The 144179-nt window shown below is 34.2% G+C and overlaps 1 long non-coding RNA gene and 1 pseudogene across 4 annotated transcripts; both read left to right on the forward strand.

Annotated features, from left to right (window-relative positions):
• The first annotated feature begins 8383 nt into the window (after positions 1-8383).
• Positions 8384-70182, forward strand: LOC140622437 (uncharacterized). Of its 4 annotated transcripts, none has more exons than XR_012022217.1 (4): positions 8384-8613; positions 8843-8950; positions 11060-11165; positions 69713-70182. It is a non-coding gene; the product is annotated as an uncharacterized lncRNA (long non-coding RNA). The 4 variants fall into 4 exon arrangements; XR_012022201.1 differs by lacking the exon at positions 69713-70182 and adding an exon at positions 43598-44039; XR_012022212.1 differs by lacking the exon at positions 69713-70182 and adding an exon at positions 24051-25192.
• Positions 35976-37126, forward strand: LOC140610872 (cytochrome c pseudogene; annotated as a pseudogene).
• Positions 70183-144179: the final 73997 nt, after the last annotated feature.

A 144179-nucleotide genomic window follows, 5' to 3' on the forward strand; every position in this document is an offset into this window, starting at 1 on the left:
GCATATAAGAGAAAGTATTTCTAGTATTTCCCTGTGGCTATCATGACTCCATATTCTTTCTTTACTTTTTTTCCACACTGGATAATAATAATGGCCCCAGGTCAATAGAGAAGTCAATCTAGATGTACTGTATCCGCTATCAGAATTATGACTAATTAATTAAAACAGTTGTGTAGTCATTCTTAAACTTCACATGTGTGCATTTGTATAGGTAAATCATCAAGGGATCTTAATATATATTTAGCCTTTCACTGTACACAGGGATTAAGAATTTATAGAAATATGGGTTTTTCCCCCCTTAATCTACCTGTATACTTCTCATGATTCCATTAAGTAGTGATTGTTTTGCTTAGTCTTGGTCAAGGAAATAAACTTCACATTTATTCTCTTTGAAATTCATATTTCCTTTAATAAGGGGGTACCTCACCAAAATATTACCTAATTTATAATACCAATTATTTTGTGTTAAAAATTTTATCCTTTAAGAAGTCTTTACCATCACCATACCCAGCCTCCTAAACTCTCCCTTTTGGGATCCATGTGTGGGCATACAGATCTTAAAACCAATGTATCTTCTTTTCACCATGGCTTAAATGAGATATTTGTGTGAGTAAAGAAAAGCTGCATTCTGCAAAAGTGTTCTTTGTGAGCTTAAGATATGGTTTTAGAGGAAGTTGCAGGATTTCCTTCCCTGGACATTTAAAAAATGAGATAAATTCTCTCGTTTCTGAGTGACTAGAATTTTTCTGCCCGAGGGCAAGAAAATGAACTCTATGGTTTTTAAACTTCCTACAATCTGAGCAATTCTAACTTTTGAAAAAATACAATCAACTGCATTCATTAAATCAATACTTATGCAATAGCCTGCAGCACTCCATGCTAATTAGTCATTTTAAAGGGCTTGCTCTCTGAAAAAAAGAGCAGATGTATTTTCACATTAGTTCAACTAATTGCTTTCATGATTTTGTTCCTTCTACTCCTTCCTTCCCTCCATCAATTTCTCCCTTCCTCCCTCCAGGCATTTATCCTACTTACATTCCTTTTCAGTTATTTCTTTCTTAACTAATGGTTCTACCTCATTTTATATTAATGAGATTTAAAGTTTTATTAATTTGTAACATAATGTGAATTATTTCAGAGTGTTTTGAAAATATATAAATGGAGTTTGAAAAATCTACTTATATTTGTAATTCTTCATTCACATTTAAATCTAGTTAAGGGGAAAGATTTTATTTATTTATTTATTTATTTATTTGTTTGTTTGTTTGTTTATTTATTTATTTTAAGGGGAAGGATTTTAAAATTTCATCTTGTATAAATCTTGGATTGATAAGATATTAAAAATGAGTTTAAAAATTACATACATGAAATAAAGGTATTCATATTCAAGATGGTAGTAGGAAAAGTATACATGTATATGTACCTTTCTTGTTTATGGATTACCATCCAACATAAACTGAGGCCATTGTCACATAAACACATTAACCACATTAAATATTCTGATCAATGATTATAGATTGTATTTCCACTTATTTAGATCTTAATTTTTCTCAAAAATGTTTTCAGTTTTCAGAGTATAAGTTTTGCATTCTTTTTGCTTGATTCATAAGCAATTAATCCTTTATGATACTATTATACAATGAAATGTTTCCTTAATTTCATTTTCAGGTTGTTCATTGAAACTATATAGAAATGCAATTGATTTTTATATATTGATCTTGTATCTTGCAACCTTGCTGAACTGATTTTTAAAAATCTAATAATAGTCTTTTAGTGAATTCCTTAAAATTGTCTCTCTATGAGATCTTGTCATTTATACATAGATATATTTACTATTTCCTTATAATTCAGATATATATTTTATTTCATTTTCTTGCCTAGTAGTCCTGACTAGAGCTACTAATACAATGTTAAATATGAGTGGCAAGAGTAGCTATACTTGTTCCTAATCATAAGGTGTCTTATTTTGGATTTCTGTAACAAAAATTCCATAAACTGGGTGGCTTTAAAAAACCACAAATTTATTTCTTACATCATGGCTGCAAAGTTCAAGATCAAGTCCTTATCAGATTCAGTGTCTGATAAGAGCCTGCATTCTTATGCAAGGATTGTTGTCTTTTCACTGGATCCTCAAATGGCAGGAGTAAGGGATCTCTCTGATGTCTCTCATATAAAGGAACAAATCCCATTCACGAGGGCTTCTCTTTTATGATTTAATTATTCTACAAAGGCCTCACCTCCAAATACCATCACTGTTAAAAACTAGGTTTCATCATATGAATTTGGGGGAAACATAAATATTCATTCTATTGCGTTCCATCCCACTCCACCAAAAGTCATGTTCATTAGTCTATTAGAGCTGCTGTAACAAAATACCATAGGATGAGTAGTGTATAAGCAACAGAAACTTCTTTCTTACAGTTCTGGAGTTGGAAGTCCAAGATCAGTGTGGCAACATGGTCAGGTAAGGGCTCTCTTCTGGGTCACAGATTTACCACTATCTTCACATGGTGGAAAGGGCTAGGGAGCTCTGGGGGATTTTTTACCAGAGCACTAAATTCCATTCAGGAGGGCTCACTGTCAAGTCCTTATCACTCCACCTACTAATAGCATTACCTTAGAGGTAAGAATTTCAACATAAATTTTAGGTGGGGTGAAACAAATAGACCACAGCAATGTCCTTCTCATGTGCAAAATATATACATTCCATCTGAATAAATCCAAAAATTAACTCATTCAGCATCAGTGCAAAAGTCTAAAGTTCAGAGTAGATATACTAAAAATATAAAAATCATCTAAGTCCAATATGGATAAGACTCAATACATGACTTATTCTGAAGCAAAATTCCTCTCCAGCTGTAAAACTATTAAACCAAATAAAGGTCCTTCCAAAATACAATGGTGGGTTAGGAATAGGATAGATGTTCCTTCTTCTACTCCAAAGGGAGAAAGAGGAAAGAGGAAAGGTGTGACAGGTTGTGGGTGAGTCCAAAACCTAATAGGGTACACAATATTAAACCCTAAAACCTCATGGACTGGCTCCCTCACTCTGAGGACCCACTGCATTCTACCTCCAAACCTCTCGAGGCTTAGAGTTACATACCTGTCGCTCTCCAGTGGTTCTGCTGCCTTGAGACTACACAGCTCCACTGGGCATTGCCCTAACAGATTTTTTTTGTGTTCACTGTATATAATACTTTTATATATTGATGGATTCTACTTGTTAGTATTTTCTTGAGGACTTTTTTTCCAAACTATATCTATAAGAGATATTGGTCAGTAGTTTTCTTGTAAAGATTTTGTCTGGTTTTGTGTCAGAGTAACACTGACGTCATAGAATGTGTTGGAAAGTGCACTTTCTTCAGTTTTGGGAGAGTTTGTAATGGGTTTTATTAATTCATCTCTAAGTGTTTGGTAGGACTCAACAATTAGCCATTCAGGTCTGGAGTTTTGGGGGGAGGGTAGTTTTTTTGATACTAATTAGTTTTGCTTTATACATTTACTCAGATTTTTATTTTTCTTCGACGTCGTTTTGGAAGTGGTATCCTTTAAGAATTGGCTATTTCATCTAAATAATCTATTAGGATACAGTTGTCTATAGTATCCCTTCATAATCTTTTTTATTTCTGTAAATTCTTCAAATTATTGCTAGTCATTGTGTCCATTCTCAAAAGAGAGGTATTGAAGTCTCTCCAATAAATATTGTTGAATCATCTGTGTCTTCTTTTCTGGAATTTTTGTTTCACAAATTTTATTGTCCAATGATCAGGTATGATATGTTTATAACTGCTATATCTTCATGATGGGTTGACTGTTTTGTTATAAAATATTCCTGTTTACTTCTAACTTTTTTTCATTTTAAAATTTATTTTGTCTGATATTAGTATACCAGTCAAGTTTTCCTATGATTTCTGTTTTATTCATATATTTTTCCATCATTTTTCTTTCAATCTAGCTTTGTCTTTGGATAAAGTATGTCTTCTGTGGACAGCATGTGTAAGGATATTTCTTTCTCATCCAGTGTGATAACCCCTACCTACCCTACCTTTTAGTATATGCACTTTAAGCTATCAGAATCTATTAGAAATGTTTAGCAATTCTAGTGAGATATATAAATATTATTTTTGTAATGCTCTAATCTCTTTCTCCTTTTCTGTGTTATTATCATTATACATATTATATATATGTTACAAACCCACATTCATTGTTGACTATTGCTTGATATAATTTTATGTTTCTTAAAGAAGATGAGAAATGAGAGAACGTGTATATATTTACAGTTTTTATTATACTCATCTTCTTTTTCATATTCTTGGTCTCTTTATTTGTTGCTATATGTTTGAGTTACATGATACTGTCTTTCTTCAGCCCATAGAACTTTGTTCCCACTCACTTCCTTCATAATATTAATGGCAAATATACTACATTTCTAAATATTATAATGGCTTATACATGTTATATATTTGACATTATTACATGCCCATTGCTTTTGAGAAATTCTGATGCCTTGCTCATTCCCAGAAAGATAATGTATTTCTCAACTCGGACCTATCAGAAATCCTCTGTTGTTGACTGCTCTCACCTTCAAGTGGAGTATTTGTTAAGACACGCTGAAAGAGAGGTTAAGAGTGAGTCATGGTTCAAATGCAAAACACTCTCTCACTTACTGAATTTTAGTAGATTTTCTTGAATAAATGTTTCTTCATTATCTATATGCTATTATGACCATTTTAGGAGACTTAGATGATTGATGGTTTTATAATTTTCAAATGTTTCATGGGGGAGCAGATACATGGAGTACTTCACATTATCAATCCAGAAGTGGAACTTGTATGTTTATTTCTTATGCAGACCAATTCAGGCTTTTTGTTTGTTTGCTTGCTTGCTGCTTCCAAATCATGCCTTCAGAGACTCACCCTCAAAGGAAAATTGGCTACTCAAGGGGTTTCCTTACCCAAGAGAACTCTATAGTTTTTCAAATAAATTTATCTCTTTTCTATATTGCTAAGTTTGAAACATTGTTCTCATTATTGAAAAATAACACAAAAATCATTATGAAAACCTTATAATTCATTTTATGAAAATTATCTTATACTTCAGAAAAATTAATAATAGAGTACATAAAGTTTTAAAAGCAAGTGTATTACATAATCAATCTCCATAGATAGTTAAAATATATAACTTTTTTATTTTCCCCAACTTTTATCATTTGACTTATGTATAAACAAATGGCTGGTAAATGTTTTGTCACCTTATTTGACCAGTCATTCATTTTTTAGATTATTAATTCTATTACTTATATATGTATTGAAGAGACTTTGTGTTAATATATAGGGTATAGAATCACAAATTATAATTTTTAACAAAGTGTAAAATTATTTTGGAACCTGTATTTTTCTTTTTAAACAAGATTCTGTGCTACTCATTAGTCTCTCCTAAAACCTTAGCATAAGTAAAACACTCTTTCACTTGTTATTAAATATGAAATGACCCAGAACACACCAAAAATTAATTGGCTATAAAACCAACTTTAAAAACAAAACAAGTTTATGAGAAATATAAGCATTCTTATTCATATGTAAAACTCCATATTGGCAACTTGACTTTCTTTTTTTCAGATTTATATTCAGACTTAAAACTCTAGTTTCTACTGTGTAAGCAAAAAATACAACTCTATGACTAAAAGTATCAGGTAATTAAATTGCTCCTGACATCCCACTCTCATGAGAGTAGTAGGAGACATTCCTTTGAGAAAATAACTTGAAAATGTTCTGGTAAATATTATTTTTTCATATGGATGTAGGGTTTAATTTTCAAAACAACTTCTCACATATCAAAAGTAAGTATTTTAATGATCCCATAAGATTGTGGCCTAGGATACTATATTGTGCCAATATTTATACATATTGAATATACTTAAACTTCACTTAACTCACATAGCCACTATGTTTATATTTAACCATAGATCCTACACTAATTCTGATGGATTTTGGTAGTAAGTATGGCTGAAAAGAAAACAATAATATCAGAATAAGTTCGAGCAGAGGATAAAAGGAAAGAATGGCTATCAGGCCCCATTGAAAGCAATACCATATAGTATTTCAGGTGTTGGTTTATCAAACTCTCATGAACTAGGAACCAGCAAATTGAATTGACAAGACAGGGAACAGAGGCAAAAAAAGTGAGGAATAGTAGGGTTTTGTTATGTTTTTTGTTGTCGTTGTTTCCAGAAAGGAATATTGTACTCTGGGGAAGTGTACCAGGGGTATAAATATGTCCTAGGGATGAGGACAGAAAGAGGTAGGTGGAATATCTGGACCTGGATATGGAATGGGTATTTAGTATATTGAGTAACCTGGAGGTAACTGCTATTGGAAAAGAGGTAAGACTTATGTGAATGGAAGTCCTTAATAGTGCCAAGGCCCAATAGACAAACATCCATTAGATAGCAAGTAAGACCAAAAGACTTTTAGATTTGCAGATATATATATAAAAAAAAAAAAAAAAGATTTGCAGATATATGACTAAAAGAAGTATATCATGTGTATTTAATTGACTCTTTTTTCTTCTGGGTGATTGGCATGTGAAGCTATAAGCTGTATTTTTTTTTTCAAAAATGACCAGAATCTCTTTAAATGTAATAATATTCTAATAGAATTTCCTGCTATACTTTGAACACAGTTTGAGAGTATAGGCTCATTTTTTAGAATTTTTTTTAATCATGAAACAATATGGTTATACATTTAAATAGTATGACCAGTTGAATTGTGGATGATAAAATGGTTTTATATTTTTCAATTTCTTAATTTGCCATGAGAGTACAAATCATGAAACCAATACCCTATGTCTATTATATAACTGTAAAAGGATTTTGCCCAAACATTTTGAACAAAGGAGCATGAAGAGCATCAGAAGGGTAAAAAAAAAAAAAAAAAATGTATGATAATCTCTAAGATTTCTACTCTGGAGAGTAATAAGGGTCATGATTGTAAAGATTATAAAACAAAATTTTCAAGTCATTTGCTTGCTCACCACCTTTCCTATGATCTTTCCCTGTCCCTAAGTGAAATTCCCAAATCCTTAAAATTATATTTAATGTTCTTTATCATAGAGTCCCTGCCTCCCTCCCTAGTGACAAGGCCTTTTTGGTCTATATGACCTAGATACACTAGTTCCCTTTAGATTTCTCGAGAAATCTGTATTCCATCTCCTCAGGGCTTTTAGTTATGCTGTTTCTTTTCCTTAGAATACTTTTATAATATTTATTAACTATCATCTATTCATCTTTCAAATTATCTTAATTATTAATTTTTCAAGGAGGCCTTCTGTGATCTCAGACAAGGGTAAATTTTGTTGTTATATATTCCCATAGCCATGTGGACTTCTCTTTACTTTATACTCATTATGCTAAAAGTTTTAGTTTCCATCAACCTGCTAGACTGCAAATTCTATGAGGACTGGAAAAGCAGCTCTTCTATTCACTGTTGTATCTCAAAGTATATATCCTTCCTATCATACAGCCATATTATATGTTAAACTGAACTGAAATTTTTATTATGTCTATTACTGCATTACAAATACCTCCTGCTCAATGATATTTCCCTTAATTCCCATAAACAGAAATAATTTCTTTCTAATTTATATAGTTTGACCTTCTCTCAAGGCAACATGCTACTCCTTTAATAAAGCAGAGTGAAATGTTTTTAATAAAGGAAAGTAAAATATAACTTCAGGGTTTTTTTAATGCATGTTTGTGTCAACTATATTGTTTCATTTAAACTACCATAAAAGACAACAATATGAAAATATCACCCATAATTTATATATTGCTTGCCAAAGAGCACAGCTATTAAATGGCACTCGGGTTTGCTTAGTGCTACATTTTCTCTTCTTTTCCCTTCATGACAAGGGAATTCTGCCAAATTGTGGAGGGAAAAAAAAAATTCACCTGCTATTATTTCTGTCATCTTAATGCTGCAAAATAATCTTCACATTTAGTGGCATGAAACAACCACCGTGTTCTTATCCTCACCAAGTCTGCAGATCAGAGATTTGGACATGACACTGACTTTACCAGTTTGCAAATTCTGGGGCCTCTGAAAAGCCTTGGGTGACTAGCAATGAGTTCAGTGTTGGGTAATAGAATTACCCGGAGGCGTCTTCATTTATTATTTGGTGTGTCAACTGGGATAATTCAAAGTATGAGTTCAAAATTGTTGACAAACAAGATCTGAATACAGTTTCTCCATGTAGCTTAGACTTCTTCACAGCATGGAAGCATAAAAGTAGTTGAGCTAGTAGGTGGGTGAAGGATCCAAGAATGAGTGTTCTAAGAAGTATGCATATGGCCTTTTATGACCTAGCTTCAGAATTCACACAGAACTACTTCAGCCAAAGGCTATGGGTTGAAGCAATCACAAGCTGGTCTGACTTTAGGGGAAAAAACACAGTATTTACAGCCATTAACCATGTATCTTCTTCTTCAAGGGAAGACCAGTTGTCAGCAGTAGACTCAGGATTTGAACACAGTTTGTTAATGTTACATATGCATTTTTTTCTCATCTTCCTTGTCATTATACTCTTTTTGTGAGAAAGGATCAAAGTGTAAGCGTTGTAAGTCACTCCTCAATTATCTTACTGTATATAACAATAAATAGCATATGGTACAAAAGGAACTCAAAAAGTAGTTCAAAGAAAATATAAGTTTTCATGTTCAGGGTATAAAAAAAACATGCAAATATGAATAAGATTTGGAGCAATAGTTTAAAAAACTAAGTCTTCTTATTTTATAAAAGGAGCCAAGATAATCGTCTACCAATCACTCTTTAAACCTCCTCCTTAGGTCTGCTCTCAAAGTTGATGTAGCCATCTATGAGATTACTTTGGACTTCAGAAGAAAAAAAGGAAGAAGAAAAAGTTCAGGGAAATGGACAATAGAGCAATCTTAAAGGTAACTACTATAAAAATAGATGGTTCGTTACTTGAAAAACGAGGATATGGTTCAAATTTTCAGTTTCACTAGTCCATTGATGCCAAGAATAAGATTTAAGTAATTATAAATGTGCTGTATTTAAAATGATCTTGTAGGGATGTTGCATGAAGAAATGCTATGTTACTGGTTTCTTGGTTCAGAAAAATATTTAACTGGAGCAGCTTAAGTTGGGTAATTGTAGTATTTCTAATCTTTTTAATAACCCGTGAAAACAGTTTCTGTTGAAAATCAGGGTTTTGACATTGAGTTAGATTTTATTTATATTTGAAAATTTAAGGACTCTTGAATCTCCTTAAGTAAATTGTAATTTAATGCAATTTCAGTAACACTCAGCAGTGTAGTTATGTCTTGATTGAAGTCATTATAAAGGAAATGTAATCACATCCTGATGATCTTCCTCACATTTCATTTGAATTAAGGATTAATTGATTTTATTGTGATTACCTTTCAGAAGAAAGAGTATCATCTACATGCCACCTATATTATTGTCTAAGCAACAGCTAGGTGTTCAATTTGCATGTTTATTATCTTTGAGCATATACAAATGTAATATGAAATAATAATATGTTTGCAAAATTATGTACTTAAAATATATGCAAATTATGTATTTAAATATATTAAATAATAACATTTAAAATAGTGATTTGTTTTTTGTTATATGGTAATGTCATTCCTTGAAACTGATCTCACTGAACTATATGAAAGATACTACCAGTTAGTTATTGGAAAGTGTAAGCTAGAATTATTGTTTTTCTCAAATTTTGTGAACAGCAATGATCTCTAACAGACATGCTGGGAGTCTTGATACTATAACCTTAAACTGGAATTGGTATAAGAAAATTATCTGGAGAATGTTAATTGTGTATTCACCAAGAGTTTCATATTACAATTGCTATTAACCCTACCTGATGTTTTCATGCAAATAAATACTTAAAAAGTCAGTTTATGGTAAGAGAGACTTTCCCGGAACTAGTTACTTTCTTATTCCATTTCTCCCCGATCTTCTCTTGTTTAGGTCATATCTCCTGGGTTTCTACCACAGCTCTTTATATTTTCTTCACTTCTCCTGTCTTTGGACATGCATCCTGTCTTACTGATCTCTGTTCCCACCAAGCACTTCTTATCCTTGAATAAGCCATCCTTGGTTATAGGACCACCCAGATAATTCTAAGCAAGATACTAGCATACACGTGTTTCCCCTATTTTGCACTCACAACCTTCAAATAACACAACTGCTTCCTCTGTCTCTGTCTTGGAGTAAGAATATAGACTCACAACTTTTAAAAACTAAGAGCAACAAACACTTCACTGTAAGGATGAAAAAACTATAGTGGGCAATGATTATGAGAAAAATAATAGTCAGAATGGACAACCTCCATAGTATGTGTCATGTGAGCACCCAATAGTTACCCTCCTAATAGTTCCTCTACTTGATGAAGAAAAGTGATAGAAGAAAATCGAACAGCTTCATTCTCTTGATTTCTTGTATTCCATCATAAATATACAGTCCTTCATTTCTGTTAAATAGGAAACCAATGATGATACTGCTTACTGAAAACCATCTGTCCATGTTCATCTATATCAACAAACTCTGGCCAATTTGCATTAGTACAAGCTGTTATTTCTGTCTTTGCCAATGTTTAACAATGTCAGGTGCTTTTACCTCTTCTCAAGGCAGCATATTATACGAAATTCTCAATGACATATCTGATTTTCTGGAAACATAATATTTTTATTCTTCATAGGGTTCAAAATGAATTACAAATTCTGTGAGCAGTAAAATCTGTGGACTGAAATTGTTTCAATTTAATATATAAATAATCTTATAATGGTTATCACATAACTAAAATATTTATATTTCAATTAACTTTATACTAACACTTTGCATTCCTTTATTTTAATCAATCAAAAAGGAGGTATTACCTGTCCAAAGAAAGCTTAGCCATGCATTATGCATTCAGTCTCCAGCAAAGAATTCACAAAGCAGTAAGTTTTGGATGTTAAAATGGGATATGAAAAAAATAAAAACAACTGTTTATTCATAATTGAAACTTTTTAAATCCTTAGTTTCAAGTGTTTCAGGATTGATACTGCCAAATGCGAAGATATTTGAATGAAAATTGTCTACTAGGATACCAGGCTAGAACTTCAATTTAAAGAATAAAATACTATGGTGAGTGAAAATTAAGATTTGTTTTCCCTAAAAAGAACTAATCTTTCAAATCAGTGATTAAAATTTGGAATTGCATAACTATTTTTTAATTAAAAAGTCTGTGGAAACATATTATTTCAGCTTATGAAAGTTCAATTCTAAAAGGACTGAACTGCAAAGCAAGGAAACAAAACATCAGATTTTTTTTTCCTTTGGTTTATTTAAGCAGAATTTACCTCTGTGACTCATATAGTTAGTGTTATAATTATGTACAGATATATATTCATTCCTCGAACCATCTAAAAAATTCCCTAAATGGAAGTCATTTTAGATTAAACATAATCTTAATGATCAAGTTAGCTTTTCATATTTAATGCACATTAGACTTATATTTTACCAAATATCCTTTTGAAAGCCTGTTTTCTGTATTTTTATTCTATGAATCAGGCAGAAATAAATGCTGAACAATAAAAAGACATGCACTTTCTCTCCCTCCTTTTCTTTATAACCATTTTCTTCTGTGATTAATTATTTGCTATAAGGGTTGGAAACATAGATAATTAAAACAAGAATTACTGATATCTCTTTCCCTAACCCCCAGGTTGCCACTATATTCACTGCTCCAATCTCTTCTGATTCCTCCACATTTGTTTATAATCTTACTGAGCTGTGAGTCAATGTGAAATTTCACATACCACCTACCTACCATGTTCTGGTTCACAATGTTGTGAACATGTTGCTGGTTCTCCATATATTTAAAAATTTTGATTTTCAAAAATATTTAAAGTAGAGTATCTACAATACAACCTGAGACATAACTGTTCCTTTTTTTTTTTTTTTACAAATACATGCAGCATAGTAAAAGTAATATTGTATTTAATTGCAAGTATTTATTGTGGTGGGATTACTCACTGCCTACCATGCTTCCAGACCACCTTCCTCACCAGTCTGTTCCAGAATCAAGACATACACAGGTGGCTGATTGTGAATGTTGTTCCAACTCTGGGGTGCTCCATTTGATGCAATCAGATTACCTCAGGCATGCACTTCTATTGATCACTGGCACATTCCCTTTTAAAATGAGACATGAAATCCTACAGACATCTATCTAAATTCTGTACAATATATTTTTTTTCCTTGGAGTGCAAATCCTTAACGCAGCATTTTACAGGCACAGAGGAGATTGCAATGCAGTAGACAAATTAAAAATCAAAACAAAAGACTTTTATTTCTTAGCTGTACCTTTTGTCACATAATAAATACCATGAATCCACTTATTCCTTTGCATTTTATTTTTGTACTCTAAAAAAATATATTATTACCACCATTACCCTGTCTTTTTTTCTTAATGATGTCCTTCTTCTCTAGTACAAGTGCTGAAAAGCATTATTGATTCCTTAATACCTTTCCAGGAAAACTCTGCTGGAATATTAAATGACAGCTATTAAAGATGAATAATTAATAATGATTATTGTTAATCTGAAAGAGATGAAGCACACATTTGGTGTAGGGAGTTGCATGTTGATGGTACATCATTACCTAAATAGTTGAGGGTTTCTTTTTTTTTTTTAAATTTTGGTTTGGTTTTTATAAAGTAATTGGCAACAAGAATGGAAGCTGTTGCATTCATTTGAAGTATACTATTTTAAATAAAATATATTTATATTGTTTTCAGGGAAGCAGACATTTGTGATGACACTGGCTCTGGCTGGAGACATTCTGTTCACAGTATTCTCATCCCGAGAATTATATATAGGAAAATCTATCAATATACTCTATCTTCTCCTCCCTCCCTTTAAACACAATTTTATGATGCTGGATTTTTAACATTTGTGGTAAATTAGTCTCGCAAAATTATTTTTCATTTATTTCTTGAGAAAACATACCCCAAAATATCAATATCGATTTTTTTCTTTAATGCACTAGGTTTTTACATTTTCTTTTTTTTTTCTTTTAGGTTTATGTAGACCATGCATTTGTATTTTCAATCAATTTTTAATTTTTTTTTAGGAAATAAAAAAGAAATCGTTGTGTTAAATTCATTATTCTTTTCAATTGTTAGTGGATTCTGTTTGACTTTGGCATTAATAGGTTGATTGTTTCATTTTCAGTGCCATTTATATATGAGTTTTAGCTGAGATCTCTGAGGAGCTCTTCCCTTTGAGGAGATGAAATTAATGACACAGGACATTGTAGGAATGTATCATTGCTATTTTCCTCGACAAAGCTCCTCAGTATTGAAAAATAAAGTGTTGTTTTTTTTTTTACTCTGAATTGAATACCATCACACAGATATATTTATATATTTAAAAAAAGGGAGCACCAAAAACTTAAGTATACAAAGAGTTACATGCACACCTCTGTTAATAATGTTAATGTAGTTTGCGTCTTATAACAATCTACACAGCCCCCAGCTTCAGAGCTCCTTTAATATACTATATTAATAGTAAAGTTTTCTTCTGAAAGAGGGGGTCTTGGTGCTTCTATTTATGCATTCTTATTGCAAAAACAAATTGTAAATATGTAAAGAGGAAAGGAACAAATATTTTTTAGCATCTACTGCAAGCCGGACATTGTCCCAAGTACTTTGGAGAGACCATTGTCTATATTTTTGGAGAATTCATCCAATGGAAGCTAATATTTTTAAATTGTGAAAGACACTTCGATTTGCCTTTTCAAATTCATCTCCCACATTTCACCATCCCGTCTGATTTATACAGATGTTGACCTTTATGGATAAGAAGGCTCCTGGGTCCTCTGACTTCTAATTGGTCCTCATCCAGGGAGCTCTAGCAGGAGATCTAAAGGATAAAGCATGAGGTCAGGATATTAATTCCCCTCCCTTCTTCCCTGGAAGTAGCTGAGTCCTTCACTCACTGATAGGAACAAAACACAGAGTCTATAGGATGTTTTAATTCTGATTTTGAGACCTAGTGGTAGTAAGGAAGTGACTGTTAGGAAGTGACTGGTTATTTCACTATCTTTTGTGATATCTCTCCCTCTCTTCAGCATACCCACACTTTTGTAAATAAACTCTCCTTGAATTATCCTAATCTTAGCATACTGTTGGTTTCTGTTGGGACCTGAATTATGTATCCACTATCCAGTCAAAAAAGCTTAACTGATATGTTATTTTCCACATTTGTGGAATTGAAAAATTTCTCCCAAATTTCTGTAAGTGTTAAGGGTCTTGATTTTCTTTTATCTCTGTCTCTGGATTGTTGCTTTTGCTAAATTAATTAATTTTATTAATTACATTTTATTAGCTTTTCCTGGATGTTGTGTCTCACTGCATTAACTGAGTATAGTCTCTCACTTGACTTACATGTAATAATTTACACACATACCCAGATATACATACATAAACATGTAAAGACATTTGTGCTTGTAAAACTTACTGAAGATCAGAGAGATGAATGCATAAAAAAGATGTCATAGTTACGGAAACAACTGTGATTTGAATATTAAAGATTCTTCTTCATGTAAACTTCTTTATCCCATTACTGGAAATTTTGACTCTTGTTATTGGTATTCCAAACTCATGCTACCAATCTCCTGCCAGTCTTCTTTAATCCTTCATATTTTCTGTGTTCTTCTAATATAATCTCAAATATCTTCCTCCTTCTATTTCAGAACTTCAAGGTATCCTCTCTGTCTTACACAGAGAAATTAATGTTCCCATTCTGCATATCTGTATTTGCCATTTTTTAAACAAATTGAATATATCTTCTGTGCAACAGAATCTACTTTCCTAAAAAAAGACTGCCTTGCAAATTGTATACATGTAGTATTCTGTGATATATATGATATGCGTATGCATGATACATAGTTGTATTCATGAGTGTGTACATATATGTATGTGTGTGTTATTATCTTCCATCAACTGATTACTTAATTCTATAATAAAAGAGGGCATCTTACTTTGAGACAATAAATAAAATCTGTTTTGAAAATGTGTTTGCCTTCTTTAGTTGAATTCTATCTGAATTTCCAACAGGAGATATTAAAACACCAGAAAGTAGAAGAAGGACTAAATAGTCTTTCAAGAAATAGAAGCAATTCCCAGAAAGGGTGTAGGCTCCATCTGGCAACAGGATTCTCAAAGAATAAGGAGAGAATATTGGGCCATGGGCATTCAGCCTCCTACCAAGTCCTCTGGATTGGTTCTGTTCTCAGGTAGTCTTTCTTCAAAATGTTGGAAAGTATGGTGTCTTAGTCTGTTTGGACTGCCATAAAGAATTACCACAGAATGAATGGATTCAACAGCAGAAGTTTATTTGCTTACAGTTCTGAAGCCTAGAAGTCCAAGATCAGGGTATTAGCAGATTTGGTTTCTTCTGATACATGTCCCCTTGTCTTGCAGGTGGTCACCTTCTTGCCATATCCTTACATGGTTTTCTGTAGCTCCATAAGCTAATTTTCTCTTCTTATAAGAACACCATTCATATTGGGTTAGGGTTCACCCATATTATCTCATTTTACTTTGATAACTGTTTTAAAGGCCTGATCTCCAAATGTGGTGTATTTGGACTACAAAATATGAATTCTTGGTGGACACAATTTAGACCATAATAAATTATGGCAATTCATTCCTACAGATATTGATGTTTTCTGGTCATTTTGAATCAAGTCTTGATGATAAATTCCAATAGCTTAGCTTGGTTGCTCATCTTTGAACCAATTACTATATTTGGGAGGTCATGTGCTAACCTGGATAATCAGGGAATGGATATTTTCCTATTGAGCAATATAGACTAAAAGGAGGGGAGAAGATTTAAAAGGAAAATAATCAGATTATCATAAAATGTATAGATTACAGTAGGCTAGGCAAATATAAACAGCAAATGTCTACTAGAAACCATCCCAATCATTGCTCAGAATCCATATATATTCTAATTCCCATAGCACACTTTAAAAAATTATCTTGTATAATTAATATAAGTATTTCACATACATTTTTATAATATATTCTACTTTCATCCCCAGAGCAGAACTTCCACAATTTCATCCATTCTTCTAGATACAGCTACTCATGTTCAAAAACCTAAAACTAGATGATAAATTTAACCAATCTCAGCATGTTCAACATTCAAAGGCAGACTTAAAAATAAACTATCTGAAGGTCACTTGGGTGGCCCAGTTGGCTGGCAGTCTGCCTTCAGCTCAGGTCATGATCCCAAAGTCTTAGGATCCAGCCCTAAGTTGGGCTTCCTGCTCAGTGCTCAGTGAAAAGTTTGCTTCTCCCTACCTCTCTGCCCTTACCCCTAGTCTCTCAAATAAATAAATAAATAAATAAATAAATAAATAAATAAATTTTTTAACAAAATTTAAAAAATTAAAAATAAGCTATGTGAAGTGAAGTCTTCCATTTGTCAAATAGAAGGGAAAGTCACACTGAAAGATCACTTTTTCCTAGTGCAGACTATATCCTCCTTGAATTCCTTGCCTGTTGGAGAAATTTATTTCTTGGTCAGCTAGTGTAACAGCCCTTGAGTCTGCTCTGAGATTTGCCACCTGTCTTTGGTTTTCATTGTTATATTTTCAAAAGGTAAAGGTAAGTTTTCCTTCCTGACAACTGCCATACTGTAGTAACCAAAAAGTTTCTGATTCTAGTCCTGTAATTGGTCTTAGAGGTTGAGTAATAATAGCCTTTTGTTGACCAGACTTGTGGTTTCTCTTAAAATTCAACACCTTAAAAATGAGAAGATCTGACTGTTTGATTTCTTTTTTCCCCATTGTTTACATGAACTTTTATTTTCGTCTGTCCTAGGGAGATGTGAAATATAAGGCCAGAAGCCGGGTACACCTAATCTTTTCTTACCTCTTACTGCTTCCCAGAAGCTGGCTCTATAAAGTTTGGATAATTGTCATCTTGTCAGGCATGGGTGTAAGGTTACCAGAATGAACTAGTAAGGAGGAAGAGGACCACATTTCCCCGGATCCCAATTTTGTTTTTAGTTGTATCTGTGTCCTCTCTGACTTTCCTTATATGCAATCTTTAGTTTACAATGGAGAATTCAGCTTTCCCACCCCTTAAGCTACATGGTTATCAGATTTCCATATGCTCTCTTGGCAGGCATATATTTTTTTCCTTTTACAAACAGTCTGATATTTTCTAATAGACATATTAGAACATCTTTATAAGGAAGAACAAGATCTGATATCTAAACATTAGTAGGTGACTGTTTAATAAGCTTTTTTATTTCATAGGTAATGTCAACTTCTTAATTGAAAATAAGAGACGATGTTCTGTCTTAGATCCCACTTCAATTAATTAATCTAATTCCACATGCTAGAATCTATCACTTGCAATACCTATTACCAGGTACAACTAACTGACTCTTTCAGAAACATGTTAGAAATCCTACTAATATAACTTAATGATTAGTGTATAACTCTGTGTGCTGGGAAATATTTAACAACTAGCTCTCAAAAAAAGAAAACAGTGGCAATATGTGCTATATAAATTTATTATGGTTTACTAATGTAAAGATACATAGCATACAACTGACAAATGACAAAATATGTTGTTATTGTAAATTCTATATAGTCAATTTATTTCCAGAGAGAATTTTTGTTAATTTTTGCTAAACCCATAAATCCATAGCTAGTTGGTTGCAGTTAATCAATTAGTATAGTCCCAATATAAATCTTTGGTTGCTATTTTAATTTATGTGAATGTGGGGATGCCTGGGTGGCTCAGCGGTTGAGTGTCTGCTGTCAGCTCAGGGTGTGATCCTAGGGTCCTGGGACGGAGTCCCGCATCGGGCTCCCTGCATAGAGCCTGCTCCTCTCTCTGCCTGTGTCTCTGTCTCTCTCTGTGTGTCTCTCATGAATAAATAAATAAAATCTTAAAAAAAATTATGTGAATGTGTAAGGTGAAAGTAAAATTTTAAAAGAACTATTTTGGACCTTTAATCATCAATGACAAGAACAGCCCTCCACTGAATCTTATGATGATAATTTTTGAATATTGAATGTTATAGAAAAACATTTCTATAATATGTTGGGGCTTTTCACAATGTAATGGTTAAAAACACAATTTTGAGTATAATTTGCATTAGTAACATATCCATCATTATTTTATTAACTCTAGATGTTATAAAATAATAAATCAAACCCTGATTTACAGTATTTTCCTATCTCTATGATGTGAATACCTTCTTCATGACAGAATTACAAGCTACAACCTGAGGTTCTAAACATGAAGTTGGAAATAAATACACATTTGTTTACATTATGCACATTATAAAGTATCACTATACCAATGCAAATGACATAAATAATTTTAGTAGCATAGATAACAGGAAAAGGTAGTATAATAATTAGGAAGTGTTGCTCTGAGAAATTAACTTTATAAAATATAATTTACTTAATTATAAATAACATACTCTTAATAGTTGATTTTTCAATAATCACATTACAAAACTCCTAAAAGTTTAATAGTTGAATATTATAAGCTGATATGAAGCAGCTCCAGAATACACAGTGAATCATTACTAGTTTTAGGAACATAAAGTAAACTAATCTTGTGAGCAATTTATTTCTCTCATCTAGGACACAGAACTAAAATCATGTTTGGGTTGGGCTACATGTCTGTATTTGGGCCAGTTAGTCACAACCAGATGTGTGGAATACATTGGTCAGATATAGGTTGTGAACCAACTTCTGAAATTTGAGGATTGACCAAGTCATCCAAACCTTATTGGCTGAGACTTACAAATATGTTATCCCCCACAAGAAAGTTAGGAAAAGAGATATTGAACATTTACTGCATGATACTTTCCAAAAATATAGTATACCGATAAAGTAAAATATTACTTAGTGTTGAGAATAATATTCATTGAATATTTATTATATATTAAACACTGTGCTAAATACTTTTTATACATTATCTTAGTGGACAAAATAACTACTTTGTCATTCATATTATTATTTCTCTACAATTTAAGATATGATTAAGTCTCCAGGAATATCTTTATATTTAAGATCACATAGCACATATTTGTTAGAATCTGGATTCCTATCTCGAATTTACATTTCATGTATAGAATTTTATACATTTAGTGAACCCCATTTTCTCAATATCAAAAGTTTATCTATTTTTCCCCTGGCTCTTTTGCTTATGATCTAATAAGACATTTTAGCTTCAGGGGAAGGTTGCCTATTGTCTTGCATGTGGGAATAAGTGGAAAGTACACTCAGCTAAGATAAAAAGAAGTAGATCATGGCACTAATTTAGGAAGCCTTTTCAAAATATTTATTTATTTATTATTTATGATAGACATAGAGAGAGAGAGAGGCAGAGACACAGGAGGAGGGAGAAGCAGGCTCCATGCCAGGAGCCTGATGCAGGACTCGATTCCGGGACTCCAGGATCGTGCCCTGGGCCAAAGGCAGGCGCTAAACCGCTGAGCCACCCAGGGATCCCCAGGAAGCCTTTTTTATAAGGCAATGACCTTGGATAATAAATAGCAAGTTAATAAAAACACGTGAATAAGTATGTTTGGATAGTGTAACTAGGAAGAGATGACTAGAGCTGCACACTGCAAGTAATGGACTAAAGCTAGGGATGCATGCAAAAGACGACTAGAAAAATCGAGGAAAAAGAAATTCTAAAATCACCATTTTGTCTTTATTATAGGTCTATTTGGCTCAATTAAGCTTTTCTTCCCAAGTCCACATACTTTTGGAAAGACAGAGAACTTTATTAAATTTATTTCTGATATTTTAGATCCTTCTTTAGCTAGGAACTACCCTGTTACTCTTAAATATCATATGGATTCCCAGTCATCTGTTGCAATCTATTTAGATTTTTTAAAAAATAAATTACCAATATTTTATATGTAATACAAGTTCAGAGTAGTAAAAAAAAAAACAGCTCAATAAATATAAGCAAATTAATGAATTAATGAAGTCAGTTATTCTCAAAATAAGATAATCACTGAGGAATCTTGCCATATAGGACAACTACTCTTAAACATGAGGGCCAAATGCTTCCATGGGGCCAATTAGTTTCTATAAGCAGAAGTTTCTTTCCAACACTCTCCAACTGTGATACTGTTATATGTAGCCCTGAGTGTGACCTACAAGTCAGTTCTTTATTCTGTTACTCTCTCCAATTTTTAATAAAATGCTCAATATTGTCTGAGGGAAGAACTTGGAGACTAGGAATCAAGATACTGATACTACTGTCCTAGTCTACTAATTACAATTATAGAATCTTAGGTAACTAAATGTTTTGTGATATATATTACCACAGATGAAATATAATTAATAACATATTTGAGAACATGAGATATTATGGAAAGAGTATCAGATAAAGATGAAAAGCATCTAAAAGAAAGTATGGAAAAAATCAAAAGTCACCAGAAGAGAGCATGGGGGGAGCAAAGTTTACTGATTCTTTTTAATAATTACTCTTTAAATATCATAAGCCTATTTATTAAAATTAATGATCTGAATAACAAATTTATTCTGATCTATCTACCTCGTGGAGATTCCCATATCTATCTTTTCAATTTTTAATTTAGGAAATGTTCTTTACTTGCCCCTGCTTCAGTGTGGGTTCACTCCAATACAAAATAAATTAATAAAATGACAGAGTGGACCCAAGGCTTTTAAAAATCTCTTCTAGTTCTAACATTGTAGTTCTTCTAGATATCACTTTTAACACCTGATAGTTAATATTTCAACTAATGGCATCAGTAGGACAAATTTATTTTTAAAACTACCCTTCAGGAGAGAAAGGTGTAGTATTTTATTTTTTAACACGTGAAATCAGTCTGGACATAGAAACAGCCTTGCCACTAGAAAATATTCTAACAAATGATCTAAACATTAATTTTCTGCTCTGATACATACTAATCTTTATTTGGATCTATGGTATAGAAGACACTTTTTTTACACTGAATATGTCACCAAAAAATAGAATAGTTTATGTTAAATGTAGTTAGGAAATACATAGTGACTCACAATGTATTTGAAACAAAGATTTTATGAAGCTTAGCCTCTGGCTAATAAAAACATTTCTTCCCTTCTGATAATGTCAGACTAGATAGTCAATCTTTGCACACATACTGAGTCTGACTATAAAAATGAATTATCCCAAGTGAAAATCCTCTAAATGCTTACTTACCTATATATGGTGAAAATTCTCAAGCAAGCAAAATTGCAAAGAAAGCCTTAGGGGGAAGGACGGAGCATCAACATTGCAATGAAATCTACAGTTTACCACTTCCAAGTCAGATCATGTAGCAGGACTTACATAAGCCTGTTATGTTTAAAATTATTTCTTGAACTTGCTTGTATGTTTTAAACATTGAAATAATCAATACTGTTCTACCTATAAATTTTGGACATAATTAAACTACCCCAATAGCACAATGTTTGGATGGGAGCTTTCCCTTTTCCAATGTACTCTTAGGATGTTTTTCACTTGTATTTGAAAACAGGAACCACTTGACTTAGAATTCCCTGCTTGATATTGTAAAGAATTTACTTTGATTTAAGTTTTTTAAGACTTAAAATGTTCCACACTGTCACCTCTAATTATGGTAACATGTGGGCAATGAAGCATAACAGGGCATCCAACTTAACTAGGTATGACATACTGGTCCCAAAATACCTCAAATTTGATATAATACCTCCTTTTCCTTTTTTATCATAAATATCTTATTTCACTTTCTCATAATTTTTATATTCTTTTCTTTCTAGATTTAGTAATACAGAAGAAATACTATGTTCTAACGTTTAGTGGCACAAGTTCTCAGGCCTTGAAATAATTAATAAATAGGATAATATATCCTTAAATATGTAGATGCATTTAAATATATTTATTAACACAGGCATTTAGTAGGACCACATTTACACACTGCCTTCCAAGTGTGGAATGCTGTACTTTGCAGCAGCCTAGTTTTGACCTTAATTAACTATGCTCTGGGAAGCCAGTCACTACATTTTACTGGAATGGTGAGATTAAAATTATTCCAGCATGAGATAGTGTTCATCTGCACATACCTCTTATCCTCAAGTCTTTGGTAAAGAAATGTTTGTTTGTTTGTTTGTTTTTTGATCAAAACTCCTTATATAGATCTATTATTATGTATTTCCCAATGTTTATATTATTGTACTGACCAACTGCTTATCCAACATTCCTTCACAGAGATGTTTCTGAAGGGAAGCAAAAAATGCCACCCCAAAATATGCCACTTTGGCTTATTGGTTATTTTGAATTAAAACTATTAAGAAACAGCAGGTACAAGGACACTCTGAGACTCCTTTGTCTCCTTGAAAGCAGGGATGAGAAGGTGACATAAATAAGCCTTATGAGTTCCTCACTAATTTATGACCCTAAATCTGAACATTTTTGTCTTGTCAATTCCTCATAAAATTATTCAGTCTCTAAAATGTAAACAAGCTGCCTGTATTGGTTCCTTCTTTGAGCCTGATGTTTTTGGGGCCCCTGTACATACAATTTTTTTTTCCTCTTTGTTAATCTATCTTAGGGCACCTGGGTGGTTCAGTGGTTGAGCGTCTGCCTTTGGCTCAGGTTATGTTCCCAGTATCCCAGAATCGAGTCCCACATCAGGTTCCCATGGGGAGCCTGTTTCTTCCTCTACCAATGTCTCTGTCTTTCTCTCTGTGTCTCTCATGAATAAAGAAATAAAATCTTTAAAAAAAATCTTTCTTACATTTAATTATTATACCAATTAAAGAACCTAGAAGGTAAGAAAGAAAAAGTTTGGGGCACCTGAGTAGCTCAGTCGGTTAGACATCAGACTCTTGATTTCAGCTCAGGTCATGATCTCAGTGTCGTGAGATAGAGCCCTGCATCATGCTCTGTGTTGAGCAAGGAGTCTGCTTGAGATTTTCTCTCTCCTTCTCCCTCTACCCCTTCTCCCCACTGGCCTTCACTCTCTGTTTCTCATAAATAAATAAATAGAATCTTGAAGAAGGAGAAGAGGAGGAAGAAAAAGAAGAGGAAGAAGAAGAAGAAGACGAAGAAGAAGAAGAAGAAGAAGAAGAAGAAGAAGAAGAAGAAGAAGAAGAAGAAGAAGAAAAATAAAAGTCTCTACTCCACTGCTCTAAACTTCCTGTCTTCATGATGTATTCTTTCATTCAGGTGTTTCTGTTTTTCCCTTTTGATTTTGAGATTCAGATCTGTCATTCACAACCCTGAGAGACAACCATGAAGTTATTTTCTTTTAGATAAAGTAGTTAAGATCTATTCCAAATAGACACTTGGGGAAAAGCAGACATTATATTTTTACTAGGGCCAATTTAAGAATTTGTTAATTTTGTTAAATTGTTAAAAAAAAAGTTAAGAAGATGCTAAGACATTATAGAAGGAATTTTAACTGTCCTGGAATATTACTTTATATACACACCCACAAGAAATGATAACCCATGTAAATTTCGCAATGTCAAGCTTATGTGAACTTGTAGATTTCTCTCAGTAGAAAAGAAAACCCCAAAGATTAGTTTATTATTATGTAAGATATTAACAGGTTTTGTATTTTACCCCTTTAATCTTTTATATTTTTCCCCTAAAATATCTTTCAATGCAGTTCTACAAAATGTTTTTCGAACCAGTTTTACCTTCTGATTCTTTCATTAATTAATGAGTTGAAAGCAAACTTTAAATGCTTATATCATGTTCTCAGGAAAGTCATATTTTTAACTTTCTGGAAAAAATACTTTGACAATTCCATTAATTATGGTAACTACAATCAATTGAATCTTTTGCTCTATTTCTCACTTTACATATAAATGTGAGATCAGATCTACTACTCTGAAAGAAAATGAAAATACAAAGTCATGTTGAATGCATAAAATCGTGAATACATGGAACACATGGACTGGGACTAGCACTTTAGTATTTTTTATTTAATTTTTATTTTTCAGGAAACTGAGACACAGAAGAAGTTAAATGATCAAGTATAGCACCACATGAATAATAACTGACTAGAGCCTAAGAACAAACCAAGCGATAAGGAAGATAACTGACCTAAGACATAGGTGGAAAACAAAAATAACTGGAGTGCCCTCAAGATGATGCAGTCTCCCAGAAATGAGACAAACCTGAATGTACATTTGGAATAGATTCATACCCATTATTTTGACATAAGTAAAAGTTTAGGAAAAGGTGTTCTTTTTTAAAAAATATTTTATTCATTTATTCATGAAAGACACAGAGAGAGAGGGAGGCAGAGACATAGGGAGAGGGAGAAGCAGGCTCCATGCAGGGATCCCAATGTGGGACTCCATTCCGGGGCTCCAGGATCATGCCCTGAGCCAAAGGCAGATGCTTAACCGCTGAGCCACCCAGGCATCCCTAGGAAAGGTTTCTTAAATTTGTCTTGTATTCACTGTCTACTACCTGTACAAATGTAAGAAAAGAGAAAGAAAATAAAATATAGGCTACAGGATTAAAACATTTCATAATGCATCCAATTCCATAGTTATTTTTCTGAGATAAATACATAGTACTTTCTTTAAGAATTTTCTCTTAGATTCAAATTATCGACTAATGTCCTGCTGAAATAGTGGAAAATTTCTAACTCTTAGTTCTGTATCAGGTAACAGATAAAGAAACGTGATTGTACATGAAGCATTTTAAAACTTGAATTGGGGCACCTGGGTGGTGCAGTCCATTAAGTGTCTGACTTCTGGCTTCTGTTCAGGTAGTGATCTCAGGGTCACAATTGTGGGGTCCTGTGCTCTGTGCTCAGTGGGGAGTCTGCTTGAGATTTTCTCTCCCTGTCCCTCTGCCTCTCCTGCTCATGTTCTCTCTTTCTCTAAAATATATAACTAAATCTTTTAAAAAAAAATTTTATTAAACACTATAACATATCTACTTAGTTCAATCAATGTTTGTGAAGTGACTGCTTAGGCAGGTAAACTGATTAGGAGGAAGTCGAAAAAAATGCCAAAAATCTGGTGACTTCATTCAAGTCGCCACATAAAAATCAAAGTAAAATATAAGGGATAAAATATGGTGAGTTATAAAGAAACATTTATAAATAAAATATTTTATGTAAATGGAATGCTATGGAATCTGAGTAAATAAAAAATGGCTTTATCTTCAAAATAACTGTAAGAGAATATATGATTTCTACTAAACATTAAGTGTTTATTAAATTTATACTACAAATGATGCTGTATAACATTGCTCAGTAAACATAATTCCTTTAGTTCTACCTTTCTATTTCTAAAACTACCAACCCTTTCATTTGATCGGTGTTCTTGTCCAATGGCTCTCATTTAAGACAATATGCCTCCAATGAACAACTATTGGGATATGCTACTATATGGGGGATACAGGTGCAGCCACCACCTTTAGAGATCTCAAGACTAACTGAATAGAAGCCACAGACAAAAAGCTTTCTGAGTAAATAATCAGTTCTCAACACTACATCACTCTCAGTAAAAACCAGGTATAACTTCATTAAGTATAACCTCCTTTATTTTGGTGGAAATACGGAAATCAGGTGACTAGTACATTTCTTCTGAATCTTTTACTCATAAAAATAATTTTATTAGAAATGCTCACAACATAAACTGTTTAATTTTTCTACTGGGAATAATTTCTGACCCAAAATGTTTCTTTTTTTTTTGAAAAAGGGGATTTATTTATTAAACCCAAAATGTTTCTTAAGTGAGGTTTTATATTTATCTCCCAATATACCTCAAGCACTTTCAAGCATAAATACCCCACAAATACAATAGTAATTGTATGGATAGCAGGTTTATAATTTTTATTTTCAACAGAAAATACTTTACTTAATTCACCTGATAGAGAATAACAATACTAAAGAAAAAAAAAAAAAACACATTTCACTTTATATTCAAGTAGTTAAAACTAATTAACTTACTCTCAAAATGATGAAATAAAACAATAATCTTGCAGTGTATAAGACCCAATGATATACATGTATTAAAGATAAGTCTTAAAATTTTGTCTAAATACTCTTAGTTTTAATATTTATTTATTTCAGACAGAGAAAGGGAGAGTGAGAGGCAGGGCAGAGAGAGAGAGAAACTCAAGCAGACTCCACACTGAGGACCCCTACGTGGAACTCACTGCAGGGCTTGATCTCACAACCCAGAGATCATGATCTGAGCTGAGACCAAGTCAGAGACTCAACCAACTGTGCCACCCAGGCATCCCTTGTCAAAATATTCTTATTAGCCAGTTTAAAGTTAAAATCTGTCAAAGCCCAAATTATGCCACTGTAGAGGATCCAATACAATGTGTCTGATCAGGTAGTCATGAAGGTTTATGACAAATAGTATAAAATGAAGCAGATCAAGTGTGAAGTATAAGGAAATGATCTAATGCCCTTAAGTGTTGACAAATTTCAAAGACTTAGAGATTACAAAATTAGAAAGGGGCTAATGAGTGGTGTGAGAGGCAGTAAGACCCTCAAGAGTCACTACACAAAAAATAGAATTACTTCACAAAAGCAAAATGGATATTTCCTAGAAGTTATGATGCCATCTGCAACTGCTCTAACTAGTGCATGAATGACTTCCTAAGGAAAAAGAGATCAATCTTTTCTTTACCTTTCTCTGAACATGACAGTCAATGGTGTTCACGTGTCCAAGTGATGTAGTAGGGTAGATAAATTAAACTTTTAATGATAGGATATTCCTGAAACACCTACCCTACTGCAAGAAAAAAACATAGCAAATATGAGCCAGGTTGCTGGTGTCGAGATTGAACATGCCTGTGCAAAGACCTACCGTGGCCACACACACCTCTTGCTCATTCATTTCCATAGGTATGAAGCTACTACTATGTTCATGAAGGGTAGTAGGCATTGGAGATAAAATGGTAGAAAAGATAGATGTTGTCCCTATGGTCACACACACTTTACTTAAATAAAATATATAGAAGTAAACAAGCAACACAACAAATAGCAGCAGTGCTTCAGTGAAAAAAACACTGTAGTAGCACATTTAGGAAAAAATAATTTTCTATGGAGGATTTTGGGAGGCATATTTATTACACAAATAATTACTCATCACATGAAACACATTTAATTATGCACTTATAACAAGCTATACATTCATATTCTGTAATTTACATATTATATAAACTTATTTCCATTATTCTCATAATATGAGTTTATCTCACTGTAAAGTCCTATTGCTCTCATTATAAAGAAGAAAAGAAAAATCCATACATACATATGCATATGCATATTTGTGTTTGTATAATAACTTAGTTTTTACCAATTGTTTAAAAACAATGTTACAGTCAATTCCAGTTTTCTCTCAAAGCTAGCCAAGATTAATTGCTCCTGCTCAAAAATCATAAGTAGATTTAAAATCTTAAGCAAGCCTAGGATGTACCTTCATGAATTTTTGTTTAAGAAAATCAATATTGAATGCCAAAAATAGAATGCTTCTTGGAAAATAATTGAAAGAAGGTAATTCATTTTGTAACAGAGAAAATCAGCACCTGATGGAGATAAAGTGATTGTTATATGCATGAGTTAAAAGACTTAATTGTATTCTGGATCGTATATCAGAAAAATTTTCCTTTTTTTTTTTTTTTTTTGGTTATCATCCTGGTGTGCCCCTTGGATGACAAAAGCATAATTTACACATGCTTCATGGTGACCAAATACATTTATAACTTGTAAATATGATCACTTTTCACAACATTACAAAGGGTTTGTATGTAAGGTCCTCATTAATTTCACCAGGACTCTTAATGTCAACTTAGGTAAAATTCATTAGAAAAAAACATATTTTAGGAAAATTGAGTAGATGAACAAAGACTACCACATATTTAAGGAAAATAAGAACAGATGAAAGCTGTTCCTGAGAAATGGAGTAAGGAGAGTTTGAGTCAGTGACAGATGGAGAAGGAGGGAAAAAAAATATGACATCTGTTAAAGCAGATTTGGAAGAGTCATTTACACACCATGGACAAACCGCAACTTATTCCTGGAAAGTGCTTGCTGCCGAGGTTGTGATAATTTTTGGTTATGAATAGATTTAGTTATTGATCAATGAGATTGCTTATTTTCTTTGGATTTCTAAAAAAAATATTTATACAAGCAAAGTCCATTTGCTTCATGGTATTAAATCAGCCTAAGGACGTTTGGAGGCCAGTACTCTTTCAGACAAGGGTATTCTGGAAGGCAGATGTTTTTAGGATCATCACCTCATCGAATGAGACAAATTGTGTATATTTATGCCTTACTCTTGGGGAATTGATTTATATATATATATTTTTCTGATCTGAAAGGCTCCTAGAAATATACCAAATTAATTAGCATCATTTTAATTTTTATATTCATCTAAATTGAAATTCTGTTTTACCTCAAATAAGGTATCTTATTCTCTTATCTATTGCCTGTATTTCTTCATCCTGTCAAGAGTTCTTGCCATTCTGTGTGTAAAAAAGAGATTCTGCAACTCCCTTGACTCTGTCCCCAAGTGTTAAAAGAATCTTTCCTTATCTGCTGAATAACCCTTAGTTTCTCTGGTCACTGCATTTTCATTTTCTCATTCTTCTCATTAAATTTCTATCCTCTTTTTTTACAAAGGTGGGCATCTTTAAAATATCTTCTCCATGGAATGAAAAGTAGTCACAAACTAGAAACAGAATGTAAAATAATGATCACAAAATATTTTATGATTTTTCAGTTTTTTTCTGGACTTCTATAGAAAAAAATTCAAATGCATTTAGGAAAGAGAAAAAGCAATGGGCTTTGGTATATCTTTCAATCTGAGCGGATTTCAAGACTGAGGGAGAACAGGCAGTAAAGAAGAGAAAATAAACTTTTAGAGAAGGACAATAAATGTAAAAAATAAATTATCAAAAATAAAAAAAAAGAACTTAAGGTTTTGCTTAAAAGGATTCCCATTAAAGGAACTTACATCAGAATGGACATGAATAAAGCTGAAATAAAATTAAAATCAACAATAAGATATTAGAGCTGGAAAACCTTTAGAGAATCTTTAATGAAAATCCCATTATAGAGATGAAAAACAAGCCCAAACTCAAAAAGTTTAACTGATTTGACTAAGGTCATGTCACTGTGAAAATTTAGATACAGGTTCATTTCTAAGACAGTGCTTCTCCCACTGAGATTAATAAAAGTAAGAGAGCAAAAGAAAAGTAGAAGATAAAAAAATATATCTTAGATCTTTGCTTTACCTAGAGGCCCTGATTCATTTGGTCTAGGATGGAATCCTATCTTATACCCTTGACTGACAATAAAGAACCTTAGAAAGGAAGAAAATAAGATGTGAGCTGAAGTGTAGAAAAGAAAATGGGTAGAAAAGGAGAGGTGAACTTGTTTTTGATAGTTTCCCCTAATGTGTATATTTCTCTCTCTGCAACCAATGATGGCTGAGTCTACATCAGAGTTCAGGTATTTCTCCATTCTTTGGGGAGGTTTATTTCAAAATATGTTCAAGAGATTATCACATGAAAATCATCTGGCAGGGATCATATTTCCAAGATTGTCTCAATATAACTTGACCAAAATCTCTATGGATAGGGCACCTTTTACCAGCTCTGCTGTGACCCTTCACTAACCGTATCATTTGTAGAACTGTCTCCTTGAGTGCAAGGAGGGCATGCTGCTTTACTTCGTATGTGAGATACTTAATGCCGACCCTGAACTTACTAGATACTCCATAAATGTGATAGGTAAATGGTTAAATTGAATGAACAATTATGAATAATAAAACTTACTAAATTTCAATGTTTAATAAATTAATTTGTATACATGTCAATTACTGGATATGAATGTTTTTGCTTTTGTTCGTTCTTAAATAAATTGTTGGCTTTTGCATTTTTCTAAGAAATACCAGTTACTGTTCTGGACTCTAGAATCAGAAGGAAGTCATTTTGGGCACATAAAAATGACATAATACTTTTAAGATGTCAAGAATGCATGTTTTGTTTTGTTTTTTTTAATCACTGTAATGTGTTAAATCAGAAATCTCCAACAAAAGTATCTAAGAGATTTTAATAATCAAAATAAAATACTAATGATTATGTGACTGAAGCTTTAATGTATCTAAAGACTGAAATAAACTTGAAACAGTTCAGTTTCTGTATACCTTTTGCTTTTTCCAAGAAGTTTTTTTTTTTTTTGCAGAATAGTCACTAGGCTGCAGAGATAACCCACATAGACGACGTTATTAATATGCAATCTTCCTTCCCAAAACAGTTTACATATGCAATATACAGCATCTGGACCTTGTAATTGAATTTTTGAAGTTCGCTGTGGTTTGGGAGCTGCATATGGGTCAGTAATCATTATCCAGACACCATCGTTCATGGTACACATATAATTAATCAACTCATTAATTATGGAAAAAGAGTCTCAGGGAAGTCTAGCACACCTATTTCTTAAACAAATATTTTACCCTTGAGCGGCAAAAGTAGCATCTCCATTACCCATTGCCTTAGATTACTTCTAGTGATTTATTTAGGGAGCTTTTAGAACAAGGTCCATAACAAGAGTCAATATAAAAATCTTTCAGACACAGGACCCATCATCTGTATCCACAGAATTTAATCACTTTCTGGTTAAATCTCTGCTTTGGATCTTTATCTTCTGAAGTTAATGTCAATAACACTTTATTTTTAATGTAACTATATTCAGCCAACTGTAGGAGAAACAAATCATGCTCTTTTTTATTTGTAGTTTTAGTAGATGGTTGCCAGGGTAAAATTGATAATTAGGGAAAGTAAAATGTTTCTCAGCATTTTTTTCCTATTACACATTAGCAAGCCCAGGTTGTTTAATGAAGATACTTTATGGATGCATAAGGGGGAAAAAAGTCTGTAAATAAATTTTCTCACTTTCTTGGCTCATTAGCTAACCTGACCTAACCATTTTCTTTCGCTATTTGTCAATCCTACTTTTTGCTATTTTTTCCCCTACTCGTAGCAATTCATCTTCATGATGCTCTGGCTTACGTTATGACCTACAAAACTCCTTGTGGAGAGACATACAGCATTAATATGAAAAAGAGGCTAATTGCATAAGATAAATGCCAATCCTAAAATAATAATAAAATATAATCGGATATAGCTCAAGGTAGAGACAGGAAGGATTGTATAATCGAGTTGTTGTGAAATGTATGGGGAGCTTAAAGAAGACGAACAGCTGTTTGCTATCTTCACTGAAGCTAGAAATAACTTCAGCTTAAAATGAGAGACATGAAGAAGAGATTTCGGTCTGTAGATTTCTAATGAGATTTCTAGGCAGAGAAACACACAGTCCATAGAATTTTATTTCTGGTTAGATGCAGAGAAACAGGAGATAATTTAGGGACTATTCAATTTAGAGATAGGAGGAAAGATCAATTGATGTTTTAAGGTTCCTTTTTTTTTTTAATACCGCATTGTACTGACTTCTCTGCGCCTCACTTTTCAATCTCTGAGCCCCTTTGCTTTGAAATCATAAAATTCCACACTGACCAAGGCTTAAACTCCTAGCCATCTGGGCCAAGGCCAGGCAGCATATATGCAATAGCCAACACAAAGCTGACCTCCAGAGGTTTTAGAACTGTCACATCTATCTCACAATTTAATCCAGTTTTAAATGATTTTGGTGGAGGATTGGCCATTGGAGATTTGCTTCTTACTTATTACCCAGACCCTAAAAACCTCTCTGCTACCAATGAGGCATATTCCCAACTATCAAATTGGTTCCTGCATCTCTGCTCTATGGTCCCTTGGGACTTTTTCTCCATCCTGTTACGTAAATGAACATGGGACAGTGTGATAAGTGGTGTGACCTAAAGCCGGGAGGTTATAGGTGGAAGAAAGTATCCAGGCAAAGGAAACATTTCATTTTTTTAAAAAATATTTTATTTATTTATTCATGAAAGAGAGAGAGAGGGGCAGAGACATAGGAAGAGGGAGAAGCGGGCTCCATGCAGGGAGCCAGATGTGGGACTCAATCCTGGGACTCCATGAGCCAAAGGCAGATGCTCAACTGCTGAGCCACCCAGGCATCCCCAAAGGAAACATTTCAAATGAAATCAATGGAAAATCGACGGAATGTCTCAAGGTTGTTTTGCATGGATACAAGGAGGAAAGAAGAGGAAACAGACCACAAAAATTCAGAATGTTAAAGAGTTTTATGCATGGTTTTCAAACACATTTCAGCTATGGATATCTTTTTTTCAAAAGAAAACTATTGGGGAAGTTTTATATGGAAATCAGATCAACACAGAGGTGCAATTCCTCTGGAGAATCCATAGGGAATCTGGAGCTTCTACTAAACCTCAGCAATGCTTTTGAAATAGTTTCATGAAGCCTTTTTCTGTTCACATGCCAAGATTTCAAACCATAGCCCTCGATGCTAGAGGCAAGTTTTGAAATAGCAAAAGTGTATAATCAGATATACATTCTCACCTTTATATATAGCAATATATGGCTGTTTAGACCTTACAAATATAGACCATCAGTACCCCCCTCATGTCCCCTGCCTTAAACCAATGACCATCAAATGCCACAGGGTGCCAGTAAGGTCAGGACGAAAAGAAAGCAAGTGGTCCTAATGTCCTAATTACAATAGCGTGGGAGAGAAGTACCACTCACTCCATGCCCAAGTATTTGGAAAATTGAATTAGCCAGTATAAGATTTTTTTTAATATATTATTTATTTATTCATGAGAGACACAGAGAGAGAGGGAGGCAGAGACACAGGCAGAGGGAGAAGCAGGCTCCATGCAGGGAGCCCGACATGGGACTCGATCCTGGGTCTCCAGGATCAGGGCCTGGGCTAAAGGCGGCGCTAAACCGCTGAGCCACCCGGGCTGCTCCCCCAGTATAAGATATTTTAAGACAGAGGAGTAGTTAACAGCATCCCATTACTTCTACTTAAATCAATGAAAGAAAGACTTATGATTTATTTTAGTTTTCATTATTCCTTTCTTCTTGGAATACCTATCTTTACCACCTCTGAAGATCTATCTCTTGTTTCTGCTTTTATTATTCAATCTTCTTAATTTAAAATTTTCCTCTTCTTTAATATCAAACCTTTCATGAAAGCAAGGACCATAATTGACTGATATTTACATACCTGTGTTTACTAATAGGTAACAACACAGTAAATATCAAAATATGAACACAGCACGTAAGACTCTTTAATACTGAGATGCCAAACATCTAATCCAAATAAAGATGTATCCACAATTCACATTTTCACAGCCAATGCTCCATATTAATAAATACAGATTCGAAATGTGTTTTTAATAATTTTGCTTTTGAATCATTAAAAGTATCATTTTCTCTTTTCATTTTTTAGAGCCCTTTTTTTGTTTTGTTTTATTTTTTCCTCATTTTTACACATTAAAAAGTTCATAGATACTAGTGGCTTAGAATGTCATTAAACTAGTTCAGATAATAAAGACCAATCAGAACTAAAACACTAAATGAATGAAAACTAGAGCCAAATTTAGAAACTGCCTCCTCTTCACCAGTAACCAGATTAAAAAAAAAAAAAAAAAAAGATTGTATTATTCTTCACAGCAATTGCTGTTCTGCTCTAATGTGGTTCATATATTTCTGCCTAACACCATGTAATAGTCACTGACTCTCCGGAGGAGAGTATACTTCCCCATCCCACTGCTGTCAAGTTTGAGCATGTAACCTACTTACTTAGTGTGTTAATCAGCTCGGGCTGCCACAACAAAATACCCAGACTGGGAGGCTGAAACAACAGAAATGTATTTTCTCAGTTCAGAAGGCTAGAAATCCAAGATCAAGGTTGGATTTCCTTTTTTTTTTTTTTTTTTTAAGGTTGGATTTCCGATGAGACTTTTCTTTCTGGCTTGCAGACAGCTGTCTGTATGGCCTTTCCTCAGCATCTTTGTTCTCCCTCTCTTCCTTTAATGACACCCACCAGTCATAGTGGAATGGAGCCCCCACATTTGTGACTATTAACCTCAATCACCTCCCTAAAGCCCCTATTTCTAAACGCAACCATGCTGGGAGTTAGGGATTCAATATTTTGGGGGAAGAGGGGCACAATTTAGTCCTTAACAGTTGGGATAATGAAATCTGAATGAAGGTAATACTTGCAAATTCTGAGTAAAAGATTGAAGAGCCGTTACAATACTACTTCTGGCACTGAATGCAGTGGTTGGCTTTTGCCCACAAATAATGATAGGATTATATTGCTAAGGTGCTCCATGTAGAATTATTCCTTAAGGCCATTATGGAAATGTTAGGATATCCAGGCATTGGTTTATAATCTACTATATAGTTGGTCATAACAAATGTATTGACAGATGTGGCCAGCTGAGTCAAATTTGATGGTATCATGTGGTTAGCTATTCAGCAGCAGCTGATAATTTTTTGGAATCTACTGTTTTCATTTCGTTTTGTTCCCATATGAAACTGCCCAAACTTCCTAATGTGTCTGGTTTGTGTAGAGTTATCTTTCATAAAAGTCATTGATTCTAAAATGGAAAAAAAAAAAAAAAAAAAAAAAGATTGAAGAGCCAATTCATGGTTCTACTACAGCTCCCTTCTCTGCCATTAGGCCAGCATGTACTTAGGAGCTGCTGCCTTTTCACTCTGAACTCTGGATTAAGAAGGAGGTAGAACAAAGAGGTAGACTGTTCATAACTAACATGTAACAAGAAAAAGAAGTAGACATTTTCTCCTACTAAGATTCTGAAACTGTCAGATCTGTTGATGCCACAGCTTAGCTTAGCAAAAACTTTGATAAAGGAATTAGTTATCAGAAATAGAAAACTGTTTTTTAAACAATTTGGCTTTTGCTTTGGGGTCAGGCTTTAGGCTGCAGAAATTTATTATTAGAGGCTGAAGGAAATCCAGAGACAAATGATTTGGTAAAAATGATACCTGAAGGTACTTAAAAGGCAATTGATTAAGCAAATGGGCTCATGGACTATCTTTCTCAACCATTATTACCTGCATTTGAAAATAGTGCTATGAGAGAAAGATAAGAAAGATAAGACAAGAAAGAAAGATAAGGTATACAGGGATTGGTCATTGAGCAAGGAATGTTAAAAAAGAAGAGAGAAAAATCCAGAAATTCTGGGACATACAGGATTAAAAGATGTTACATATTTCTCCTATCCAACTGATAAGAGATAATTTGAGACATGTTTTGAGTGACAAAGGCCAATTAGAATTTAGCCTTTGATTTAAAAAAAATTAAGAGTGTAGCCTTCATAATCTTGTTGAAATCAATTAAGTGAGCAACAGCCAGTAATTCTTTCCATTTGGACAAAAGGGCTCAGAAAAAAAGAAACTAATGATGTACCTCTTATGTGAAAGCTTGGAAATTTAAGTAACCTATAATTTAATTTAGAGATAGAGTTGCATATGGAAAAGGATCATGGATGCAACTATAGGAAATTAAGTTTGCTGTAATAAAATTAATATTTACACAAGTTCATTACAGTTTTAACGAATTATACTACCAAAAGAGCCACCATTCTGGATTAAAAGAGACTAGGACCATTTGATTTTACATTTTGGCCTGCCAATATTCTATAAACAGAGAAGAGGCTGGTAAAGTGTCCTACCCCCATGGAGAATATATTCCCCATGCCCTATATGCCTGCTCCAGATTTCTTCCAGGAAAATAAAGAAAAAGAAATAATCTCCCAGAGGTTGTCATCAAACACTGTGGGAAACACTGGATAGGGGAGATACTGCTAGGAACTTTGAAGGAACAGTAACACCACCAGCAAGATGTCACAATGATCAGATCTACTCTGAGCATTCTAGTCTACTATTTCATGAATGGAAGCCTATGAGTCATATGTGTGTATGAGAGACAGAAAGAGGGACAGAGAGGAAGAAAGAGAGAGAGAGAGAGATGTTGGGAGGGAGAGAGAGAGCAATTATTCAAAAAATAGACTTTTTTATTCTTTCATAACTTCACAATATGGTTTATAGCATGTTCTACTTTTCTGACACTTCTATTTTACATGTGTTGTGGTAGATTTCTTTAAAGTCATTCAACCTTTTACCTCTTCCTCTTCTCTTACCCTCTTCCAACTCAGCCTATTTCCCTCAAACTCATGCTTACACACACATGTCTTTTAGTAACAGAGAAGAAAGCACTGGGTTTCCAGTTTCTACAGTACAGCTAGCAGCTAATAGGGCAAGTAGACAATGACCTCCATGTAGAAATACAAAGAAGATACCGTGTAGAACTCTCTGTCCAAACACAAAGAAACTCTTGTTAATCTTCCCATAGTACATCTTTTTCTTTTTTTAATATTTAATACCTGTTTGTTTTCCAGTTGTATCAAAATAATATTCGGATGGCATGGGAATACTTTTTTCCCACTTGTATTATACATTTAAATTTTTGTTAAGGGCTTCTTGGTGGTTAATCAGTGAAGCATCTGCCTTTGGCTCAGGTCATGATCCCAGAGTCCTGGGATTGGTCCCCTCATTGGGATCCCTGCTCAGTGGGGAGCCTACAACTCTCACTCTTCCTGGCTCATGCTCTCTCTCACTCACTCTCAAATAAATAAACAAAATCTTAAAAAATAAATTTTTGTAAATATATTATTTAAATATTCAAATTGAAATAAAAAAATATCCCAGTGTTTCTCAAGAGAGCAGGACATCTGGCTTGCGGGTAGGCCTTTTTGTTTCCAATGAGGTGAAAGAGTGATTTAAAAATGGATGATATCGACAAGAGCAAGAGGATTTTTGTCCAGAAGTGGAAAAAGTGCCATAACATGGAAAAAGGAGGCAAGCACAAGACTGAGCCAAATCTCCATCGTTTATTTAGTCAGGTTCTGGATTTTCTTAACCTGGATGCCAACAAGAACAAAAGCATTACCTGGGTAGAGGAGACACTGATGGAGTATTTGGAGAATCCCAGAAAGTACATCCCTGGAAAAAAAAAATGGTCTTTGCTGACATTGAGGAGACAGGGGAAAACACAGACTTAGTAGCTTACCTTGAAAAAGCTATTAAAGGAAGTAATAGTTGACCACTGCTTTATGTATTACAAAACAAAAATGTCTCATGACTTTTTTCATGTGTACCATATTTTTAAAAAAATTATCTCTTTATTTCTTTGAGAGAGAGTGTGTGTGCAAGAGAGAAAGTATGGGCAGGGGGAGAGGCAGAGGGAGAGGGAGAAGCAGACTTCTCACTGAGCAGGGAGCCTAACATCAGGCTGGATCCCAGGACCCCAGGATCATGACCTGAGCCGAAGCTTCCGCAAACACTTCACTGACTGAGCCACCCAGGTGCCCCTCATGTGTACCATATTTAAATTGACCACATACATCAGAATTCAGATCATGAATCCCTGATAGACTATTTCTTTTGGACAGTCCTTATTTAAATAAGTTTGGCCTGTGGTTAAAAGAATATGACTGGCTTTTTGAACTTTGATAGTCATTCTGGTTCAGCAAGTACTGTCACTCTTTTCCCCTTCTAAAAATATGATTGTAAGTGATTAATAATGTTCAACTTTTCACAGAATTGATAAAAGCTATGTCTAAACCTGTAAGAAATCGGTCTTATATTTAGATGTATATAACTGGTTATATTAACTATGTCAATATAATTAAAATTCCCTGCCTCTAAAATGTTGCCTTTTCCTTAATATAAGGCATTGTAATGTGGTTTATGTATAATATTAAATAAAAAAAAATATTTAGCACTTCTCATATTTTATAGATGATCTGTAAGTTCAGATTCTTTTAAAATTCAGTGTAACAAGATATACCAGCATTAGAAGGCTTAAAGTAGAGGAAATACCTCATTAGTACAAATTTGTAAATTATGCAGTAAGACTTAAGAAAATTAAAAACAAAATCACAAAAATAATGCTCTTCTATAGAGTGTTTGTTGTTTATTGGTTCCTTTAATTTGACATAGTGGTATTTCATTTACTGTACTATTGAAGTGGTTTCTTAGTACAATGATGAAATATATTTAATATTACAGAACATTTATCTGTTAGATATCACACTGCTGAAGTTACACTTATGGGTAATATTAAGGAGTCTATTTCTCTACAATGTGAAAACTAATGGGAGTTCAAAGAGTAAAAGCCATATTACATCCCAGTTCTCTGTTACACTAAGCTCGTCTGAGAATTATTTTTCAACTACGTATTGAGTAAGTTGTTTATTGTTAGGGGCCTCTGTTGAAGAGGTGAGGAGTGGTTGTAATTGAAGGTGTTTATCTTGGAAGGTTCTGGGAGATTGGGAAAGAAGAGGTCCCAGCACTGAGCCAGTGGGAATGGAATTCAGTGATTGGAAGGTAGCACGATGGGAAATAAGATACAATGAAGGAGACAAAGCCAACAGAAGCAGAGACATAGAACAAGCTTTGAACAATTGATAGGAAAAAAAAATCTAGCCTATTGTACTGATGTGCCTAAGCAATATAGTTGCAAAATTGCAAAAGGTAGGCAGCTCATTTAGAGATCACACAGGGATTTTAAGTGATAAGTAGCAGAGTCAAATTCAATAAAGAAAAAAAAAAAAACACCCTGCATTTTACCTTACAATTAGTTTCAAGTTTGAATCAGATACTCATCTGATTCAAAATATATTTTGCTTGATATAAAGCAAAATAATCACATACTTTAATTCAAGTTAAGAAATATTTACTGATAACTTTTTATATGCATGTGGAAAATAATAGTAACTGAAAGAATAAGACAGACTCTGACTTTCAGAAACTTGCAAACCAATTTCCAGGGATATAATAAATGTTGAGAAAGGTAAAAACATATTTTAAGCAAATACCACAATAGAGATACACAGTGAGCAGTATAGTGATTTATTGGATCTATCGGAGGAAGCCAATATACTTAGTTGGAACCCAAAAGCTTTTCTTAAAAGATATGGCATTTGATACGGTCAATAAAAGAGGAAAAAATATTAAAAATAGGAAATAGTGTATACATATTCCATGCAGGGAAAAATGTTTAGACCATATCTCAGAAATAGAAAAGCACAGGATTTATTTGTTCTGATTTGTCAAAATAATAATTATATATATGCATTCATATGCATATATAATTATCATTATATGTATTATATAAATATATATACTACATATGCATCATATGTACACACACACAAACTGAAAAAAGACTGACAAAATAGATTGAGATTCCTGATGTTTTTTTCCCCTCATTACCTTTTCCTAAACTAATAATAATAAACTCTACTCTCTTGAACACATAAAACAGATTTGGTCAATAAAAATTCACTCCACTTATTACAGTGATTGTACATTTATTCTTTTTTCCATTCAACCTACCAAAAGACATCGAGTGCTTGCCATAAAATAGGAAATACATAGTGTTGGCATGAATAAATAAAATCTCTAGCTTCACCAAACTTATACTCTAATGAGGGAAATAGAATAACTTGTGATGGAGAGAATAGAGGTACTGGAAAAATTATACAAAAGTCTTTCTGAGGAAATAACATTTAAATGGCAAACTGAAAAATACAAGGAGTCACTTATGGCAAGAGCCAAGGAAAGAACTGCCCAGTTGTGAGTGTGAGGACATTCTGTGGCAAATCACAGGCAACAATAACCTTGGTAAACTGATTACAAAAATGGTTGCAGTGCTCCCCTCTCTCTGTCTCTATGTGTTGTTATATTATATTCCAACTCTTTCTATCATGTGGTAGAACCTATTTCCCCTTCATGTGAATAGGAACTAGCTTTACAACATCCATTGGCCAAGAGAATATGGCACAAGTGACTTTGTGTCAGTTCCTGTGTCAGGCTTTGACACCTTACTCATGTTCTTGGGAATCTTGGTACTTGCATGAGAACAAGCCCAAAGTAGCTTGTTGGAGGATAAAAATTCTGAGGAACTTAGTTGATTCAGTTTGTTGGCCACAGATATGGGCCAAGATCAGCTAAGCTGAGCTGCAACCGACCTGTTAGATGACCATGAATATGATGGAGTAGGCATGTTAGCTAGATAATGAACTGAAGACAAGATGGTGGTAACAGTGGTTTGTGATTTCCCGGGATTATCAGAGCAAGAACAGCAGATGCAGAAAGCATGAACTCCCTTTCCAGCTTGTCGTTCTGCAGTAACCTATAGCTTCATTATAACATGTTTACCTTGTGGTTTCAGTGCACACACACACACACACACACACACACCTCATAGGTGAAAATGGGCATGATGGTTCCAGCAAGAATCTTGTAGGGCCCTAAGCTCACCCTCCTGACCAGTAGAAAGAGTCTCTAAGATGACTAGAAACAACCTTGGTGGGAGATTGCCCTACCTATGACCTGTGCAAAAAATGAAAGAGAAGGCACTTCAAAGCCTGGTGCACTTGACCCCTCGAGGTCATCCTCAGCTCCCATCTAGAGAGTGTATTGACCTTAACAAATGGCTTTGTGCTCACCACTTTCATTCTGGCTGTCTTTATTGAACATTAATCCTCATGTAAATCTTCATAAGGAATCCAAGAAGCCAGGCCTCCATTCACACAATGCAGGATCTCCCACTGGTAACAGATGCTTGCGTGAGCCCAGGCAGTATCAGTCAAGCCTGGTCCAGATCAAGAGAACCAGAGAACCAACCTGTGCAATCTTGAGCGACAATAAATTGCTGTTTAAGCTACTAAAAAAAAATTTAGAGATTTATTTATGTATTTATTCATGAGAGATACACAGAGAGAGGCAGAAATACAGGTAGAGGGAGAAGCAGGCTCCTCACAAGGAGCCCAATGTAGGACTTGATCGCGGGACTGACTGGGACCATGCCTGAACCAAAGGCAGATGCTCAACCCCTGAGCCACCCAGGCATCCCAAAGCCATTAAATTTTAAGGTGATTTATTATTCAGCAACTGATATTTTCCATGGTCTCTTCTGCAAGAAAATATATTTAATTTTACATTTCAAAATTTTTCAAGTTGGTTCAGATGCTTAGCATTAATGACTTAAACATTTTCTGCTGTATATTGTTTTGTTGTTGTTGTTGTTTGTTTTTATCCTTAGACTGATACTCTGATAAGATAATTGCTACTTTTCAAAACATCATGTCTTTATACAACAGTTTCCAAGATAGGAAGAAATAACATTTCTTCTCCTCATTTCTATTTTGTTCAGAAAGAAAAAAATATATATATCCTACTCAGAAGTCCCTCAGTATATTTCTTAAAACTTTGTTGGCCAAGACTGGGTTACTCAGTTCTAATACATTACATATATAAAAGAAATTGGAAAGAAATTGACAGGCTTGCCTTATTATGATTTGTTCCATGGACAGGTTACCACCTCAAACAACAGTAAACATCCAAAAATTAAAGAAGGTGAAGAAAGCTAACAGCTAAACTACAAAGAACAAAGGGGGAAAAAGTAACTTTAAAAAAAGTTTCTGTTAATTATCTCATAGGCAGCATATCTGAAAAAGTACAGAGAATAGAGAAAATCAGTTACAATGGTCTTGGAGAAGGGGGACAGGGTCCATTCATACTAGGGGCCATGGTAGAGATTTTGGAATTTTTAAGTGGGAGGGAATGTTACAGCAGCATTTAAAGTGAGTGAGGAATGGATCTTAGGTGAATAATATACGAGAGTAGGAACAAAGAAGAATTGGGAGGATATTTTCCTAAGTCCAAGTGAAAGAATAGGACTAGTGTGACTCAGACTAGAGTAAAAGTATAAACAGAAAACATAAATGGAGTCAGGATGAGTTTGAGCAGAAGTGGATGGATTCTTGCTTATTTTAAGGGCAGACTTACTGATAAAGTACATTCTGTGAAGGAACTAGAGCACTGAAGATTGGTTCCAATGTTTCTGCGTCACTGCAGTTCATGGCCTGGTCATTTCCGAAAACATATAACAACTGGTGCGAGGTTTGGAAGACAGAATGAATGTTTCAAATATTTTAAGTTTAAAACATCTATTAGACATTTAAGTGGAAATAGTCAGAAAGTGATTAAACACATTTATATCTGCTGAGGATTTATGAATGGAAATAGACATATGATCGAGCAATTCCATTATATATATATATATATATATATATAATGGAATAATAATATCCATTGTTATTCTGGGATAATAATATCCCAGAAATTATATATATATATATATATATACACCTCAGAAATTGAAAGCTGACCTTTGAGCATACATTTGTACATCAATATTTATAGCAGCATTATTTGTAGTATCCCAAAGGTGAAAACAACCTACATGTACTTCAGTGGATAAATGGATAAACAAAATGTGGTATAGACATAAAATGGAATATTATTCAGCCTTAAAAATTAATTAAATTCTGATACATGCTACAACATAGGTGAACTTTGAAGTCATTATGCTAAGTAAAATAAACCAAAAACAAAAAGACAAATACTGTATGATTCCACTGACACGAAGAACCTATAATAGTTAAATTTATAGAGACATAAAGTAGAATAGTGATTATCAGGTTCCTTGAGGAAGGAGGAAGGAGGAATTATTATTTAATGGATATAAATTTTCAGTTTCAGAAAATGAAAAAGTTTTAGAGATACTTGGTGGTGATAGTTGTTCAACAATCTGAATGTAGTGAATGCCACTGAACTGTACACTTAAAATAAGTAAAATGGTAAATTTTATGTGTGCTTATTTCATTTTTTAAAGATCTATTTATTTATTTGCAAGAAAGAGACAGAGAGCACAAGTGGGAGGGACAGAGGGAGAAGGAGAAAGAATCCTATCAAGCTCTGTGCTGAATGTGGAGCCTGCCTTGGGGCTAAATCTCACAACCCAGAGATCATGACCTGAATGGAACCCAAGAATTTCACCACTCAGGTGTCCTGTGTGCGTATTTTAGCACGAAAGCAAGTAACTGCATAAACTGACATGAGACATCTTGTATTTGATATTGTTTTCACCTTACTCTTTCTAAGTTGAAATAAGCAGTACTACCACTAAATGCCTATTGCAAAATAGACTCAACTTTTTTTTCTTTCTGAGAGGAGTCCCATTTTAAAATGTAATATTATTAGTTTTATTAGAACTAACACATGTGGATATATCATGAGTCAAACAATACAAAAATAAGGTAAAACTGTCAAAGTTCTTGAAATCTAAGAGTTCTCCAGAAAAAAAATAAATAAATAAAATTTGGGCTTATTCCTCTTGCTATATTCCTTTAGTGTTGATTCATCGAGTTACTGAATCTTATTGATTTTATTTCCACAATATTCATTTTGTTCTGTATTCCTTTTCTTTTTTTTCATGTTTTAAAACTTTTTATTTGCATATGTAAAAACTGTGCATTGCAATAATTAAAATTCTTTGAATAAAAAAATGGCACTGATTAAACTGACTTTTTTTTAGATCAAAACATTTATTTTTTTGTTACAAAAACAAAAAAAAATCCAAACAGGTAATGAAATAAACATTTTTTTTAGTGTCTCATCCTGGCTTCTCTGTTCTAGAATTTAATAAACAATTCATGTTTAGGTTGCTTCAACTCTTCTTCTGGATGCTATGGGATCTCCATCTTACAACCATGTTTCTCTAGTTCAGCTCATAACTGATTGGAGAAGTCATCCTCTACGTTGTCATCATCCCAATTATCCTTCCAGACAAGCCTGAAGGATGCCATGGACCAGTTTTGTTTTTACACTAGATTTCACCATGGTTCCACCCAGCTTCTTCCTCCACCAGTGACTGCGCAAACTGGAGTTCGCTTGCGCATTGGCCTCTACATTTCTTCTCTAATTTCATTTGAATCACAGCTCTCCACGAAAGCACTGAAGTTATCTCATGGAATTATTGAGAATCATTAGTTTAAAGTCCTAAAGTGTCTGGGATCACAAATGTGTAATGCATCACCATATCTGTAATGCCTAACATAATTCCAATCACATCACAGTTGTGTAATAAATACGTGTTTAAATAAATGAACTACTCTGTGGTTCTACTTCCTTGTTCTTTCTTGTTCTATCTTCCTTCATCCTTTCAAATTGAGTTTTGTATGTGATGGATAAGGGAAAAAAGGAAGGAAATGAAAAAACATATTATGGAAATGTCTTAAGAACCCAGGTGAGAATTAGCAATAAATGGGGCCTTGCTGAAAAATACATGAAGCACTTGGGTGGAATCACACACTCTAAAAACAGAGCAAAATCTCAGACTACATTAAGAGAAACAGATTTTCCTAAATATGAAAAGTAATAGTTTCCCTTCACTCTACTCTGTGCTAATAAAATTACCCAGAGTCTTTTATTCAATTCTGGACAACACGTTTGGAGAGAAGCATTGACAAAATTCCTGAATTGAATGGAGTTGGATGTATTTGCTCAGTTCCAATTGAATTTGACAAGCGGGAAAGTGATGTTTGCAGAGCAGATAAAGAATATTTGAAGTCCAGAAGAGCTGATTACACAGATGACCCCAAGAACCAAGGTGAATGAGGCTGTACATATGAGATGCACCTTTCTTTCGCACTTTCAAAACTGGAATATTGCTTTGATTGTTCTGACAAACACAATCATCCCCAACGGTCTTTAAAAATTCCTATTACGATTCATAAGGTCTTGGAGTCTGGTGAGTGATTATTGGTATCTTGTGATCATTTTCCTGGCAATTCTATAACCCTTACTCACCTCCTCCAGCCATGTGTCCCCATTCAAAGTCTCATGCTTCTTTCTTGAAAAATCAGTTAATAACTTGCCTTCCTACAACCAGCTATTTGTAAACTTCTTTATCTAATATCGTTTATAATTCATTCACACAGAAAAGATAAAGTACCTGGACATTTTCTAAAGTAAAACTAAGAATTTTAGTAATCTTATCAAGGTAAGCTTTAATCTTTTTTTTTTTTTTTTTTTTTTTAAGATTTTGTTTATTTCACAGAAAGAGAGAGCACAAGCAGAGTGAGTGGCAGGCAGAGGGACACGGAGAGGAGAAGTCTCCCAATGCAGGACTCAGCCCCAGTACCCTAGTGATATGGGAGAGCTTGGTTCGGTCTTATGGAATCAAAGAATGAATCTCAGGGACAATAGCAAGTGAGCAAATGATAGAAGTTTATTAAGCAGATATACAGAGAAAGCTTTCAAAAGTGAGAGGGGTCCTAACATGGTTGCCACTGAGGGCTTTTATGGTCAGTCTTTTATAGGAAACTGACCAGGGAACTTGGTAAATTTCTTGTTAATATCAGAGTAGATTGGTAAATATCATGTCTATATTTAGAACAAACATGGTGGACTTGTAACTATCATAATAACAAATAAGACATTCTTGTAAATTTCATGAGCCCAAACAAGGTGTTCCCTCCTCTTTGGTTAATATCTCCTCCCTAACACTTCTCCACATCTGGGATTTCTGTGAGGCTAGTCAGGCCTTGAGATTCTTGTGCCATCTTGGTTTGACCAAAGATTATTGATAACACCTTAATGACATATTTCTTTGTAGTCTGGTGAGTTTCTGTGATTACTTAGTAGCCATTAAAGGGGGATACTCCCTAACATTTTGGAGCTAAGGAGGCAGGTATTTTTGTTGGTGGTGTTATTTTTACTGTCTTAGCTCTGTTTTCTTGAGATGGATAGAAGCCTGACTCTGGGGCCTTTCCCTGCCTAGCCTTGTCTACCCCTAGTTCATTCCTACATCACTAGGATCATGACCTGAGCCAAAGGCAGATGCTCAACCAACTGAGCCATCCAGATGTCTGGCTAATGATAGTCTTAACAAACTTTCTGATAAATAATATCTGCTATATTATATGTTTGACTCTTGAGATACAAATTTTATTTTATTTTTTTATTTTTTTTGAGATACAAATTTTAAGAGACACATGAACAAATTAGAATGTGTCTGGAGGGGAAGAAAGTGATGCTGAAGTGTCTGGAAGATGAAGTATAAAAGAGATGACTGATAGGTTGGGAATATTTACCTTGAAAAAAGTCATATCTAAATAGCATTAATAGCAGTATTCAAATATTTGAATGGCTATCACATAGAAGAGTCAGTAAATCCACTATTACTTCCAAGTAACATACTAAGAATAATGATTGAAAGTTATAAAAGAAGATGAATTTGGCTCAGAATGGGGACTGCATTTTTAATAATTATGATTCTGCTGAAGTAGAACATTTAACCTTACGAAGGAGTTCACCAGAAGTTCAAAATTTTAACTTTTGACCAGATTACTATATACGCAAAATTATGAGGAACAGATTTTAAAGGGATTATAAAAAGGGTTTCGGGGCATGCTTTATTATGTATTTTATTCTTACAATCACTCCCTGAAGTAAATATTATTTCTATTTTATGTAGAGAAAGAGGGAAATAGAGTTTAAGTAACTAGATAAGCCTATACTGGTCACAAGCAGTAGAATTTGGTTTCCAGTAGGATTTGATTCTCTTTGACCATAAAGCCCTACCTTTAAATGCCATATTTACAGCACTGGAAAACAGAAAAAAAACAGAAAGAATTTATCAAAAGCTGTTTCCTCTGAGTGGTAAAATTTGAAACAAAACAAAATAAAACTTTCTTCATCTGTATTTTTTAAAGCTTTCCATAACAAAAATTTATTATCTTAAAATTATGACTATTGTGTCTTTTAAAGCAAAAATGGGAAAATATTTTCAATTAATTTATAATTGCACGCATTTTTTATTTCAGGAATCTCTCCTCCAAATATGTAACTTTTACCTTTTATTTTGAAATCATTTAAACCAAGACAAAAATAGTAAGACTCAATCAAAAAGCTTTATACCAAGAACTCCCATTATTATATTTATCTTTTCTCTCTTCTGTATGTATGTATGTTTGTGTATTCATAATGTTACTTCTCAAATTCTACTCCAACACCACAGGATTCATTATAGCCTTCCATGTTTCTATATTTATAACTTCCTAATGCAATACTAAAAAAATATGGTTCCCATTTTTAACAACTATTTATTTGCTCAATAATTCTGTATGTGACTGATATCCCCATCACAAATGCTGCCTCCTCAGTTCTATCCCATGGCCAGCACTGTACCAGCTTCCACCTCAGTCAGGGCCCTGTCCCATCTATCCTACTACAGAGAAGAGCAGTGCCCACCAAAATCTCAAACTAGCCAGAGGCAAGGAAGTAGGAAAGACGAAAGGGAGACTATTCCCAGGATCCCCAATTTTTTTAACATTTCATATATTCTGTTCTTTTAAAAATCCTCTTTCAAAGTGTGTATTATTCACATGCTGGATCTTTGGTCTTCAGGCTTTGAAAATAAAATGATCACTTCTCTTACAATTCTTACCTCTTCTGTACTTTTCTTTTGCATTCTTATAGGATTTTTTTTCTTCTAGGATTTTTTAAATGTATACTTGACACCCATAATTTGATTCTCTGAAGTTTCAATTATGTTCTCTATTGGCTTCAATATTGAATTTTAATGTTGCTATTGCATTGTAGTTACCTTGCAGGACTTCCTTACATTAGCCTTGGTTTCAAAAGAATGAAGCTTTTGTCCTTGTACCTTATTCTATTCTCCAATTTTGATTTTATCTCACTTGAACTCATGGGTCCTTATCACTATTCAGAAGTCCAAGTAGCTATTCTCCTTTTTTATTTGCAATTATAATCAGAAGCATGATCTCTTTTTGGTATTTTTTTTCTTTTTTATGTTTAGTAAATTTTATATATCCCATGCCCTATTTATTTGCTTCCTTACCATTTATTGAAGACTTTTATCTAAATGTGATTTCTTTTCTTAAGAGACAAGATGAGGATTACTTATCTCTGTTCATGATGCACTTGGCAATTCTAACATTTTCTCTTTCACATATACTGCCAGAGAGTAGAGCAATTTGTAGAGCTTCAGTCCCAATTTCCAGTGACTGGCAGGCATTCTTCTCATGAAGATCTGCTATTTTGATAGTAGAAAAAGAAACTTCATCTTCTTCGGTTGCCTAGAAATGACATTTAGCTCAAGTGTAGTAAGTGAAAAGTCACATTTTCTTGCATGCACTGTTTTTTGCTTTTTCTTTGCTTCTGCTCCTGACTAGTTGTCTAGAGACAGCACTGGGGAGATGGTGATGGATCGCATAGGCTTTCAAGAGCCCACTGAGCACACTTCTTCCTAACTTCATGTTCATGGATGACATATTGGCTACTTGAAAGGGATAACTGTAGGGATGTTTACAATATGAAAATATGTAAACACTAGAAAGGAGGGTTTATTTTTCTGGAAAGCCAGTTGTAAAACATTCTCCAAGATGCCACTGGACCAATGCCTATTTTTACCTCCTATTAAGCCAAACAAAAGTTTGTGTATAAGAGAGTTTATCTTCTGAAATAATGCAAGGTGAAGTTCTCATTTCATCATCAAATGACAGAACTGAAAATTTCTCACCAATTCAATCGCTGTGAATCTTAGTTTATGTGTCATTATAATCATGAAGACATTTTTTTTTTTCCCAAGAAAAAGCTGAGAGGGTAGAGAGTGGTAGTGAATTTAAAGAATATTTTTTTTCTGGGATTTCTAGCCTAGCATCATGTTTAACCTGAAAGTTCCATAAAAACAAATATTTAAATGTTTTTCTTTCTGTAATTTATTTCCAAAGAGGAAATGATTTGTTATAATTGTTCTTGATCTAAATATAAATGTAGGAGTGTTACTATGTAAATTAAGCTTCATTTGTAGGTGAAAAGAAGCTGGTTGTTGTGAACATTATATATGCTATTTATTCTCTTTTACTTTTTTACTTTTTAATATTGGAAGCTTTTAGATATTGAAGACAACTTAAAAGCCTATTTATTTTTTAGCTTTCAAGACATGATTAACACCCATAATCCTATTCCTTCTAAATAATACAAGAATCCATTCATTATCAAATATTTATTGAATGTCTAATGTTATCCAGACTCTTATCTTAGTAATAGGGTAGGGATATAACAAACTGGCCTTCATATGGTTATTCTGTTCAGGAGTTTTCAGTTTAGATCATTATTTACCTTGTTTCATTTTGTACAAATGGCTTTACTTTACTTTTTTATCTATCTTTCTTCAAAACCTGATTCTGCTGATAGCATTTTGTTATTGACAATACTTTTCAGCGTTTACATCCTATCTTGCTTTAGGCAAAGGCAATAAAGAAAGCATCGTCTGAATCAACTTAAAAATATGAAGGAGAACCTTTCCCCAAGTATTTTTGTCATGCAATTTGCCTCTCCATAAACATACTTCTTTTAAAAATAAATGTAACAGGTAGCATGTACACATAGATCTGTTATTTACTTTTATTTACATCAAAAAGGACAAAAATATGTGCAAAGTTTAAGTATCAGTTTCTTTTCCAATTTGTTGTTTTGCAAGGATCTTTGGTTATTGTCATTGAGCTCTGAGTCATTTTTTGAAGTCAATATTGTTACTGGCTACCATGCAGGATTCTTCATATGAGTATTCTGTATTTCTGGAGTAGAGTGTGTGTGTGTTTAATGACTGAAACATAAAAACAGAAACAGAAATTTTTATTTTCCTATAGCTAATACTGTTTTTTAAAGATTAGCTGTTTGTAAAATAAAACCATTCTCTGAAGCCACTGTGATTTCAGCACACTCTAAAACCTTTTCCTTCTAAACATTAGAAAATCCAATGCATGTGATCCTCCAAAAATAAACCCAAAATATAAAAGAAAAATCCCTAGGTGTCATGAAAGAAGAGAAAACCCAACAGCAGATCTGTGAGTTTGTGGGCTGACAACACAGGGCCACTAGACAGCATGGGAGAGGGTAGAGAATGGGATGAGATGGAAATCTAAATTCTAAGGGAACAGATTAGGCTTTATGACTGTGATGTAGAGTAGAAATCAAGATCTTGGCGTAGAAGTAGGACTTTTGATATATCGGACCTTCAAAAAAAAGGAGAATTAGCAAAACTTTGTTTCAGGGAGGTGGCACCAAGTTCATCTTTTCCAAATTCTAGGTATACAAATAAAAATATATTGTAAGAAACAAAGAAATAAACTTTTTTTTTCTTTTTTGTTAAGTATGAGATTTAAGGCTAACTTCTAAAGTTAAGTTAGTTAAGGAAAGTACCAGAGAGAAATTTAACATAAAATTCAACCAGACAGTGGTGTCTCTAAGGCATTTGGCTGAAAAAAACAAAACAACACAACAACTACAAAAATCTGTGAAAGAACATATTCACAACTGAGTCACATTTTGTTCCCCCATGGAAAAGAAATACCTGTCAAAATGAGTTCACATTAAAAACTTACAAACCAGCATGAGCTTGAATCAGTAAGGCAATAAATAAGAAAATTACCACTGCGATTTTGAAAATCCTAAGATAATGGTACAATATTAAAATGGGGAACCCTGGGTGGCGCAGCGGTTTAGCGCCTGCCTTTGGCCCAGGGCGTGATCCTGGAGACCCAGGATGGAATCCCACGTCCGGGTCCTGGTGCATGGAGCCTGCTTCTCCCTCTGCCTATGTCTCTGCCTCTCTCTCTCTCTCTGTGTGACTATCATAAATAAATAAAAAATTAAAAAAATATTAAAATGATTATAAAATATATTTTGCATCTCACCACTTCTTATAACCATCTACAGTCCATGAGAGGCAATTACCACCTCCTACCTCAATTTTACAAAGTCTAAATCTGGTTGTCACTTAACAGAAGTGCCCAATGAAGTTTTCTCACCACAGCAGGTAAAGAGAACTTGCAAAAACGTAAGTCAGTTAGCCCCTTTGCTCAGACCTCCCACTCATTAGTCTTCTAGTTCACAAAGCCCAATTTTTTGCAAGAGCTCAAAATGTCCAACAGAATATGCTCCACACAGCTTGTGTCCCTGATCTCATCTCCTGTTTGTTATCCCTTTGACCCCATCCCTCAGGCCATCCTGGATTCCTCTCTGTCCTTTGCATACATGAAGCATCGTCTTGCTTCAGAATCTTTGAATTCACTTTCTACTGGAACATTCTCACATAATCTCTCCTAATTCCTCCAAATATCTATTCAAATGTCCTCTTCTCAGTGAGTCATCTGTTGCTATCCAATCAAAGCAGCACTGCCCAAAATTCTGTATCTTATACTTAATTATTTTTCCCATCGTCTGCCTCCTAAAAATCTAAATTTAATGAAGACAGAGATTGATTGATTGATTTTTGTTTTAAATATTTTTCTTCATGGCTATTTGGTAGAACCAAGAACAAAGCTTAAAATAGCTGTGCTCAATATTCTTAATAAATACACATTGAGACTGTAATTATGCAAAATGTATAAATGTACAAAGTAAAAATGTCCACCAACAGCAAACAATTAAAAACTGTCATAAAATAGAATAGCAAAAAACAAACAAAAAACAAAACAGAATAGCAAAATAAAACTATTCTAGCAAACTTAAGGACAATCGATTAGGAAAGGGAAAGCATCATTATAGGGAAAATTTCACAATTTTATTAAAGGAGATAAAATATCTAAATAAATGTAAATAGATCTTAAAAATTCATAGATAATTTCCATAAGTCCAAAGCATCCATACAAGAAAAATTTTCCCCCAAATAATCTCTGAATTCAGTATAATTCTAATCAATATGCAGGCAGGATTTTTACAGAGTTATCTAAATCAATCTTAAAATCAATATGGATGATAACAATACCAAGAATCCTAAGAAATATTTCAGTTAGACAAAAAACGATGGGGAGGGGGGTGGTAAGTAGGCCTGCTCTATGAAATACCATGTTGTAAATAAATAGTGTTCGAGAATGTGGTATTTGGGCAGAGATAAAAAAAATAAAGTCATAGAAGACAAGAATGAACATAAAAGCATATTAACATATTTTTTGGAAATAAGTATATGTGGTAGGCAGAAAAGCAGGTCCCCAGATATGCTATGTCCTAATCTCTGTAATCTGTGAATATGTTTCTCTATGGGCAGAGGGGACGTTGCAGATGGGCTGAAGGATATTGAGATAGGGAGATTGTTCTGGATTATCTGGGTGAGTCCAATGTAATCATAAAGATCCTTATAAGTAAAAGAGGGATGCAGAAGAGTCAGAGTAGATGTGGTGGTAGAAGCAGGATGAGAATGACAAAATCGCTGTTTGGAAGGAGCAAGGCAGGCAGGCTGCCTTTGGAACCTGGAATAGGCAAGAAAAAATCTACCCCAGTGACTCAAGAAGGAATGTAGCTCCGTGACATATTGATTTTAGCCCTAGCCCTCTGAGACCCAGTTAGGATTCCTGAACTTCAGAATTGTAAGATAATAAATTGGTGTTGTATTAATCACTAACTTTATGGTAGTTTATCATAGGAATAATAGGAAACTAATACAGTATACAATAAAAAAAAGCCAATAAGTTCAGTAGAAAAGAGTCAAAGCATTCAATAAATTACAGACTTTTTGTGAAAAGCAAGACTTAAAAGTTTTTTTTTTTTTTTACTTATTTATTGTAGAAAGAGTTTAAACGGAACAGTTAAGGGGAGGAGCAGAGTGAGAGAGAATCCTGAAGCAGACTCCCCACTGAGCATGGAGCCCCACTCTGGGATCAATCCCAGGACCCTGAGATCAAGACCTGAACCAAAATCAAGAATCGGATGTTTAACAGACTGAGCCACCTAGGCGCCCCACTAAAGTATCTTCATGACATCTGGGTATTTATAAGCAAGGCACAAAAAGTATAATCCAAAACATTAGCTATTCAGAATCACAGTTATATAATAAAAGATAACTTCTGTGTGTCCAATCCACCATTTAGAAACATAAAAGTGATAAATAGACTGGGATAAAATGTATAAGTAAAATTAACAAAATATTATTTTTTAGACTAAAAACGCTGTAAAATGGAGCCAAAAGAACAAATCATATGAACATGAAATTCTCATTTAAAATAAAAATGGACAATGAACATGAAAAGTTGTTCCAACTCAAAATTAATTGGGGACATCAATTTTAAAGTTATGATAAAATAACTTTATCATAACATGATCACATACTGATAGTATTACAAATTATTGAAGCTAACTTTTTTCATAGGATAAACCCACCTGATCATGATGTATTGTCTTTAAAAAAAAATATCCTTCCAAGTGTCTTTTGATATTCATTTGTATTGTACACTGTAGTCAAAGAACATCATAAGTCAAAGAACAACGAAGGTTGTTTTGTTTTTTTATATTTTTGGTTGAGACTATTGTTCACATTTCCTGATTCTGTGCCTATGTAGTAACAGTTACACAACAGAAGGTTACAGATTCTTGATACAGGAATAATTGCTGATCTTGAAATTACATCCAAACTGTCTCCTCTGCACATCTTGTAAAGGCTTGCCTTTGGACTTTGTCAATAGTATGCATGTAGTAGTTTTTCTCTAGGATGTGGTCCTTATATCTAAAACATGGATTTTTGGTGTCCCAGTTGAATTTGAGGGGTGTTAACAAGGTGGTTTTTTTCCTGGCTAAGCTGGAATTCCAGTATCTTCAAGCAACGCTTAACATTTAGGAATTTTTTTTTAATCACTCCCATTCCTTGCTAAGACCTGCAAACTCTAGACCCAGCCTTTTTTTTAGACAGGACATGGCAGGAGAAAACCTCTAACCCCCATAATTCTTTCTACCACCACCCTTCTTTCTAGTGTCATGTGTCTCAGATTCCAGGTACATCAGCAGCCCTGAATGCTGATCACTGCCTCCTTTGGTCAGTGGGTCCACTTTGCTCTGTGGAGCTCCAGCCACCTGCACTGAAGTTGGGGGAAAAAAATCACCAGGTAGAGAGGCAGGCAAATGTAGAGTTTATTTCATAGGGCTCCTTTTTTTTTTTTTTTTTTTTTTTTTGAGGAATCCTATACAGCATTCATCCAGTGACTAAAAACAGATGACTTATATATTTGTTCAAGTGTTACAGTAATTTAGGGGGGACTAACTCCTTGCCAGAATTTGCCAGAAGTCAATTTATGCACTCCTGAAATTTTTTATAGGAACTGTAAGCAAATATTTATTTATATTTAACATGTATGAAGCTAAGTACTAAGCATGTGGAGATATGATGAACAGCACACACACACTCTCTGTCCCAATGAAATTTGCCAACTAATAATTTAGTACAATGATGGAAATATATATATATATATATATATATATATATATATATATATTCACATACATTTAGTCATTATTGAATTATTTTGTCATTCACTGAGGAACTGTGCCAGTGGTTCCTATGGTTTCTTTCTATTCTTAAAAGAGAATGAATGATGCCAGATATTTACCTGTCAAGCTCCCTGCCTAGCAAAAGTACTCACAAGAAGTGGGTCCAGAAAAAAAGAGTTATTTGACAATTAGTCAATTTATATACACATATTTTGTTGTTCTAAATAACTCTCAATAATATATCATCAAATGAAGGATGCAGAACATTTTTAATAAAATTATTTCAGTGTTCAAATGATCCACTATTCTACATCAGTAATAACCAACAGCACCATTTCACGAATGCTGACGACCACAGACACAGCCTTTTAAAAATGTTGAGTGTATTTAATTAAACCCACAGCCTTTGCTCAGGAATGAAAGTTGCATTTCATAAGCCAGACATACTGCTTGTTTATTTCACTGACTGGAAGTAGATTATGGGCATTTCAATGAAAGAAAAGTATTCAATGTAATGCAGAAGAAATTAATCATAAACATGATTCCTATACAAAGTAATCCCACAGAAAATATGGTAAGATTTGCAACTTTTAAAAAATAATATACATATTTCATCTAGGGAACAAAATCAAAATTAATTGAATGGGAATTTCCAAGTTTAGGACTGCAACAGGATCATGACTTAATTAAAATAAAAATCTCATGGTGTCCTTCAAGTGACACCATAAAGAAATATCAGTAGAGAGGAGTAAGAAATTAATTAAACATCATAGTGAATAATAACTCATATATGCCTTTAGTAAAATAAGCTGCAGCTTAATTTAAACAGGAGAAATCTCAGGCATTTTTCTTACCTCTGGGTAAAACAAGACATTTGACATTTAGCATATATTGTCGGAATATTTTTATTGAAACTTACATAGCTTTTTCTTTTTAATTCATGCCTAATTATTTTACTAATAGATCTAGATATTTTATATTCCAGCTTTTGCCTTAATTATTCCCATAGTTTACCCTGAGGAATATTTGAGGCAGAAGGGATTAGAAACAACACAAAATCATACTGCAATCTTATTTCTGAGTCTTGGTCCAGCACAAGGTTATGTGACTAAATGTGTATGTCCTTCAAAGTCTCCAACAATAGAATCTAATTGAGCATTTTAATCAATGTTTAACCTTGGAAAAATTGGCCATTCCACTTACCAGCTACATGAACTTCAGTAAATTAGTTAATCTTTCTGTGTTTTGTTTTTCTCATCAATACAAAATAAATAATGTATTTACATTATAGGATTAATGAAACTATAAAATAAAAAAATAATTAAAATATCTCATGTGCTTCTCTAATTGATAAATATCCACTCCACTACTCTGGGAAGGGTCTTTTTGTGAAAAGGAAGAGATTTGGACTAAAATCTCAATCTCTCTTTCTTTCACTAATGCACGACCTTCTTACACACACACCAACAACACCATCACATACAATATATTTAGACATATTTAGATAATTTCATATCTAATTTTGAGTTTTTATTGCAAGCCTAAAGATCTGTAATGCCACCTCTGTCTATATTGAGCCAATGCTGTAAACTTAGACATGTTTTTGGCCAGTCTTCCTGGCATTCAAATGTCATCTTTGAAACTCCAAAAGAGTTTTATGCTATTGGCTTGGCATCTTCTCAGAGGAAACCCTCTGCTTAATCTATTCTTTTCTCTTTAGTCCTCAGACCTGTCATTCTCAATTCCCAGTGCACATCCCTTGTTTTCCGTGCCTGGAATGTTCACCCCCTCCACTCAAAGGAATCCAATTCTACCTTGCCTCGGGGTCCAGCTCAAATTCCATTTTGACTGACTGCTAGTACCTACTGATAGAGACGCTCATTTAGACATTTTCTGATCATATATGTCCTATTTCTCTAGGACTAAAGTCCTAGAAATGAAGTTCCTTGAAATTAGTCTATGAGTTAGGGTTCTTTGGTCTCTAGTAACAGAAACTGAACTCTATCCAACTTTAGAAAAAAAAAAAATGAAACATATCGAGAAGCATGTAGGATTTAGGAGATAGGTCTCTAACCTGGAAACAGGCTAGAAAACAGAACAAGCGTTGCCTGACTCCCTTCTTGGTGTGAATGCAAGTTCTATCTCCTTGTTTATTTATGTATTTTGTTTTGTTTTCACTGTCCTTCAACTTCTGCTGAAAAGTAAGTCCTGGAGGCAGACAGTGAGGTGTGGGAATAGTATTTTCTCTCTATCGCTGTACTAGGGTGATGAGAAGAAATTTCTGGCCATGTAGCCTCAAGCTCCTTTTAGACTTCTAAAGTAAATGCCACTGCATTTACTTCTCCACCAAGACTACATGAAATATTAGGAAGAAAATACCCCCTCTCCAATGTCTCTAGCTGTTAGGGAAAGAAAACCCATGCCAGCCACATAAAACAAATCAAAACCAACACCTGTTGAATGTAAGAAACAGATTCTTCTTGTTTCTCATACTGAGCTTTTCATCTGTTAGAATCTGAATTAGGTGCCCTCTCTGCACTGTTATTGATGAGTCCCTTATTGAGTATTAAGTGCACAGAAAATGGTATGCTAAGAGATTCAGAAGTGGCAAGCAATACTTTTTGGTATTATATCACATTACCTAAAGGAATCATTACCTAATATTTATTACCTATTACTCAACCGATTTATTGTTAATAAGTCACTGAACCTATTTGGAAAGTGTTGATTAGAAGACATGAACAGACATTCCTCCAAAGAAGACATACAAATGGCCAACAGACACATGAAAAAATGTTCAACATCACTCGGCGTCAGGGAAATACAAATCAAAACCATAATGAGATACCACTTCACATCAGTCAGAATGTCTAAAATTAAGAAGTCAGGAAATGATGTTGGCAAGGATGTGGAGAAAGGTGAACCTTTTTACACTGCTGGTAGGAATGCAAGCTGGTGCAGCCACTCTGGAAAACAGTATGGAGGTTCTTCACAAAGCTGAAAATAGATTTACCCTATGACCCAGCAATTGCACTACTAGGTATTTACTCCAAAGATACAAATGTAGTGATCCAAAGGGGCACCCGCACCCCAAAGTTAATAGCAGCAGTGTCCACAATAACCAAAGTATGGAAAGAGCCCAGATGTCCATTGACAGATGAATGGATAAAGATGTGGTATATATATATATATATATATATATATATATATATATATATATATATATTCTTTTCTCAGGCCCCAAAATTTTAAATATCCTTTTTTTTTTTTTTTTAGATTTTATTTAGATCTATATATATATAATGGAATATTACTCAGTCATCAAAAAATGAAATCTTGCCATTTGCAATAACATGGATAGAACTAGAGGCTATCATGCTAATTGAAATAAGTCAAACGGAAAGATAATTATCTTACGATGTCACTCATATGTCAAATTTAAGAAACAAAACAGAAGATCATAGGGGAAGAGAAGAAAGAAAAAAACAAAACAAGATGAAATCAGAGAAGGAGACAACCATAAGAGACTTTTAATCACAGGAAACAAACTGAGGTTCGCTGGAGGGGCAGGGTGTGTGTGGGGGATGGGGGAACTGGATGATGGACATTAAGGAGGGCACGTGATGTAATGAGCACTGGGTATTCTATAAGACTGATGAATCACTGACCTCTGCCTCTGAAACTAATAATACATTACATGTTACTTCATTGAGTTTAAATTTTAAAAATTTCAAAAAAGAAAAAAAAAGGAAAAAAAGAGCTTACATTCAGTTCAGTTCACAGGAACCCATTTTAGAGTCAAATTAGTAATCAGTAAGCCCTCACTAATCTAAGATGGGATTTTTTGCATCAATTTAACTGCAACTACCAATACTCACATAAGCTGCCTTATCACTTATTATTATAGAGAATTATTTTAATTTATATTTAATGCCAAACATATCACTTGGCTACTAACTACATGCCACAACCTCTAGCCAACTCCAGAAATTAATCCAGCAACTCTCTCCTTTTTTTCCTTGAAATAATTTTCCTCTCTACTGAACAATTTTTATCAGAATAATGGCCTCCCAAGATGCCCCTGTCTTAATCCTCAGAAACTGCTTATATTACTTTGTATGACAAAAGGGACTTTGCAAATGTAATTAAGTTAAGGATTTAGAAAGAGGAAATATTCTGGATTATCCATGTTGGCTCAGTGTAATTATAGAGGTCTTCTTAATAAGGAGGCAAGAAATCAGAGAAAGAGAAGGAGATGTAATAGTGAAAGCAGAGAGACATTTGAAGATCCTCTGCTACTGATTTCAAAGGTAGGGGAAGAGGCCAGGAGCCAAGGAATGCCATTGATACACACTGTTGGAAAGGCAGACTTCAGAAAGAACCAGTCCTGTCAACACTCTGGTTTTAGCCTGGTAAGACTCATTTCCCACTGCTGACCTCCAGGACTGAAAGAATTTGTTTCCTTTGGGGCTGCTAAGTTTGTTATAGAAGAAATAGAAAATTAACACAGTGCACAAACATCCTATTATTTCTACATATTTAAAAATCAGCACATAAATCTTTTATAAAGATTAAATATCCCCCACTAGCTACCACCCAATTTCACTATATTCCTTTTAAAAAAAAATTATTTATTTATGATAGTCACACAATGAGAGAGAGAGAGAGGCAGAGACACAGGCAGAGGGAGAAGCAGACTCCATGCACCGGGAGCCCGACGTAGGATTCGATCCCGGGTCTCCAGGATCGCGCCCTGGGCCAAAGGCAGGTGCCAAACCACTGAGCCACCCAGGGATCCCAATTTCACTATATTCCTAAAGGTAATAACAACAGACTCTCCTCAAAAGAATAGTCATTTTTTGCCATCTTTAATTCTTCTCCTATTGCTTCTTAAACACTCACCAATCAAGTTTTCACTCCGATTACTCTTGCTTAGGTCAGCATTGACCTCTGTATTGCCCCATCCAATGGCCCACACTTTAGATGGGAACTTATATGATTGGCCTGCAGAATTTGCATTATATATTTTCTTTAATTACATTTGAGTAAAAAATAGTCTCGTTTTATTTATTAGCTCACTTGTCAATTCTTTTTGATATCATTTACTGGTTCTTTCTATTCCTCCTAACATCTTAATATTAGAGTGTTCTAAAGCCAGTATTCAAAAAAAAATTTTGTACTCAAAACAAAAAATAAATAAATAAGACATGTGTTCTGATCTTTGGTATGCTTCCCTAGGTAGTCTCCCTCTTTTGGTGATTATACGCAGTCACTGGCCTCAAAGGCCACCTCTACGCCTATGATTTAGGATTTTATGGCTCTCAACAGACCTCTCTTTTAAACTCCAGCTTCATTTACAAAATTTCCTACAAAATTCAATATGTACAAATGTTAATTGATCATCCACTTCTCCACACCCCAAGAGGATCTTCTGGTAGCCTTTATGGCCTCTTGATAACAAACCCTTAACCAATTCTTTTCTCAGGCCCCAAAATTTTAAATATCCTTTTTTTTTTTTTTTAGATTTTATTTATTTTTTCATGAGAGAGAGAGAGAGAGGCAGAGACACAGGCAGAGGAAGAAGCAGGCTCCATGCAGGGAGCCCCATGTGGGACTTGATCCCGGGTCTCCAAGATCACGCCCTGGGCTGAAGGTGGTGCTAAACCCCTGAGCCACCCAGGCTGCCCCTTAAAATATCCTTATATCTTCTCTTTCTCTTGAATTCCACATCCAATGTGATAGAACACTTCTCAATCCTTTATTACCTTTGTTCCCTTCAACATTTCTTTCCTACTATTGTTTGTAATAATTGGTATTCCTACCTCCAATCTTCAGGCCCTACAGATTATTCTCAACAGCAAAGAACGCTAAATCTCCAATTTTGTAATATCTCCCTCTTCTATTGGAACAAAATCCTAAGTAGCCCAAAAATATGTCAAAAGTGTCCTTTGGCCTCCATATCTTAATTTCCTTGACTTTATCGCCTACTCACCTCCTTCTATTATATAATTCAGCTCTACTGGCCTTATTTCTGTGAGCCCACAGCATGTCTCTGCCTTGGAGGCTTTGTTCTGTTTTGTTTTCCTGGAATAATACCCTCACCCACAGATATCTACATTGCTAAATTTCTTACCTCTTTCAAGTCTTTTGCCAGGTCTGGTTGATGAGATGTGTCCTGGTCATGGTATTATGTACTGCTATCTGCCTTTTCAGTTTCCATCCAGGCAACTCTTCATTAAAATATTTGTTGTATTAAATAATGCATACATCCAGAAACAAATTTTACCATGGAAATTGTTACTTTAGAGAAAAACTATAACTTGATCAAATGGGACATATATCAAGTATGTTAATACTGTAATGATTCAGAGGGACTAATCTGGAAAGTTCTGTGTAGCAATGCAAGCAGATTCATAGGAGTGTGTTGGCCCATTCATAATCTTCTCTAGAAGGCAACGAGATGCACATGCAGGAAGGTGCAAGGTAATAAGAGCATTTGTATGTTGGAAATTTTTCAGTGTAAGTAAGCAGTGGAGAGAAGTTAAAAAGCTAAAACCAGCTAGTAGGCAGGAGAATCCATTCTTTCCATGTCTGTATTACTTCAAAAGGACATCTAGTTATAATTGAAGAATTATAGCATCACTAAGACTCAAAATATTTTATGATAATATTGACTTGGATTATGCATATTATATACACATATATAAACAGGATCATTTACTCTTTTCTCAGGTCTTGAACACTAAAAAGACATAAATAGTTCTGCCATATATCTACTTTAAAAACTATCAAGTAAATAATAACCATCTTAAATTGCCTGCAATTAGGCATTTACACAATAATCCATAATGACTCTAATGGAGTCTTTATGTAGGATTAAGTAGTAACACGCAGTGTGTCAGTGATTAGGTATTTACATAATAGTATATAACAGCTCTGAAGGAACCATCACAGACTAACAACTAAATAAAGCAGGTTTTTAGAATCTGTAATTTACTATTTACTAAATTTTGTCAACTCTAGTAAATACACGTAATAAGCATCCTTATCTTTTTTCTTTTGATACCACGCACTGTGAAACTGCCAAAAAGTCCACCCTACAACTCAGTAAAGGAATTCTCCCCTTTACAAAAACACTCCTTGAGACATTTGTCTGAATTTACTTTCTTCATGTCTTCATTTCCACTTCTTGTGTTTAACACACAGCAGATACATAGTCAGACCTATTGGTTCATTGAAACCAGTCTTTGCAAGATCTCTTGCTTAACCCAATGCTTTATTCCCAGCTCTCATCTATCTTACTTGAGCCATCAGCAGTTAACACATTTGATTTCCTCTTGATTCATTTTTGTAACTGGTCCTTTAAAATTATATACTCTTTAATTATCCTGTTATCTCCTTCCAAATACCATTTGCAGACTTGTCCTCTCAACTGTGTTGCAAAGCACTGAGGTCAATTGTAAACTCTTCTCTTTATTCAGTAACCCAAAATACTTCATTGAATTCTTTACATTTAAAAACTGTTTATATTTTTATAACCTAGATTTATATGCCTGAGCCCCAGATGCATGTAATAACTGCTTACATGAAATCTCCATGCAAATGTTTACTCGATAGAATGACTTAGGGATAATATCTTCTGTAAAGAAATCTAATAGTAAAATTGGATATACTCTGGGAACTATATGAAGGCCCTACTTGTGAAATATGGTGAGAATAGAGGGGAGTTGGATTTTTGTTTCTTGCACATTATGTTCAGGTTAAGCCCAACTGCCCATCACCTCTTGAAACCCTAGGCCTTCTCATTTCTGATACCTCATGCATGCCCTTCTCTCTGCCTGAAATGTTCTCTCCATGCTCATCTTACCAGCAGGCTTCTAACAGGTGAAAGAGTAATGTGCAAAGATATTTTCATAGCCTAGGAAGCAAAGCTCCTGCAGATGTGCAGGGATGCCAAGGTGGTGTGTGTAGAACAGAGGGTGAGAATACTAATGATTTTCCTCAACGTTATGTACTCTTCTGCCTTTTTTCATCTTTCTTTCTTCTCTCTCTTTTTTTATTTTTTTAGAATTATTTAAAGTCGACTTAGTAATCAAATTAAATTCAATTAGATATATTGTCTAAGCAATTTACTGACATACTTGAGACAAGGGAAATTAATATTTAGTATTCTGAAAGCCTGATTCTGATTCAAAGTGAAGCTCATCTAGATTAAATACAGAACTAAAATGCTAAAAACATTACACCTGGGAATCACATTTTCATATTCATAAATTAATCCAAGCTTTGATGTATTTGATGTTCTTTGGACTTTTTCTATTTTTCAAGTCTTTGTTAACACTGAATGGATATTCATATGCAACCATATGGTTTTTGATACTTATAATGATTTGCCCATAATTCAACTTCTGAATATATCTATACTTAGGAGATATGCCTTGAATAATTTTCTACATATTGTCAGTCATAAAGTGTTTGTTTTCAAAATAGTTTATTAGGTTAAAATTGATGTTCTGCTAGCTTCAGTATGTACACACCCTTGATGATTTAATGACAATTACTTATTTTTTAAATTTTTTTGACAATTACTTATTAACTACCTAGAAAAACTGTAGATGCTTTTTAAAGACAGTGACATGCATACTGAATTTACTTAAAATTTATTAAAACAATTGTACATAATTATAAGATCTTCTTTTATCATACCTGTTTATTAAAGAGGTTACTGTGAAATGGTTGTAAAATATAAATGTTTTCATTGTACCAAATACTACAGTTAAAGTGTATTATCATATCTCCTCAAGTTTTTGATCATCTTAAATATTGAGGCTATTTTACCTTTAACATATACTGATATCTCTGTTAAAATATTTGTACTATTACTACATTCAGTAGCAGAGCAACTTAAGAAAACTTAGATCATAAAATATTTACTTAATGCTTTCATGATACTGACCAGAAAAAGAGGTGGGTTAAAAAACACACAAGCCATAAATATTTGATTAGCTGTTTGAGAGTTACTGAATGAGACCACACTACTTTTGTCTTTTTCTTATTCTGAGTCATCATGCATTAGTGCCATGATATGTATTTACTGGATTATTCCCAGCATTAAGACATAAATAAATACAATAGAAGAGGGTAAAGTAGATTGGCAAATATCCTAGTGTATTGGTAGGATACTTCTGGTCCATGTGCACATGTATGTCTATCTTTGTAATTTGATCTTATATTTTTCCTTGCTTCAAATCAACATGGTTTGAGAAATAGGTCCATAGTTTATACATATATGCTTTAATTCTTTCCCTCTGAGGAACTACCAGGTATTTTAATTCATATGACAGAGTAAAAACACTGATATTTGGTAACAATACATAGATATTTGAAAACTGGCCATTTTGATAGATGTTTAAAGAATAAAAAGAACTTTGCAAGAAGGTATGCAGCAGTAATCTCCCATTGGCCAGGATTTTGACACATGCTTCTCCCCTGCCCCTGCAAAAATTTTGTTTGTTTGTTTATTTATTTATTTATTTATTTATTTATTTATTTATTTATTTATTATTTGTGAGAGAGAGAGATAGAGAGAGAGAGAGCATGAGCAGGGGAGGGGCAGAGGAAGACAGAGAATCTCATACAGAATCTGTGTGGAGGGATCCCTGGGTGGCACAGCGGTTTGGCGCCTGCCTTTGGCCCAGGGCGCAATCCTGGAGACTGGGGATCAAATCCCACGTCGGGCTCCCGGTGCATGGAGCCTGCTTCTCCCTCTGCCTGTGTCTCTGCCTCTCTCTCTCTCTCTCTGTGACTATCATAAATAATAAATTAAAAAATTAAAAAAAAAAAGAATCTGCGTGGAGAAGGGAGACAGACACTGGACTCTATCTCAGGACCCACAGATCATGACCTGAGCCCAAATCAAGTGTCAGATGTTTACCATCTGAGCCACCCAGGCAACCAACACATGTTCATTCTTAAAATAATTTTTGGAAGGGAAACAGGCATTGATATGAGTGGATCATTAACTGCTTGAGATTAGAGTAGGTCTAACTCTAAGCCAGCACATAGCTTCCACTTAGGGAGTGAATAAAATTGGTGTTCTGTTAGAAAGAAAAAAGATCATCAAAATTTGTTAAATAAACAAAAAAATGGGGCACCTGGTCAGTTAGTTAAGTGTCTGCCTTTGGCTCAGGTTGTGATCTCAGGGTCCTGGGATCAAGCCCCACATCTGCATCCCTGCTCATGGGGAAGCCTGCTTCTCCCTCCACCTCTGCCTCACTCCCTGCCTGTGCTTTCTCCTGCTCTTTCTCTGTCAAATAAATAAATAAAATCCTAAATAAAAAGAGACAAAAGGCAATGTTTGACAAAACCATTTCAGCTTGATATATTTTTAAGCTTTATTAAAGTATAATTTATACAAATAAAATTTAGAAATTGGAAATATATAGTTTGATATGCTTTAAAATATACATACACATAGATACATAATCATACAAGACATTTTCATTAATTTAAAAAGTTCCCTTCTGCAATTTTTTACATTCAGTACCTTTTCTCATTCTTGTCCACAGACAACCACTAATACAATTTGTAGATTTTCACATAAATGAAATAATATAATATGCACTCTTTCGTGCCTGCCTTTTTTAGTTTAGCATTGTTTTGACATTTATTGATGCTATTTCATTTTGCTCTGTTTTACTGGTCAGTAGTATTCATTGTCTGGATATACCACAATTAATTTATTCATTCACTAGTTAGTTGATAGCCACTTGGGTTATTTTCATTTTTTTTCTAGTAAGTAAATCTGTGAACATATGAGGATAAATATTTTTGTGAGTATGTCTTTGTTTATCTTTGGAAAAAACCTAAAAACGTATTTGCTGGGTAATAGAGTAAATGAATATTTAACTTTATAAGAAATTGCTAAACCATTTTCCGAAAGAGTGGAATCATTACTCATTCCAACAAATATACTGTATGAGTACTCAAATTATTCCATACTTTCAGAATATTCGATGTTGCCAATATCACACACACAAAATAAACATAAATATAGTATACACATTACACATATATACAAACGTATATATGCACATATATACAAACACATATGCATATATATAAACATATATACAAACACTTACATATGTGTGTGTGTGTGTATATATATATATATATATATATATATATATATATTCTTTAAACTTTAACTGGAAGAAAAAAAAGCTTCTAGCATGTGAAAGATTTTGTCCTATATAGACTCTGAATTGAATGATTTCAAAGAGAATTCTATCATTTATTCACAATTTTGTTCTTTGTACATTGTGTTTTTTTTTAATTTAGCTATACTTCCAGTTTTTTTTCTTTATATCGCATTCTTTGCAATAAGATTATAATGTATCTGGATATAGTTTTTAAGTGACTCTTCTGCACTGAAATTTATAGAGTAAAATTTCAGAATGCACACTACTTGATTTCAAGACTTACTTTAAAGCTATGGAAACCAAGACAATGCGATACTAGGAAAAAGATAGATACATAGCTCATTGGAACAGAAAAGAAAACTAGAAGTAGACCCATGCATTTATGGTGAATTTAATATCAATAATGTTGGAGGAAGAAACGCTTTCTCAATAAATATTGCTGAAAAAGTTGGACATCCCTATGCAGAATAAAAATAAATAAATAAATAAATAAATAAATAAATAAATAAATAAATATCTTAATTAATTCAAATGGATCATTGATTCAAGTAAAAGGTCAAAACTCCAAAACTTTATTGAAGGAAAAATATGAAAATACACTTTCAGCCTTAGAATACTCAAATATTTCTATATTTTGATACCAAAAATATAAGCCATAAAAGAAAACAGTTGACAAATTGGACTTCATCAAGTTTAAAAATAACTGCTGCTCTTCAAACAAATTTGTTACAATGGTGAAGACAAAAGGCATAGAGAAAAAAATTACACACAAAAATGTGATAAAGGACTCACTCATAAAATATATGTATGTAGGGCATCCCTGGGTGGCTCAGCAGTTTAGTATCTACATTTGGCCCAAGGCATGATTCTGGAGTCCCGGGATCGAGTCCCACATCAGGCTTCCTGCATGGAGCCTGCTTCTCCCTCTGCCTGTGTCTCTGCCTCTCTCTCTCTCTGTGTCTCTCATGAATAAATAAATAAAATCTTTAAATATATATATATATATATATGTATATATTTATGGATTTAATAAGCAAAGAAAAGTGAAGGAAACAGTCAACAAAACTAAAAGGCAACCTATGGAATAGGAGAAGGTATTTGAAGCTGAAACTCATATGTTGTTGGAGGGAATGCAAAATGGTCAATCACACTGCAGAAGAGTTTGGCTCTTTCTTATGAAGCTGTACATACCCTTTCTGTACAGCCAATGCAACCTGGTCTTGGAAAGTTAGCCAAGGTAAATGAAAAATTATACAGATACCAAAACCTCAACACAAATGTTTATAGCTACATTACATATATTATAATAATACCTCATATCTATGAACCCTAACAACCTTCATTTATTAAATGATTAACTATGGTATATTTATTAAATGCAATACTTCTCGGCCATAAAAGGAAAGCATTGATACATGCAACAGCATAGGTACAAGTAAATGTATTGTACTAATTGAAATAAATCCAATTCGAAAGGATAAATTCTATATAATATTCATTTGATATTCTGGAAAAGGCAAAATTACACTGGGAGTAAACAGATCAGAGGTTGCTAGGTATAGCAGGATTGATTGAAACAAGAAGTAATATCTTCAGAATATCAATTCTGTTATATATCTTGATTATGATGGAGGCTACATGGTTATGTGCATTTGTCCAAATTATGAAAGTATCCTAAAAATGGAGATTTTCACTGTATGTAAATTATACCTCAGTAAACCTGATGAAAAAATCTAATAAACATTTGGCCTACTAGATGATTTACTAAATGATGATATGAAATATGGGTGATTAAAAAAACAATATGGGTGATTTCAATTAAAAAAAATAAATGTTTATCAACTTCTATTTATTTGCAGGAATAAGTGCAAGGAACAAGGTAGTGAGCCACAGTGTGGGTAGAGATGGGAAGTAACAGGATCTATGGTGACTGGAGGATCAACAGGAAGACATCAAATATCAGGCTGAAAAAAATATATCAAAAAAGGAGTGGCACCACCACTGCTTAGGGATTGCACCACAAGCTAATATTGCTAACATGGCTGCTCTGAACATTATTTTCCATACTTCTATCCCTAGTTGGTCTTCTACACTTTTCTTTTGCTAGATGAAGATTATGACCCTTCCAAAGCCTATATCTAGTTAGTCTGCTTCCACAGTAGTGGGGTTTGTCTTTTGTTCTATTTCTTAGTATCAGGAACAGGAGGTACTGAATCTGTCTATTATAGTGTGGAGTGTCTGAGAATGATAGACTGATGGATGAACAGTATCGCAGAAATCACACTGATCACCACCTCTCCCCACTCTCTCATTCTTCTCTTTTGTTTTTAATTCATAGACCAAGGAGTTGTTCCCACCAAGATGAAGGGGCCACAACTGTAGACCTAAAACAACTTACATGATTCATGTGGGAGAGTAAGAAAAAGAGTTATAATTCTAGAAGTTTGTCTGTAATCCTTTCTCACTCTGACATTTGCCTACTTGAAAGGCTTTGGGGAGGGCAGCTAGCTTATGCCATGGTATTGGAGAATATTGTTGATGTCTCTGTTATATATGCCGGCTGAGTTGAATCCTCTTTGCTTCCTTTAGAAAGATAAACACTATTTGACATCACCTTGTACTTCTCTGCCTGGTTATTCTGAAAGTCTATATTTGCTATTGGCATTTGCCAAAAGAGTGGATGTACAATTTTCTTCCAGAAATTATAATACCTCCTAAACCAGTTTCTCTCCATAATCGTTGGAAATTTTACAGTGAATTAGATTGGTCAAACAAAGATCAGAAATTTTGCCTTCCAGGGTTTTTGGAGGATCAGCAATAAAATAAATTCGTGCTCATATATAAAATATGAAATAAAATACAAAAAACACCTATTACACTGCCTTTTGTTAAATATTTTTTTAAATTTTTGTATATTTTCATAAACATTAGGAAATATCACCAAAAGCACAAAATTGTGAGCCAGATGGCTCTAGACCTGTCAGTTCCTCTAGTCACTAGTTGCATTACAGCTTTTGAGTTTTTGTATTCTCACTTCTAAACTAAATAATTATGCTTCCCTTAAATAACTAAATTCAATTTAAATACTGAGATAATATCTGCAAAATTCATAATAGAGTTCCTAGCACATACTATGTACCTGACAAATACCATTTTCCTTGCCAATAATAAGCAATCTTGTTTTTTGCAATCACTCTTTGCAGAGGAAAAACTTACCAAAAAGTTAAATTTAAATTCATCAGAATTTTTAAAATGACTTTTCCACATACTGCAGTAGATTAAAAATCTTATATTTCACTTCTTTCTTTGTAATTTTTAGAGCTCATATTTTTATTAAAATAATCGTTGCTAACTTAATTCTTTAGCTTGTATTTAATTTTGCAATAGTAGATGGGTGGAAATTTCCCTTCCTGATCTGAATTAAAAAACAAGAACAAAAACAAATATTCTGACATTATTGGAAGAGGAAATGTCTTTAGAATGCAAAAGCAACACTGAGCTTCCAGTGAACATATACTGTATATATGTTCATAAGATTTTTATTGCCCCAGACTTATAAGGTTGGTCTGATTTTTGTCAGAAGAACTCTACTCAATTGAGAAATGTTAGATTTATAGCACACACTCAAAACCATAATTAATTATCTCCCCATCTCCTGCCATACTGGAATCCATCTGACTTTCATTAAAGTTTGGATAGCAAGTCATCAGCTACAGAAACATTATTTCCTACAAAAAAAAAAAAATCCTTTTATTTATTTAAATATCTGAGCACAAGAATAAATTCATTTCATTTCTGTTGTCCTAAATGTGAAATGGAGTTTATGAAAATGTAACTCATATTTCCTGATATTAGCTCAGAGAATCTAGTTAACTGAATAGCTATTGCACCCATATTCCCATTTTGATACAATGATTTGAATTTGTTATTTTAGTATTTCATTTTCTATTCTTAATGACTTTAAAGGTAATTTGGAAGACTCCCCATAAATGTGGTAAATGTTATTGCCTGTAGAACCTGTAAGTGTTTACACATTTTGTGTCAACAGGGTTGAACTTTTCTTACATGATAAAAAAGTGACTAATGAAATGCAAGTGGCACTAATGAGTTTAATGACGTTATCTTGCATGCTCTAGCAAAGCCTGAAGCTTGAAAAATATATGACTTTCGAGGTATCCCTTAATTGCTAAAGTTTTAAATCTTGTCATCCTAATTAAATAAAATTAGTTTGGATTTGTGACCAAACGATTTTTTAAAAAAATATTTTATTTATTTATTCATGACAGAGAGAGAAACAGGAAGAGGGAGAAGCAGGCTCCATGCAGGGAGCCCAACGTGGGACTCGATCCTGGATCTCCAAGATCACACCCCCCGGCCAAAGGTGGTGCTACCGCTGGGCCACCGGGGCTGCCTGACAAAACAATTTTGTACAGAAAGTATTTTGTGCTGATATTTTAACTTTCAAAAATAGAATTTGTCAAGATATATCCATTTTTATAATACCACCATTCTATATAAATTCTATACATTACTTCAGCACAGGTCTTCTCCTTAAAGATATTGTCAAAGCAACCTTAATGGGACTTGCAAATTCAACTTTAAAAAAAAATCCAAACTTTAGGATTAAGTGAAATTAATATATCTGTGGGAATATTAAGCTATTAGCTCACACATAGGCTTATGTAAGATGCTATTTAAGACAGATTTATTGTCTTAAAATTATTATATATCTCATGGTGTGTAGGGTCAAAATTTTTAAATACTCTATATTCTAGTGTTCTACATCAATAAAAGATGTGTAGATAATAATTTAATCTCAAATTCTTTAGAAGTTTTAAGATATAATACTGCAGATAGTGCTAAAGCTAAAACTATCTCCCAAAGCTTACACTCTAAATTATTAAAAGTGAGACATATTTTACTCACGTTTATAAAAAATGTTACTGATCAACTCATATAGTATGTGAACTGAATAAAAAGAGACACAAGTTTAAAGAATAAGCCTTCATGGGTAGAGTTTTCCATGATGGCAGTGGATGTTTCCACTGCCAATTTATTCTGGAAACCAGTCTGGAAAAGGGAATGCAGCCATAGGAGTCAATCATTAAGGTAGAGGGAAGGAATAAAGTTGAGGTATCTTGGAGAATATAAGCTTGTCGAGCTCAGAGCACTGCTGCCAGCAAGCAGTGGTAACAAGAGCTCGAGTCCTCGCAGTGTGTTGAACGGAAATGTGCTCAATGGTCAGCTCCATGGCTGTTGTGGCTACACTGAAACTATATCTAGACTTGTGAAAACACATTAGTACTTGTAGACTATTTTATTGTCTTCCATTAATCTCTGAACGTAGAGTTTATTATTTTTATTTCATTACAAGCCTTTTTAAAGTTGTACTAAGGGAAATTGAAGTACAAATCCTGCATGATGTCTTTGTAGGGGGTGTCGTCAGAGGAGATGCAGGATTCGTTACATGAGTCTAGAATAGAAGTAACAGCATCAGAAGACTTGTAGAGATGGCTGTGTTCAGTGGAGTAATGCTCTCACGTAGGTATGGGGAAGAGAATATCTGCCCCAATGGCTTGAGCAGGAATGGATGGAAGGCTCTGTGGCTTGAAAAACACCCTGCATAGTGAAATGGGATATTTCAAAGGGAGTGTTGTTTACTTGTGTTAAGATAATAATCCTTATCATATGTACATATTGATTACATTCTACTGATTGTATTGCATATGAATTGAAATCTGATCTCTATTTGAAGTCTGTATTGTAGTCATAGGATCCTGGAACTCTATACACATATTATGTAAAATTAGAAGTGTTCTGTTTGTTTACAGTACAAAAACTTCACTCTTTCAAAGTCTATTAGTGAAATTTGTAGATTTTTTTTTTTTTTTCAAAGCACTGTGTTTGTTTTCACCTTAATAATGTCAGGTTTCAGTTTTTCTCATTCTGGTTCATTTGCATATGGAGAATCCAGCTCCTTCCACATATGTTTTTCTCTATTTTTTTTTCATTTTCACATCAAATGAACTAAGCCCAAAATATTCTAAATTTTTGATAGGGCTTAATTATCTATCAGATTTAGCATATACTACATTCTTTGGGTACAATAATAAAAGAGTACTATATAGAAAAATATTGTTTTCAGCATGCTTGAGTGGCTGAGTCTGCTAAGCATCTGCCTTTGGGTCAGGTCATGGTCCCAGGGTCTTGGGATTGAGCTCACTTTGGGGACTCCCTGCGTGTGAGGAGCTGGCTTCTCTCTCTTTTCACCCTCTTGCTCTCTCTTGCTATCCCCCTCTGTCTCTCTTTCAAATAAATGAATAAAATGTATAAATAAATAAATAAATAAATAAATAAATAAATAAATAATAGTAGTTTTCTTCCAGTTCTGTGTTAAATAACAGTGGTGAGAGTGGACATCCATATCCTGTTCCTGAGCTTAGGAGAAAGCTCTCAATTTTTCCCCAATGAGAATTATATTAGCTGTGGCTCTTTCGTATATGGCCTTTACGATGTTGAGATATGTTTTCTATCCCTACTTTCTTGAGGGTTTTTATCAAGAAAAGATGCTATATTTTGCCAAACACATTTTTTTTTTTTTTTTTTTTTGCCAAACACATTTTTTTTGCATCTATTGAGAGGATCATATGGCTCTCATCCTTTTTTTTTTTTTTTATTAATGTGGTATATCATGTTGATTGATTTGTGGATATTGAACCACCCCTGAAGCCCAGGAATAAATCCCACTTGGTTGTGGTGAATTATCCTTTTAATGTGCTGTTGGATTAGATTAGCTAGTATCTTATTGAGAATTTTTGCATATATGTTCATCACCAATATTGGTCTGTAATTCTCCTTTTTAGTGAGGTCTTTGTCTGATTTTGGACCAAGGTAATGTTGGCCTCATTAAATAGGTTTTGAAGTTCTCCTTCCATTTCTATTTTTTGGAACAGTTTCAGAAGAATAGTTATTAATTCTTCTTTAAATGTTTGGTAGTGTACCCCTGGGAAACCATCTGGCCCTGTCCTCTTCTTGAGAGATTTTTGATTACTGATTCAATATTTTGCTGGTTATGGGTCTGTTCAAATTTTCTGTTTCTTCCTCTTTCAGTTTTGGTAGTCTACATATTTATAGGAATTTATCCATTTCTTCCAGATTGCCCAATTTGTTGACGCATAATTACTCGTGATATTCTCATAATTGTTTATGTTTCTGTGGTGTTGGTTGTGATTCGCTTCACTCATGAATTTATTTATTTGGGTCCTTCCCTTTTTCTTTTTAATAAGCCTGGTTAAGTGTTATCAATTTTGTTAGTTCTTTCAAAGAACCATCTCCTAGTTTTGTTGATCTGTTCTACTGGTTTTGTCTATTTCTATATCATTTATTTCTGCTCTAATCTTAAATATTTCCCTTCTAGTCCTAGCCTTAGCAATTGGACAATGAAAAGAAATAAAAGGCATTCAAATTGGCAAAGAAAAAGGTCAAACTTTCACTATTCACAGGTGACACAATACTTTATTATTGAGAAAACCTGAAAGACTCCACAAAAAAATTGCTAGAACTGATAGATGAATTCAGAAAGTTCACAGGATATAAAATCAATACAGAAATCCATTGCATTCTATACACCAATAATGAAGCAGCAGAAAGAGAAATCAAAGGATTGATCCCATTTGCAATTGCACCAAGAAACATAAGATACCTAGGAATAAACCTAACCAAAGAGTTAAATTTCTGTATTCTGAAAACTATAGAACACTTATGAGAGAAATTGAAGAGGACACAAAGAAATGGAACAGCATTCTATGCTCATGGATTGGAAGAATAAATTTATTAAAATCTTTATACTATCCAAGCAATCTATATGTTCAAATGTCATCCCTATAAAAATAACACCATCATTTTTCACAAAGCAAGAACAGACAATCCTAAAATTTGTATGGAACCACAAAAGACACCAAATAGTCAAAGAAATCTTGAAAAAGAAAAGCAAAGCTGGAGGCATCACAATTCCAGACTTCTAAGTTCTATTATAAATCTGTAGTGATCAAAGCAGTATGGTACTGGCATAGAAATAGACACATAGATCAATGAAATGGAATAGACAACCCAGAAATGGACCCACAACTAATTTTTGACAAAGAAGGGGAGAATATCCGATAGAAAAAAAGGACAGTCTCTTCAACAAATGGTGTTGGGAGAACCAGACAGCAACATGCAGAAGAATGAAACTGGACTACTTTCTTACACCATACAAGTAAACAAATTCAAATGGATGAAAGGCCTAAATTTTAGACATGAAATCATCAAAATCCTAGAGGATAACACAGGCAGTAACCACTTTGACTTCGGCAGCAGGAACTTCTCACCAGACACACCTCTTGAGGCAAGGGAAACATAAGCAAAATGAACTATTGGGACTTCATAAAATAAAAAGCTTCTTCACGAAGAAAAAAAAAAAAAAAGATCAACAAAACTAAGAGACAACCAACAGAATGGGAGAAGATCTTGCAAAAGACATACTGATAAAAGGTTAGTATCCAAAATCTATAAAGAATTTATAAAACTCAACACCCAAAAACAAATAATCCAGTTAAGAAATAGCCAGAAGACATGAATAGACATTTTTCCAAAGAAAACATCCAGTGGCCTAACAGACACGTGAAAAAATGCTCAACATCACTCATCACTAGGGAAATGCAAATCAAAACCATGATGAGCTATCACCTGACACCTGTCAGAATGGCTAAAATTAACAACTCAGGAAACAACATATGTTGGCAAGGATGCAGAGAACAGGAAAACTTCTTACATTTTTGGTGGGAATTCAAACTACTGTAGGCACTCTGGAAAACAGTGTGGAAGTTTCTCAGAAAGTTAAAAATAGAACTACTCTATGACACAGAAATTGCACTAGTAGGTATTTATGCAAAGGATATAAATATGCTAATTTGAAGGGGTACATGCACCCCAATTTTTATAGCAGCACTATAAACAATAGCCAAAGTATGGAAATAACCCAAATGTCCATTACTAGTGAATGGATAAAGAAGGGGTGGTATATAGTGGAATATTACTCAGCAATCAAAAAGAATGAAATCTTGCCATTTGCAACAATGTGGATGGAACTAGAGTGTATTATGCGAAGCAAAATAAGTGAGTCAGAGAAAGACAAATATCATATGGGTTCACTCAAATGTGGAATTCAAGAAATAAAACAGATGAACCTAGGGGAAGAGAAGGAACAATAAGTAAGATATAAGCAGAGAGAGAGGCAAACCATAAGAGTCTCTTAACAATAGAGAAAAACTGAATGTTACTGGAGGGAAGGTCGGTGAGGAGATGAGGCAATTGGGTCATGGGTATTAAGGAGAGCACTTGTTGGGATGAGCACTGGGTGTTATATGTAAGTGATGAATCACTAAATTCCACTCCTGAAACCAGTACTACACTAAGTGTTAACTAAGTTGATTTTGAATAAAAAAAGAAAAAAAAAAGATGGTTTTCCATTATTTCTTATGTTTACTAGAATGACACTTAAACATTACCCTCCATTATAAGTTTTAGAGTTTGAAAGTAATATAAGTAAATTAACATAGAGGAAATTGACAAGATTTGTAGGACAGTTTAAAATTTTCCTGTATGGGGAATAAGTGAAGGAATCAGACAGTAAACTGATGAGAAGGGAATTCCCAAGGAGTCATAAAGGCATGCACCAGGTAAATAAAAGAATATTTTCCTGAGACACCTGGGTGACTCAGTCAGTTAAGTGTCTACCTTTGGCTCAGGTCAGGATGCCAGGGTCTCCACTCAGGGGAGAGTGCTTCTCCCACTGACCCTCCCCTCCCTCTCTCTCTTCTCTCTCTCTCAAATAAATACATAAAATCTTTTTTAAAAAGCATACTTATGTTTCTGTATTTTCTTCATGGTTCCAATATAACAATATCTATGAGACAAATTATTAAACTTTATTTTGAGAGAGTTTGGCACCTAATTTTCTAATTGCTTCGGGCAGTTTGCACATAAATCTATAGTACTGGAGTTTTGAATTTATTTGTCCTTGTGTATGTATATGACCCATCATAATGAATTATGACCTTATTGAAGTTAGGAACTTCATCGTGCACAGATATCTGAGGGACTCAGTACTAGAGATTGATATGGCATCCTACTCATCTTCCACATCGTCATCATAATCATCAACATCATTATCTTCATCATTATCACAAATGCTAATAAGATGATGGGTTTGATAGTATGGTGAGTATGGTGGTAGTCCTTTACATACAGTGCTTCTGATGCTTATACAACCCTGTAGGGAAATGCCACTATGACTATTTTCCCAATAAAGAAATACAGGTGTTTCTATGCACATTCCCTAAAGCTACAAAACCATAGGTTTGAGTATGGGGCAGTGACAAAGCCCTGGGTAAGTATTCCAACCCAAATTTGGCCTACAAAGCTATAGATATGATGGACAGTAAGGAAGGGTATATTTTTTTTAAAATTAATGAGGGAAATACTTAACAAATTACAAATGCCTGTTGTTCCAATTGTGTGCTTTAACCAAATGAGACTCTCACTCAGTGATTAAATTCACTACAATTTCCTTCTTTATGATTTTTCTCAAAGATTTTTGTTAATTTTATTATCCCTTATATGGATCTGTATACCTCATTTCCCTGTATTGTCCTCCTACATGTATTGACGTTGGTGATATGTTCTCCCTTTATATATTACCTCAATATAGATGAACAAATGTAGAATCAATAAATTTATTGATCTAATATTTTCCAACTACTAGAGTTAACTTGTACTTCCTCAAAAGACCCATCTGTATGCAAGAGTAAATATGCAGATTTAGAACACAAGGCATGGCAACAAATAGAGTGCTTTTCGTTGGATCCAAGGATATTTCATGGCACACTTTTCTCTTTGTCTTGTTTTCTCCATTTTAGAATCCAATTTGTGCAGACATTACAAATCTTTGTAATTACAGCTTATATGTGTGTGTGTGTATTACACACATATATATGTAATATATATTACATATGTATACATGTAATGTATTATATATATTATATGTATAATCTCTTTCTCCTTTACCTCCTCTCAATGCCTTGACAGATAAGATAATTAAAATACTTTACTTAAAATAACACAGATGGATAACTGAGATTCAGACCCTATTTTCAACGATCCTCAAGGTTCTATGTCCTTTTCTTTACATTGTAGTATGTTGAGAGCTTACAAAAGGACTACAAAAATTGACCATATCATGGTTCTAATTACTGACAGAAAACATTATTTTGTTTAGTTCTAAAATCGTATTAATTTTTACTCAGTTGTTGGTCAAATTCTCAAGAAAATACATAAAATAGTGCTGGGCCTCACCACTGCTTCCTTCAAAACAGCCCCGTGGGGTATGTACTAGCCTCATTTATTCTCCTTTCAAGCCATTATTTTCTCCAACATGTGAAATATAAGAATTGTTAGCATATTATCAAAATCAACTCGATAAAGAGCTTCTTTCTCTATGTCTGTTTTTCAATTCTGTCACTTTTTATAAGACAATTCTTGAAACTATACATTATACAAATAGATTTAAGAGAGTTTTATTTTGTCTTATACATTTAAGATAAACTTCAGAGTTTCATGTGTCTGTAATAAGATTAGAATTTAAAAAAAACAATGACAGACACCTAGTTTATATTCATAGTCATAAAATATTGTTTCTATTTTAATGTGAAGATAATCTCATATGGGATTTGCCTTTTTTAAATACCAGATCCAACTTTTTTCCGCTCTTCAGAAAACACAACATTTATATTTTTTATTTCCTAGGAGAGATATAATGAAAAGTCAAAAAAAATGTGGTCTTATTTGAACAATAAGTACACACTACACCAGCTGGGACCATCTGCAGGGAGACAAAGTGGGTCAGCACATTGCCTCATCAGCACTTCTGTTCTCCAACAAACCCACCTGGCTTGGCGGCCCAGGAAACAGACTACGTGGGTCTTTGGTAACAAATTCCATTACTGGAAAAACAAGGATTCTGAGTCCTGGTTAAGTTTTATTCTCAAATTTAATATTACCACCTTCAGCAAACCTCTTTTAGAGGATTCTTTCACTGAGGAGGTACTTAATCAGGGGACAGTGTTTATAGTGGGAAGAATAATGGTATGTGGACTTAGGCAGGCCTGGTTGTAAATTCTCATTGGTACACTTACCTCCTAGGGTAGCTTCCATATTAATTTATAGCCATTGTCATTTAATAAAATAAAGTATATTTATTGTTGTATAAATACAATACAATATTGTTGTATAAACAATACATTTATATAAACAAAATTTATTGTATAAACAATCAAAATTATAAAATATTTTCTAATCTCTAACCTAATAAAGTAGACAATAAAATATTCACAGAAAAAGAGAAATATCCACATAGAAGTCTGAAATTCAAAGCTTTTTTTTGCTGGAATATACTACTAGACTGGCCTTTAAGTATGGCTCTTCATGTTAAGAAGACTAATTCAAGTTCAGTGTCTCATGAAATTAATCAACATATTCATATTCCAGAAAGTTATACTAGGAATGATGTTAGCTGTTCATAATTTTATGAGAATACTTATTACTGCTTCTTAGGAAATCAGTTTTCCATTGAAACAATATCCTGTTTAAATTTTCATGAACAAATTTGTATCTATTGAAATAGTTCCAGTCTTTAAAAAAAGTTATGATTTTTACTTGCAGTTGGATTTGTATTTTGAAAATGCATGCTGATTGATATTATTAAGATTCATCATTCCGGAACTCTTTTCAAAATAAGTATGTTCAACTACAATTCTATATAATTTTTGGCTGGGTAACAAATTTATGTCATTGAATTTTTTTTCCAAATTTATACTATTATGTGCTTGGCTTCATTGCTGACATTTTTGGCAATGGAAATGATTATTCTTCCTTTAGTATTTTATGAAAAAGTGAAAATAATTCTCTTTATTTTTGTGCTCAAAGTGTGATGCAGAGTTATTTCCTAAAAGCACCTGACTTGTTTTTATCTATGGAATAGCTCTAAAAGAAGAATGGAGAATTGAAATAAATATTTTTTGACTAGAATGACAAAGATTACATATACCTGAAATTTCGTATTATTAGAAGCTTTGTTTTTCTGACTCTTTATGAATAATATTAATTACATAATAATGTGTCTTTATAAAATACCTTCTCATTTTTATAGTTTATGTGAAATACAACTCATTTATGTTTAAACCATAAATAAGCCATTACTTATATCCTTGATAGCAGGTCTTTTAATAATTCTTGTTCATCACATTTTACATAGATTTTAAGTTACATAACTTTTTCTAATGTTCTCAATAACTAATAAATGATTTATTTGTTACTTTGTTTAGGATATAATTATGATTCATATATTTACAAGAAATGTACATGATAATGATATAATTTATAAATGCTAGTTATTATTATAATATAATAATATGACCCTGATATTCTAAAGCCTCCACTCCTCTACTAATCTTATGATGGCAAAAAAGCTGACAGATAACAATTGGTCCAGATGGCAATTGGCAAACACAGTCCTTGAAATTCTTCATCATAATTTTGATTGCCATAACTATATGAAAGAATGAGTCATTGTTAGTTTTTTCTTCCCAAATCTGTTTGCCTTGAGCTCTTCTCTTGCTCAAATGTCTTTAATTCAGTGGCTTTTCATATCGATGACATTGGCTTACAAGGTATTCTTTGTTTTTCCTTGAATATTTTATTTATTTATTTGAGAGAGAGAGAGTGAGGTTGAGTGGGGGTGGGGGTGGGGCAGAGGGAGAATCTCAAATAGACTATGCACTGGGCATAAAGCCTGACACAGGGTTCTATCTCATGACCCAAAGATCATGACCTGAACTTGAATCAAGAGTCAGATGCTTAATCAATTGAGCCACCCAGGCGCCAGAGAGATCCTAGCACTTGACCTGGGTATGAGTCTAAAAGGCCAACGCTACCAGATATATATATATATATATATATATATATATATATATATATATATATATAATTTCCCTCCCTGTGCCACAGAGAATATCTCTGATAAGACAGAGATAATGGAGCTGTAACATCAACTACAAGAAAAAAAAATTAGAGATCCACAATGTAATAAGAGAGGTAAGAAAAAAAGAAATTTGGAAACATTTTGAGCCAACATATACATCTATACAGAATAATGGAATAGAGATTCAGTAAGATAGACAAGTTGTAGAAATATATTTAAAGCAGAATGGTTAACATGTGTGAACTAAAATCAGATGTGATTTTCCTAAATCTGAAGGCTGCTATAGAGCCTTTGCTGAATTTCAGTTATTCAGCAAATTGTCAATGGTAGACAACTTGGACAGCTCTGTTTGGTGATTGTTGCTTCAGTAAATTAGTATCATTCAACACATGTCCGTATCATCTGGAGGGTCCCAGCTATCATTTCATTTCCAGATACTCTCTTCCTCTACATATTCTTTGGTCCCAGCAATTGAACATTACTATTATACCACATGGAGGCTGCTTTAACTACATTGGCTGCCTAGAATTAGATTATTTTTCCATGTAATCACTTACCTATTGTTATAGATTGTATTATTTTTTCCTCCATTACTGTGCCTTACTGAAATCAGACTCATTTTAACTTGTTTTGGTCATTGAAATAGGAATGGAAATGACAGATATCAGATTTAAAGCTATTGTTGACTTTTATCCCTGGGTTTTCAATCCCCTATGCATTGTACCGGGCAACATTTCAAGTAGAATTTTCTGCTTTAGCCTAGGTCCTGGAACAAAGAATATGTGTGAGCAAAACCTCAGCTTTCCCCTAGTGATGTATGATATGAGCGAATTAAACTGATATGGCCATAATCCACTGATATTCCAGGACTATTTGTTACTGCAATAGAATTTAACCAAAGCTGACTGACACCCATTGCCTCAATTTATCAATCTGGTTCTCACTGGATTTTTATTGCTACAAAGCAACCCACATCACTTAACCCATAATTTTAGCTATACTTAGCTTGTGATTGCTGAGTTTTATGTACTATTCATCTGTCACAACGATGTGATTTGTTTTATATATTTTGAATTATATCTTAAACAGTGTGATATTCCAGAGGTCAAAAAATTACTGCCATATAGAGCTAGAACTTGAACCCAAATCTGGGTAATACTAACATTACAAGATCTGCTCTATCATACATACAGGAGACATTCAAGTATCTGTTGAATGAAGGAGTTAATGTGAGAATGAGTAATTATATCACTTAGAGGCTGTTGCGCTAGAGATCAGAGAAGAAGAATATATTGCCTACATTCTTAATTATAATTAAGTAGCTCATAAATCTATAAGGGAGAAGACAGAAAACAAATTTGCATTTGCAATACAATTCTAGGAGGATAATGATAGGAATATGAGCAAGGTTCTAAGGGAAAGCTACTCCAATGGCTAGATCACTTCCCACGAAATCTTATTTCCTCAGTCTTCCCAATAATTTCAAGGTATAAGGCATGCAACACTTTTTCTTAGGAATTCAACCTGATAAAAGTTTTGTTTGTAATTTTTTAAAAATGAGTTCAGCTGTAAATATGTTCAAACCTAAATTTAATTTACTAAAAGAAGTCGTGTGAAGTATTTCACTACCTCTCTCCTGCCAGCATCCATCCTTGATGAATAGATTTTGAAGTTTGGCTAATTCAAAATGTTTTATACACTCAATTCATTTCTCCCTGGTAACTTTCAACATCGCCTGAGGAAGACAGGGTGAATTGCTTTGCTCTCTGCTCTGGCAACTGGCATTTTGAGTCAGTTCCTGACGAAGGCTAGCCTCCAAAGTCAGAATCTACTCCAAATAGATGTCAAAATGCTTTGCAAACTGTTGAGTACTATTCTAGGATCACTTTGTATTTTTATTAGTCTTAGTCCGAAAGACCAGAATCATGAACAACTCATAATAGGGCAGAAGGCAGAGTAGAATAAAACAGATTTGTTTCTCCTGCAAGGTCTGACCAGTCCCAGTTATTTAGATTCTTAATCTCAGTTTACCTATCATAATTTTAAGGGCAAAATGTGACAAAGACATATTGCTCCTCCATCTTTTTAAGTGCTTTAATGGAATTGTGTAAATGTTAAATAGTATTCTATTGTAGAAGGGTATAAAACTATGCTCTTATTTGCAAAAGAATGAAGTTTTAATAATGCAGTCAATAAAATAATTTATCATGTCCTTAATTTATTTCAGTGAGTGAATGACCACTTTTCCCTTTTAGGACAACTCAAGTAGCAAATAGATGGTGTGCAATGCATTTCATGGATCAAGAGATAGTATGAGTCACATAAGCACTACTGTCAGAAAACCTTCCCTGGAGAGTTAATTTATATTCACTGCACCTATGTTCCTATTGCTTTGAGTTGGAAGTAGACTCTTAACATTTTTTCCTCCAACATATGATACCACCATGAATTCTAAGTTGAAAGTGATTTCTAAGTATGTGCAGACATTTGTTCATGAAAAGGTACACTTGAAAAAAATTAAAATATTGATTCCGTGGTAGAAGTTATTCTATTTCAAGTCAGCGATATATCGGGACCTTATTATATTAGAAGAAAAGGACTCTTTTAAATAGTTCTCTCTTAAAATGATTGATTACATAAATTCAAGTAACTTTTGCAAGTTTGTAAATTACTCCTAGGAAATAAGATATATGCTTTTTTGCAAAGATACTAACTCTTAAAGCCTTTATTATGCTGCAAAGGATGCTTGCTAACTTGAATACTAATTGCAATGTTTGTACAAGAGCCTGGTAATATTAGTAATCATCTCTCACACTTACACGGCGCTTTATAGTTTAGGAAGATCATATTTATCTCCTATATTACTTCAGTTACCTTTAATTGAAACTTTAGGTACGGATAGATGTTAAAAAATATATTTCAACGTGAAGTCTTCTTGTTTAATGAAGAGAAAACTATTGGTCTGTTCATCTAGTTTCTCTGAGCCTTGACACTCTTAGTTCCTGTTCTATTTTCAGGGGTCTCAGTATATATATTTGGTTTTCCAACAGAAAAAAATAGAGGAAATAGGAAATAATATTAAAAATATGATACTTTTATTACAGGTTCAATGTTAAGAACTACACAAGAATTAGCAAATTTCATGCACATTAAAAATGCATGAGATACAGCTAGGAGCTGTTATTTATCCACTCAATGAATGAGGACTCTGAAACTAGGAAATCACTAATAATTTGTTCAAAATCTCATAGCTAATGAGAACAGAAATGCAATTGGAATCCCATTCTTCCTATCAGTATATGATTACATTATTACATTCTTCTCTCTAAATTACTAAAAATGAAAAGAAAAGCCTAAAATGAAACAATAATCAAGACAGTCTGAAACCCTGCAGTATGTTTTTTAGAGCCAATTTCTTTTACAATTTCTAAGGAGAACATTAGGCTTTTCCTGACATCAGGATGTTTATCCTGAAGATCATCATTCTTAGTAGTCCATTCTTTTGACTTCTGCATAGTCTAGGATCCATTCCTTATCAAATTTAAATGGCCTTAATGGGTCTATTGTGACAGTGTTACAATCTTAATGGTGTTAGAGTTCAGGCAGAGCTTTCCAGACTAGTTAGACTGGGCTTAATTATTCATCAAGATTTTCAAGGAAAAACACTAAGTTTAAATGACTTCAAAGAAACAAATATTTTATGGAAGTTAATGTTTCTTATTCTTATAGCATTTTAACAGAACTTCGTATAGAAGGGATCTTCCTATGCAATTAATGGCTTAGTTCACTTATGTAGATTGCTTTTCCTCAGGGTAAAGTAAGACTAAGACAGAGGTACTAAAAGCACAAGACATGACAATATGACATGACATATTAGTGATACAAATAGCAAAATATTAAAAAGTCTGAGAATATTCTTTTCAATAAACAACTTGTTTCTTCTGACAAAAACAACACCTACTGCGAAGAATTTAGAAATGTTGGAAAGGTAAATTATTCCAAATGTCACTCCTGAAATACACGTGGTTATCAACACATGGTTGGTTGACTCTAGTTTTTCTCCTTGCAATCTAAACAAAATGATTAATGTAAAATAAATAATAAACTCTTTTGTGTCTTTTAATTGTGCATTTTTATACCAGCTTTTCCTACTTTATTAAGTGTATTTTTAAAATATATTAATGGCTTTATGCTAGTGTATTCTATGAGTAAATCAACATATATGTAGTGCAGTTTCTTGCTATTGGATGTTTGAGTAGTTTACAAACAACTGTGTACTTAAACTTCTCTTTCTTTTTATTTCCTAATATTAGAGTCCACTTCTGAGGCTAAGAACTATGCATATTAAAGCTTCCCAATACATAGTGGAAAATAGCTTTTCAGAAAGATGGTATTTATTTACAAATACTATTAACATGGTATTTTAAGTAACATTGTATAAATTACATTAAACCTTTTAACTTCTGGCAACCTTCTGAGAGATATAGACTTGTCCCATTCAGCCAATCCAGCTCCCTCTTGCAAAATCGAGGGCTTCCATTAAATTAGTATTTTTTCTACCAAGATCTGCCTTTTATTGTGCTCTACTTTGTACAGCCATGAACATATATTCTTCACAACCAGATGGAAGATTATTAGCCTGATTATTGTCATTAAAGAAACTGAGGCTCAGAGTTTAATTTTTCCTAAGACTCACATGGTAGGATATAGAGCTAAAACTGGATCTATTATTTTGTCCCCCTTGGTATTTGGACTGTCTCAAGCTGTATCTTCCAATAACTAGGAATCAGAACATAGGTACATGTGTGCACATACATACTACTGAAAACATATTCCTATACGGGTTTGTGTTATTCTTGTTGTTAAGGGTGTAGTTTCCCATTTGTCCCCACTCTGATGGTAATGTCATCTAGTCTCATGCAATGAGATGTAAAAACATCTATATAATCTCTTCTGGCTGACCTTATTTATAAACTCCATACTGCTATATATCTTAATTAGCCTACCTGCTCAGATACCTTGTGGTCAGTTTTGGCTTCATGTGTTCAAAACTGAGTTTCTGATCTTCTGTTAAGAAACCTCTCCTACCTCACCTTCTTTATTTGGTGTTACCTTTAAAATATATCCATAATCCAGCCCCTTCTTACCACCTTCCATTCTATCACCCTTATCCAAACCTCCATTGGTTCTTACCCAGATTACTACCCCTGAGTAGTAGTTTTGTATTGGTCATCTGTTCACATATTCTCAGTAAGTAGCTCAAATGATTCTTATAAAATAGAAGAAAACATTCTGTGGCACAAAACCTTACAATGACTTACACTAAAGCTATGAGTGGCTATAAATTCAGATTCTCCTTACCTGTACTTTTCTCTTTCCATGTAAAGACTATGAGACTTTTAGCTAAAAGGGATCGTAGAGTGTCTAAAACATTCTCTTTCCTATACGCTCCACTTACCCTCATTTGTTTCCTTCAAAGCACATGTAATACTCTGTAATTACCATGTTTATTCATTCGTTTGTTTATAATTTTCTCTCCATCTCAGATAGCCAATATTTAGCTCTTACTCCAAGTACATATTAATCTTTCTTATCAGTATAAGATAAAGGGATGGCAATTCAGTCAACGGACTTCCAAAACACCTAGATTTCTGACTCATTTCTCCAACCAAGATAATTATCGCCTATCCTGAAAATTAGGCATGCATGAATGTCAATGGGGGAAGTTGAGGTAATATGAATCTCTTGATTTGTACTCATTTTCAATGGCAATAAGTGCTGGGAAAACTATATATAAGTGTATTTAGGTTCAGTTTTACTTATTTATACAAAATATGAAACTAGATTTCTGCCTAGCATCTGCACATTTTATTTCATTTTTTAAATTTATTTATCGCATCTGCATATTTTACAATGCTACCTTCCAAAGGACTATAATAGGTCACCTATGATCATTTCATTATCATGCCATTTTTATTACAAAATTGTATACATACACACGCATACATACTTTTCCCATGATGACTTGCTGATGTTTGGTAAGTTTAAACAGACCTACCTTTTTTAAACTGTGCTTATACTTTTTGTTTTGCTTTGGAACAGAGGTTTGTTTTTCTTAGTTTTATTTCTCTGATATCTACTATATAGTAGTATAAGATATACTTGATTTTTAGTTTTTCTGACCTATATCTCTAACTAAAATGTAAGCTGAAATGGCATATATTTGTCTATTTGCTTCACTGCTTTATTGCCAGTACCTAACACATTATCTGGTACGTTATAGGTACTTGTTAATTTCATTTATTCAACAAATATTTAGTAAATATCTACTCTGTGCCAGGAACTGCCTTAGATTTTGGGGACACAACAATGAAACAAAAAGTAGTCTAGCATGATGGACCTTATGTTTTGGTGGGAGAGAGAGAAAACAAGTAAATATCAAGAAGTAAATAAAGATATGACATATTAAATTATGAGAAATGGTAAGGAGAAGAAATACAGTAGGAATGAGCATAAGGAAAGTTGGAGGAGGGATTCAATTTAAAATTAGGTCTAACTTTACCTGAAGTTGTGAAGTTTGGGTATAAAGACTTGAAAAAGTGATTGAACAAGCCCAAACAAATTTGCAGTGAGCTGGGGAAGAGTATTCTAGACATACAGAATACAGCAAATGTGTGAAATCAAGAGCTAAAAAGTGACTGGGTGTGTTCTAAGATTAACAAAGAAGTGTGGAGGCTGGGGCATAGTTAGTAAGGAAGACAGTAGTAGGAGCTGTCATTTACAATATTTGGCTTTTATTCTCCAAAACCTTGGAAGGATTGAGCAGGCAACACATGACTACATATACATTTGTATTGACTGGATAAATAAATCAACTAATTTGAACTGCATAGTAAAGGACTAGCTAAGGATAATAAACTAATTAACAGCAAACCAATACTAGAAGTCTGGTTCCCCTTATTATCCTTATGCCAATTAGACTTAGTATTTTCCTCTGTCCTCTTTTCATACACACCACATACCCAGATCTCTAGGGGCCAAACTAGTTAATTTATATTTTATTGTTGTATAAATGTCACACACTTTCAAAGCATAAGCATTCACAGACACAGAGATTTTATCTTTTGAAAAATCTCAATGTCTTCTTCAAATGAATAATCTCCCTAAATATTGCTATTTGCCCTTTAAAAATAGATTTACTTTTATGTAAGAAAGATTTCAGAAATATGTACAGTATGATAAGAGGAAAGTGTAACAGAATTCAAAATAAGGAAAATTTTCTTCCTCGAGGCTGCCAGAAAACCCCAGTCCATGCCAGGCTAGAAAACTAGCCTTTGGAGACTAAGAATTATTGACCCCTATTTCTGAGAAGTAGCATTTAATTGGACTCTTCTTACTAACTCCATTTCCTGGAATGAACAGAGGCCCTTGTCCTCAGCCCTAAACCATTGAACATTATCAAAATGAAATGTTATTGCTCAGGCACCTCTTGCAAGCATTTTGTTCGCCTTTATTGGTACTGTAGTTCATATTTAAATCTTTTTATCTGTCATTTTCATTTCTTGGACAGGGCAATCTAATGTGTTTGCTCTTACTCTACAAGCAGCATAAAGCAAGTTTAGTAAGCAGTAAAACTATATTTGCCAAGGAAGATATTGGATGAGGATGTTGAGTCCTATTCGCATGCAATATGCATGCCCAGACATATGGTTGAGAAGATAAAAGTAAATTCTATTATACCTTAATCATTAAATCCCACATTTGTCACTGAGCATGCAGGGCAAAATGCACTAAAAACCCTTGGGTCATTGCAAATGGAAAGATTCCTGAAACTATAATTCTACCTTTTTGAACAATAGAATCATGGATTCTAGCATCTTTTTAGTGGATTTATAAACCCAGGACTTTTTAGTCTGGTCTACTTACCTTCCTGATTACTACATACTGTGGCCTGAAAGTTTGTGTTCCCCACAATTCATATGTTGAAAACCTAATCCCCAGTGTGATGGTATTAGGAGATGAAATGTTTGGGAAATAATGATATCATGAGGGTGGATAAGGTCATGATGGAATTAATATCTATATGAAAAGGACTCAGAATGCTCCCTTGTCCTTTCTGCCACGTGAGGACTTAAGAAGAAGATGGCAGTATATGAACCAAGAAGAGGGCTCTTACCAGACAATGAATACGCCAAGACCATAATCTTGAATTTCTCAGGTTTCAGAATTATGAGAACTAAATGTCTGTTGTTTTATAACACTTTCTTAATTCATTTATTCAATCATTCTTTCATTCAAAAATGTTTGTAGAGCATGATCATATAATCATTAGGATAGTGAGTTGATTATATAGTACCTCTTTATTTTGTTAATATGCAAATTGCTTGGGTGTTCAAACCAAACTTATACATTATCTTTTCATTTTTTGAACCTCTCCATTTGCATGTATACATTCTATTTTATTAATTACTCTCCTAACTCTACAATGCTTTTATTATTTTAACGGAATTCTAGATTTGATTTGTAAATTTTTTTTTATAAATCTTTTTTTTTTAAGATTTTATTTATTTATTCATGATAGTCACAGAGAGAGGCAGAGACACAGGCAGAGGGAGAAGCAGGCTCCATGCAGGGAGCCCGATGTGGGATTCGATCCCGGGTCTCCAGGATCGCGCCCTGGGCCAAAGGCAGGCGCAAAACTGCTGTGCCACCCAGGGATCCCCTGATTTGTAAATTTTTAAAAAGAGTTTTGCATGTATCTTCCTTAAAGATACTGACAACTAACTACTTTTGTCCTCATTATTTCCCCCAAAAAAGATTATGGTAGCTACCTAAAATGAGATGCAGCATATACACTCTTTTTATTTTCTCTGGAATTATTTATGTAATATTAGAATATTTTTTCTCTTTTTATGTTTGGTATAATTTTGGCCTGGAGTTTTCTTCACGGAATGTACTTAAAAAAAAAAAAGATTTTATTTATTTATTCATGAGAGACACAGGGAGAGAGGTAGAGACATAGGCAGAAGGAGAAGCTGGCTTCCCACAAGGAGTCTGATGTGTGACTTGATCTGAGGACCCCGGGATCATGACCTGAGCCAAAGGCAGACATTCCACCATTGAGCACCCAGGTGCACCTTTCATGGAATATTCTTTTATTTTTATTTTTTTTACATTGTTTTTATTTGATTTCAATTTGTCAACTTATAACACCCAGTGCTCATCCCATCAAGTGCCCTCCTCAGCGCCCATCACCCAGTTATCCCATTCTTCTACCCACCTCCTCTTCTGCATCATGGGATATTCTTAAAGATTGAATTGCTTTTTAAATCTACATATGTGGAAATTGTTGCTATTTATGTTGGACTTAGTAAATTGGAATTTGTCCATTGCATCTAAAGATTTCAAATTTATAGTCATAGGTATATTTTAAAAAATATTTTTTTTTATTTATTTATGATAGTCACAGAGAGAGAGAGGCAGAGACACAGGCAGAGTGAGAAGCAGGCTCCATGCACCGGGAGCCCGATGTGGGACTCGATCCTGGGTCCCCAGGATCGCGCCCTGGGCCAAAGCCAGGCACCAAACCGCTGCGCCACCCAGGGATCCCCTTAAAAAATATTTTATTTTATTTTTAACATCTAAAACATTTTAGATGATATCTTCTGTTTTACTCTTGACATTGTTTTTTATTTTTTATTTTAATTTGTATTTATTTATTTTTAAAGATTTTATTTATTCATTCATGAGAGACACAGAAAGAGAGAGAGGCAGAGACACAGGCAGAGGGACAATGGGTTTTTATTTTTTATTTTTATTTGTATTTATTTATTTTTAAAGATTTTATCTATTCATTCATGAGAGACACAGAGAGAGAGAGAGAGAGAGAGGCAGAGACACAGGCAGAAGGAGAAGCAGGCTCCACGCAGGGATCCCAAAGTGGAACTCGATCCCAGGTCTTCAGGATCGTGCCATGGGCCAGAGTCTGGCACTAAACCACTGAGACACCCAGGCATCCCAGCTTTTTAAAGGTTTCTTAATTTTCTTTGATCAGCTTTGTGAGAATTTTTTCAGTCTCTTAGTTTTCTCATCTGTAAAATGGGAGGAAATAGTAATCATTTCATAGGAATGGCATAAAGGTTAAATTTTATATCATATATAAACAAAACAGTAATTGGACCTTAGCAAGTTCTCAATATGGGTTAACTGGAATAGCTATTCTATTATTATTAAGTCTTGATATTTTTATAACCTTACTAGGACCTGCTATAGCATAAGACAAGGAACGCACATTAAAAGAAGGCAGATTGTTGGTGCTAGCTGCAAATCAGAGGGAAGAGGCAGGCAATCTGCAAAGGAGTGTCAGTGCCTCAGAAAGTTGTAAGATACCTCCTCAGCTACTGGACAACTTTTCCATATTGAGCCCAAAGTCACTAAGATGAGGCAGCAGAGTTTTGATGAGCCGAGGGAGTATAACAACCTCATTGCAAGCAGTTATTGGTGAAGAGTATCTACCACTCCTCTACTTCTTTCCCTCTATAGAGGGATAGAGAGAAGAAAAGAGAGGAAAAGATGTATGAGAAGAGTAACTTCCTCTCACTCTCAATAATTCAACTGATTTAATTGAGCTAGTGAAGGAAGTAGATAGTTTTTTAAGTAAATATAATTTAGTATCAAAAACCAACCAAATAGGGGCAGCCAGGGTGGCTCAGCAGTTTAGTGCAGCCTTTGGCCCGGGGCCTGATCCTGGAGACCCGGAATCGAGTCCCATTTTGGGCTCCCTGCATGGAGCCTGCTTCTCCCTCTGCCTGTGTTTCTGCCTCTCTCTTTCTCTCTGTGTCTCTCATGAATAAATAAATGGAATCCTAAGAAAATAAAAATAAAATAAACACACAGAGAGAACAGGACTCTTGTCCTTAATAAAAAGTAACTAAAGAGCTGTAGAATCTGATTAAGACTTACAGGATGGGAAATGTAGATTTCTAGCATAATAACATGTGCTAGCAGGTGCAATTAATTAGGTAAATAGAAAGGTAGATGATAAATAGATATAGATAAACACACATGAAAATAATACATTCTTACACATACATATTTGGGGAGATTAGGGCAATCTTGAGAGTGGGAAGAATACAATATATTAATGTCAGTTGCAATAATTTAAATCTTAAAGTAATAATGAAAGATAATCATCTTTTAACTTCAAAATGGATGTTTTTACCTTCCAAACAGTGACTGAGATTCCAAATATCTTCCATATAATGGCTCCCCCATGTCTTAGGAAATAATTATTTTCTTCTGGTTGCCAAATGCTGATTTTACTCATCATTTGTTAAAAACACATTTTGGGGCACCTGTGTGGTTCAGTGGTTGAGTGTCTGCCTTTGACTCAGGACATGGTGTCAGGGTCCTAGGATTGAGTCTGACATCAGGTGCCTCGAAGGGAGCCTGCTTCTCCTTCTGCCCGTGTCTCTGCTTCTCTCTCTGTGTCTCTCATGAATAAATAAATGAAATCTTAAACAAAACCAAAAACAAAATATTTGTCCCATTGATGTGAACACAAAGTCTACTGTAGTCATGGCCATCTTAAGGTCCTAAGTTACTGTGTGATGTAGAGTCCTTTCCTCTTCCAAATGTGTATATCCTAAAATTTCTGACTTCTATTTTTTTTTCTGTTAGCAAATTGTCCAGTTCTCATCTGTGTATGTGGATTTCTTATAATACATGTCTAAAGTGAAAGTAAAAGCCAATGTTCATTATCTAACTACATCTCTTAGAGTTATATGTTCTGTGTACTGTCTTCTAAGTCATGACAGGTAACAGTTTTAATAAATATTGTATCACTGCATATAATAGTTTTCCATCTCTTCAGCCTCCAATATATTTCCTTGCTGTCCTCTATTATGAAGCCAATGTCACATATGTTAGAAGTTATTTTTATAGCCTCACATCACCTATTTCTGTATTAAAGGAACATCAGAGTAGTAAAACAAAAACCCTATAATCTCTGTGGCTTGAGACAATAGAAGTGTATTTTCTACTTAAAGATCAAAAGAATGTTTCTGGTCAGCAGATTGCTTTCTTCTGAGCAGTGATTCAGGATCTCTAATCCCTTTTCTATCAAGGCTCTTTTCTTTCATAGGTATAGTGATTTTCAGTGGAAGAGCAGATGAGAGGAAACTATACATGGGAGGTGACAATGGCCATGTTAGATGTGGTACATGTTACTTCCACTCAGATTCCATTGCCTAGAACTCAGTGATGTGGCCATTTAGCTACAGGACCATATTTAAAAACAAAGGAAGGAGCCGAGAAAAGCAGATATGTTGCTTGTATAAGGCAAAGAAAGACACGTTTAATGATCCACTAGCTGGTCCCTTCCACAATAGGCTAATAGGTTCTAGATATTTAATTGAGATGTGTTAAGTTTACCCTGATGTCACCTAGAATGGAATTTCTATAAAGGAAGAAATCATGCTTGACTTTCATATAATTATAATCCTAGCATTTAGCTTATGCTATAAAAGTGATAAAAATCATTTAACTAATGATGATCCAGTAGGCAGTTGGATGTAGGTTTTTTAATGGTTCTTTATGAGGAACTTTAAGATAAGTGGCTACTGTTCGAAGTAATTACCTGAGAGGACAAGGGTGGAAACCAGGGATTTGTGAAAATAGATAGGTTTGTAAGAATATGCTGATAGATGGATCACTGACATGAAGTTAAGAATTTACCTAGATGAGGAGAGATGTGCATAAGAAGAGAGGAGGAGGAGAATGAACAGGAATCAATGTTAAAGGAAATTAAAAAATCAATTTATTTACTTCCACAGAGTTCTGAAAACTATTCATATTTATGATTCATTCAATTTTATCCATTTTCATTGTTTTATATACTTATATACATATGCTTTCTTCCAAAACATTATTAAGATCTTCAGAAGTTATGACAGTCTTTTAAAAATATCAGTGCCTGGGACACCTGAGTGGCTCAGTTGGTCAATATCTGCCTTCAGCTTCAGTCTTGATCTCAGGGTCCTAGGATCGAGCCCTGTGTTGGCCTCTCTGGTCAGCAGGGAATTTTCTTCTCCTAGCCCTCTGACTCTCCCCACCTCCCTGACCCCACTTGTGCTTCTCTCTCTCTATCTCAAATAAATAAAATAAAAATTTAAAAACAATCTGTCCCCTATAATGGCTATTTCAGATATTTGCGTGTAGTACACATTCCATGAACATCTTAAGCTGACTGAGGATTTTTAAAACATCTCCTTAAATTGGAAAAGAGGGACGCCTGGGTGGCTCAGTGATTGAGTGCCTGACTTCAGCCCAGGAGTGATCCTGGAGTTCTGAGATAGAGTCCCACATTGGGCTTTCTATAGGGAGTCTGCTTCTCCCTCTGCCTATGTCTCTGCCTCTCTGTGTGTGTGTCTCTCAGGAATAAATAAATAAAATTCTTTAAAAAAAATAAATAAAATGGAAAAGAAGTTTAATGTTAATGAATTCACATTTTGTTAGAATCAATACTTAAAGAATGAGAAAGTATTAGTTTAGTAGTCATTAAGTGCTATCATTTTATCATATTTTGGAGAAAGCAATTTTTAAATATTAAAAAATTAAAAAAAAACCCTTCATTATACAACATGACCTTGACATTTTACCATACTCCAAAGTTCAGAAAATAAGTCTCACTGAGAAGCTCAATTACCTGTGTATGCCCAACTGTAAAGCATCACAGTGAACATACAGGATATTGTTGCTCACTGATTGACAATGAGTCCCCTTATGAATGAGAGAGGAAGCAGTAATTTCACAGCTTTGGGAATTTTTATTACATGGAGAGTTTGGTATGACATTTTTGTCCTATATATTTCAGGGCATCTTGGCAGCAAACACGTTGTTTTATACAGCAAATTCTTTAGAAGATGACTTCGACTTGAGGTGAAATGAAAAATGTACCTGGAGTCCATAATGTCTGCCATGTAATTAGTTCTCTTGCTGCTGGCATGGTAGGTTGTGAAATTATGGCTCCTATACCTGCTGAGTCAGCCTTTCTAGTCCAATCTTAGTATTATTACTACTAATCCTTTTCTCTTTCCTTGTCTGTTCAGAGTCCCATGAGGCTTCTCAATCAAGAGTCTCAATAAAAGACTGAGCAGCTCCATATGGCTGTGCGGTGGTGAATGTAGAATGGGCTCTTGGTAGGAAACATTCAGGGAGAGGAGCACTAATAGATTCTGTGCCTTCAAAGTCTATAATTTCAAGTGATAATTAGAAGAAACTACAAGAGAGGCTGTTTCCAGACTCTCCATTTGTATTACATATTCTATTTGAAATCTCCCCTAAAATAGAAAATAAATATTATTTAGGTTTTAGGGGGAAGCACCATATATCATCTTGACTTTATTTGCATCTTTATATCAAAAGCTTGCCAGTAACTAAAATCAAGTTCTTAATATAGATGTTTCAAAAAGTCAAAACCAAAAAATATTCTAGTAGTGTTTTGTAAAAATTTTATGGCAACCTGTCCCAGTGAAAAGTTTAGAGCTATGAAATCAAACAGGCATGGATTTGAATTCTGTTACCCACTTGGCATGTGAACTTGAACAAAAGACTTGCTACTTATACCTTTCTTTTCTTACCTGTAAAATACAAGTGTAGAAAATATTTTTCAGCATTTGAAATTATTAAAATAATATGATATTTATAACTTAGCATATTTAGCTGCTAAACATATCACAACTATAGGGGTGGTTTGTTTGTTTCTTGAAGGTTTTAAAAGTTGAGGCCCCACCTCCTAATACCATCACTCTAGGAGGTAGGTGGGGCTTCAGTGTAGAATTTGGGAAGGATACAATTACACCCATAGCACTCATTTAAGAATTTAAAAAAAAAGTAAGGGTACAGAGTGTTTTCATGGAATCTGAAGAAAGTAAATCAAGCAGACATGCTTCATCTAAAGCTGGAAGCTAAGAGAAAGGAAGAGACACTCTTGTCTCACAGGAACTCTTGTCTCTTCACCGCCTCTTCCCTTATTCTAATTTTTCCTTACCCTCTTACTTGATACCATTTTCTTTTCCTTCCATTGACAGCTTGCATATGACGCCCAAGAATCCACAAAGAAGATTTTTACATTGTTTACCAAAAGAATGAAACTGATTTCTCAAATTAATCTTCTTTATTCAAACTACAAGTTTTCAGAAGCTACGCATCCCACAGACTGAATGCATTAAATCTGTTGGCATCCTTAATCGAGTCACCAATGGTTGTGGTTATGAACTCGGATATTCTACTCAGACAAAAGAATTAAGGTCTATGAACTTAATGATACCTTGCCTCATAGAGATAATGTGTTAATCTTTTTCTTCCAAGTTGTAGGTATGAGCATAAAGTCCAACAGCAGAAGATGATAGACTCCAAGGTTCCAGCAGAGATCAGGGCCACAGGCACCCACAGCAGGCACAAACTATCAGAATGGAGTCAAAACTCTTCAAAAGAACTCAATCCCTATCCAGTAAATGCTTATATTGCTTAGAAGCAATCTTGTCAAATTAACTCACTTCACAGCTGAAGTAACAGACCGGAGATATAAAGTGATTTAAAGTTTAACAACAAAGTAGTGAATCAAATGAGATTAGAACCAAGATCACATGGATCAGGGATAATAACTCTCATTCTACCACATGTGAAGTTTCATGTTTTCACCAAAGTACATATGCATGTGTGTATTCAGCTGAGTGTTTATGATATACACACATAGACATACATGATTCAGATGGATTAGATTTGGATGTTAAAAAAGAAAAAAAAAACTTTTCAAAATAAAGTAACAATAAGTGCCTGGTACATGTTGAGTCTTCAATAAATGGTATTTAATTGGATATATAACTGGACAAATGGGCCAAGTACATTCAAATGGCTATTGATGCTCACCTCAAAATAAAGTTTAAAGTCAATGGTGGAGTATAAAGCCCTTCCATCTGCCATACTATTGCAGGAAGATTTTCCTTAAGGAGATTAAGAAGAGGAAAAAAATAAGTTAACTTCAGGTTTGATAATTTATTTCCTGAAGTAGCCAGAAATAAAATAAAATACAAGTTAATTTAATACACTCTGTAATCTATTTTCAGGCAGGTAGCATCAGGTCATAAGAGAGTGAGGCAGAAAAAAAAAATCATTCAGACCAACTTGTCTTTTCATCTGAGGGACAGGTTTGAGGAAATCAGCAGAGCATGTGTTTTTCTATGTGTAATACTTTGGAGAAATAGGAATGAGAAAAGGCAGAGATTGTTTAATAGGGGTTTTATTGCAACATGGTATTTGTTTGAACTGCAGATTAAGTACTGTTTGGAAGTGACGTATTGCCCTATCGATCCAGAAGTGGGGGAAAAATCATATGCTTCATGAGAAAATAAATTCTGGATTAAAATAATCAGAAATGAGTACTATTCAGGCACTCAGTTTCAAATAATGCTAACTTTTTAAAGGTTGTTTTTATGAGAGAGAAATAGATATTTCTATAATGAATTCAATAGTTTTTATTGACTTCATTTAAATAACAATATGGTTTACTTTGAAAGCTCTCCTGAATAAAATTGAGATACTCTTTCTTATTGAGATAATATTTCTTATACTACTACACAGAGTTGTCGATATCTTCTTCTTAGACTCCATAAAGGTGCTGTTAATAGGCAACATATTGGTATAAAATAGGAAAATACATAGGAGTGTAATGATCAGATAAACTGTTCTTATAGCATGAATAAAGATAGAGCCTTTTATGAACCTATCTCAGACCCTTGGTCAACTTCCTACGGCACCCATGATTATTCTGGAACACTGAATATGATAGTATTCTGTTTTAAATTATTTTCTGTAATCAAAGAACTGCATATGTCTTTGAATCACTCATTAATAAAATAATATTTAACAAATATTTGTTGGGGATCCCTGGGTGGGGCAGTGGTTTGGCGCCTGTCTTTGGCCCAGGGCGCGATCCTGGAGACCCGGGATTGAATCCCATGTTGGGCTCCTGGTGCATGGAGCCTGCTTCTCCCTCTGCCTGTGTCTCTGCCTCTCTCTCTCTCTCTCTCTGTGACTATCATAAATAACAAAACAAAACAAAACAAAACAAAAAAACCCACAAATATTTGTTGAATGACAATCCACTGCATATCTTTTCTACTTCATTCATTCATTCAATGTACAATTTTTAAATGTCTACCATTTGCAAGTTTTGGTCTAGGTGTCCATTCTATGTATGTTATACTGTTTCATTATGTCTTTTCTGTCTCTTCACCTTATTCCTGGGCCTCATTCTTTTGTCTCTCCTTTCTTCATTATACCTGTATTTTCCAGTACTCAAATTCATGTTTTAGCTAATATTTAAGTTGCAGATAACTCTAACCACAAAGTCCTTAAATGTTTTTATAGCACTTGGGGTCTAGCATTTCTATTTTGTATTTTTTGATATTTTGAGTTTTTGCAGATCTTCTCAAATCTTATTATTTTCCTCAATAAACCAAAGTTTTTAAAAATTATAGCCTGGCATTGGTATGTTGGGGTAGAGGAGAATAGAAGCTGAATACATGCTATAAAAATTATCTCTCATTTGTTCCAGGCTTCTACAGCCATGCAGAATAAAACATGATTTAATATGTCAATAGATTACTCCACCATGCTCTTTTATTGGTGAACAATGGGACTTGGAAAAAAATAATAACCTCCATTCCAAAGTCTGTATTACTATGTCCTCTCCTAACCATGGAGTAGGCATGAGCCTAGTTACCCAGGTCTTTATTTGAGCCAGATTTTCCCTATGACAATTTCCACATGAGAGCTATTAGGGCTGCAAGAATGACAGTCTCTTAAGAATTTTGAAGGGCAGCATACATAAAATATAATTACACTTCCTTTTTATAAGAGAAGGCTCACTTGGAAAGTTTACTTTATTCAGAAATATTTTCTTAAAACCCAGAGTGCTTAGCCTAGGAAGAAACATTTTTTTTTGACTCTGGAGAAGTGTTCAGTTGGCATGAAACAATTTGAAGAACAACGATCTTTGGCTTAATGTCAACTAAACAAATACACATTCTTGTTCAGTACACTGAGCAAGCTCATCCTCTGACCCCAAATTTCATGTATATTTTTCTCATCCTTGAGGTCGCAGCACTACTCCATGATCTCAGGAACCCAGGTAGCAAGAGGCAACTACCACTTCTGTTGACATTGCCTGCATGAAGTCTTGTTCTTCTCTGCCAGGAGCCTGATAGTTTGTTGCAGAATAGAAGGCAGTAGAGTCTGAGCCCAATTTCTTTTGGGACCAGAATCGGCTTCATTTCTTTTGCTTGCTTTGATTTTCCAAAGCTCAATTTCAGTTAAATGAGGGGTCTCTCTAGGGTTATGCTAATATAAAATCCAGAAATTTTTAAAAGGCAAACCAGTCTTGACTTCACACTATTCACCGGTTATTTTCAATCTGCAAATCTTCATGGCAGGCAGCAGTTCTGTTGTGCACATATCCAGTTTGGGTGTAAGTATTTTTGTATTGAATGGAAGACACTATATCTAGTTCTCAGCATCCAGAGATGGTATCATGGATTTCTTCTATTCTAGACACCTGCAGAAATCTAATCCTTTCTGTAGGCTTTCAAGAGCAATTGGAATTTATCCTCTAAAATTTCTGCCATTAAGCACCTTGCACCCCCTTCACTTTAGAAACAGACATCTGCATATTTATCACTTCTCCTTTCCAGCATAATTCCCCTCAAAGAGCCTAGAATTCACTAGCTTCATGAAACAACAGTGCTCTGAGGCAAAGGAACAAAGGTGTATGAGGACCAAAAAAGCTGCACTTCATTTTGTTTCTCCAGAGTATCCAGGATGGAAATATAATATTTTAATACATTTTACCATTTTCTCATTTTATTGGGTTAGTACAACCAGTTTTTTGCAGTTCAACCTAGCTCTATCTCCAGTTACCACTCTCAACATTACTTGCTATTTAAATGCTTGTCCTCACCATGAATAAAACATTTGCTATGTGCCCCCCTTACTAGACACTTTTTATTATTTTTTAGTCTTCATAATAACTCTATGAAATAAATATGACTATTATTCCCAGTATAAAGACACTAAAGACAAAGGATTTTTTGTAATTTACCTAAAATGACATAACATAATAGTTAATAGGGATGGGAGCCTGGCCCTCACCCATTGTGCACGATTGCATTACTTCACCCTAATTTATATCAACCAGTAGAGGTTTGAACCAAATCTGAATCAAAGAACAAGACAAACCACATTCATTATGTTGAACTTTCAAATGAATACACATGGTCATTTTGTTACTGAACCATGATTGAAACACCCACTGAAACAGTTCAAGCCAAACGCAAACCAAATACTTCCTAAATTGATAGAGGTAGAATAATGAGCATCAGATTAAACCAACCCTATTTGGCCTGTTTCTTTGTACTCAAGTCCTAAGAGAAAGATCATTCTTAGCTGTATTCACAGCAAAATAATGCTTTAGGAGCCTGCCAATTTTAAAGCAGGGAGGCCAAGAGAATCACCAAAGTTCTTTACCCCTCCTCAGCCTGAGAGCCTACCTTGTTGCCCCCTTTATAATCAGAAACACAAGTTCATTAAACTCCTTATTATTTTTTCCTTAGATATAAGTATTTATTAAAAATTTTAAAAACTTTGGACACCAACTCAGGAGGCTTTCATGTAAATGTTCTATTATTAAGCTTCCCCAGCTGCATATTAAAACCTTTGGGTCCATAGAGGCATACCTGTGCTCCAGCTGCACTATGCAACATCATTGGCAAATTTTGAGGTTTAATTAAAGAATACTTATCATAGCTGCATGGCACGGGAATGTTGGATGACAAAACCCTGGTGTTGTGAAATTAATTACATCACCATAGTGGACTCTGTGCATGTGGAAAACTTGAACCCAAAGAAACAACTCATTAATCTTCACAAGCTCTCCTAAGGTAGGGGAGTTATTTTTTTGTGTTCACAACAAGCCTTCAAGAGGTAAGCTCTGAGGGATTTTTTTTTCTTATAGCAATTGTTTATGTTGCAGAAATGAAACCTAAGAAATACTGAATGTTAACAAATGCAAATAATTTGGGTAAGCACTGTTCTTTAAATCCTTGCAAAGCAATCTTTTAAAACAGTCTTGGTTATAGCTTTTAGCTACTATTTATTTGACACTTGCTATGGACCTGCATACACTAAAAACCTTACTTATCATTTTTAATAGCAAAATATTTCTAAGTTTTGATGCCAATGCCCCTATATTATGGGTGGAAAAACTAAAACATATATTGGTCAAACAACTAATTAATGTTACTAAATTGGTAATGGTGAGTCATGTTATGAATCCAAGCTCTATTATTTAAAACCCACTGTCTACCTTATTAAGCAAAGCCAACGTGCAAAAAACTAGCAAAGTTTTCAAAGTAGAAAAAAGATATAAGACAAACTCGATGAGGTATTAGTGAGTAGACATTTAAAATGCTTGTGTTTTGGACAATTGGTTTAGGTGGAAATTATTTCATATTTATTACCTTGAAATCCCTCAGGAATATTTAAGTAAGACTAGAAACAAAACAAAATCATATTTATTGAAAAGTTATGCACTGAAAATGTATTATTCAAGTTTGATAATTATTATGATTAATAACATTATCTCTGGACAATTAATAACTCATGAGAAAGAAGAGGTGTAAGTGGTGAACCAGTATGTTTTTCTTTTAAATTTTATTTATTTGAGAGTGAAAGAGAGAGTGTGCAAGCATGAGCTGGGGGGGCAGGGAGGAGCAGGCAAAGGGAGAGGGAGAAGCAGGCTCCCTGCTGAGCAGGGAGTCTGATGTGGGGCTCATCCCAGGACCCTGGGATCATGACCTGAGCTGAAGGCAGACATTTAACCAACTGAGACATCCAGGTTCCCCAAGGCAGTATGTTTTGACCATGAGTTTTTCTCCTGAGTGATGAATTACAGAAGTTTAATGGAATCTTCCTGTTTACACAACTTTGAAGGCACTATTAGTTGCTGGAGTAATCATGGTCAATTTATACTTAATTTTCACAGTTGATGGATATTTGCCTAATATCTTCTTTGTGCTTTAGCATTTCCTTTAGTTACAGTATGTAGAATAGTTAATGGGTTCACCAGTATTGAGCTTAAGATCTTACTCTTTTTGGTAAAAAGTGATTATAGTAGCTCACAACTCACAATCAGTGTTGACACGCATTAGATTTGCCTCAGGATGTCCTTAGGACTTGTCAATAGGTCCCTTCTGATTGGTCAATGCCTTTTACCTGTCAACTACCTCTGCTTTTAATTATAAGACATTAGAAAATACTGTGCATGTAATTAAGACTCTCCATGACAGCATCCTCTCTAGACCTCTATCATAACATTTGGCATACTGTTAGAAATTTTGAGTGTACTTTTACCCTCTTCATATGCTCTTTAAGGACAGATAAAATGGATTATCAATGTTGTATTCGTAGAGACTTATCATTCCGTAGGTGCTTGTTATTCTGTAGGCATTCCTTCAATTAGAAATTAAACTCTGCAAAATTTAAGGATGTTAAAATCTGGTCTATAGAGATAATGGGAATTCTAATTCTATATTTTTCTAAAAGCTAGCATTTTTTTTTTATTTATTTATTTATGATAGTCACAGAGAGAGAGAGAGAGAGAGGCAGAGACATAGGCAGAGGGAAAAGCAGGCTCCATGCCCGGGAGCCTGATGTGGGATTCGATCCCGGGTCTCCAGGATCGCGCCCTGGGCCAAAGGCAGGCGCCAAACCGCTGCGCCACCCAGGGATCCCTAAAAGCTAGCATTTTAAGAGATGATTATAATATTTCTTAATGGTAGTCTGCCATTATTTACATTGATTTTTTTTTTTTTTTATGTGAACATGATTACAGCTTAAGGGAAAGTTCACCTTGAGAAATGCCAGCCTGATGATCAGTTTCTGCCAGTGGTGGGCCTTTGGTATGTTCTAATCAATGTTTACCAGGAGGCTGATTTTCATCCCATATTGTAATCACTCTTTTACTATTCATTTCCATTTTCTTTTACCATGAGCCTTTTATATTTCCAATAAACATATCATTTAGAGCTTTTTAAAATTGCGTACTATTGATGTGATTTATATATGAAAATGTCAAATCTTTACAGATAGGACTTTAGTCCTCTTCATTGTTGCATAACTGAGAGTTTAGGGAACGTGTGGTATATTTAAAACACTAAAATTGTAATTTATTGCAGACTCTTTGGTCTTCTACTAGATTTTCGTATTGAGATATGTCTGATATTCCCAGGAATATAATAACTTATTTCACAAGTTCAAATTTAGTCATTCTGGTCAGGAATGTTGTTCAATACTTCCTATAGCTAACTGTTCACTTTCTTTGTCACCTCTGTTACTTCAGAACTGACATTCCTCAACTTGCTACTACTCTACTTTTTCCCATTCATGGGCATAGACATTTCCTTCAAACCTATTTCCTAGATACAGACAGCCTCAAGTTGCTACAAGCCTTCAAAAATGCCTTTTTAATCCCCAGATTTTAAGTAAAATTTATTGAGTTGTTTTTATATATTTATTAAGATAGGGCATATAACCTTTATAATCTTTTAAAATTGATTCATTAAATATACAGCTTTTGCATCTATGTAACTCATTTATACCACAAAAGTACCAAGCCATAGTGAAACCAAAAATAACCAAATTCCATGTCTATATGTTGTGTGACCACTGAGTATGATGATGCCTCTTGAGCTGGAGGATTAATCTCCCTAGAATTCTTCCTCTTGACCTTTACAGTACTTCAAAATGACCTTAAGAAAAAGAACCAGAATTTGAGTAACTGATGTAGCACTGCTTACCTATGCTTAACATAGATAATTTGAAGCTAGAAGCTTGGTAAGCATGTACAAAACTTAGTACAGTTTAAAGTACAGGCTGAGGCCTAAGCACAAACACAGAAAAAGGGGTGCATATTTATTCCACATTTCTCCTGTCTAAAAGGCTGTCCATGAAGAGACATGGTTTTTGATATGGTAGAGTCATTGTCACAAATAGGAAAAGGTAACCTTGCAAAGCTCAAATTTAAGCTATAAGGTATTAAGGATGATAGCTTTACTGAATCCCTTCAGGAATGTGTGTTTGTCTCTAAAGTGGACTCTACTATTAGGGCCAGAATCTTCCTTGCTGAAGTCAGGCTGCAACATCCACCATCCAGAATCCCTGCATTTTATCGAAGCCCATATATTTTTGGTGGTCTATGGGCTTGCTTTAGGTCCATATTACAGGAGACATCAGCCCATAAATACTGGTTTTGTCAGTAGTAGCAAGCTGGAAAGATCAGATTTCATATAATTTTAGTTTTAGAGCAAAATGCCAGAGCCTTAGAAGTTAAAAATAATAGTCATATCATATAACACAGAAACCTGCATAATATACAGATCAAAGGTCTTTAGAGGTCTTTAGAGACTATATTTAGGACCAATAATTCCTAAATTACCTCTCCTGGCCACACCAGAAAGAAGCTTCAACCCTTCCATCTATATATCATTCCTTCAATTACTTATAAAAATCCACAACTAATGTGACAGATGTTGGGGCATAACTTGACGCAATTACCAGCATGCCCTTCTCTCCTCTAAGTTCTTAACCAGTTGGGAAATAAGCAGGAGGCATGTTGACAAAGCTCCAAATGTCACCTTTGTTTATCTACAGAATTTTATATATCTAAAGAAGTTAGATTCTTAATATTCTTTTGCAGGAAACAGGTAAATTTATTCAGTCTCAGACTGTATTACATAATGCTGGGAGATGGGAGAGAAGAAAAAGGAAGACAAACACAATCTAGATTTAGAAGAAACAAAATACAATTATCTAATTTTGCCAGAGTAGAGCACCACAATCAAGGCTGGCTAGAGTGTAGGTAGTGACTGGAGGGATTCTTTGGCACAGCAATGCTCATACTTTTTTTGACTCAGGACAAAAATTCGCCTACTTAAATTTTACATTTTTACACATTTATTTATGTGGACTGCATCCACTGATATTTACTTGTTAAAAATTAAAACTAAGAACATTTAGACTTATGTATGTATTTAAAAATACATATAAAAAACCCATTGTGTTGACATATATTTATTACAGAACAGCCATATTTTACAAAACTAAAAAATAGTGACAAGAATGGTATTGTTTTATATTTTTGCAAATGTTTGTCTGATTTAATAGAAGATAAATGAATTTGCACAGGTGTTTCTGAATCCAACCCGCAGTAAGCTATTTATATTGAAGTAAAGGGGGAAATACTTGCACATACATGTAGTTGAAAATGAAAGACTGCAATTGCCTTTTTAGATAAGAGATATACTTCTTCAATACTACACTAAATATCAACAAGTGGTACTTTCTTAAAACTTAGATAAAATGTAACGCATGGGACCATATCAATGTACTTTCTACACTCTTGTATATTAGAGTATATTGGCCTATCTACCACTTAGAATAGATCTTATGTCCCATCATCATTTTGTAATATCATGTATTTAGACATTTGGCAAATACTTTTTCAGTAAGTTATACAGATCTTTCAAACGTTGATACATTTTATTATGTAATATAAAAATGTCATTTTTATTTATGTTGCCACTGATCTCATCAGATATATGTGTGGGAAAATGTCAAACACATGTTTGGCTGATACAAAGCTTTCATTTTTACCATTGGCAGAAAATTCTCAGTTATTTACTTGAAGTGAAGGCTTATTTCACTAATTTTTGATATAATATCTGTCCAATTTTGAAATCTGAGTAATCATACTTTAATATTTTTTTCAAGAAGCATTTCTATTCCATGAAAGAAACAGCTAGTTTAGCTTGCAACTAAAATCATTGCATGAATTTGAGACAACCAGCATACTTCAGTGTGTGGTAAAAGTGTTATATGCGTACTTCCCAGTTCATCACCCAGATCACACATATGTTAAGATTTAATCAAAGTAATACTTAATAATTAATGAAGAACACTTTTAGGGAAACTTGGCATTTTGTTTTTGTGGGCATGATGGTGAAGAACACAATGACTGCTAGTACATTTTGGTGCCTGCGCCTTTCTTGACTCACACTATGATGCCAGTAGTTTTACACCCATAACTTTTGCACCAGAGGTATAAATTGCAACACAATAGAAAAGAAAAAAAAGCAAAAGTTTCTTAATCCAGGCATTAAAAAATGTCTTAATTTTAAGGCCTCATAAAAGTGTCTCCAGGAACCCTGGAGGTCCATAGATTACACTTTGAAACCTCTGTTACAGAGTATATATTGTTAGCAACTTTATAAAGATAGCAGCTTGCCTCAGGTAAAATAGAATTTTAAGACAGAAGGTATAAAATAACTGTTTTTAATCTCAGTTTATCAAAGATTCAACACATTTGGGGACTAAGTGTGAGAAAAAGTTACTTTTTTTGAAAAGTTGAGTAAATGGAAATTCCAGGATCAAGTTTCACAGGTAATTAGGGCAGGAGACCAGAAGAATCACAGAAGGAAGCTATTGAATTTGAAAGTTGGAAAAAAAGAAACCAAGGCCCAGAAAAATCTAAGCACTTTCCACATTATTGCTTTAAGAAACTTAATGATTGTTTATTTGCATCTTTTTACATAGAATTATTTTACTTTAAAAAAAATTTTTTTAAATTTGAGTGAGAGAGAGAACACATGGGGGGGGGGGCGGGCAAAGGAAGAAAGAGAGAAAGAGAGAATACCAAGCAGACTGTACTGAGCAGAGAACCCGACATGGGGCTCGATCTCAGGAGCCTAAGATGAAGACCTGACCTGAAACCAAGAGTCAGACACTTAACCAACTGTGCCACCCAGGCGCCCCTATTTCACTATTAAATTTGGTTTTCCACAACAACAAAGAAAATCATTTCAGTTTAATCATTTAAGTAAGGCTTAGTGTTGTCCACTGGATACTAATGAAACTTAGAAGTATATCACATACTCACATACATTCAGATATTTTAAGGATTTTGGAAGAACATGATTTTAGGGGAGGGGCTGGGTTGATGGCTTTATCTATCCTTCCATCAGCTAAGTCCTATTTCAATATATCATGGATAGTTTTCTATGTCACTGAGTGATCTACATCATTCTTTCTTATGGTTTCATATAATTTTATTTTATGGACATAACATTTATTTTATCTAAATTATCCAGTGTATACTTTTAGATATATCCAAAAATAAAGATGCAGGGGGAGAAAAAACATAAGCAGGTAATTTATCACGGAAGAAAAACAAATTTTAGTATACGTGTAATAATGTTCAATGTGACTAGAATTTAAGAAAGTATGAATTAAAACAATAAATATTGTTTCTGCTCATTTGAACAACTATTTTTTAAAGCCATAAAATCTGTTGTTAAAAAAGAAGAGGAAAATACGTGTTCTCATAAACTGATGCTAGCAATATAAAATTTTACAACCTTTCTGGAGGGTAGTGTTGTGAATTTTGTGATGTATATCACAAATGTTAAGATATACATACATAGAATTCATCAGTCCACTACATAATTCCTCAACAAATATGTATTACCATGCTATGACTATGTAATAAATGTACAAAACAATATTGGTAGTGCTCTAATGGATCTCAAAGTCCTATATAAAAGGAGCATGTGCATACATAACTGTGTAATAGAAATTATTGTGAAAAATGCTTACAAGTTGCTGTGATGAAGAAAAGGAGGGTGGGGTATTTCCGTACGGAGGGTATGCAAGTCAGGTCTCTGAGACCCTTTAGACGGGAAGAGGTCACCATGAAAAGCCTTAGAATCTATTGTATAAAGAGAAGACACAAATTAAAAACAAAACAGAAAACAAAAACAAACAAAACAGAGTGACTGTCAACAGCTTAGTTAGAAGGAAAATGAAACATGAGTTCAGAAAAACAGGTAAAAGTGAAAGCAAGTAGAGTCCAAGGTGAAGAGTTTGGATTTTATTCTTTAATGTTGTGTGTAACTGAGGTCATTCTTCTACTGGCCTCTTCTTAATGTTGACTTTTTCTTTTTCTTTTTCTTTTTTTTTCTTTTTTTTTTTTTTAAGATTTTGCTTATTTATTTGAGAGAGAGAATGAGAGAAAGAGAGAAAGAGAGAGAAAGCATGAGCCAGGAGAAGCAGGGTCTCTGCAGAGCAGGGAGCCTGACATGGGGCCTGATCCCAGGACTGTGGGATCAGGGCCTGAGCCCAAGGCAGATGCTTAGTCAGCTGAAACACCCATGTGCCCCATTACTGCTGACTTTTGATTGCCTCCCTCTAGGAATGAAAATATCCTCTGACATTGCTAAGGATCGCTGACAGATACAGGGCTTTCCATATTAGATCACATGGCAGGAAGATCATGCAGGAATTTTCTGCTTTATTCCTGCTTATATAGAAAATTCTCTGCCGTGTACCAAGAGCCATTTCCATCTATTATCTATTTGCATTGCATCTCGGGAGATTTATTTTCTTTTATGAATTCATGTAGTGCGAAAAGCTGATGTGTATGGAAACGGATAATTCTGAACAGATTGAAACAAGTTTGTAACATATTAGATTTATGATTTTCTGGTCTGGCAGTCATGGAGATGCATCACTCAGAATGCCCTTTGAGATAACCTGCTGCTCCTCCCTTCCTTAGGTCTCCTCTCCAGGCATTGCACCTTTAGATCTGCCATAGCCCACATGTCAAGGTCATGCCCAGTCAGCTTCCAGCTGATGACAGAGAGCCTTAGGGGTGCTAGAGTGTGACCACTCCTGTCAAATGTGGGACTCCTCTAATAAGCAATCTTGGCTCTGTCTGGATGAGGCTTTCTCAGAGCCACACTTCAGACTTACGCAATCCCCCTTACTTCCTATGTTCCTTTCACAAGTGTCATGTCACTCCTAACTTGGAAGGTTCTCTGTCTAAACTTGCTCCCTCTCCCACCTTTACCTTCACTGGCACTATCCCCAAGAAGTAATTTGCCAAGTACTTTCTTCTTTCCATCTGCTTCTCAAAGGACCCAAACCAAAAACCTGTCAAGTCCTGGTGTAGACAACAATATCCAACCTAAATGCTAAAAACAGGAATGAGTCAAAAGCCTTTCCCAGTCCTTTTTTGACTGTCCATGTTTTTCGAATGTCCATTATTACCACAGTCATTGACATATGCATACAACATAACTATGTTTCCACATTTAATCTCATCATTTTTACTTGATGTAAATATAATTTAAATATTTTTAATCCTAACTCTCATCTTATTCTTTTGTCTTCTTAAGTGTATTATGGGAGCTATGAGTGAAAGTTGGGAGAGTTTATGTTAGCCAAACAGCTATCACTTTTATAATTAAAGAATTCTACTCATTTCTGGTAATGGATACACCTTTATGACCACACATGTACATTCCAAATCTATGCTATCCTTTTTTTTTCTTTACTTTTAAAAAATTCAATTAGCCAACATAAAGTACATACTTAATTTCAGATGTAGTGTGCATAGACTATCCTTTTATATCTTGGCAGTCATCTCCTTTTTATTTGCTGACATTCATGCAGCCAGGTATTTCTTTGATTCTTTGTATATTAAATAAAATAGAATAGCTGAGTCTTTAGTAAAAGCTGAACTATATAGTACCATAATATCAGAGTTGTTGATCTCTAATATAATAACCATTTTACATTTCTTCCAAATAATCAGAATGTTAGCAAATTTGAATAGAAGATATTTATTATGTAAAGAACGTATTTATTATATAAACAAAAGATATTTTTTATTATTATTGGGGCTCTGCATGTACCATTCAAGCTCAATTGTCCAAAGAATAAGACCCACAGAGTCCAAAAGTGACTCCACTTGAACAAATAATTATTAATCCACTTTCACGTGCCAGCCATTTTTGTGGGAAATGTGGGAGTGATAAAGTAATCAAAGCAATAGTCAAAGCTACTTACAATATAATAGTGAACATGTAAAGACAAGAATAAGGTATAATAAAAGTAATTATTGAATTTAAAAATAGTCTTTAAAGCCCAGATTAAAGATCATTTGAGGATACCGGGAAAGCCTCAAGGAACACCTTAAAAAATACAGTTTCCGTGGATTGGACTAATTCACACTGCAGGGTAGGAGGAAGAAATGAACAAACAGAAAAAAAAGACTAATAAAGTTCAGACAATTCTCTAGGAAAGGGGTGGAAAAGAGTAAGTATAAAGTGGAGTGCTAACTTATGAGGAGTAGAAGTTGGTAATTGTTTTGAACTTTAGATTTCAGAATTTGTTCAATCCTTCCCTGGCTTCATTTTATGTTATAGTTGTAGCCCACAAAGATCAAGTAACTTTCCCAGGTCATCTAGTCTGTGTAAGGTGACACTGATAATGGGATTTGTTTCTCCCATTTTCTCCTGGGGCTTTTTCTATTATACCACGTGCAAGGGCCTAAAATATAAAATAGCACTATGCTCACAAGTTATTATTTCCATTAAGATAATTTGTATGGCTTTGGAATAATATAGGCTGTGTTCTTGGTCCATCAGATGAGCATCTAGAACCCATCTATAGATATTCCAAAATTAAACAGCAGTTCAGCTTCCTCTCCTTGGGTAATAAACAAGGTTAGCTTTGCCTTTATCATTGTCTTACCTAGTGAATATATCTAGGTTTTCAAGCTTCCCTGTTTGACTTGTCATTTTTAGTTGATCCTCAATATTCTTACAAGAGGCTGAAGAGAGGAATCCATGTGCCATGATTTCTATAAATCCAGAGGCTGACGTATATAAAATTCCAATGTAAAAAGGGGAAGAGGCACCAGAATTAAAGACAAAACAATTGATTTTTCTTTTTTTCTAAGATTTTTTTTTTATTTTTATTTTATTTTTATTTTATTTTTATAAATTTTTATTTATTTATGATAGTCACACACAGAGAGAGAGAGAGAGGGGCAGAGACACAGGCAGAGGGAGAAGCAGGCTCCATGCACCGGGAGCCCGACGTGGGATTCGATCCCGGGTCTCCAGGATCACGCCCTGGGCCAAAGGCAGACGCCAAACCGCTGCGCCACCCAGGGATCCCAGATTTTTTTTTTTTTATTATTATTAATTTGAGAGAGACAGAGAGAGCACAAGCAGGGGGAAGGGCAGAGGCAGAGGTAGAAGCAGGCTTCCAACTGAGCTGGGAGCCCAACGTGGGGCTGGATCCCAGGGCCATGAGATCACAACCTGAGCCAAAGGCAATTGCTCAATCATCTGAGCCACCCAGGTGTCCCGGAGGTGATTTTTTATATTCTTCCAAGTGCTGTTCCCTTCATCCTCAGTTTACTCAGCTTACTCAGTGCAGTTACAATGAAAAGGGGAGGGGTGCCTGGGTGGCTCAGCTAGTTAAACTTCTGCCTTCAGCTCAGGTCATGATCCCAGGGTCCTAGGATCAAGCCCTGTCTTGGGCTGCCTGCTCAGTGGGCAGTCTGTTTCTCCCACTCCCTCGACCCCTCCCCCCTGCTTGCTCTCTCTCCTGTTCTCTCTCTCTCAAACAAATAAAAATCTTTAAAAAAGAAAGAGAAGAAAATTGGATATCATTTGGAAAGTAAATTTTGTTTCCAAAATATCTGTGAGAGTTTCTAATCTTATGTGGGATTTTGCATGATTCAAACCATATTGGGAAGGTCATGTAGCCATGGGATTTCCCAACTCTCTGCCTTAGGTAGTTATTGTCATTATTTATGCTACCCCTGGAGCTGCAGAATCTTCTCCGTCTGTTTCCCAGAACACTGGATTGAAAAAAATTGAGTTGGTTTTCTTTCTCTCCATCTATGAACTGATAGGAAAAAAAGCAGAGGAGCAAGCTGGGAATAGGAATAAGAATATAAAATAAGTTTTGCTAATTTTTAGACAAGTACTTTAGCACTAGTCAAAATGAGTCATTTGAGTCTTTGAAACAATTTGGTAACCTAGCCAATAGGTCATTTGTTGAAGATACAATTTATTTTATTTCAAGGTAAAGGACTAAAGTTTTGCTCGTTTCCTTCAAGCTCTTGAAGATTTGAACACACATTTTTGAGATACTGGGTTATATAAATAAATATTTAAATGTGCATGATTAGAAAGAATTGGATAGTTTTGCCAGAGAAATTCATTGTGATTTTTTTTTTATAACTTAAAATGTATTTCATCCTTTTGCCTGTGTGCTTTTAAACTACAGATGCAGTCCACATACAAGGAGAGCTGTCATCATTTGTCTGATTAAGGAGTGAGCACTGCAAGAAAATAGCTGTTACTGGTAAATGGCGCAGTATTCAATGATGAGACAACATTATCTTTTTTAAATTTTTTTATTTAAATCACAGTTAGCATACAGTGAAATATTATCTTCAGGAGTACAATATAGTGGTTCATCATTTCCATACAACACCGGTGCTCATCACAAGTGCCTTCCTTGATCTCTATCACTTATTTCACCCATCTGTCCTCCCACCTCCCCTCTGGGTAACCATTAGCTTATTCTCTAGGGTTAAGAGTCTGTTTCTTGATTTCTCTATCTCTCTCTTTTTCCCTCCCTTTGCTCATTTGTTTTTTTAAATTCCATATGTGAGTGAAATTATATGGTATTTGTCTTTTTCTGACTGACTTATTTCACTTACCATTGTACTCTCTAGCTCCACTCCTGTTGTTCCAAGTGGCAAGATTTCATTTCTTTTTTATGGCTGACTAACATTCTATTAGATACAAATCAAAACTACAACGAGGTATCACCTCACACCTGTCAGAATGGTTAAAATCAACATTAGAAACAACAGGTTTTGGCGAAGATATGGAGAAAGAGAAACTCTCCTACACTGTTGGTGGGAATGCAAACTGGTGCAGCTGCTCTGGAATACAGTATGAAAATTCCTCAAAAAGTCAAAAATAGAGCAGCCTGGGTGGCTCAGCGGTTTAGCGCTGCCTTCAGCCCAGGGCATGATCCTGGAGACCTGGGATTGAGTCACGTGTCAGTCTCCTTGCATGGTGCCTGCTTCTCCCTCTGCCAGTGTCTCTGCCTCTCTCTCTGTGTGTGTCTCTCATGAATAAATAAATAAAATCTTTTTAAAATAAGTTAAAGCTAGAATTATCCTATGAGCTAGCAATTATGCTACTAGGTATTTCCCCAGAGAATACGAAAATAGTAATTCAAAGGGATACATGCACCCCGATGTTTATATTAGCATGATCCACAACAGCCAAATTATGGAAACAACCAAAGTGTCCAGTGATTACATATCTTAGTTTTTCTTTTTTCATCCTGATATATAATAAATATCTATATCTACATCACTTATGAATAGAGATCAATAGACTTAAAATCAAAAGATATTTCTCAAAAGGCTAATATACTGAGTAATTCGTTACAGCGTAATTCTTTTATTTCTCCATAAACCAATCCAGTCATAGTCAGTTGTGACACAAGTGGAGTTTACTTTTGGCAGTCATACTCCCCCTGCCTTTTTTTTATAGATTTTATTTATTTTAGTTATATATTTGAGAGAGCATGAATAGTGGGGAGGGGAAGAAGGAGAGGGAGAAGCAGGATCCCCACTCAGCAGGAGCCTGAGGCTATCCTGGGGCTCAATCCAAGGATCCTGGGATCATGACCTGAGCCAAGGTTTAGAGATGAGGGAACAGAGTTAGCTATTGGTAGAACCAGGATGCAAACCTGTGTATCCTGAATCTATGACGAGTATTATTTTCACTATAGCATGATGCAGGAAATAGAAATAAGTTGTGATAACAAATAGAAGAAACCTATATCACCAAACCTAATTTTAATCATGAAAATATCATGACCACAGAATGAAAAGGAAGTGGCAATTATAAGGAAATTATAATTTATTATAGAAAATCTGAGGTCCAGAAGAGTAAACCTACTTCAACTCATAAAGATCATAAAATAATCACTAGAAGTTCAAATTAACTATAATAAATTTTAATGACTTCACCTCAGGATTCATATCTCATTGCCAGTACAGAAGAACACACAAATATAGGCATTTATTAACGCAGTATTAAAAGAAAGGGAAGGGGCACTTGAGTGGCTAACTCAGTTAAACATCTTCCTTTGGATCAGGCCATGATCTTGAGTCCAGGGATGGAGTTCCTGTGGGCTCCCTGCTCAGTGGGGACTCTGTGTCTCCCTCTCCTCCTCTTCTACTCTTTCTTTGCCTCTCTCTCTCAAATAAAATAAAATCTTAAAAAAATAAAGTAACGATTATTGAATATCTATCATGTTCTATGAACTAGAAATTTTACGTTCAAATGTTCACATCATGTACAGAACTTCTAAAAAAGCATTATTTAAAAAACTACCTTATGTGGTCATCCATTATCAGTCCCAGTTCTGTGTTGAATATCATGAGGATTATTTTCATAAAGATATTATGTATGCTTGAAGTGAATATATATTCTTCAGTTCCTGGGTGCAATGTTCTCTCAACAAGTACCCAGTATTTAGAGTTGTTACTTGTGTTATTTATCTTGTTTTTACCTTATTGTTTTATTTTCCATCAATTACTGAAATAATTGTTGTGAATTCATCTATTTCCCATTGTAGTTTTCTCAATCTTTGCTTAATATAATCTAAATTTCTCAGAATATTTATGTCTTTCTCATGAAACGAATGCTATAATTTTGTAGTATATATCACTTTATAATGCTTTCTGCCTTAAAATCTGACACGTCCTAGACTTTTCTATTACTATCTGACATATTTTTCCATTCTTTTACTTTCATGTATATTTTTTCCTTACCTCTTTTAGATGTGTGTTGTGTATAAACATGGTTTACTACTTAATAAAATGTAACAAACCTGGTTCTAACTTATGAATCTAGTTCAGTTACATTTAACACAATTACTACTATAGTTATATTTGCATCTCCCTATAACTTTTCCTTTGGAGTTTCCATTTGTCCCATTTGTTCTATGTTTTTTTTTTTTTTCTTTTTTTTTTTCTAAAGATTTTATTTGAGACAGAGTAGGGAGCCTGATGTGGGGCTCAATCACAGGACCCTAATATCATGACCTCAGCTGAAGGCAGATGTTTAACCAAATGCACCTTCTTTTTCTTTACTTTCTTAACTTATTTTTGATGAATTTAGAAATTTTAAAAGTTTTGTTGAAGTAATAGATACATACAAAGAACTTCACATAGTAATTGTAGAGCTTGATATATCAATACAAAACAAATCTGGTAATAAAAATCCAGGCCAAAATTAAAGCATCACTAACAGTTCAAGGAACTCAGTAGTGTCTTTTTTTTTTTTTTAAGTAGTGTCTTTTTTATCATTTCTAACCTCTCTTTTTTCCTTCTACAAAAATAACCACTTTCCTGACTTCTAGACTTTTATAAATTAACTTTGCCTATGTTTAAAATGTACATAAATGGAAAAAAAATAAAATAAAAAAAAATAAAATGTACATAAATGGAATCATACAGCAGGTATTCTTTTTGTCTGGTGACCTTTGCTAAATTGCTAAATATTATGTTTTTACAACATATTTGTATACTTATGTATAATTGTAATTAGCTTAGTGTCAGTGTTTTTCGGAATCTAGTTTTAATGTACTTAAATTTTTAACCCTTTTAATGTTTATGGATTTTTTAGTTTACATTTATTTAGTTAATATAAACATCAAATATGTTCACAACATTCTCTTACACAGTTTCTGTTGCATAAACAGATGCATTTTCTAGGGCATTGGTTCTTAATCAAGGATGAATTTCACCTCCCCAGAGGATATTTGGCAGTGTCTGGTGACATTTATATATGTGACAACTAGAGAGAGTGGTTACTACTAGCATATAGTGGGTAGAAGATAGGGATTTGGAAAACATCTTCTAGTCACAAGATAGCCTCTGAAAACAAAAATTATTCTACTCAAACTGTCAATCATGACATGGTTGAGAAATCCACTTTAGGGGTATACTTAGAACGTACAGTGATCTAGCAGAGTTAAGTCTTCATACTTTACTGCTTTAGTTTACCCTGGTACTATTATACTTTACATTTTTAGAAAAAAAATTATGTCAATATCAATTTTCATTTAAAAATCACTGGAAATTCTGTTAGAATTTCATTGCACCCATAAATCAGTCTGTAAAAAAAGGGAGGGCATCTAAAATTGAGTTGTCTGATCTATGACTCAGGTTTTTTACAGGTTTTTGTTTTTTGGTTTTTGGTTTTTTTTTTAGTATTTTTTATTTATTTATTTGAGAGAGAGAGAGAGAAGAGAGGGAGAGGGAGAATCAGACTGCCTGCTGAGCAGACTGCCCAAAGCAGGGTTCAATTCTGAGACCCTGAGAGCATGACCTGAGCTGAAGGCAGACACTTAACCAACTGAGCCACCTAGGAGCCCCTTGTCAAATATTTTTCAAGATTTTCTCCATATTGTTTTAAATGTTTCCATTTAGTGTTTTTGTGAGTGTGTGTGTATTTGAGGTTAAATTTATGCTCTTTTTTCTTTCTTTCTTTCTTTCTTTCTTTCTTTCTTTCTTTCTTTCTTTCTTTCTTTTTTGTTTTTGGTTTTGTTTTTGTTTTTTGTTTTTTGTTTTTTGTTTTTACTGGCCTTGCATCTAATGTCTTATAATGTATGTATAAATTCTAATAACTACTTATAAGTTCTTTTGTATTTTTTGGATATTCTTATGTCGTATGTGAAATAGTTTTATAAGTTTTTCTCAATCTATTTTTTACCTTATTTTATTGGCTGTATGGTCCATATCAAATAAAATAGTTTTAAGAATCATACTTCTATTATTCTTGAGTATGATCACTTTATTACTATATACGCAGGATTTCATTTTTTTCTTTATTATTCAGTTTGAGTATTTTTTTCTGACCTTCTGACCTGACCTTTTCTGACAAGTCAATTAACTAATTCTCTCCTCAGTGGTATGTAGTCTGAAATGACCCCATCCTTTGAGATCTTATTTCAAATTTTTATATATTATTTTTCACTGTAGAATTTTCATTTGCTTCCTTTCTATTTGTTAATTCTAGCTCTGTGTCAAGGTTTTCTTTTATTTTTTAAAGAAGATTTTATTTATTTATTCACGAGAGACACAGAAAGAGAGGCAGAGACACAGGCAGAGGGAGAAGAGGGCTCCCTGTGGGAGGTCCATGGATCCCAGGACCTGGACCAAAGGCAGACACTCAACCACTGAGCCACCCAGATGCCCCTGTGTCAAAGTTTTCATTCTTGTCTTTTAATAGCTTTGAAGTCCCTGAGCCTCGTTGATTTAAAGTTCATGATTCATCATTATCTGGATCCCTTTGGGACTCTCTGTTAGACATTATTTTCCTTTTTGGTCATGCTATTTGTCTCCTCCTCTGCTTGGCTAGCTTTTTCTACTGGGTGATGATCACTGTGAATGTAAATTTGTAGAGATAATTTGAGGTTCTGTATGACGTTATCTTCCTCAGAAGTTTAATTAAATTTGCTTTTTGCCAGCCTGTTAGCCTAAGGGCAATAATCACGTTAATCAAGTAAAGGATTAAGTATTTGAATTGGAGGGTTAGTCCCTATGAGAACTGATCTGTTTCCAGTTCTTTCTTAACTCCCAGTGTCTAGGCGTTCTGAGACCAATTTACATTTTGAGTTGTTACCAGGGACTTTTTGCCATAACTGGATTAGTACTTCAATTTCTGTTCTCCCAACCCTGTAAAGAAAATGTTCTGTGAGTTTCCGTATACTGTAAACACTTATTAAGTGGTAGCTCTTATAAGAGCTTGTGTTAATATTAGTATCAGGCACTTCACAAGTACTTGTGGCTTACTCTTACCTAATTAGATAAATACGATGACTTCGGCCATGAGACTATCTCCAGGCACTACTGAAGTTAAGACTGTGTTTGCTGATAAATTATATTCTCTGGAAAGGGCGATCTCAGTAATTGATAGAACTTAATCTACATTTGACAGGCATCACAGATTTCCACTTTGAAAGGCTTGGGGGAGCAGGATCTGACAAATGGGATGGGGTGGAAGTGGGCTCTTTAACATTTTAAATGTACATAGTTATGTAAATGAACATAGTTATGTGTTAAAAAGCAACATTTTCTCTATTGAGTTCTCAGTGTTCAGAATAGAAACCAGAGCAAATTAAAATTATGTAATGAAGCAAAGATGTTTTTCTCAGCCAGGAAATCATTTGCCTTGTTTTCTTCCCCCATGATGATTCACATCAGAAGAAAAGATGTAAAACTGCTAATATGAAATTAGCCAATTAGAAACAGAATGTTGGAATCCATCAGTTTATGTGTGTTGCTTCCAGTTGCCTTCCTATTTGTTTTAAGAAATATTTTGGCATAGAAAAAGCTATCATTTTCCTCCCCTTGATTCAATATTATATTACTTCTAAAAAAAAATGGATAAAGCTAAATGTCCCATCTGACCTACACCCCCTCCCCCCCAAAAAAAAGCTAGTGGTAAAAGCTTGTCTTTATTCAAGTGATGATATATTTCCTTTACCTCTTTCCTATCTGCCATTTTAAGCAAATTGATTTTTCCTTATGATTTTTATAATGGTGAGTAGTCCAAATACTCCTAGTTATCTCTCCATAGTTATTTACTCAAATGGAATAAATTTTAGATCTTAAAGTTCCAAATTTAAATGTTTACAGAACTTCAAGGTCTATATGCTTATATCGATATTATTTTGGTAACATATGCCCATCTGGTATCTTTTGCTCATGTTCATGTAGATTTGCTTCATTTTCTGTATATAAAGGTGTTATTTGCCCATTAGTATTCATGAGCTTCTATTCCTACCAGTAGTTACTCTCACATCTCAGGGTTGGGTCAGTTCTTCTTATAAGATATTGAATCTAATTCAAATTTCTTGTAGGATATTGAATCTAATTCCAGTTCTTCAAACTAATGAAATAGTGGTATGGGACTTTTATAAAGGAGATATATATAGCATCTTGACACAAATATTCCACGGCTGTCATAGCCTACCATCTGGGCTATGAGTATGATAGTCATCTCGTTCTATAAAATATCCTTCAAGAGTTTACCACAGTACACTTCAACTAACACTACTCTTTGGAATATTCTCAAATCTATGTAACTATTGTCTCACATACACCCTAAATTCAGTTTCACATTATTAACTACTTTCTACATTGTCTATTTGGATGAGTGATTGCTATCTAAAGATCACATGACTTAAATCAAAGTCATCATATTTCCTCCCTGCCACTAACCAATCCAAATTTTAACTCTTCTGTTTTTTTAACTCTTCTGTTTTTAACAATTTTACCAATTTAATTGAATGATTAAAGTCAATAAGCTTTATTGGTTATAGATATGTGTGAGGCAAAAACCACTCTCTAAAAAGAATGTATTATCTATGTCTCATGATGCAGTGTACAATTTTAAGTTATAGGGTCAGCTTTTCTCTAATAAAAACATGTAATTCTTAATCTCCAGAGGATCTCGGTAAGTAGATGCTCAGATTTATCTTATCACTGGATACATGATCCTTGAAAAATACATTATTTTCAAAGAGTGTTTATGGTACACATAAAAATGCCCAGGGTCCTTAAGAAACAATCGTAATTAATAAGGTACATTGGCTATTTTCGTATGTGAATGAGATCACCAGCTATTAGACAAAGATTGACCATGCTCTTTACTCACCAGTGATCATAATGGCATAGAAGAGGCACAATGTGCTCTTAGATACATAATGAAATTTCCTTTTCTTGTTCAGGTAGAATGGAGAATTCGGTACAATGAGGGCTTCATTCACAGACCAATCAAGATTTTTCAGTGTCATATATTTGATCTTTTTTCTTCTTCATATGGCCTCACTCTCTGAGACTACATGGAAACCACTTAAGAGTTTATGCTCCTACAATGAACCTTATGTATTTCACATAATAGTGAAATCTTAAAAAAAATTAGTGAAATCTTACTACATGCTTACTACATGCTTCCAACTACAGTTTCTCTCAATTACCATAGTAAATGTAAAACATAATGAAAATAAAAAAATTATTCAAGGATGATTTTGAAGTCATTAATTATTTTACTTCTAGCAGATTGTGGAAAAATGCTGAAAACTGGATTTCAAATCTAGGTCTCCTTTGAGATGCAAATCCAATCATAAAAATATGAAATAAGAACTACTTTTTCTCCTCCAGAGTTTATACAGTGCATTGTCCTGTCAAAAGAACACACTTGAAAGAAGAAATGGCTCGATTTATATACCAAAGGGAGTTTTACAGTTTATTTTTCTAAGTTTCAAATACTGCAACCCCTTCCCACCCTCCCCTCGATTTTTTAACTATAGGTGATCACCATCATTGAAAAGTGCCAATAAAAATAGAGGCGCTTGCACTGCTGCAAATTTTTCAGTGGAAACTCTTGCCAACAAACACCAGCTGTACTGTGATCTTTTACTGCTGTCTCATTTCACTACTGAACAGCTTCTTTCATCCCTTTCTTTCCTAGCTTGGAAATATGTGGTGAAAATTTCAGATCTCCACACATGCTTCAGAGTGTTTTAAAAATCATACAGTTGCCATGATAAAGAATAATTCTAGATAAGCAACAACAGAGAAGAAAAACAAGTGCTTGTGGCATCGGTTTAATTACTTCTACATTCAAAGCACAAGCAGGGATCCTATTTGCATCTAATCTGTTAGAACAATGATCACTTCTGCCAGACATTATTAAATGGTTGTGCAAGCCAACCAACTCCATAAGATGTCGCTGCAGAATTAGGACCTTAGAACACTGATAAATAGACCAAATAAATCTTAAAAGAATTTTGATAAGTTAAAAAAAATCAAGCTTTCAGAGAATTTTAAGAAGCTATTGACTTTGAGACCCTTATTATAAAAACAACATAACTAATTTCCTTCTACTGATGCCTTATTTGGTTTTTCACTTAATATTTAGACATGTATTTTACAATGGACAGGGCAAAACTTATGTTTGCTTATTATGCATGCAAGAGTATTTGTTAGTTCATTATTTGGAATTATGTTCTATTAAATGAATCATATATTTTATAGTAAGGCTTGAATTCTATTATCACTTCAATCATTCAGGATATCATTTTATTTCAAAACTTCCAAAGGGAAGAGATGGCAAATAAATCATTAACACTTGAAATCCAATGTATCTGACCTACTGGACTTCACTCAAGCAATATGATAATACATATTGACTAAAAAAAAAAAAAAAAGGTAAAAACCACAGCATAGGCAGAGCACTTACAATTTTTACAGTTTTCACTTCCAGGTCAAAAGGCTTAAATCCTGCCATTCTCGAAGACATAGTCTAGATCTTCTGAATGTGAATCTCCACAGACTATGAGTTCCCATTATACTTTAAGATTTTTGGTTTGTTTCACTTCACATTTTCTAGCTTGTACCTTAGTTGTCTATGAGCATAGCTTTAGTTACTCAAGTTTCTTGAGATTGGACATCCTGCCTTCTTCCCTCTTTTATAGTAAAATGAACATTGCTGAAAAAGCAAAATAAAAAAGAAATTTCATGCATGCAGAAAGCTCTACAGTTTTTTTTCTTTTTATCTGTACTAATCCATGCAAAATTGAAAGTCACTTTTAGAATCCTCTCCACTTTATCATTTTGAATTTGTTCCCAAAGTTACACCAAGATATGCCTTAAATTTGATATTAAATTATAGACCTCATTCTTGCACGCTCACATTGCACATGGAAGACACCAAATAAATCTTTGTTTTTTTTTCTGAATTCATAGACATCACAAGCAGCCCTTTCCTAAGTGGGTGTAGGTTTTGTCATTTGATGCTTTGCTTACTCTCTACTGAACTACACCATCCCTCTTGGCTCTATCCCACTTGGGGGCTGCAACAAACCTGCTTTGGGAAATTTCATGAGTAAGTTTTTATCGCTTCTCTTCTATTGCTTTATTTAGGGTTGTTTCACATCACGTCTATTCGTCAGGATTCCTGATCCAAAACCAAAGAAATGTTCTCCATCCTAAGCAAAAATGGATATTATTGAAAGAATATCAGGAAGGTTATAGGAAGGTGAAGCTGGCCTAGGTAAGAACAGCCACATAAGAACCGGGTAGAACAATGGTCTTTTCAGGACACTGGAGTTTCTATACCACCTTTCACTGCAATCCCTGGACTCTGCCATTCCTCAGGACTTCTAGGCACAGCACTCACCACAAATAATCTCTCAAGGACCCCTGCCCAATTGGTGGTGTCTAAAAATGCAATGCCTTGAGTAGAAGCATATGCTTGGCTATCCTTAGGTAACTTGAGAGGCTGAATGGAAAAGCCAACTCAATTTTCCATAAACAATCAGGAGATAGGCTTGAACTTCTGACTCTATGACACGAATCTCCCAGAGTCCCCTACTGATAAGATATAAGGAAAAGGCAAAATAAGGAATTACCTGATAAAAGATGGCAAACAAATTAAATAGAATTTTTGACAACTGTGTAGCACTCAGGCTAAATCTCCTACAGAGACACCTACGGGGCAAGAGGCCTTTGAGCAACTAAATATTCTGAGTCAACATTAAGTCAGACTCAAGGGCATCTGTTACACAATTCAGGCTTCCATAGCAAGTGTCCATTAAGGTGTAGAAATAAAGGTCAATACTGCAATTATAAAGGTTGGAAGGGACCTGTGTCTCACCTCTTCGACTTTGGGAACCACTTCAATTTCTCACACTGTGAATCTCTGGCCCAAGCTACTACTAGCATAACTGCTTAAATTCTAGCTTCTAGGAGGCAACGTGGAAAGGATATTATTCCCTTTAGAAAATGTCTGAGTAATCCTCAAATCACTATGTATTTTTTGATTAATGAGGCACAGAGCCATAACTTAAAGTGAACTTGAAATAGAAATTCAAAAATTAATTTTATCTCTAAACTGTTCTTGTATTTGATAAATTTTGATCATTTAACTTAAAGATTTTATGGACTTTTATAGAGTATTTAACCTTGATTTGTATATAATTGTTTACAAATATTTTCAAGTTGAGACTTCTGTTATGAAAATGTATCACATTTTAATCAAGTTCATATGTCCTTCTATGAATTGGACATAGGTTGTCTCAAAGAAAAAAAAATATTTGAACTGATTTATTCATATTCAATTTTTTCTCTGGAAGAATATATGGAGAAAAATACTTTGAAGTTGCTTCATTTCTAAGATGTTGCTCTTTATATTACTATGGAGAGAGAGAAAAATAATCATCTCACCAGTAAGTAACAGTAACACACAAATTCACTAGGTATTATATTTGTGTCTTTTATTTAAAGGTCTTAAAATTAATAGTTGATCATTGACTATATAGCTCTTCCTCCCATAAAATAAGGGGGAGTGTATGTCCTTTTCTTTGAGAAAAAATAAAGGGCACCTGGGTGGGTCAGTCAGCTTAGCAACTGCCTTTGGCTCAGGTCATGACCTCAGGGTCCTGGGACCAAGCCCCAGGTCCAGCTCCCTCCTCAGTGAGGAGCCTGCTTCTCTCTTTTCATTTCCCTCTGCCTTTCTCCCTTTGCCCCTTCCCTTGTTCATGTGTGCTTCCCCTCTCTCAAATAAATAAATAAAATCTTTAAAAATAAATATTTTTAAAAATGGAGAGAATAATAATGTTACATTGTGTTCTTTATTTATTTTTTCTTTTTTTTCATTGTGTTCTTTAAATATAAGACTTAGGGCACCTGGGTGGCTCCATTGGTTAAGTGGCCCACTCTGGATTTTGGCTATGGTCATGATCTCAGGGTCCTGGGATTGAGCTTTGTGTTGGGCTCCACACTCAGTGGGATGTCTGCTTGAGATTCTCTCTCTTTCTCAGTCTTCCTCTGTCCCTCTCCTCACTAGTGTGTTCTCTGACTCTAAAACAAATCAATACATCTTAAAAAAATAAAAAAAATAAAAATAAGACTCACTTCTATAAGCCTAAGTTTGAGTCATCTTAAAAAAATTTTTTAAGATAGAAAAAATATGATTGCTTAATGCTTCCTTATTCAGGATATTCACATTTATCCATTCCTATTTCTACTATATACATCATCCTTGCCCCAAAATATAAACCCAACAAGCTTGCCTTTTTGGATATTATATTTCATTTCAAATGAAATAAAAATGCCATAGACAGTTGCTATAAAATATTAAGAAAAAACTGGTTTTCTAATTGCATGGAGAAGAGAAAAACCAGCAAACTCATATATGAGTTGAAATTATTAGTGCATGAAGCACAGAGGTGACGCTGATCAGTTGACAGACCTCCAATTTCACACCGCTACAGTACATTCTTTGGTAAATTTAATGGAAGAAAAACCAACCAACCAGAAGCAATCTAACACAGTCAAACAAACTTCTGTTTAATAGATGCTGGTTCTTTAGAAAAATGCTAATAACAATGCCACGTGTTAAGTTTTTGCAGAGTCAGGAGTTAACATGATTATGTTCCTGTTGGTCACCACATGTTGTCCTTGCCATCATCATTGTCTCCTGCAGAAACAAAATGCCTAAGGGTTACCACAGGCTGACATACATAGCATGCCAAATTATACACTGCATCATCACACCATATGCCAAACCACAGATTAGGATACTACGGTACTACAGAAGGAAGTCTTCTGATTTTCAGGACTTTAGAGAAGACAGGTATTTTCTGATCTATTATCTGGAATTATTTTTATGAAACTGATAATAAAATACACATGACAGCGTGTGAGTGCCAATGAAATCCTAATTAGAAGAAAAATCCATGAGCCCAACCCTGAAGAGCTCACTAAGTTTAACGAAAGAGTCTGGATTCAGCTAGCGGCATTTGTTCTACTCTCATTTTTAATTAGCATCAAGGAGTTTAATTAGAAGTATAGCATATGAGAATCGCAGGGAATGCAACAGCTAGAAGGGACCAAAGACTTATTTGGAGCAGCTGCTTTATTTTTTCCAGTGAGTCAGGGAATATGTGGGGAAAAGAAGAAACTTAAGGCCTAGCAAATGCAGAACCCAGATGAAAACATGCATGCTTGTAGGCCTACTCGAAAAATGCACACACACATAATCATTAAACGCAAATTTATTTTTTTCCAAGATTGTCTTCTTACAGATTATGGTGAGATCAGTACTAAGCAAAAAAATCATGCAAATGACAGAGATCCTTTTTAGCATATTATGCTTTCTGTGTTTTCTCAGAACCCCTCCATAAAATATGATGCAACAAAACCAAGTGATCCTCATTTATTTATTCAATAAATATTTTTGAGCAACATTTATGCTCCAGACACTTTTACTGGGAAGGAAATACAATTTTCAGGAGGAAAGAGAATGGGAATCTTCTGTACCACAGAAATAAGTTTTCGACTTGGAGCATGACTAGCTATCTTATTACATTTTACTTTGACTCCTGTATCAGTTAAATTCATTCAATTCTACATCATGATATCAAGCTACCACAGCAACTGCAGACATGCAGGTATTAATGAGTCAGTGTGCTTTGAAGCAAAGCATAGTAACTCAAGAACCAGGAGTTCTGTGTTCCAGTCCTAGTTCTGCTAGCACATTAGCTAAAGAAAAAAGAAAAAAAAAAAAGGTCATATCTCTTAATATCAATTTATTCATCCAGACAATGAAATTGAATTACACAATTTTAAGGACTTTTATATCTCCAATATTTATCATTTTTATGCATTTTTTTATACCTAAATGAAATTGGGCAAGGTGATAGGGAAATATGGGGGCTTTAAAGAAAGGCTTCTTGATATGACTAATAAGGATTTTCAGGTTCAAATCCTTTGCCTAACTAGTTCCTCTGCTCACATTTCTTGTCTTTTGAGAGTATATGCTGAATTGTGTGCATTGGAATATTATTGATTCAACTTCAGATCTTGAATTTTATCTATTAAATTGAGTGATGTCTTGGATGAGAAGGTATCTAATAGAATTGCTTTCATATGAATTTTTCAAATAGTGAACTAAATGAATTTGTCAGGTCGTCTTAAACCAGGTAGAAAGGAGCCAAACTTGAAAGCAATTCCTCATGTGTTTCTAATATTTCTAACTTATAAAGTAAAACCAAAGATGAAACTAGCTTCTGTCCAAAAAGGTAAGGAGTCTATTCAACAGAATTTATTGACAAGCTGCCATGTACTTGGCACTCAACATTGTGGTAGAGAAGATCTGTGTGGTAGAAACAATGATTATTGTTATCTATATGCATTTACTATATTTCAGACACTGTTCTAAGTTAATTGTATGTATTAACTTATTTAATTCATGCAATCTTATGAGTCTATGATTATTTTAGTGGATATATGTGAAGCAGCATGGAGTCATGAAAGAAATAGCCTTTCAAATATCAGAGGATCTGGGAAATTCTACTCAATTCATTTGGTTCTGATGTAAGAAATTCTCTGGAAATAGAGTGATGGGTTTTTGTAGTAGAGAAAATGCTGTATTAAAAAGTCAATCAATATGTTCTTTGTACAAATAAAGCCATGACGTGCATATGCTGAATGGGTTATCTCAAATGTTGTATCTCCAATAGTTTTTGAAACTATTATGTTAATTTAATGCCAGGTTTTTGGTTTACAAGCAAATAATCATATCAAGAGAAGAAGAGATATTTATATCAATGATGAAAATAAATAAAAGTTGGAGGCATTCTTATTTTTGTAGAAAGGATTGTAAAAAGAGTTTGTTAGATTTATAACAATAAAGAAAGAGAATATAGGGGGAATATCCTGATGTTTGTTACTATTAGAATATTTTTTGTTTAAAGAGTAAGAAAGCTGTTTAGAAATATGAATATTATTCAAGAAAAATAGTACTGAATAAAAGACTATAATAGAGACATTGAGAAAAACATTATCCTCAGGAATAATGCTTAAGTGATCTATTTTTTTAAAAGAAGTACAACCTTAAGAGTTCCATAACTTAAGCTGCCTGCACTTAATTTAAAAGTCTTATGGAAAAATCAATTAGCATTCATTAAAAGCTGAGTTAACATTACAAAATTTGTGGGTTGAGCTGATTGAAGAATCTGCCACATGAAGAGTACAAATAAAGAGAAGATTCTCTCCATTAATAACCAATGTAACATGAGGACATAAACATGACAATAATAGGAGAAAAACATATAAAGAATTTTAAGGATGCAAAGGTAAAAAATTAAGGTATATAATGGACTTGGTGTCTTTTCTAGAAATAAAAGGAAATATATGTAATTCTAAACTATTATATAACGAAAAAATTTCAAAATGGTCCTTAATACTAAAATCCATTGTCATCTCTAAAATTATTCTCAACAACAAGAAATAAAAAAAATAAAATTATTATCAACATGTATAGATGTAAATAAATTATGTTAAACAGTAAGGAAGTAGATAAATGAATTTGTCCTAAGAGCCTTTGGTTGTCAATTTTTTTTCCTGAGGCTACAAAGAAATATCTATGATGATTGTTGTGTTTCCCATTAAAAGAGAAAGTTGGTTAGCATAGTTAATGACTGAGAACACATATGTAATCAGTCACCTTAAGACACCACAACAAAATATTGTAGACTCGGTGGTTTAAACATCAGAAATTTATTTCTCACAATTCTTCAAGCTGGAAAATCCAAGATCAACATGCTGATAAATTTGGTTTCTGATGAGAGGCTTTTGCTAAGTTTGTGGACAACAGCTCGTGTCTCCTCTTTTTACAAGCCCTACTGGATGGATGAAGGACCCACCTTACAACCTCCTTTCATCTTCATCACTTCCTCATAAATATTTCCTATCTCCAAATACAGTCAAATTTTGGTTAGGTCTTTAACCTATGAATTTTGGAGGGATACAACTCAGTCAACAGCAACACAGAAATTGGAATTGCACTAGATGACTTGATATCATGTGCCTCTTCCTTCATTTTTCCATTTTGCTGTTAAATCTTCTGATAAATGAGAAAAATCAGAAATATTTAATGTTACTCAAAAAATGAGCTAACAAAAGAAAAGGTGTATAGGAGAAAACTAAGCTTGCCAGTTCAATGATTTTCAATGATTTTCAACCTGGTTTTAAAATCTGACAATATTTATTTTTAAATACAAAAAAAAAATTAAAACAGTATAAAAACATTATTTTCTATTTTATCTTAAAGGGAATGCTGAGGTTGATCACCATGCTTTGTGGTGAGATAGAGAGCAAGCTATAATATAACCCAGATAATAAAACACCCTGGTGGCAGTGGCACCTATGGAAATGTTGCTTCAAAATCACAATATAAAATAAAATGACTTTGCCCCATAAACGGGGCATCTAGTATTGTTTAATGTAGACAAAATTTGACCCAAACTAATCAGACAATTTTAAATTTTAAATAAAATTTAAATTTATTTAAATTTTAAATAAAGCAGATCATACCACTCCTGAAAAGTTTCTCTGGGATCACCTTAGCTGAGAGAAAAAAATTAATGGGCCCAGAAATCTAGAAGACATACCTATTTGAATATACAGGAGAGAAATTTAAATTATTCACCAATTCCAACCAACTCACCACATCTTCCTTGGTTTAATTTAAGTTTCTAATATATCCGAGTTTCAACGACAGCCCTCTTAAAACCAGTTGTCAAAATAGTTGTCAGAGTGATCTATTAAACATGGAAATCAGGTCACATGCCTCTTCTGCTTTAACCTTTCCAGTGACTTCTCATAAATGCAAGCTGTTGAACCTGATTTATAAAGCTCTAAGTGAACTGGTGTCTGCCTATTTCCATGCACTTATGCCTCGTCACTCTCTTCTTAAACCACTCTACTCAGAAGGCCACACTGGACTTAGTGTCCTTGAATTCATCAAACTCATTTGCATCCAACTCTTGGCTTAAGGATATGTGAAATGGATTTCCCATTTAAAAAAAAAAAGTCTCTTTTCTGCTTTCTGTCTTTAGCTGATGACTTATTGGGCAGATTGCAACATAAATGTCATCTTTCAGAAAGGCATTTCTTGATCAACAAATCTAAAGTATTAATTAGATGTCTTTATCTTTCTTTATCCTATTGTACTATCTCAATTTTCTGCTCTAGGTTAGCACTTTCTCAGGGGTTATTTGAGTATTTATTATCTGTATTTGTCAGCTTTGCTGTGGTAACAATGAAAATATGTATATTCTTGTAACAGAGGAGAGACTTGTGACATTCAAAACTGCTTGTACTTGCTGCACACCATGTCCACCCACATTCCATTATCCAGAACAAGTCATGACCAAAACCAAAATCAATGAGGTGAGAATAGACATACATATATTACACATTGTATTTATTCCTCTCATGGACGGGCCACATGATAATAGGTGGGAATGTATAATTCTCTTAAAAGCAAGAGAAGAATGAAAAAGTACAAACTAATACAATCTATAATATAATGTTTTAGTCACTTGGAACAGGGCTTTTTACCTCTTGGACATTGCTCTAACTCTCAAACTCAACATCATCTGACATAAATATTTGTTTATTAAATATACATATGGGAAATAAATTATGAGCAAATACATGAATATCCCTGTGTTTCTATCATTCTCTGGTCCACCAATCCTTCACTCCACTTCCAGTTAGCTAATGATCTATTAGTGGCTTCATGTTCTGTCTCACTGAATCAGAATCTTTACTCCCAACTAGAGGGTGAAAATGAGTATAAGGAGTAGACTCTAAGATGAAGAAATCAGCTAACTTTGTCATTTTATTGTAAATTAAATGACAAATATAATGCATTAAGCCATTATAAATAGATAGGCATTAAAAATCTCTCTATTTTTTCCCCATTAACTAAACAATCAGGACTATATTGATAGCCATGAATTATCAAGTTTTTACTATATGTCAGTCATTGTGCTAAACATTTTCATATGTTGTCTCTCATATTGTCTTCATAAAAATTGTTTGAGATATATTGTTCCCATTTGAGAGCAAAGTAAACCAAGTAATCTAGTTGTACACAACTGATAACATGAAACAAAGCTGAGATTTGAATACATATCTGATTTAAAAAAAAGCCCATATTCACTAATATGGACTGGTTACCCATAAGGAAAAAGAAAATGATATATTTCACAAAGATATTGATTATTTTTAAACAAAGAGAATAATGGCTATCTAACATTGACAAGAATTAGGAATTTACTTGTAATATCTTCCTGTTTATAGTCACCTGGACTTACGAATACAGCTTCTGCTTATAAAATTATGCTTTAAAAGCTACCCTGGGCCAAACAAATTATCATCTACCATTTGTCAAGTCTTATGGCTTTAAGAGAAACCTCCCTCCCTCTGAATTATATATATATATAATATATATAACTGATTATATATATACATATATACATAATATATACATATATACATATATATAATCAGTTGTAAACTTAAGAAACAAAAATAAATAAATTTAAAAAAGAGAAACTAAAAAAGAAAACGATTAATACAAAACATCCCAAATAAATTTTCAAATCTCATCTCAATATAAGCAAAAACAAAACAAAACAAAACAAAAACATCTGAATGCTTTTATTTGCTGCCTGGAAATAGGATATAGTCTGGTTCAAAAAAAAATTAATACTTAGATTCTATAAAAATGAGAACCAACTTCTTTAGATAAATTCTAAAAGATTTTATATTGTAAACCAGATTGTCCTCACATTTTATTTTACACTTTTGGATAGAAACAGGCACACAACTTGTCTTGTGATTTCTATGTGACTTAGCTGTATTAAATTAAACTCCTGATATCTCATTTCAGCAAGTTCTTTGTAATGTAACTTAATAGGAAAAGTGAAGAGTTCCTTCTTACTCTTTTGTCTTGTGTTGAAATTCGTATTGAAAGCAAATATTTGGCTGACTGGATTAATGGGGGTTTCCTGAGAAGAAATTGTGGATTTATGTTATTGGGCTTGTGATTAGTAATAGGTGTGGGCCACTCTTGTTTGAACTACTAGGAATCCAAGTAAAAAAAAAAAAAATCTGATTCTGCCCATGGGAAAGAAATCCATAGCGCAGGTGAGTATATGGTAGAGTGACTCCCTGTTGCATATTGGTTTGTAATTATTTCAAATTCAATTGTTTAGGACTTAAGGAAAGTTGTTTGGATCTAAGGGTGAATTTTAAAGGCTATGTCAGGATGATATTGGTAGAACTGTTATGCCACTGGATGCTTGTCGATAAGAACATGAAGAATGACTAGGATGTAATAGGCATTTAACTTTAAGTATTAAGAATTTCTGAGGATTTGCTAGTGGTATTCAATTTGGGGTAGGACTACATTTTATTGTTTTAAATAGCTCTCTGAAGAGCTTGAGACACTTCCTCTTGCTGTGGTCAGGCTACTCTTGGTCCACAGTGGTGTTAAATTACCCAGTAGGCTCAGGAAGAGAAGGGATACCTGCTCCTGTCTTGGTGAAACTACTCATAGGGAGTGGTGCAATCTGTGTAATGGCCTCCGGAGTAATAACCTGCAGAGGAATCCACCTTGCCTGCCAACACTGGTGCCATCATTCACTAGCTTGGTGCCTGGCATCAAGAGACTTAAATGCCAGCAGCTGATACTCAGCTTTTAATTGGAAGGATTGATTCTACCAAGAACCAATTCATAGAAAGGAACACCTCAACTAAATTTGGATTTTCATTTCCCCTTTGCTCAAAACAATAGTGTAATCAATCCATTATTGGCTTGGCATATGTTATTTCTTTATTGGCTTATTAAAAGACATCATCCAGTATGCTATTGGCTTGTAAAGTATTATAAATTATAATTCCCATAGTGAATCTGGCAAAGACAAATCTCAGTCTCTGAACATAATTTGCCTTATAAAACACTCCCTTTTATTTGATAAGTAAAAATGACATGGCAGTTTTCTGTGGATCTAGATATTTAAAATTTTTATTTCAATGTTTTTCAACTATTTTTATTTGCATATGTTTGTAAGCAAATTGGCATAAAATTCTTCCAAAAAATGTTAGTATTGGTCATTTAAAAGCAATTTTTTTTTCTAAATTGGGCTTTATTCACATATACATGAACAAATATGAGAGAAGAGAAAAACATTTTTGAGTCCCTGTCATAGACTGGGTGCTTTTGCTTATTCTACATCATTTAATCTTCAAAACAATTCTCATGGGTAGATATTTTTAGCTTCATTTTTTGCAGATGAAGAAAATGAGGCTCAAAGAAGTAGTGCTATGGGAATACAATAACACTAGTCTAATCAAGTCTCCACATTTCCTGTTGATGAGCATTTTGATGGCCTTAGGAGAAATGAGTTGGTAGCTTGTTTTTAGCCCTTGCTTCAACTCATCTATGTCATAGCAACGCAGCTTACTATAGGGTGATCATAGACGCAAAATTGTGTCTTTTTGATGTTGCAGGGAAATTAAATTTCCTAATCTTTCTAAATGACAATGAAAATAGTTCTCCCTTTTACAAAAAAAAAAAAATGGGGCTTGTAAGTATCACAGAGAAACAAATAAGTAAATACAAAAAAATCTCAAAGTAATCAAAACAGTTGGAAGTATTTTGGACAGATTTTTGAGAAGATGTAACAGCAGTAACAGGAATGTCCATGTTTTCTTCAGAGCATTTTCCTGCTTATGTCAGTCTTAGTAGATGATAAAGTAAAACAGTGGTGTAGACTAGAAAGAGAAAATGTGAGTAGCACTTTATCATTGCTAAAGTATTGTAGTGAAGTTATTGTGATAAGTTTCCATAAGGCTTGGATTAAAATAAGATATTGAACAACACTTGAAAATCATACCATGCCAGACATGCCAAAGGCCCAGCATATAAATGTCCTACAGACAGAAACAAGGCAGAGAACTTCCACAATGCTTATCACTTATGTAAAGAAGAATTTTTTCGCTTATGAAACCAAAGTATAACATCCTATTCTTCTATACCCAGAAATGGAAGTAGGTGGGAAAGCTACCACTGTTTTTGTTTTCTTTTGTTTTGTTTTTTCAATTTCTCCAGGCCATCCAAATGATATATCCCGTTAAAACGTGGCTTTGGGGGTTTTAATCATGGGGCTATTCCTACCATATTAACACTAAATTTTGTAATATGAGTCTAGTGAGGCTTACTAGCCTAGTATTTTGCATGGCATTACCTATACAACAGGCAATTGTTCTAGCATTAAAGCAGGGTATGTTAGGAAAGCTGTGTAAGCAATATCATGCAAAATACTAGCCTGATAAGTCTTGTTAGACTCATATTCCAAAGATTAATGTTAATATAGGAGGAATAGCCACATGCTATACTGTTCTGGATTCACAGACCTTTAATAAAAATCATTTGATAATATTTAACTTATTTTCCACAGCTTAGTTCAGTTGCCTCTTTCTTGAACTATATGCAGTTTTGTTTTGATGAAGTTCATTTTATTTTTTTAAAGGTTTATTTATTTGAGAAGGATTGGGAGGGAGAGAGAGAGAGAAACTCAAACAGACTCTTCACTGAGTACAGAGCCCAAACTGGGGCCTGATCTTACAACCCTGAGATCACAACTTGAGCTGAATTAATAGTTGGGTGATTAACTGACTGTGCCACCCAGATCCCCCTGAAATTCACTTTAAAAACTACTTTCATTCATTCATTCATTCATTCATTCATTCACTAGGGACTTATGAACTATGACAGGAGAGAAGTAAAATTTATAAATAAATAAATAAAATATAAGTTTGTACACTATAAGTGCAGATAAATCACGTGCTGTCTGAGGGTAGCAAGAGTAATCTTTGCCAAAGTGTGCAATTAGAAATAGTACTGAGTAAGGGACAGATAGGGCTAGGCAGGAAAAGATAAGGGGGAGGCCCGGGAGTCAGGCTCCTATAAATCCCAAGAACACCGAGATGCAACAAAACCAGAGATAAGGAAATGGATCCTGCCACCTGGCTCCATTGTTAGGGAGTATCTTCCTTTGACAGCAACAAAGTAATCACAGAGATTCACCAGACCCAGAAAAGGTCATTCACACAAGACGGCAAAAGAATCTCAAGCCACAAACTCCATGGTCAGGTTCTCCATAAAAGTCCAGCCAAAAATGCCCTCAGTGGCAACCCTGTTGGGACCCCTCTCACTTCTGAGAGCTTTCTCTGGATCTCTGCCTAGTAAACCACTATTGCTTTACTCAGTCTCCTTTGAGAGATTCATTCTTTGACTCAGTGAGTCAAGAACCTAGCTCTCTTGCATCAGTATCAGCAAGAAGGTAGTATTTAAGCTCACCCGAGAAGAAGTAGGATATGTAATGGTAATGACAAGAAATTTGCAGTAGTTTTTATCTGTACACGTGAAGCTGGTAGCTGAGGATAGTAGACTAGATGTGATATCAAATGAACAAATGAGAGAGAAAAAGAAATAAGGATAGGGTCAAGATTATACTTACTCAGGGGGCAGGAATAAGAAAAAGATTTAGCAAAGGATAAATAAAGCAATATTAAAATGACAGGATTAATTGGCAATTAAACTAATGTTTTAGGGGCATTTGGGTGGCTCAGTGGTTGAGCGTCTACCTTTGGCTCAAGTCATGATCCCAGGGTACTGACTCCTCGCAGGGAGCCTGCTTCCCCTGCCTTCGTCACTGCCTTTCTCTGTGTGTCTCTCATGAATAAATAAGTAAAATCTTAAAATAAATAAAGTTTTAAAGAGAAAGTATGAAGAGAAAGGTGATACGGTATATAATCACTAGATTGAAATCATGAAGAGAGATCTGCCAAATTAGAGGAAAGGCCTTGACATTAATTGATCATTGGAAATTGAAAAAAAAACAGCTTCAGTGAAGTGGAAAAAGAAAGAAACCTTATTGCACGAGGCTCAGGATAAGTCTACGGTGAGGTTGTAGAATCAATAAATATAGGTTTCACCTTAGAAAAATGTGGTCATGCAATGAAGGATTGATATAGGGGAGAAGCTTTAGACTAATAACTTGAGTGGTAGCAAAAGTATTGATTGAAGAAAGTATCTTTCTGAGTATAAAAGATATCTGAACAAATGAGTCTTTTTTTTTTTTTCTTTAACAAATGAGTCTTTATGAGTAAGGAACCAATACAGAGGGAAACATGAAGATAGATTATACAAGAAAACAAACACTTAAAGTCCAAGGAAAAGCTTTGGTTTTTCTGTAATGGGAAATGCATTTTCAAATTAGTGAGAGATAGATTAAAAACACTGCTTTAGTGAGGAGGCAGCTGTAATTTCCTAAGAACATACGATTTTCTCCATTGGCTGATTTTGTGACTTTCTTGTAGAATAGAAGGTCATGTTGGAAAGAATGCTTACAGCATGCATGATGAACAGTGAGAAAATGACCAGACATCTGCTGGAATAGATTGGAGAGACAACACATTAACTAGAAGGAAAAAGAGAGGGGTTCACTGTAAGGATTTCTGCATCAGGAGCTGCTTTGAAGGATAAAAAGTTACAAAATATAAACACAAATTAAGAAATGCTGTAACATGAGAAAAATCACATTGTTGAGATGGTTGAGAAATCAAGATACAACCTGTTCATTTACAAGAGTTTTCAGAGTGACTGAGGAAGATGGAAGGGAAGTAGGAAAAAAAGGAACGTGGAAGTCAGGTGACAAAATTATTATTATTTTTTAAATGCTAGAGTAGGTCCTTCTTTTTTTTTTGAGTAGGTCCTTATATATGTGATTCACAAAGTGTGGTGTGCTTCATAACCATTCTAGGACATTGTTGTTGTTTTAAAATATTTTATTTATTTATTTGTGAGAGACAAAGGAAAAGACAAAGGCAGAGGGAGAAGCAGGCTCCCTGTGGGCACACCAATGTGGGACTCGATCCCAGGACCCTGGGATCATGACCTGAGCTGAAGGCAGATGTTCAACCACTGAGCCATCCAGGTGCCCCATTCTAGGGAAAGCTTTTAGAAAGATTTCCAATACTTCTTAAAAGCAATGAGAGAAGAAAATTCCATAAAGGGCCGCACAGTGTACCTGAAATATGGGCTTGACCTTGCATTTTGCATAAACTGTATAGGTGTGACAGCTGAGGTTTTCCATCAGCTGTCTAATTCCTCAAATCTCACTGCAAAGTAAATTTTGCAAGGACAGGGGTTGAACATTTCTTTGGTGTCTACTAATCCTTAGAGAATTACAGAATGTCAATAACATTTGTTTAAAGGAACTGCAACCTCCCACCTTGGCTCCAACCAGAACACTGAAACTGGTTGTACTACCTGAATTGTGATTATTGGGAGGGATGTTTCACTTCCCTTGCTATACACAAAAGCAAAATCCTAAATTTTATTTAGTAAGAGAATTCGCATTCCAAACTGCTACTGATTTCTTGTAATGAGAAAAACAAGTCAATCAATGACGGACTTTTTTGCATCTGTGAAGTATCCGGAATTGTCTGTTAGTACATACATTTAAGAAATTCATCCACTCATGGTTCTTGAATAACTCACTCAATATTAGTAGAACACCTCATGTGGCGATATTATTATGAGGTTTTTGCTTAAATAAGGTTTGCTTCCTGAAGGAGGAAGGGCTGTTTCTGAGTGAGATTTTATTATAAATAATTGTTTGTGTAGGTTGAACCGAAAAAAGGAAATGCGCTGAATGTTTTAGGGATGGGAGGGAGCTGGGATCAGATTAAAGTCCCAGGAACAGGAATGGACTCTTCACTTTAAGAGGCAATGATGTCTGGCATCCAATTTTGTAACTTTCTTTTTGATGTTATAAATTCCCTATGATATCCTCAGTAGTTTTGACTTACCACTGTCTTAGGGTATAAAGGAAATGGCTGTGCCCATTTTCACAGGTAAAGGATGGACAAAAAAACCACCAAGGCATGGCTGGTGATAAAGGAAATGGCTAGGAATAATGAAGAGTCATTTGTAAAGATAAACATTCAGAGGAAGATGTGACAAGTAACAGCCAAGACACTTAAGTGCTCCCTAGGGGTTCTCAGAAATATTCTGGAGGATAGATCCTGGCATACCAGATTGGGATTTTATTTGATTCAGATATTAAGGAACGGGTTGCGCAGAAACTTTGAGATACAGTATTCCATGGTTTAGAAAGTCCGCTGAGGGGCATCTGGGTGGCTCTGTGGTTGAGCGTCTGCCTTTGGCTCAGGGCATGATCCTGGGGTCTGGAGATCAAGTCCTGCATCAGGTTCCCCACAGGGAGCCAGCTTCTCCCTCTGCCTGTGTCTCTGCCTCTCTCTGTGTGTCTCTCACGAATAAAGAAATAAAATCTTTAAAAAAGAGTTTATTAAAAAAAAAAAGAATGTCAGCTGAAACTACCACTTCCAACATACACTTTCATCCACAATTTACAGAAATTCAAACTCTATGTGTATCAAGATGAAGACGTTCAAGCACCATGCATCACAAGCCAAGCACTGCTTCTGAAGTGGAAGTTCATCTGACATTTTATTTATCCTCTATTTTTATGTCCCCCCAGGGGTTGGCTTCTGAGAGACTGTCCTGTATAACATAACTTCCCTTCTTTCACTCCAATTCCCCTCCCGGGGGAGAATCCCCACAGGATACCAGAGAAGAGTTTTAGAATTTCAGTCCAGTGACCAAAACAGATTAAAATATACCTTAAAAAAAACACATTCCTTTTTTAAACATTTCTTAATTGGGGTAATGTGCTTCTGTAGCAAGCTACTAAAATATACTTACTGTATATTAAAACTACTAATTAATCCTGAAAAATGTGTTAGGATGTAATTGTGAAGTTTTAGCGACTTAAATAAGCTTCTCAGATAACTTGTTCTAATGGGGAAAGAAAAAAAGTCCCAGGAGATATTCTTAGTCATTAGGCAATATTACACAGTTAAAATTTTCTACCTATGTAGCTATGATTCCATCAATCTTTGTGAGTGAATGTGTGGCTAAATAATTTGAGTGGAAAATTTACTGTTAGATAATGGCACACAGTGAATATTTGTAATTTTCCTGATAAAGATGTTATAGAAAATACTGGAAACATTCGGAAAGTTATACACATTACTTTTTCTATTTATATTTCAGCCTACACACAGATATTTTAGAATGATATATCTAAAATTTAATAAGTTTTTTCTAGAGCTTCTGTATGGGATACAGCACTCCTGTACCATTTTTAAATACTTTAGACTTTTTTGGGTTTGTTTCACCTGTCTAACATTATTGTGACTCCAGCATCTCTTCAGCCTTCTCCTCATCTTCCTTCCTCCTTCAGAGAAGGGCAAAGCTGTTATTTTTTATTTTAGCCTCATTTTTAAAATGTAGAAATATAACTAAAGGGGGGAATTAGGCAAGACATCAAGAAATTACAATATGCTAATATTGCTTTTCTTATGTGCTCAAATTTTTATGACTGGGGTGAAAATCATGATTAGCTCTACAGAATTTTTAAAATTTTACAGTTTAAAATTTTTAAATTTGAAACATAAAAAAACGATTATTTATTTGAGAGAGAGAGAGAGAGAGAGAGTATGAGGTCAGGTGGGGGAGGGACAGAGGAATAATGAGAGGGAGATCATCTCAAACTGACTCCCTGGTGAGCACAGAGCCTAAATGTGGGGCTGGATACCATGACCCTGAGATCATGACCTGACCTGAAATCAAGAGTTGGATATTTAACTGAGACACCCAGGTGCCACCAGAATTTTTTTTATGTGTTCAGACTTCTGTTGTAACTTTTTAATGTTTCTCCCTATTTAAGTATCCAGTTGACATGAGATATCCTTTGGATTGTTAAACACATTTTTACTCATCAAATTTTGCTTGCCCTAGTGTCTTTAATTCTTTAGTATTGATGTTACATTGATAAAAATAATCAAGATTATATATACGTATAAGACCTCTACTGTGTTTAACTAGACATTCCAAAAGACAATTTCCATCAATGCAGAAGTACTAATTCAATGCCTACTGTGTGTGTCGTATTTAGAGGAAACCAAAACCAAATTACTCTAGTTAGTGGGAACTTCAAGAATCCAGACATGAAATCCCAGTTAAAGCATAATAACAAATATCTGTCTTTTCATCTCGTAATCTCAGTTTAGCACCCAGATTGACTAAAACTTCATATTCTGACAGATGAGTTGTAACTTTCATGGTGTCCAGTGTCAACACCGAATGTCACCTGCTGGTCCACTTTCTTTGTGAGGGAATTTAACATTGTAGCTTCCTGTTGGGCCAAGAAATTTTTTATATATTATATATCTAGGTTGTTGTATTTGTACACAAACTAGGTAACATGGTAGCCCTCGGCCTGATTCTGGCAGCCCTTTGCCTGACTCACTTAAGACACAAAATGCTAAAATCTCACTCTTTGTGGGATGTAAAATGACCACTCCGGACTTATAATCAAAACAGATCCAGCAGACTTCTTAAAGTGATATGAAGTATATTTGGTTGAAATTATTACCTCAATGGCACAATGTTATGCTCAGATGTTTTTTTTTTTCCTACCTTAATTTTTGGATTCATCTGTGATAATAAACAAAAAACCTAAACAACAACAAACTGCTTAACAACCACTAAAGAACTAAATAACTAGACCAACATCTCTGAAATGTGTTCTTATAACCACAGAATTTATATATACACACAAATTTAGGGAACATAATTTTATTCAATATTTTCCCCCAAAGTACCCCAAATTCCATCACTTAGCATTGACTAACTCTGATCTTAAATTGATAAAGATTTGTAGTAGCTTTGGCCAGTAACCTCTCTCACCAGTATTATGTAAATGTCAGTTTGAAAAAAGCATAAGAAAACATTTTACTAGGGACTCTTGAAAAAGATGATACATTATAACATACTTTAAAAAAAGCACCAAAACAATTCCCTGACTTTTGTTAATTATAAAGGAAATACTATCATGATATGTAAATTATTTCTAACATTTATACTTATATACACATGGGACAAAGAAAAGTAAGATATTTGGAAATTAATGTGTGTGATTTTGGGGTGGGTACCTAATTCTAATTTCATTTTAAAATGTACTTTAGAGGGCACCTAGGTGGCTGGGTGTTTAAGCTTCTGCCTTTGGCTCAGGTCGCGATCCCAGGGTCCTGGGATTGAATCTCACATCAGGCTCCCCATAGGGAGCCTGCTTCTCCCTCTGTTTATGTCTCTGCCTCTCTTTCTGTGTCTCTCATGAATAAATAAAATCTTAAAAAAAATAAAAATGTACTTTGGAACATTATTCAATTTGTTTATCTGCATGAATAAGTTAACTAGCTAGTTATATCTATACCACATCTTATATTTCTACTTTATTTTATATTCTCCATATAAAAGTGGAACAATTATTTTAGAAATAAATGCTTAAAACATTCGACAACAGAATTGTTGATAATGTTCTACTGAGTAGAATACATAAATTTTGCCAGTGATTAATTTCACTGCAGTAATTTATCTGCTCATTTTTATGTAGTTTAAGATAGCCACATATATCTATATTTTTATATCTAATTAACTTTCCTTCCAATCACATAAGTCACTAAATATCTTATAAAAATAATTTAATGGCAATATAACTCATTACATGAGAAAAGTGTAATTTACTTAATATCTAATTCATAATGGAGTTCCAGATGGAAACTAACTCAGAAATGAATAAATTGATTAAACTGATTTAAAATGATTAAACCAATTGTTTTAATTAGGAATATGTTAAGACATTTATCCAAAATAAGAAAATCTAGAACCTAAAACCCCCAATCAAAGTCAATGATTATATATACATTATACATAATATGTAAATACATAATATATAAATATTTCTAAATAATATTTATGTTTAGGAATAATGTAGCTTATAAGCTTTAATATAATTGGATAATGATTTTGTTAACTGTAACAATGTGGGTATTGGAATTTTATTATAAATTAATTTCAAAATGGGACACCTGGGTGGCTCAGCAGTTAAGGAACTGCCTTTGGCTCAGGATGTGATCCCAAGGTCCCAAGATCGAGTCCTGCGTCGAGCTCCCTGCATGGAGCCTGCTTCTCCCTCTGCTTTGTGTCTCTGCCTCTCTGTGTGTGTCTCTCATGAATAAATAAATAAAATCTTTAAAAATTATTAATAAATAAATTAATTAATTAATATCAAAACAAATTGCTGGTTTAGTGTAGTATATTCAACATGTCTCTATAATCGGGTTAACCAAAACAAACACACAAATCGAAAAGTTCTAGCCATTTTGATTGGGCATATTAAGCTGATATAATAGAAGGTAAATTTCCTAATTTCTTCTTTACTTCACCTCAATTAATCTCTGTTAAAAAGGTATAATAGTAATAATACTTGCTGTCAAAACCAAAAGAAAAATTTTGAAATTTTTCTCTACTTCCAAGCTAACTGGTTATTCTGTCATTTCTTCGTGGATCCTGGTCGAAGACGTGAGACTCCTATGCTAGAGTCAATGAATAGTTCATTACTCACGGTAATAGCTGGATTTTTAACATTTTTGTGATGTTTCTCTGAGCCCCAATTCCCACAAAATTATGCAAAGATGGCCTGATGACACGTGAACACTGTGTTGTATTATAAGAGAGGGCCCTGCTTTTAGGTAAGCTGGACCTTTTATAAGCATGTTGGCCCCTTTTGCTCTGCAGGGAGATGTTATCTTTATCATACTGAACATTAAGCACACCTGTCTCAGGCTCTGGGGGAATGCGCTTGTAGGTTCCAAAACTAATAGCATTGAGAACTAATTCAGAACCAAGGACAGTGCCTTCCGTTAAGCAAAAATGACAGACCCATAGGTCTCAAGGCTCACTGAATAGATTTTCACCTAACAGAGTTTACGTATGTGTGTATGTAGTCATTTTTATATTTCATATATGTAAAGCATACAGTGACCTATTATCTATTATTTCCTAATCAGTAAATATTCTCTAAATTTCTCTACAATCTAAAAGGTATTGAAGAGTAAATAAAAATTCAAGGAAAGAGCCTACTCAGATTTTAGTCAAATAACTACATAAACAAATAATTTAGAACTAATTAGGATGACTAGTTTTGAGTATATATTTCAAGGGAAATGACGTAGGCTATGGTGGCCTAAGGAAACTATACGTAATTTGAGATCTGAAACATGATCAGAATGAAGCAAATGGCTTTGGGAATAGAGAACATTCCCAGCTTTGAGATCAACAGTTTCTAAGATGGAAAAGAACATGGCAGGATCAAGAAATAAAAACACACAGATATGGCTTGAATGTAGGAACCTGGAAAAGAGGAGTACAAGGCTGGAGAATAGATTAGCTCACATCAGGCAAAAACTGTCTGGTCATTCTAGTACTCTGGCATTGATTCTATGGGCAATGAAGTCGTACAAGCAAGAGAAGGCATATTTTTCCTATTGTGTCAAACAGTCAAGACTGCAACTCAGTTTTATTCACTTCATCGCTATTCTCCATTCCATACAGAAAACTGAGTGCATAACAAACCCTGGCTGCTTCTCTCTCGGTAGATACAACCAAGCTGAAGTAACTAATGTTCTCCACAAATAATGAAAGCACAATTTTCAGACAAGCATAAACCCGTGGAAATTAGGGAAAAGAAAAGAACTACAAAGTGCTGATTATTTCCTGGGATTACATATGAATTTTGTCATTTAAAAAATGGATGTTATAATGTTTTCTACTTGGAAATAGTAAATTTTTGCAAAAATAATGATGCAGGCTCTATTTTGGTGAAATGCACACATGAGGAAAATGAGTTTTATCAACTAAGTTCCCCTTTTTAAACTCAAGTTGAGAAATTAAAGAACCATATAAATTGTAAACAGCCTGGCTGAGCAGGCTCAGCATTAGAATTAGGGTTTTGAAACATTTGCTGCCTGGAGTAGGCTAAGTTTTGAATTTGTTTCAAAGTCTCTAGAGGCCAAGGAAATTTTATTATGTAAATTTAGGTCCACAGAGACTTAATCCTCAACCTGCATTACCCCAAATTTAATGCCCTAGAGTAAGGAAGTATAGAAGAGGAATATATACTTCTAATAAATAAATGGACCTACCATAATCTTAATGTAGAAAATGAAGATCATGTATAACCTCACTGAGGTAAAATGTAGGAATTTTACATGGCCTATGGCACTTTAAGAGCAGAGATACTAGCTTGTCACAATCTAAATTCACAGAAACATAATTTTAAAAACATTATTCACACTTGAACTCTTCACTCAGCTATAGTAAGTATCTGCATGAATACCAGCCAACTATTTTCTATAGACTTCTGACACCACAGCCAAACTGTTATAAAGATTACAGAAAGATAAGGGATAACTAGAAACCCGTGATGAAGTTATTAAATATTGAGGATGCTATGTAGCTACCATGACATGGCAGCTTGTTGTTCTTATCTCTGTAGGTCATCATGGCAGAAAGGTTTAGGTTTCTATTTTTTTTTTTTTTTATCATTGTTGTGCTTCTGCTGTGTTGCTTCTGATTGTGTAGCCCAATTTAAACCTGTTGGGTAGTTTCATCTTTAATATTTTGAGAGTCATTCACAGGATATTATTAATGCTTTTATTAGTTGTTTTATGTTCTTTTCATTGCTACTGTTTTTTCTGCCATAGTGACAAATCCAGACCTACATTTTCTCTTTACAGAATCATAATTTTGGAAGCAGAATTTAAGTTACTGAAAGTAATAAAAAGGAAGGAGTAGAGGTAGGAAAAAAATTCCAATCTCTTACTTACTTCTCATTAAATATTTTAAAAGGTCTACTCCAAGGTCTTCCCATAAACAGAGTCCTTTTATCTAAGGACGTCCTCCCCCAGCCAGCCGTACTACTCATATCTGATTCTCCAAATCCTGGACTCCACTCCAGTTGTGTGATTCTTGCCCAAGCATTTCTTTCTCTTTTCCCTCAGGTATTTCCCAGTTTTTGTTGAGAAATCTAGGTCTTGCTAGATCTTTTTCTTCTACTTTTTTCTGGTCTTATCTTTTTCTGCCCAATTTTTGAAAGAATTCTGTGTCCCAGAATTACAGCAATCTGATCTTCATCTCAAAAAGAGAGCAGGGCGCATATGTAGAGAGATTTCTTTGGCAAAACAGTATTGTGTTTTGCTTGTTTGTTTCTATCAAGTAGAGGCCGCTAATAAACTGTTGAGGTTTTCTTTTTTTATTTTTAACTCTCCCATCTGAGTAAATTCACTTAAAACTTCAAATTTAATATTTGTATTTGTAGATTAAAAATACTTAGCATGAAGACAATGTATAGCTCAAAGGATTCAGGTTTTGAATCAGTGTTTCTGATACTTTCTTCAACATGGTGTAGCTGTCAGTAATGCTTTTCATTCAGAAAATGAGCAAATTATTTCCCTTTTGGTTAGATCCCATAGTGCAATGCTCCAAAGCATGAATATATGGACCATGCCCTCTAGGATATTAGTTGAGGACAAGTTATCAGAAGGGACCACAGAGGAATTTTGGCTTGTTATACATGCTCATTTGGGTAACCTGATTTACCACAGGTTTCCCTAACCTGACTTTAGTTGGGTTATTTTAGTTTGTATTCTCCATGCACCTTATGTTGATAGGATCAACAGGATTTTAGAACGTGTAGAAAACAAGAAAATAATAAAAAAAAATCCCCAGAATTTATATACAACATGGCAGTGATAATGATTGTATATTTGAAAGTTCGTAAGAAAGTGTATCTTAAAAGTTCTTACTGCATACACAAGTTCCTATGTGAGGCAACAAATCCATTAACTAAACTCATGATAGTCACTTTGCAATATATACATACATAATTAAGTTGTATGCTCTAAACTTATACAATATTATATATCAATTATATCTCAGTAAAGCTGGAAACAAAACAAAACAAATAATAGCATGCAGAATGTTTCTACAATCAGGAAGCATTTACTTTGTTTAATTTTCTTCTAAAGGGTTTAGCTAGTGGAAACAGATATCATATTTTGCATTTATGATAAAAAATATATCATCATAGAAAAGAGGAAAGATAACACCCATAATATTGGCCAAAAAAGAAACATGAAATACCAAAAATATTGAGCTGATTGAATAGAAGGCAATCTAAATACTATAAATGTTTTGTTGTTTTTAAGACATGGACATTTATATACATGTATATTGCATATTTATATTTTAATGTGTGATCTATACATATATGTAAACATATTTTATGCATGTGTGTTATTGCTCTGTCTCTGCAGCTTACACACAAGATAGTGAGATACTGTTTGCAAAACAAGCAAGCCTGCTGAGTTTAATTGCCACAAACAATAAGTCTCTCTAAACCTGCTACCAGCAGCATTTTGGTGTCCTTTATTAGTGGATATATAAAGACCCCTTTGAATTTTTAAAATCCATTGCTGCTGCTTTTCTTACCAGTGTTGGTACAGCAATATTCTGACTTGACCTACATTCTCCAGATCACTTTAATATTGTGCTGTTCCCCTTCTTACTACCAAAGAATGCACCTGGGCAAGGGAGATGGAAGATTAGTAATTGCTTTTTATTCCTAAGATTATGGCCAAATATATGTTTTCCTAAAGCATCCCATTCTGGGCAACACCTCTATACCTGGGTGAAATAAATCCACTAGCCTGCTTTCCTCCTCCATTAGGTATCTACATCTCACTA

This window comes from Canis lupus, chromosome 2, assembly GCF_048164855.1.
Source record: "Canis lupus baileyi chromosome 2, mCanLup2.hap1, whole genome shotgun sequence".
NCBI classification, from domain to species: domain Eukaryota; kingdom Metazoa; phylum Chordata; class Mammalia; order Carnivora; family Canidae; genus Canis; species Canis lupus.